Raw genomic sequence first — 144,179 nt, forward strand, 5'->3', positions numbered from 1 at the left:
GGGTAACAGCATCATCTAGTGAAACATTTCAGTAATACACACAGCTCACCTTGCCCTCAGCTCTTCAAGAGTTTTTGCACACATTTCCTAATTTTTTTCTTTATTTTTAATCAAAATGATTTTGGGACTCCAGATTAGATCATGTTGTGAGCACACATCTCCACACAGGGCAGCACTTTTCATAATTTAAACAGAAACTACTGAGAGGCTGCAAGCATCTAGAGATGAAACAAACAAACTTAGACAAATAAAGTTGCTCTTATATTGACATTAAGTTGCCGTTCCCCAGCTCAGGCGGTAACTTAGCTGGGTGTTCTAGTTGGTGCATGTGGTAGAAAGCTAAAAAAGGAATGAGCTGGTGTCCCCTAGGTATTTAAAGATAAAGGAGGGATCAAACATCCCTGAGCGAGAAACAATACAAGCTGTGGGAGTGGGGGACACTGGGACAGTCCCTCTGTTTATAATCCTCTGCTCCACACTGGGAGGGCCCTTGAAGCCAAGCGGGAGTGTAACTTGAGAATGGAGGCCGCTGACTTTAGGCTGCCCTTCAGACAACCACTTCTTAGTGTAGTTTGGTGTGATCACCAGTAAATCTTTATTAATTTTAATTGGAGCCTCTATTTAAAAGAGCAATTAAAGCGGATTAATCGAGCCCATCCCGTATAATGTCTTCTGTTAATTAGTTTGTCAGCACTGTTTTAATATCGCTTAATGACTTCATATTTCAGGGATGACATTAAAGGGATGGTGAAGGAAAAGAAATGGCCTTATCACAATGCACTGCCTTAATGGGAAATGTCCCCCCCAACCAGCAGCAAGGTCAGGGCTGGGGCCGCTAGGGAGACAGAGGCTTCAGAATGCCACAGAGGCAGCCGCCTCCGGGAACGCGATGCCACACACACGCAGTTGCGTTGCTATTGTCGTGTGATTTCGATGTTGCTATAATGCGCTTCACTGCCGCAGGGATGCTGTTGGAGACCTTGAGCAAAAACTTACAGGACGGGCTTTCAAACCATTATTATTTTCTAATAAATAATATGCCTTTAAAATGTGCTTTTACGTGTTTCATATTGAAATTCCAAACTTCCGCTTTAAAAAAACAAAACAACAACATAAACTTGGGATTCAAAGATAGAACTCTAAATCACAAAAAAGCTAAGCTATTAAAACAACAAAAACAAATAAAACTTGAGTCCCAAAAACTCCATGCAGCTGCGGGTGCCTGAAGCATTCAAGGCTTAGAAATTTCTGTTGTTTTTTTTTTTTTAATCAATTCTAACTGATGTCAACACCTGTAAAAGGTGAGGTTTTTATTGTTTGAAAGACAAAATAAAAACTAAAAAAATAACACAAATAATTGGAATGCGGCAAAGCAAATGCGAATCTCCAAGGATGAGTCTGATGATGTTCCCCTCTATGTCAGTGAAGGACCAGATGTTTTTAGACATTCATAGACTTTTACCTTCGCAGATGACCTTCTGCACACTGCTGTCCATCTGAACGTTCTGTGCTCCTGCTGTTGCAGTCATACATTACACTGGTTTCTTCCCTCACAGTGACACCAAGCCATAGGATGACCAGGAAGCTAGAAGTCAACAACAACTCGACACACATTTTTTTCTTCCCCTCTGCCCTGACTGGCTTAAATCTCTTCTAATTTGAGTGTTCCCTCGCACCTCCGCTCTCCTCAGCAGATTCATAAATCTCATTCCCATTATCCAGCTAATTAGCCGGGATTACAGGAGCATGTAATGCCCCCGCTTCCCAATAGATTGATTGGAGGACGGTCTCTTTGTTTTGAAATCACTTCCTGATTGATGTACAGAGCCCTAGTTTGCAATTGTAATGGCCCAGATGTTAACAATCAAATGTGTTTCCGCTCCAGGAAGTAACAGTCTGTCATGGAAGAGGAACCAGCCGACCGTGTAACGACACATCACAGGAGTGCGGGGAAGGAGGGACTGCGGGAGGAGAGGATGGAAGGGTGTAGGTTGGGGGTGGAGTGCTTGGCAGGTGCTGAGGCTTGGTTTGGAGATGGCCTGTGAAGAGGAAACATGACAGAGTTCATGCCCGTCTGTAAAAGGAAAAGCTTGTCTGATTGTCATTTATTGTATTTGTTGCAAGTTCATGTTTTCTTACATCTTTATTGAATGGCAGATGATTTAAAAAGTTTGCAAACAGGTAACTAATTTAACAAAATAAAAGCATAAATGTAATTTTGGGCTCCACAATAAAAAAAGCTTTAAATGTGACCTGAAACACATTTCTGACATCTATGTGAAAATAGAACAGTTCCAAGTTCCTTTCTATGTCGCAGTGATGCACTGTGCTAAAGGTAGAGGGCACTATTGTTTAAGTAAAATGATTTTTTTTTTCCTGCTGTTCCTCGTCCCCCTTTTTTTTATTTTTACCCTTCACCAATAAATCACTCTCCTGGATAGTTAATGGATATAGAAGCAGATCATGAGTGAGCTATCTGTGGGGCGATAATTTAAGTGAAGATCCTCGCACTGATTGCAGTGAAAGGTTATTTATTTCAACAATAATGCAGGACACAACGGGAGAATCTGGGCAAGATTGCCAGCTAGGGCATGCTAGAGTGCTCATTTCCAATAGAGCAGTCTTTAAATTGGGTTCACTTTCCCCAATGAAAATGTAAACTGCAGTTTATTTCAACTTTGTGCACATGGAAACCTGTGCTTCCCTCTTGAGGGTGGCTGGGGACTATGAGATGGCTGTGCCCATGTGGGAGATGGCGAGTTTTAGACTTTGAGATATGCCCTTTTTGTTCCAGAGTCTCTGGAAGCTTGAGCTGCTATATGGATGTATGCCCCCCTCCTGCTATTTAAGCCTATACTCTTTAATTAAAAAGCGTGATGACAAAAAGGGACTTGTCAGTGCATGGTGGCCTGAATAATAGGGCGAAAAGCACAGGCTCCAAAAAGAGAATGAGCTAAACTGCATGTGTGCATCTGCTTTACCGTGTTTGTCCATATGTGCGAGTGTTTGCATGTGTGCTGTGTACACAGTAGATGCTAGACACTATTGATTGACTGCATGGCCACAAAAGCCAACAGATACTCCAGTTCTCCCCTCATGCAGAAAAACACATGAAAAATGTCCAACTGACATGTTTAGAAAGTCCAGGAGAGAGGGCAGGGAAAAGCTCCATATGTTGCCCCCTGGAGTCTGCAACCTGTGCAATAGCCTGTAATCATAGTGCCAGTGGTAGGCACTTTGTTTGGAGGCACTTACTTGCTTCATGCTCCAGCAAAAATATGCACCAGATATGGATCCAATATTGTGAAATATGACAATTCTGCAAAAGATGAGAACCCTAAAGCTGCTTTTGTAACAGAGACCTTCAGTGCTTATCCATGGTTTGGTTAACACTCTGCCTGGTTGCTTCAGATGGGTGAGTTCACCTGTTCACTATCAAAGTGAAGGGAATAGATCAAATGCAATGAATGAGCAGTCAACAGAGGTAGAGCATGAAGGGGTGCTGTTAGGACTCTGAAGGGGATCTCTATCCCCAGATGGGTTGACTGATCATCTGATTCCTTCCTTGGGGTGATGTAAGCAAAGAAGCTCTGTGAACGCAGCTTTCTTTCCAGATGGATGGATCACAGATCACATCCTCCCAGACAACTGAATGGGTACATTTGGGTGGCTGGTCCCAGGGGGGCAGCGTTGGACAAGCGGGGAGACCTGCCTGAGACTGGCAGCTGCGGCAGTCCCTCCTGGCCCAACTCACCCGAGGGTGTACCTGCTGCTCGGCTTGTGCCCCAATGGCATGTGACAAATGGTGACATGCTTCTGCTCCTCGGCTTTGTTGGATCAGTGGCCCTGATTGAAAGCAAAAAGCAGCAGGCATTTATCAGATCCATATGGAAGGCAAGTGGGGGCATTCTCATCTGCAGCCGCCGTGGAAACTCAGACAAATGAAAATAAAGTGATATCATTCCAGCACATAAACGTATGCAATTTTCTGCAATAATGGGGGTAGCGAAGATGAGCATATGCACTGCCATCTTTTTATTTACATATGGATGAGTCCATTTTTGTTTTTATGCACACCACTCTCTTCATTAAAATGTGCAGCTAAGTCATTCAAAGAGCGATCATATTTCACAGAGGAATGAGGAGAGTTCAGAAGGATTTTGAAGAAATAAAACGAAAAAGAAGACAACTGAGTCAAGCCCTCCACTGAAGTTCCAGCAGCTTTTATTAAAAGTGCAGCATGATTGATAACCTGTCAGTCATCAGAATAATAACGACCAATCCCGTCTTTCACAGCCAGCTCTGCTTCCCGCCCTCATCCTTTATGCCCCTATCACCTCCAACACATCCACGTTGAAAACCTGTAATTGAATGAGTTTTTGTCAGCATTGTGATTAATCATATTAATTTGAACTAATTAAGAGATGGTGTGAAGTTATGACAATTAGATTAATGAAATTAGTTTAAACTTTTTTTATTTTTCCCCCCACCAGTTTTAATAAAAAAGGGAAAATCAAACCAGGACTGTTATGAAACAGTTGGCAATCTGGATTTTGGGACTAATTGAATGTCTGATTTTATTAATGATGAAATTTATAAAAGTCCTTGAGGGGGAAATTAACGCAGATTCAGCTGCTAAGAGTGGAAAATTAATTAAAAATGCTAGAGATATTCCTGCCATTAAAGGCGCAGGCCTTGTTAACCCTGGTCCTTGTGTGAATAACTGAGGCTGAGGCTCTTCATGGTGACTGCATGGGGATTTTTGAAGGATTAAAAATGTGCTGATGATGCTTTATATTTTTTTTCTTTTAATTAGTTTTTCCTTGCGATATCAGATCACAGTCCAGATTTTGATATTTTTCAGAGCAAAGTAATGTTGTCTTGCAGTTTGTCCTGTGGCCTTAACTGTCAACACCTTAACATCTCTTCTACGCTATATTTACATACATTGTCCAAGTATTTTCCTGCTTGTTTGTTCTTTGTTTTATTTTACTTTGTACTTGTAACACATAGTGTGTCACATACTTTTACCTCAGCTTTTGTGGTCTCTTACCCACTTGCCAAATAATGCAGATGACTGAGGAATTGACCTGTAAGTGGACCAAAACAGCTCAGTGTGAAAGTGCCTTCAGATTTTTAGAGTCTGTAACTGTGTTGTATTCATCTAAAATGCCATTTAGACACAATCAGCTCAGAAAAACTACATGAGATTTTAAATTAATTCCAACTTATCTTGATTAAGGGTTACTTTTTCAACATCATGTCTGAAAAAAAGTCATTTAAAAATATGATTCAGAATAAATCACAAACATTTCTTTATAAATTAGCTTTTTTTAATTATAATATTTTTTCATTTTTATTTCAGAGACATTTTCACAATAATAAAATGATTTGCATGTTGCATCAATAAAAAAATAAAATAACAGATTGTTGCTTGAATACATTTCTGCTCAGTTGACAATCTGTCGTAGTTTCTAAAGGTATTTTTAAATTTCAGTAGAAACAAACTGAATCTATTTAATACAGTAATTGAAGTACAACATATTTGCTAAGTTAAATTAATGTCCCAGTCCAAATACATTTTGATCTACTATAAACAGCTCCCAAATGGTCTGTTAATCGTACTTATGCTGTTTTTTTTAAGCCAAAATCAAAAAAAGGACATAGTTTCTGCAGAGCGGCATTAGTTCATCAGAAATTCGCCTCTGTGTTGTGAGCAGGACCGTTGGCACTGAGTAAGCCTGCCCAGACTTCTGATAATCCCTTCGTTTACGCACCCTCCCACTATCTTACAGCCCTTCACACCCACAACCCATTACCGGTGAAACGAAAATGGCGAGCAATATGAGAGCTATACGGTCTTGCGCCAGATGCCAGCTCAGATGAGGAAAACAAAGACGTTCATGTATCTATTTGTCTGCAAGTGGATGCATCAGAATGGAGTGGGCAGGGAGCTTGTGGTCCTGCTGTAGCACCTACATCACTGTTACAAGATGATCAAACTGCATTTTTTTCCTCTGCTCCTGATTCACAATGACTTCCAGAAAGAAACCCTTAGAAAGGCAATTTTAAGATTAATTGTCTTTATACATGTCCTCCATCATCAGAAAAATGCCACAAGAATATGTCAAAACACCATAAACACGTTTTCAATTAGGTGGGTCTTTAGATGTAAAATACGTCTTCAAATTTAAAGTCCCAGAGTGAGGTTAACAAGTCAAGTAAATTTATTTTTCATTTTACCATATGGTGAGTAGTGCATAGTCAGAAAAATCCAGTTTTGATTCTTATTTTGCTTCTTTCTTTGACTTTTGAAAGATAATTACATCATGGCTAAAGGGTAAAAAATGGAATTTCTGTTTCTCATTTATGTACTTAGCATAATATTTTAGAACACATGTGAACGATTTATATCCATTCCAATGTATTATCACGTTTTTACTCATTAAAAAAGAACGACCATATCTAAAAATATTATGATTACAGAGAGTGACGCTTTTCCAGAATCCAGAATCCCTTTTGTTTTGAAAATCATCAAAAAAAGGAACCAAAATTATCATCTTATTTCAGGTGTATGTTGGGTGCCTTCACATGCTGACTTTTGTTAACTGACTGTGTAAGTGAAACCCGAATCAAAATGCCACTGTTAAATGTTTGTTTTGGTAGATTTAAATGTCCAACCTCATGTCCATAATCCACAATGAACAGACATTGAGTTCAAGCTTTCAAACCAGTACCAAAAACCAATGAGATGTTTCTCATTAAAAGAACACAAAATTTACTTTCATGTCGCTAAAAAAAATCAAATCCACCATTTATATGTACTTTGAAATTTCATGAAATTATTCTGGCATCACAAAAAATCTGAGATTAAGATGGCAAATGTTCAAAATTACAGAATAAAAAAAAAAAACCTTTGATAACCTCTTTTTGCTACCATCAAATTGAAAGTTCCTTTCTTTGTCAGTCAAACAGGAGTTTTTTGGGTCCATTCCAAGCAGCTCCTGTGCTGTTGTGAGGCCAGTGCTATTGATTGACACCCAGGTCAACCCTGGCCACTGTAGGTGCAGTGAAGGTCTGACACTCGTGTTGCATGAGCTCACCATGCACCCTCAGCTCTGCATATTCACTGGCCTGTCTCCCTCTCTGCAGGCCAATTCATAATTAACAGCTGTTGGCTTGTCAAGAGTGGCCCTGGTTATCGTGCACACACATATATTTATATTCACTGTGAAGACCCCTTGGCATGGATGGATTTCAGAGGCCGTGAACTCATCCTCTATCCCCGAATGATGGACACTCACCTGAAAGCTCAAATACAATTCAGCCGGCTGTCACCATCCAGCCTTTTTTTTTTCCTCTTTCCATCTCTCTTCCCACTCTTACCTCTTTAGAAAAAAAAATTAAATTCCTCCCTCCTTTCTCCCTCCTCCTCTTGCTCAGCACCTTCTGTCTCCCTGTCAGGAACTTTTGCATTAAGTCTGGTCCGTCTGGCTTGTGAGGTGGCAATATGAAAATGAATTGCGGCCATGGCCGGCCCTATACTATGTGTGTTTGTCATAGCTGTTTAGCTGAAGTTGAAATGTAAATATAGACCGCGGGAGATTTTGCCTGCGATAGGCTGCTTGAAATTCTAATAAACAAGTAGCTGTCCACTTGTAATAAATGATGCCTATAAAAAAGGCTGATTCCTTGTGAAGATAAAGATGAAAAGTAATTGTTTGTGCTCACACAAAATTAATCAGATCAAAACAGGGGCAATCATTTTAAAGAGACACCAGACCCATAAAAAAGGCAAAGCTGTGATAAAGTATTGGCTATCAGGCATGCAGTCTGGAGGTTAACATTACAATATTATTGAGGGCCAGTATTCATGTGGTTGGAGATAGTATTGTTGCATATATTCAAAAAGGAGAAAATGTTCATGGTACATATAAGAGGTCTACAAATGCATTCAGGGAACAAGGTCGCAAAGAATGGACAGATACAGGTTAAAGACTAAGGAAAATGGTGTTTTGGGTATTTTTAACATTATCTTATAGCCTTTTTCTCATGATGGAAAACTACTATAAAGAAAATTCAGCTTAAATTTGCCTATCCGAGTATTTCTTTGTTTGAATTCTTTTGAATGAGGAGCAGACAATAAACACCCCTTGTAGCAGACGCATCCCTTTGCAGACAAATAGATCTGTTTACGTCTTTGTTTTCCTCAACTGAGCTGGGGCGGTAAGTTAGCAGGAGAGGGTGTAAACAGATGGATGATGGGAAATGAGGGCAGGCTTACTCCACACCAACAGTTCTGCCTTCAACTCAGAGGCGAATTTCTAACGAACTACTGCTGCTCTGCAGAAACTATGTCCCAGTAAAAGTTTTTTTTAATTTTGGCTAAAAACGGCACAATCAAGATCAAAAGATGATCGGAGTGGGACTTTAAAGCAATCACTGGTCTTGCTTTTCCACACTGAGGTAGAAACCAGAAAAAATAACAAAAATACTCTGTTCTATGAATGTTTTGATTTAGGACTAAGAGAATATTTTAGAGTTGCATTACATTTAAATTGTGCAAAATCGAAAAAAAACTAGTAATATAGTATGATTATGACTTGATTTTGTGATTGAATCGCACTGCACCTGATGGCATTTCTTTGTTCAAAATTTTACATTGCCCTCCCAAAAACAAGTGTGATTGGAAATTCATTTGGGGGAGCTGTTTGTTTAGGGACAGCTGCCATCACTTCTGTTGAAACTAACACTTGCAGTGCCAGGGGTGCTCCACTTACCCAGATGCCACAGTGATCAACACACACAACTTGTGCCATCCGGTCTGAAGGCCCAGATATGACAGACCACCTGGAAAGAGAAGGGGCAATGCAAACATGGTTATTTTCACAGCTTTGATATGCTAAACATACAAAACACACTCCAGCAAAAGGGCCAATTTCCGTAGCTCAGTGTTTAGCAGTACACATAGTGAGGACACAGAGAATCTCTGTTTCGCTCTTATGTACTGGCTGTGGTCCTATGTAATGTGTTTACCAGAGCAGTGGAGAGAGATCCCGATGCATACAAATAACAGAGGAGCTCATATCCACTGAACACCCTGGAGTCCATCCATACTTTTTGAGCATAAGGGCATGCCCACAGTTTAACTCAAAATTCAAGGTGATTACAGATGTGCCAGTATATGTCTGAGTATCACACTTGGATGAGACAGATGGAAAATACTTTACTTACTACTGTTCTGGTAGCTGATTTGCATATTATTCAAGTCTTAATATGTTTCCTTAACTTAAATGTGACTGTCTGTAAATGTTGGTTTCAAAAGTTCAGAGCAGAACACACAACTGTAGAGACAACACATCCAAAGTTAGATTTCAATTTGAAAATTCAGAGCAAGTCTATCAGGATAATGAGCGAAACTGTTCATCTGGGGATACTTTAGAGATAAATCCTCATGGAAACAATTACAGTGCAGCTAAACTGATCAAATCCGTCAGATGTACCTAATATCTTACTGCCTTAGAAATAATTTCTGATATCTTTTGGCTGACATATTTTATCTTTATTTAAATTTTCCACCTATACTTGAATTGAAACACATCGCAAAGAACAGAGTACATGCTCTAACTAGGTTGAGGATAAAAATTGCAGATAAACAATCATAACGGCAATGGTTCAAACTGTCAATAAGCAACCCGTTAAAGACAAAACCCTCCTGTCCATTTTTTTGTTGCTTATTACAGATGATTGCTACAAAGATTTTGCTTTTGCAAAAAAGTTTGGGACAATTTTTAGAATTCCATCTATCAATCCAATTCTGATGCCTTTCGGGAGTCACAGGGCTACTGGAGCCTACTACAGCTATTGCTGGGTTAAGTTGAGGTACACCCTGGACCGGTTGCCAATCCATCATAGAGCCACAAAATCACACTCATATTCACATACAATACAATACCGTACAATACAGTGTGTGCATGGGGAGAACATGCAAACTCCACACAAAAAGGACCCTGCCAGGGTTTGATCCAGGATGTTGTGAGGGGAGTATGCTAACCACCAGACTACCATGCAGCCTAACAGTTTTTGAATCACACAATATTATCAATTCATTATTTATTTTTGATACCATTTATATTTCTTTATTTATATTTTAATCAATGAGCATTGGTTGTTCTGACTGGCCATGGCTCCTGTCCTCTCAAATTGAATGCAACCAGTTGCCCAAAACATATATTAAGCAAAAGCAGAATTTGCTAAAAAAAAAATAAAAAAGTAAAGTTTTACAAAATAAAACAATGTATTTGTACTTTGGCTCATGACACTGATCACATGTTGAAAAAACTGTCAACATTTTTTAAATGTAAAATATAGAAAAGACTTGTAAGACTTGTCCTTTGATTAAGAGGTTGTGGGTCTGAATCTCTAGTACTGTCATGCAGAGATAAAAAAATTGGGCATAATGACTTCCTGCTTGCCACTCAAGACTGAGCGTTGAATCAAGGAGGGGTTAAACCACAGAATGACTCCTGCTACTCACCACTCCTCCAAAGGATGAATCAGATGCAGAAATCAAACTTTGCCCACTCAGATGCGTAACTTTAATTTAGTTTTAAATGCCAAAGACGGTAAGTTAAATCCAATGAGCAGGGTGTCATAAGAAATCCATAGACTTTGCATCAAGCAGCTGTCTTGACTAACATGACTAAGTGCTCAAGTCATCACCCGAAGGCAGCACTTGAGAGAAATTTTAACACAGACCAAATTCCCCACTCACTTTATTCATGTCTAGCAGGTTGTAATGGAGGTAATTGTACAATAAAAGCCATTCTCTAAATCATTTCCTCTCTGTCCATACAAGATTGATCACGGAACCAATCCTTTCTACTGCTGTAATTTTCATATTTAATGAGCGTGACTCCAAAACTATTATACTAATTAGTCAAATCTCACATATCGGTAATGATGCTCGCAGTAATTAATATTGTATTTAATTAAAAAATGACCCATTTCAATGGCTTGCACACAGGCGTTGCTGGTTGGTTTGCCTGCGGGTAAAGGGAAATGTTGGAGTGGGGTGGAGGGATGGGGGTTGGGCAGTTGGACAGCAGAATTTGGAGAGATAGAGAGCTAAAAGACACAGAAATGGGGGGTGGAGGGTGGACAGGTGTAGGTGGTGTAAGTGCTCTCGCTGTGCAATTGCAGATTTCCATTTCCTCGCAGCATATGTCTGTGTGGCTAGCATGTGCCGAAACCCCCTCTTTCTTTGACTGCAGGCAGCCAGTCTGTGTGATTTATGTGGGGCCCTTGTTCCACTGTGCATACACTGGAAAATCTCCAGTTTACACAAGAATTGCCTGAAAAATGAGATCTGTGACTACATTCTTTTCATTAGCGGCTTACGCTAGCGTGGAGCCTGGGAGCCTCTGAGCTCCTAATGATGCGCACACAGGCCCATAGCCTCCCAGCTGCTCATAGGCTCTCATTACCTACAATATTCATGTCACAAACACTTTTATTTAATTTTCCACAACAATTAAAAAGGAAAACAGTAGCTAAACTTGTGCGGCATGGAAGCAGCTGATTTGTTTACCGAGTTGTGCAAACAGCACTACAGACATGTTGATGTTAAGCCCTAAAGACCTTTAAAAAACAACTTTTGCCTATTTGGATGTTGTATTCCATGTAACGCACATCCAGGGAAGTTACTACAACAGATACATCATATGAGGCAATTTTATTGGAGAGTGGAGTGACTTCACAAATGTATACTTGGAAAAGAAAAACCCCACCTGTCCAGCTGTGTTGGGACAAATAGGCAGATATGCTTCTTTGCTTGCGCTGCTGCGAACACAAAAACAACATTCAATCTCGCTTATGGTCTAAGAACATGCAAAGACTAGCCACTGCCCCTCAACTTCCCCCCTCTTTCTCCCAACCTTTCCAGCCATCAGTAACAAACAATGATGTTCTCATCCCGGGCAGCAGTTCAGTTCTCTTATCTAAATAAGATTTAGCCTTCATTTAAACAGGGCCTCCATCAGTTTGGAGAGATGGCAGAGGAATAGTCAGCAGGATAGAAGACCTAGGGCACCTCGTTTTATCTTTATTTATGTCTCTATGCTTTGCTCTTTTCCCAGCAGCGGGGCTGGGTGTGCACATGCCACCGCCGAGACGCACTCAACAATGTAATTGGGGTGATGAAAAATTATCGTGATTGGGGGCATTGCATCTCTCCCTCTTACCCCCCTTTTGCTCCCCAGCTTTTGCCTGCTCCCGCAGACTCCCTGCCCCAGCATGCACCCCCTCCCCATCCCTCACACACACACCCTCAACCAGTAATAACATCTCCGGGCCCATCTGTCACCATCTAATGTGACAAAGTTTTTATCGCATGTATTAAGGCGGCCAGATTAAAAAGTAAATACGGCAATGTCACCAGGCCCCTTCGCTGGCAGGTTATGGCGCATTTCACGGTGGCCTGAGCACCTCATCAGTGTTCTGCCGCCTGTGCCCCTGGCAGGGAAACAAACAGGCCTCCGGGGAGCAACGCCTGAAGGTAGTGGGGGTTGGCGGGGCCATGGTGCGGTTGGGAGTAGGTTGCGGTTGGCTGCTGGGGGGAAAGAAGAGGTAGGAGGGGCTCCAAAAGGGGATTGGGGTTAAGGAGATGTTAACGGATACCATTAATGTTAAATGTCTTCTTCCCCATGAGGTAGAAGGCCTCTTGCATTACCCCTTTGTTCTGTATTTATTTTCTCTTCCTAATCTCCAATGGTTTGGTGAAAAAACTGGATGGAAGCAGTAGTAGTGGACCTAAAATTGTATGTCCATCAACATGTTAACAACAGGTTATTACCTAAAGGTCCTACATGGATTTGTCCGAACATGGTTCACCTGTGGTGCCATGATTCTCCATGTTGTCCTCTTCCTCCACGCATCTCTTTGCTTTCATGGTCAGTAGCTTTCTTTCTAAAGTAAAGTATTTTCCATCTGTCTCATCCAGTTCTGCAGTCAGGAGGAACAAACTGTGGCTCTCAGCAGTGCGACTGGCAGATGGGGAACTGAATGCCGAGTGCCTGTCAGATTAGCTGCTGTAATGGCTCATTTGGGCTCCTATGAGGAGATATTAGCACATGTGTTCCATACGTCTGTCCTGAGTTCCATTTCACTATCGAGAGAATCCTTCGTGAGAACAAAACGCACACCTCAAGAGTCATCTTAACAGGGGAAACAGGGTGGAACAGAGCAGTCAGAGCTTTCTCAAAGTTCTGCAACAGAACATGTTGGCTGAATAGCATCAACTGTTGAAAAATGTGAACGGATAAACGCGCTGTTTGCAAACATCACAGACTTACTGAGCTGTGTTCATAATGAAGTGGCCAATGCCACTTTGAATAAAGCCTTAATGAATCTTGGTAGCAGCAGGCTTGGCAGAGAAGTCGACAGAACATGGTGTGGAGATTGTCAGGCGAGCACCTGGGATATAGCTAGGCTGTACGCTGGGCTGCACGGCTGACAGGCTGGTTGCTGACAGCGCAGTGACAGGTCAGTGTCTGTGCCGGAGCGCTATCTGTAGCCTTTTCCAGAGGGAGGGCCAGTGAACATGTGTAGCTGTCTCTCTGCCTGTCATTAGGGGCTGCTTAGCAAGAGGGCCCCAACGTGCCACTCTAGTTCACAATTAACTTTGCATAGCGCTGAGTGTGACAGACAGTGGACGGTGCACCATGGTGTCAGGCCAACAGTGAGGACAGGGCGGCCGCTGTGCAGCTCCTATCCACAACAGATGCTGGTTCAGATGCCCGGGACCTTCATGTCACTGACCATCGCATGGCTGCTACAGAGTTCAGACCTGAGATGGCACTTGGACAAAGACCAGAAAATTCTGTGGCAGCAAATTCTCCATACACATGTCTCCTGCTGCATAATGTAATAGGTATGCTGTGTAGAACTATAGAAACATTCCAGTTTAAAAGGCAGCCAACACGGTGTAGGTCAGTGAAGTAAAATGTCAACCAGCGCTCACATGCAACTTCCTGTCTTCTATTAGCCTGAACGGCAGGTCTAAAAATATTACACACCTGAGCAATAAATACATACATCAGCTTAGTCGTCAAGTAGGAGTAGTGTCTGGCCTAACTGTTGGTTCAAATCTACTGCTAAAAGCACTCAGAAGTAGTGCCCAAGTCTTCGTTCCTTGATCCTCAACAAGACGGTTGAAAAGCAGGGAACAAATGTTGTACACCCAGTTGCCTAAAGGACCCATTCCAATGAAAATGGTGTTTTTAACATGTTCTTGTGGTATTTTCCTTATGATGGAGGACATATATAAAGAAAATTAAGCTTAAATTGCATTTCTGAATATTTCTTTGTCAAATTGTTGTGAATCAAGAGCGGACAAAGAAATGCCATTGTGAAAAGCTCGTAGCATCAACGTATGACCTATGACGGCACGCTACAAGCTCCCTGCTCCGCTTCATTCCAATGCCTCCACTTGCAGACAAATAGATCCATGTATGCGATTCAGGTGTCAAGGGGTTAACTTTACATTTATTAGCATGGCTTTAGAAAATGAAAAGTCTTTGATATTCTGTAATCCTGCATATCAGCAGCTTGCACAAACACTGATGTGTGTGTACATCTACGTCCGCACGCAGAAGTCTGCCAGCCAGACCACACCGCAGATGGAGGACACCCATGGGGCTGAAAAGGCCAGGTCCAAACACTTAGGAGTAATTCACCAGAAAAGAGCCCACCAAGAAAGGTCAAGTGGACACATTACTGCATTCAGCGAGGAAGACATGGGCTTTACAGACCAGAAGAAATCAATTCATAATCTCCTAACTGAAGGTTTTTCTGTGTGTGTGCCAATACCTGCCATACGTGTCTCCTCTCTTTGTGGATGTGTGTATCACAGAGCTATATTATTGAATGACCTATTGTGTGAGTGGTCTTAACACACACAAACACACATTTCAGTCACAACTCTCACCTCGCATAACTCCTGAGAGTTGCGCTAAGAATCTAAATAGATCGCTGTGGACACTTGGCTCAAAGGCATTGCCTACAATACCACAGGAATATAACAAAGAGATCGCAGACACTTTTAAAGCTTGGACAGAGATATTTTACACACAGTAATACAACACACTCGGCTGCATGGCGCAGAGAGGGAATGTCTTATAAAGTCTTAACAGAACCCATTGTTTTTTCTTTTTTCTCCTGCAATACCTCAGTACTACTGCCAAGTGGCCATCTATCATCGATTCCTGCAGCCATCGTGATCAGATATGTGAATGACCTCTCATTAAGTCAAATGCAGCAGATTAATCAAGGCCAATGGGTCCTGTTCCATCCAGAGCAGGATGGGAGAAGGGGGAGAGACATTATGACTGGGGTATGAAATGAGATTGAGACGAGGAGGTGGAAAAGAACGTAAAGATGGAGAAGAGAAATGGATCATCTTGCTAACGCAGAGGAAGGTGAGAGGAGCAGTGAACGATTGCTTACTGGGCAGCACTTATCAAAAAAACTCTGCTCTAATTTAAGTGATTGTCTTTACAGATGAATCATTTAAGAAAATTTGAATATGAAGCATATTGTAATTTATTTTTTTAAAGAAGAAAACTTCAAACAATGTGAGGACATTTACAAAGAACCACATGACAAAATCAGACAATGGTTTGAACATATAAGTGAAGGCAAAAAATATATATATTTCCTGCCTTACCTTGCGACAGACTGGTGACCTGTCCAGGATGTCCCCTGCCTTCGCCCGCAAGTGGGGGCTCTGGCAGCCCCGTGACCCTGAAAGGGATAAAACGGAATTGAAAATGAATGAATGAATGAATGAATTTCCTGCCTTCTAGATGATTGGAAATTATAGGAACTATTTCCCAGTGTGAACTATTTTGCACAGTTGTGCAAAAAACTTGTCTCCATTCATCCATCTTCTTCCGCTTACTGGGTCATGGGGACAGCAGTCTAAGCAGAGATGCCCAGACTTCCCTCGGCCCAGCCACTTCCTCCAGCTCCTCTGGGGGACCCCGACGTGTTCCCAGGCCAGCCGAAAAAGGGAGCTAATGGGAGCGCCCAGCCACCCTACGGAGGAAGATCATTTCAGCCGCTTGAATTCGGGACCTCGTTCTTTCGGTCATGACCCAGAGCTCATGACCATAGGTGAGTATTGGAACGAATATCATAAATTGAGTGCTTTGCTTTCTGGCTCACCTCTTCTCTTCACCACAACAGACTGATTCAGCGACTGCACAACTACAGACGCTGCACAAATCTGCCAGTCAATCCACACCCTGGTCTTCCCTCACTCGTGAACAAGACCCCAAGATATTTAAACTCATCCACTTGGGGCAGGAACACTCCACCCATGGAGAGATGGCAAACTTGTCTCTTTTGTTTTCAAACAGTGGACATCAAAAAATGCATATATGTATACATGCATATATATTCATTTACATGAGATTGCTTTACAAATTTCTACAAAGGGGCAGTTAGCCACCCCGGGGCTGGTAGCTCCTCCCACACTCGTCTGGGGCGTCAAGCATATTTTTGGACAGGCGTCCAACTGTGAATTTGACTAGTGTCAAAAGATAGGCGTCCAACGCGAATTTTACGCGTGAATACCGTTCGTTGTGAAAGTAGCATTGGGCCTTATTTTCTGTGTACATGGGTGAATGGGACTGTGACTGAAAAGTTTTTGGGACCTTCTAAAAAGGTAGCAAACTGCTATATAAGTACTTGCTTTTCATCGCATTAAGATCTGATCACTCATTGCCTCTGAGCTTTCAGTGTAATGCAGCTTGTTTTCCCAAATTTGAAGGCCTCAGGCAGATTTACCTGACAACACAAGTTAGCTGTGATATGAGCGGATAAAAAGTTTACCATAATGAACAACACTGTCATCCTTTCTGAGTGGTTATATCTCAATAAATAAAGATGAGCTTCAGTTACAAAAGGGGTTCACATTGACACACTTGAAGAAGCTTTGAACAATCCCGGTTGCAAAAGCAAAACATGTAAAACACAAGAGGCATTAAAAAAAAAAAAAAAGATTTGTTTAGCAGATAATCCAGGTGTGCCATGAAAAAAATGACTAGAACATCCTTTTTATTAAGTTTAAAGAAATTTTAGATACATTTTTATATAAAAAAACAATTAAAAGTATTTATTCTTAAATAGGTTTAGGGCAGCAGAGAAGGCCCTGCAGGATCTGCCAGCCCAACACTGTTTAAATTCATTCATGTCAAAGCTAAATAACAAGGCATCCATCAAACGTTATGGCTATGTTGTTGGATATATGAAGGAGGCTGGGGTTTCTTCCATTCCCGATTAAAAGGGGTGTTTAAGCTTGCAGTCTCGGCTTTATACTCCCACTCCTCAGTGTCTTTATTTAGCAAAATGGTATTTCTGATTTAATTAACACACCAATTAGATTTGATTGCGTAAACACTTTGTCAATAACAAAAGAGCGCCTCTTCTAAGCAGTGCAACATTTGAAAGGAGTTGCTTTCATTATAGCAATATGAGCAATCTTGTTCCACAAATGATAATTAGGTGTCATTAGCACATACAAACTGGGTTAATTAGAGAGCTGCAGCACAAACACTGGAGATGGACAAATCAAAGTTACATCGCTATGAGTAAATTCAGCTAAAGGTAGGACTAAAGAATTATCACTCACATCAGTAACAGAGCTGGACCACAAACAAAATATGAATAAGAGAGGAACCATCCATTACAGAATGCATTTTATCATACGCTCAGGTTCCCCCTTATCGTCACAAGTTGAGTTTTTTTTTTTATTTGCCTTTTTATTCATGGAATATTCTTTGGTAATCTGTACCTGCTCAGAGCAACCCCCACTGCTGCAGCACGCTGGTGGACTCACACCTGAACTTTGATACTCTTTTGAATAATTGCATATCAGCATCAGCATCACTGCGGTGCACACCAAACAAGCTCTTGCATGGCAAAACCCCTGCAGTTTGCATAAGCCCATTTATTATGAGTGATAGCGCCGCCTTCACTGACATTTCGTAAACTGGAAAGAACCTAATCTTGTTTGGGCTCGACACTTATTAAAACAGCAGAGTAGTCAGGTAGGACATGTCTAAAGCGGCACTGACCATGTCCTGATAGCTGTTGTGTTTTGGGTTACAAATAAATACATTTGTCTTGTAGCAGGTCGGCGTGTTTTGTTTGTGTCCACGCATAGAAAAGCCCTTTGGCATGTTTTTCAAATACATGATTTATGATCTAAAAGACTGCAAGCAGAAAGATTGAACTGAATGGGAAAAAGTTTGTTGCAGAAACCCTTTCATTAATGTAACCCCTCAACTGAAATCCTGTCCACATGAAGTCAGTCTGATGTGCATCAGTGATGCTGGTGTGGAGGTTAGACGCGCAGAGAAGTGGGCATAGAGTTACTGAAATAATTGAATTCTATAATGGTTGACAGATATCTGAATGTGACTTTGTGCAGCTCCAATCCTTTATCCCTTTGCAGTCCAACTATTGACAGCTAAAAACAATGGCCATTATCTGTTAATTACATTAACATTTTATCAGCACTCGCTTGCTGGAGCGCACGTCCCGCAGCTGGAAGATAGCTGTCAGTCAGAAGCTCAAGACCGGCAGGGAGTGGAGAGGGGGCTGGAGGAGCAGGCCCTGGAGATGCAGCCCTACAGGAGAAAGGCCTTCTTTCTGAGCTGCCCCCTACTGCCCCTCCAGGACTAATAGGGAGGGGTGCTGACAGCAGCTCAGCTCCACCTCCTCAGTTGTTTTGTCCATTGAAGAATAGCCAAGATAACCACTGACACCTGCCAAGCTGTCCAACCCTTTCAACCCCAGGGCCAGTGATTTGAAAATTCAAGAAAGGTGTTTAGGACTTAAGACCAAGGCAGATGTGTTTTACACTGCAGCGCTCAGTAATAACTAAAGGTGGAGCTGTTGGATCTGCAGCCTTCCTCTGTAATTGTGATGGACTCCCTTTCTTTCAGTCTCTGTGAATTAGTGGACGCTGAACTCTGTTGGCTCTGCAGCTGTTTTCTCATTACAGCCCTCATATGTTTAATTTATGCCGTTTGTAGAGTGTCCAGCTCTGCCTGGGCACTGACACGTGTGGCAGATCCAAACGCAGGGCAGGAAGAGCTGCTGCCAGCCAGTGCGGCAGGACTTGGCAGCCAATTCAGTGAGATAGCCCTTGTCAAGGAGCAGGGAAGGTGGCTTAGGCGCTGCCTGCGGGTGTTTGGGGTGACACACAGACCTCAATCACATGTCCCCCTGGCTACCAACGAACTGCTGTGGGGACTTTGGCCCAAGATTCCCCGTTTGGTTTTGTTTATTGAGTGGAAACTGACTTATAACTTAATATTTCATTGGCTTATTTTCACCACTGAAGCTGCCTCCTGTCAGAGGGGTGACGGAAGGATCAATGGGAACCTTGTCGGAGGGGAAAAAGGTCTCAGCAGGGGTCGACACCTGATTGACAGGAGCCCTGCATCCAGCTGGCACCAGGACAGATCACGGTCAATGAGAAAAGCCGTGTCATTCCAGCCACATCCCATCTCCACACAATTACCAATGTTAGCTTGTTTTTACACATGAGTGTACTGCAGCACCTGGTCACTGAGGGGTTAAGGAGCACTGGGCTAAATACACATGCGTCCACCATATACCATATATACAAAAATGCTAAGGACCACTGCTGACAAAGAGAGAGTAAGAAAGAAAGAGATATCAAGTGCAGTAATCAAAATGAAAAATGGGTCTGCAGCTACTTTAAACAAGAGCTAATTTATCACCAGAAAGTACGGATAAGTAGCCGAGTTGTTGCCGTTCAGTAAGTACCCGTTCTGCACCAAATTATTCCACCCCTGCCTGCGTGCAACCATAAATCATACACTTCCACACATCTTTTTCTATTAGTATCCATGCTTGGCACAGGCGCATGCTCGACTACCAAACACAGACTAATAGGCTACAACTTTTAATTTTGAAAACGCAACAATACAGTCCCTTCATTTTGCAGCCCCCCCCCCCCTTCCCCCATCCCACAATTCACATTATAGCATGCAGGAGCATTAAACAGTCACACAAAATCAACAAATCAAAAACCCCACTTCCGATCCTCTCCTCCCCCAGTGTCCAAGTGTGACTGGGGGGCTTCATGTTACAGGCAGGAACACAGCACACTATTATAGATAGAGACCATCCCTTTAACTCAGGACACAGGATGAGAGGGTGGAATGCATTTTATACTCCTTGATGGGTTTCTACAACAAAAGGCCAGCCAGCAAGAGCAAGCAAAACTAATAAAAAGCTGTCATTTGCTTTAAAACACAGAAATTATTTCATGTTGAAAACTAAAGCTTTGCTGAAAGAGTAAGATTTTATTTTATCTTATCTATTGCAAGAACCACTTTTACTATATGAAATTAAACTTTAAAGGAAAACATACAAAATGATTTTACTAAAGCTCCATTCATCTGCTTATTTAAATAATTTTGGGATGAAGTCATCAGCTTTTCAGATGACAATAGCTTCAGCTCTTGTATTCATTTGAGCATTAAGCTGGACAGTGAGAAAAACAGTATGTTTTAACATATGCCAGTAAGTCATTGACATGAACTCAGTCCAGTTCTCATACACAGTCAATGATTACAGATCAGGTAGATTTCATGGTAAATTTAATCTATTTTGGGTTCTTTCTGATCTCTTGATTAACAAGAGGATGAGCAGTCCATTCTTGTACTGTTAAAGACATGCAATTGTAATGTCATGTCCAGGGCTCCATACAACAGTAGGATATTGCCAAGGGAAACCAGGGCAAAAAAGGAATCCAAGTTGCTGGGCCTTTGCAGGGGCCAGAATGCTGAATCAAGAAAAGTTTTTGAGGGACAAGGGGGAGCTCTTTGTCTCAAAAAAAGACTGAATTTCCATAATCTGGCCATCGTGTACAAGATAGTTGTCATGAAAAATGGTAAGTCTAACTCTAAACTGAAGTTCCCAAGCATTGTTGTGCAAATTGCACTGGTCTACTTTTACAGAAAACGTGTTCAAGACAAAGACAACACATGAATAATGGCTTTGATAGTTTTGATAAATGTGATATTTATTCTTAAAACTCTTCATTTGCTTTCTTTCAAATTGCATCAAGTGCAGTTTACCTACTTCCATAAGCTACAGGATTACTAGAAAAACAACAACAACCAAACAATGGGCTGTAAAATAAATTCATCACACATGTTGGGAGCTGGAATGGGAAAACCCACAGAAAGCAGCAGCACCTGCCCCAGTCAAACGCTAAAGGGACGTTATGTGTGATGGATGGAGTCTTTGACTTCCAGTAGAAGTGGCATGATGGCCAGGCATCTCTCTGAAGTGCTCCGCTCTCATTGTGACCAAATCCTGTTATGTCCCTGTTTCATTGTGGTGACAGCATGAGAAATGCTTGGTTTTGTTCTCCCTACTGTTGCTATCCATCATCTGCGGAGAAAGAGAACAAGAGCGCGGTGGCACTTTGCTTTCCCATCCCTCCATCCCCAACACACACACACCTACCCAAGCACACACGCTGCTTCCTGCACACTTTTTCTCTGTGTTGAGACATCCACTGCTCCTTTTTTACTCAAGTTCTCCTTGTTAAATTATCTCTGCTGTTTCTCACACACTCCCTTACATTGAAGTTTCTATATGAGGCTCGGGAGTGAGGGGACGTATGTGCAGCAGCTCTGTTCAGAAGCACTTAGCTTGTAAAGACAGCCCACACCACTGCCCAATCAATCCACTACTTAAAGGAGGATGTAATTGGAGCCCGGTCAATGAGCTTGGTGTTGAAAGCATCCTGCCCGGTTTTCTGAAACCACACAAAAAAAAAAAAGAACAACAACAGCGTCCAAGCATCTAATTAAAGTTCTTAGACTAGGGGTGAAACAGTTTAATTAACTTCCCCCTCACCTTAGCACGGTTAAAGCTAATATTTAATTAGAAAATAAACAGAAACAGAGGCCTTGGTATCCAATTATGATCAACGAAGCAAAGCCGAGGCTTGAAATTGTAATAGGAGGTTAAATTCCCGGCCTTAAAAGCCACATAAAAGATTCATAATTAGCCAAACGTAATTAGCGGAACATTACAAAATTACAAGCCTGCAAAGTAATGCCTTTCATGGAAAAAGAGGGGGACCACATTTCAAGGAACAGATCATTTCATGCATTATTGTTTAGATTAGAGAAAAAAACATTTATTTCACAACACAATCAGATTTAATGATCAAATCATTATCATCTGAGGGGATGGAAAAAGGAAGTATCCCACCTCTGGTGAAATATACAGATATACTGTCATTGTGCTGCATAATAAACATCCAGGTCTGGCAGTGCATACGAGCATGTCTGAGTGTATGATGCAAGCTTGAGTGTTTAGATCTTATCTCATAAAGAGGCTTATTAATGTACAACTACATCACGTCTCGTAAAGGAGCACGCTGATTTATTCCTATTGATCAACTGCCGGGGGCCGAGACAGTCTTGTAACGGAAATCAACACTTCCCCAACAGCCAAAGCAGTCGGGAGGCATGGAAACATAGACACTACCAAGTCATCTGCTAAGCTGGAAGGATAAAAAAAAAGCATGCATGATTATTTTTACAGTTGGAAGCAACTTCATAAAGTGGACCTGTAGCTGCAGAAGGGCTCCATCGCCAAGTTTTTAGAAAACAAGTGAAACAAACTGACATCCAAGTTTACTTTGTGCTTATGTGGCATCACAGCTGACCACAGCAGACAATGACCCCTCAACCTGTCTCTGTATGGTGCCCCCGGAGGTGTCATAAAACCAGACCTGGGAGCTTTGCTGGGGATGACAGAGTGCCAGGCGCTCTCCCACCAGGACCTAATTTCCCCTTGTGAAAATGGATTGCACGTCCATGGCGTGGCTTAGTTTAAAATGCAAAATGTGGACATTATCTGGCATGGAGATTCAGCGGCATCCATCACGCTATGCTAATGCAGCCCAGTGGTTAAGATATTCTAATGTAAGCCACCCTGGAGATGTAGAGGAATTAACACAAACAGAGCAGGGCAGTGGGAACACAGAGGGGTCAGGAGATAGGACAGGGGAGCTACTGGTGAGACAGACACTGCCACGTGCACACATAGACACTTGTGCACTGAAAATTCAAGCGTGCAGCATTGTCGCCTCGCGCACACAGGCAGGCGGATTCATTTAAGCCGCTACACCACATACATATACATACTTGCATTTGCAGACACATGTGAGCACACACTGAACTAAGTCAATTTCTGATCAAAAATGGCCCAAGTGATATATTTTATGGATTTTAACCTAAAAAAACAACCGACCGTTCAGTTCTTGCAGGTGTGTTTTTTCTTCCCCCTTGATGAAGACTTTTTCCTTGTCTTACTTTTTTTCTTTCTCCTGTTTGGGGCTGTTGGGGCTATGCACAGTCCCAGCAGACTATCTTTTCTCCGGCTTAGCGGTCCACACTATAGTCCCCACATACCAGTCTCCCCGCTCTGCCTGCCAGAGCTGCAAGAGAAGACATTATTATCATTATATTAATGTGACATTAATTGCTTTTACTTTTTCACTCCATTAAGTGTGCTCTATCTCTTTGGGAGCCCAGCCAGATGGTTTATCACTTCCCGTGCTGTTGGTAGCACCATTAATGGGCTAAGACACTGGGCTATAAAATAATTGCACTGCAGTGTTGGAAATGTTCATCGTGCTAATTGAAAAGTAATTGCAGAGGTATAGTGCAACTGTCACGCCATAAAAAGCTTGTCACAGAAGAGGAGGAGGGCTTTGTTGTAAAAAGCCTTTTGTTTGCAGTCACACAGTACACCAAGTGGTCAAAGCCATGAAGGAACCGACTTTAATGCTAAATATTGATGCAAGAAATGATCCATTAACAAAACACACCTCTTTTACTGTCCTTCCCACTCACATTTTAATGTGCTGAGTGTATTGCAGGATTCATGGAAACTTTATTGTTTACAAAAACACACTTAGTGGAAAAATTGCATCATTCCTGTCAGTTGTTTCTGCATCCCAGATTTCTCTGTGCATTCTATATTTTGTTTTAGATGTAAGTCAGATGTAAAATGTCAACTATCAGTAACGTGACATGATTGACTTAAAATGAACTTCGTAGATAATTATTTTTATTGTAGCATTTTAAAACATCATTAGACTGGTTATAAATAAGATGGAAAGGAAACATAAAATAGTTTAGTGCTCCAAAATTTACTGGAAAAAAAAGCTTTAATGCATAATAGACTAAAAGGTCTTCTAAACAAAATAGATCAGAAAAGCCACTTCAGTACCTAATCCTTTAAATTCATTTACCAATTTTAGAAAAAGCCTTTACTTTTTCCCTCACGTAGGCTTAAGTATCCTAAAAAAACATATATTAAAATATTCAAGATTTAAAGGGTTTATTGTCATTGGCAACAGGGAAGCCTAGTTGCAAGGAAATTCTTTGTTGTCCACCCTGTACCCATACATGTAAATTAATGCACAAAACTAGAGGCAATAAATGTAGTAAGTAAAACAAAAACAAAAAGTTAGAAAAAATGCAATAAGTTCAAATGAAAAATAGAATAAAAGCATAAATTGATTTAAAATGCAATAATTTGACAGTGATCTGGTATTGCTATGTGTCTGATGTGCATTCTGTGCAATAAGAAAAAATTAATGTGCAAGGCGTAGTTTAACAGAGGTGGAGTGTGGCGTAACAAAGTGATTGCATAAATAGGAGTTTTGTCAGCTGCTCTGTCAGTCTGATAGCTGTGGGAACGACAGTTTTTCACACTGCTGTACCTCTGGCCTGAGCGCAGAAGCGTGAGCAGTCTGTGTTCTGGCTGGGGTCTTTTCTTAAGTAGAAGGGACTTTACATTAAAAAAATAGATTTTTTTCAGAATTTAGATTTTTTTTTTCTTTTGGCCTAAAATACGTAAATTTAGGCAGTGAAATCCACGATCTTGGATTGTACTGTTCATTATCAAAACAAGGCAGAAAAGCAACTGTAAATAAACCATATAGGACACTTATATTTTAACATTGTTATTTTTTTTAAGAAAAATAGCATTTAGAAATAATTTAATTTGCTAAATTACTCAAGGACTGACTAAAGTTGTTGGGTTAGATCTATTTTTTAGGCTTTACATTAAGAAGATGCTGTTTGAAACTTGATATGACTGCGTTTCAAACTACTGTAATAAATTAAACTTCATTATTATTTTTGACCACCTTTTGATAATAAAAGCTATTTTTCTGTTTGGTTTTTCCTTGAGAAGATTAGGAAATAAAACAGACAAATTCAGACAAAAACAGACAAAGAGTGTTATTTTTATCTAATGCTTTTGATGAAAGGTTGTTATTTAAAGTGGGGGCAAGCCCATGTTTTAAGCCATAATTTCTAAAACAAAGCAGCCTCTTGCTGCCGGCATCGACTCCTTCAATGCTCCCTGTCACTACACCAATCCAGCTTATCGACACTCATTGAGTGGGGCTTGAGGAAGAACAGGATGGTGAACTCATACCGCATGGATTGGGGATCAGGACACAGGCTTGGCGATGGCAATGTTTGCGTGTGAGACCCCTACCTTCTGCCTGTAGATCCGATAACAGTTGGTGCTCCAGATCAATGAAAATTAGGCCAGAAGTTGAAGCCATTGATTTCAACTGTTCGTGTGCCACATCTACTGATACATCATCGATTGTTCCTCTCTGTTTGACATTTTTTACCTCAAAGTTTCTAGAAATCCTAAAGAATGCAGAGGATGGATGTGTGTGTGTGAACTGAGATCCACCTCACCTGGTTTCTCTTCTGTCCCCCATTTTCCTCTCCCTGCCAAGGTCAATATCCTCAACAATTAGCATGAGAAGGAGGGAGATTTGAAGTATGGTCCCACCCTCTACAAATGCCCCCTCAAGGGCTTTGAGGGGCAGCAACACTATGTCAGACTAAAGTGAAAAGTGTACCCATTTCCTCTTTATGTCTTCATTTACCTCCCTCATTAGGGCCATTCTTGAGCACTCAGTGGCCTCTTCCTCATCCACACATCACCTGCCCAGGTCGCTCCTCTGTGCATCTTTCCCAATCAAATCATCAAGTATTCGCATTGGGGCGAAAAAAAGCGTCAGAAACCAAGACGTTTGCATCTAAACATCAATATTGATTTGTTCTGGCACTAAGACAGAAGTTCACCCTCAATGCCCACTGGTCAGGTTCACAGTCTCCACAGGACAGCATCCTGTTATTGTCTTTTCTGAAACCCGACTGCTGCAATGTCAGGCCTCAAAGGAGAGGAAAACAAGACTGAGGCAAGCTGTCAGAGAGCAAAACGAGTGTGAAAATGCAGGGAGGTGAGGCTGGAACAAATGTTGAGCTCAGAGAAACCAGCCCCTCGTGATTCAATGTGCTGTGCTGCAGAGAAAAAGACAAGACTGGGTCGTTGCTTTACGATGTCGGTGATGCCTTTTTAAATTACAGGTACCTGGGAGTGTTTCTTCACTTCTTTTGCCTAACCAGCTGCCCCCTACGATCCAGTTGGCCCTACACACACATAGTGTCTGCCAAATAAAAAGTGTTCACTGATGTCTTTGTAGCCAAAAAAGCCAAGACCACATGACTCCATCTTTGATTCAAGTGAGTCATTTGCATAGAAAAGTTCATAAGCACAGGACATAAGGATGTGGCCATAAAGGCAGGCAATAAAAATTGTAACATGACAGAATATTAAAAGTGGCAGTAAATTGAAGACAGAGTGCAGCATGACCCTTGTGGAGTGACTTTCTTGCCTGAGACGGCTAATCTCACCGTGTGAGAGGAGCGTTCACTGTACACAGAGAATAAAACACCTCCTGCCGACCCCTGACAGATATGGTTGTCTCTCACACTTCCATCCTGCTGGATAGTTAAGATTTAAGATAATGACACAACGACTTTCACGTTGATGCAGACATTGAATCTTTTTAAGAGGCCTCCTGCTGCCAGGCTGGGACGGCCTGTCAGCCACTGGCAGTGAAAGAGCTGAATGTCTTGTGCATACTCGTTTCCCGATGTCAGGAAGAAATTGTTCGTAACATCGGCCCCGCGCACTTGTCTCAACTCATTCATTTCTGCCAAGGACTGTGGATATAAATAAAAGGAAATGTTACTGAAGCATTTAAACTCGGCGCCAGCCTTGAAACCAGTAATGTAACCACATATCATGAAAAGTGCTGAATCTTCCTTTGTTTGTCACCACACATGACATGCCGCTGCTCCAAACATATTCATGTTTGTTGCCATTCATACAAATAAATAATCACAGAGAGCCAGGACAGACCCTTAAAGCTGACCTCTACAGTGATGCCGAGTGTCCATCAGATTTATCCTGCGGCAACTCGGAACCAGGACCTTTGGAATTACTGGCCACCCTTGAGGATTTCCTGTGAATCAGATTAGGATTTTTCCAGAAATGCAGTTCAACAGGTGGTCTATAGATGAAGCTCTTCTCATTACAAAATGCATTACATTACATTTCAAAGCTGCTGCTCACTGAGCAGTCCACTCTGCAACAGTTGAGCTTCACTTTTAACCTTCGCACTGTGAGAGCAAACAAGGAGACAGTTTTAAAAGCCAAAGCAAACTTTTTTTTTTGTCTGACTTTGTGTCCATTCTGGTTGTGTTTCTGTGCCTTACTTAACACACCGAACCCCTTGTGAGTGAGTGTCAAACCACAAACCATCGGGTCCCCAGAGCGATATGACTTAATTGAGCCATCCTGGGAAACCTAATTACAATAATGCATGGAGAGGATTGTGTAATAGTCCCCGTGCCCCTGCTCTAACACCTATCACACACACACTCCGATGCACACAGACAAGACGTGCAGAGAAGATGAGAGACAAACCAGATTTGTTAGGGGGCTCTGGATGTGTGCAAACTGGGGCAGCCATAAAATATTTCACGAGAGCTGCTTTAATCGTGCTTCATTGATATAGAGGTTTTTATGCAAAATTGTGTTGTTGTTTCCTTTTTTTTAATTTAGCCATTTCTGAAAGGTTCTAAAGGAAAAGCTGAACAAATGGAAGAGTTGCATGAAAGAAAATGCAGTTTTATTCCAATTTGACATTCCCCTGTACAGCTGGGCAATGATTATAGCAATAACAGTGCAGAACATTATTGAGCAAATTGCTGCAATTCAAATGCAGCTATAAGTTACGGATGTCCAATAGCCAAGCCATGGAGTGTTAATTATGCTGAAAAGTGTCCTAAAATGACTGCTTATACCTCACAGAAATAATTGGAGGAGTCCTCCTGCGACACACCAATCCCTAACTGACTCGGGCAAAAGGCACTTGGTGTGCATAACATTGTGATTGCCCATTCGTAATTATGCATGATTACATTTATCTCACTTATTTTTCCAGCAGAGTTGTTCCCCAAGCTAAGGGCGCAGATGTGATTTGTGCAGTTTCTTAGAATGTCAATAGGCCTGTTTGTGATTGAGTACAAGGTCAAAGGGACAGTGAGGGGGGGGACGCTGGCGAACCAAGCAGCGGCTGCTGCCATGCCCAAGGCCACACTTTCGCAGACGGACACCATATTGAAATTAGCAAATGGACTGCATAGTGTCGCTTGCTGCCCCATTTGCAGTCCCCTCTTCTCTGGGTGATATACAGATGCACTGAGTGAAGGGACTGTTACAATGGGGCAGCAGGGTGGGGCATATTGGGATGAAGATAGAGGGGGGGTGGCAGTAGGCGAAGCCATCCTCCCCATTGTTCCAAAATGAAATGGGTCGAGCCTTATTTATTTACAGCATGTTTTGCACTCATCCCATAACACTGTAAATTACCTGCATGGTCAAGGCTTCCTTTTCTAGGCAAGCGGAGAAAAGGACATAAACCATGTGATCTATACGATATTTAATTCAGGAATCACAAATGATCCTCCAATTTCCATATATCAGGCTTTATGAGTCATATTTTAAACACAAAATCACATTTATGAATATAAATGCGAGAATTACGAGCGCTCATATGTGTTATATGGTGTACAACATGTCTATAGGCCCCACCAATATTTATGACATTTCTATAGTATGTCTCATATGAGGATAAGGGATGGGTGATTTCCATGGAGAAGTCTTAAAAGGTTGATCATGTCTCTGTTTCTCACTGCATCATCATGTTGACTACTTGAGTACCTGCTCATCTCCAAACACTAAAGTGGTAATAAGCAGGACTTTAATATATACATGGAAATGTTGTTACTTTAAATAAATCCTTGGAGAATATAGGGGTTAGCTTGTTTGATACAAGAGGTGTGACACTCACTTGGATTGAAGGATAAGCCAGTAAAGGAGTGAAGACAGTAGGTGTGTGAGTGAGTGCATAGACAGAGACAGAGAATTCCATCAGACTGTAATCTCTCGGGACCGGACTCGGTCTTTGGCTCCAAAAAAGGCAGGGGGCCTCCTCCATTATGGCAAACAAGAGCATTTGCTTTAAGGCCAGTAAAGATTTCTAACCTTTGCTTGACACACAGTAAAGGTCAGGTCCATGTGTGGCTTCCCTATGGGGCAGAGTCTGACCATTTCCTCCTTGGTCCTCGAATTCTAGAAAATCCTCGGGATGATTCCCCATGATACATGGAAGAGAAAGGAAAACAAAATGATATTATCATAAATGTGTAAGTATGTTTGAATGAAAATTCATTTATATTTTTTAGTAAGAAAAAACATTCATGAATAAATACTCTTTTGTATGACAGGGAAGGCAAACAACACACAACAATCTAATTTTGTTAAACGGCTGTCTTTGCACAGGAAGCTGTGTTAGTTGTTCCAACTGATCTTCCTTATCTCCCTTCATTATTTCCAAACCACAGTTTAAATTGGAAATGCCTATAAGAACGTGTGAATACATGGCAGACGCAATAAAACAGTAAGGAGAGACCTCCCACCTCCTTGCACACACAGACACACACTGGTGCGCACACACCCATCTCACAAGAGTGTTTTTCTCGGTCACAGGAAGATACATTCGACAGATAGTTGGGAATATTTCTTCTCCCCTGCAGCTTCGTATCAGTGAGCGGCGCAAAGATACAGTTGGGAAAATAAATCTTGAAGAAAGTAAGAAAACTGCTCACTTTCAGTTATCTGTGCGCATGTGTATTTTGATACAGTTTATTGCCCACCTGCCCTCCCAGAGCACTTGTGCTCCTACAACGTTTAGGTATTAGAAAAACACAAGGGCACTGATTTTTATTTTCTCTGCACCTCTGCTGGTTTGATGTGGCCTCATCGTGTGCGGCGCCTTCTCCCACATCCCACGGGAAATGCTCTTATGGGACCTTGTGCATAATTTCTGCACCACGTGATGTGCTCCTCGTTTTGAGGTTCAAACAAGGAAAAAGATTATACTTTTTAAGGAATCTACGGGTGTGATTGCATACAAGTTCATTAAAAAAGATAACATCAAGACCCACTCCAAACATCTATGATCTGCAACAAGCATTGCCAGTGATCTTTTAATTATGAAAATGCCGTTTTTAGCCAAAATTTTAAAAAATATAGTCGGTTTCCAGGAGACTGTATGCAGAGCGGCAGGAGTTTATTGGACATTTGCCTCTGGGTTATAGGCGGTATTGTTGCTGCAGAGTAAGCCTGCCTTTACTTCCTATCATCCATTTGTTTACAAATGGATTTTTCTTACCTGATAGCTTACAGCCCCTCAGACCCAATCTAATATTAGTGTTGCAACATAAATGGTGAGCCATATTGGAGCAATTTAGCTGTACAGTTTTGAGCCAGATGCCAACAAACAAAGACATACAAGGATCTAGTCGTCTATGAGTGGATGCATCAGAATAGAGCAGAGCAGGCAACTTGTGGCCTGCCCTAATAGCTTTTTTTAATGGCGTTTCTGTGTCAGATTCTGATTCATAAACTATTTGAATAAAGAAATAGTCAGAAACTCAATTTTAAGCTTGATTTTCTTTACATTTGTGCCACAATTAAGAGAAAAATGCCACAAGAACACGTAAAAAAACCACCATAAAGCACAATTTTTCTCAAAGTGAGTCTTTAAGGATTTAAGGGACCATTGTTCATCCATGCATGAGGCAGCACAGGAGTAAAACCTGATAAATGCTCTTAAAACAGTGAGGGAGGAAAATGAGAGAGGTTAGATCTCAGATGGCCTGGCCTGTAAGCCTGATATGCACCTTGACAGCCTATTGATCAGTCATGGGAAGGGGGTGAAGATGCGTGGCTCACATATTGCTATTTGGACAGGTACAGCAGTTTATCAGAATCTATTTAAAATTAAGCCTTTTTTTCCATTTCTTTTTTTAAGAAAACAGAGTCATCTGCAAAGCTGAGAGATTTTTTATCAGTCAAATGTAGTTCAAGACAACAATACAACAAACTGTTTGTTTTTTAAAAATTGATGTGATGCATTGTTTCTGTCTGATAGCTCCATGGTTGTGAAAACGCTTTGGATCCTGTTATTCAATAGTCATAGTCTTGTCGGCTGGTGCCTGCAATATTACAAATGGAGAAATAAATACACCTGAAAGAATGAATGGAACAATGAGAATGCCTGTATAGAATAGTTGTGCCTCAAAAATGACTAGGGGGCAAAGGGAGGAAGGAGAGGAAAGGGTCAAAAAGCTATTTTATGAAGAAAAGACGTGAAACGTTTGAGTGTGTGTTGCAGAGCAGCAGAGAGGGGAAAAGATGGTGGCCCACTCTTCATTTCTGTGCCACAAGCTCTCCTGGGCATTTACGTGCTACGTTTTCAACCTAAGTGTAATTTGAGCCCTGGGTTGATACAAAGTGTATGCAGCAGCTCTGTTCAAACCCAATCACTCACCCTGACGTGTAATCCTTTCCCTTACCGTCATCAACGCTGCTTTGGGAATAATGAAACACACATAAGCAATATACAGCAGTCATGCAGCTGCTGGCAGGGCCGCATCTCCATGAGATGCCTTGTAGGTCTAATGAAAGGTGTTTTGACCTGTCCATTGGAGTAAATGATTGCCTCAGTACTGTATCCGTGGGAAACTTATTGACGACTAGATTTGGACTAACATGATTTGCATGGGGAAACAATGTTGCTCTCAGTGTGTTTTTTATGTGTATCTTTTGCAAGACTCTCTGTTTATCCTTTTTCATGCTATGATTACTAAAATTAATTGCTTGGTAGGACATTATTTAAAAAAAAGGGAAATTGGCTCTTTTAATTATATAGAAAAGAGAATGCTTAACTCCTTGGAATATCAGCTTCCTGAAATAATGGAGCTGCATCCCCCCTAAATTCCCCCATCACAGTGCTAGCATGTCCATGTCTTTCATGTGACGGATCAGTTTTCAACACTCCTGGCCCGACATTCGCGACTGATTATTGAATGGCTGGGTAGCCTGGCTGACGCTTTAACTGGCTTGCCTCACCTGCTGCCACCAATCGCACATCTTTTGGGAGGTGAAGTCTCCTCTTTGTTCCATTTCAGTGCAGATCATCCACCGCAAGTTATGTGAAGGGATATTTCCACCAAACAAAAGGGGCAGGGCTAGGGTGAAGGTTTCCTCCACTTTAGTCCCCAACCTTCCAGTTCGACCCAAACCAGGAATGCTGTAGTTCCTCCAAGGACCACTAGGGACAGGTTACAAAAGGCAGCAACTTTGTATTGACACCTGTGTAAAGAAGTCAAGTTTTACACACAAAAAAGATTTTTTTGTCAAACGTTTTATTTAATGAAAACATTGGGTAGGATTAGGGGGATTTTATTTTTAATAGGATATTTTATTTATGGTGCCTTGCGGCGGCAAACTGTCCAGTTGTCCCTTCAGTAGCTGTGGAAGTACAGCAGGTTTAGAAAACAGATTAATTCAGATTTTATTAGAGTTCAAATGTGGTTATTTTTTTGATTATTTTTTTTAATTGGCGTATTAGTGCCTAGAAAAGCCTTACATTGCCCCATCCAATTGCCATTTCAGGAATATTGTTTAAGTGAGTGGAGGAAACTCGTCATTAGACTCCTCCCACTTCAGGCTTCACTTTTGAACCCAATTAGATTTCCTGTCAAATGTACAACTGTGAGTGGGTTGAACAAAGTTCACAAAAGAAGAGTATCAGAGATCAGAATCAGAGTTCAGTGAGTGTTTAATTTATCGATCCTTTACCTTTTAAAAATCAAAGTTACACAGATATTGTTGAATCAACAATCAGAGATATCAATGTACACCAATGCCAAATGATAAATTTCACACCATAAATACTCAAAGCACAGAGATAGGAAATCAGTTACCCGTCTCTGTTTGCAATTTGTCATAAGAGGGACCAATTCTGACACACTGCTGTTCATACCAACACACCTGCTCAGAAACTAAACTAGGGGACATTGATGGTCAACTCGAAAGTTCAACATGAAGCATGCTTTACAAATAAAACTTTGAGTCAAATAGGAAAAGCTTTACCCACAATTCAACATTTTTTTTCTGGCAGGAGGACAAAAGTACTTTTTTTCCTCTTCTTGATAAAAAAAAATGGATGGCTCAGGTACATCCTGGATATGAGAATAATACAGAGCACAAAATATTTTATCAGGAAAATAACAACATGACAATGAGGTAGTATAGTGAGCAGGGCGCTGCATACTTTTATCTTCGGCAATCCTACTGTTTTGATGTTTATATATTTACAGTACACATGTAGACACAGTTTGCGATGACATGTCTGTTACTTAATACACAGTCATAGGAAAGAACAAAATAAATTATTGTGATTCTATTGATTTCGATAGAATCTCAGGCCAACACCAAATGCTTTTATTATATTTTACTGCACCTAATTATAGTTTAGATTCACAGATTACACAATTTTGATTAGAAGAGTTTAGAATATTTCCCTGTATGGCCAACACATTCTTCCAAATGTAAGCTTAAGCATGCTTTTAACATGGCTTCAGTCAGAATTGGTCCCTGCTGTATTGCACAAAAGTAACAATAGTTGGTTAACCCCTTTTCAGTGTTAGCCTGCAAACTGGACAGCAGCTGGTGGAACTTGGAGGTGGGAGTTTGATCATGGTGGGAAGTTGTCCTGCACTGAGGGACCAATCAAGCTGCTACGTAAAAAGGCATGCTGGCTGAATGTTCACTGCTGCCCTTTGATGTCACAAATACGACAATGCTCTGCACAATTTCAGGGACACCTTTGATCCCGGCATTTGGGACAATTAATCACGCACGATTCTACCTTAAATGGAGTGCCGTTCTGTTGGACTACACTGCTGCTAACGCTCAGCATAAAGGACTTGTGGACAAGCTTGATCAGAAGGGAGAGTCAGATCATTCTCCCACTAGAGATCACACCTTGTACAGACACACTGTCAGGATGCTGTTAACCTCCCACGCTTGCTGACACTTTGTTTCTTGCATAGCTAGTCACACGTGCATGCTCGGGCATCCCGACTTTCCCTCACAGCTGCCTTTCTTCCCCCTCTAGGCTGATGACATGGGCGGAGCTCCACAGTGGCCACCGTGTAAACATGCAGTCAAGTGTTCCACGTGAACTTGTGGCTGCCTGGACAACTGTATCCTGCCAGCTAGAAATAAACCCCCGTGTGAAGAGCCACCGCTTTGACTCTGCACCTGCCATGTACCTCTGTTTGGTTAAAGCTCTATAAATGCAGGCAGAGCTATTAAAAGACAGGAGCTGTCTAAAAAGTTGAGAGCAGATGCTGGACTACTTGCTCCCTGCTAGTGCTATGACTCTGCCACAGGCTTAAAAGTGCCCAAAATAGAGTGGCTGACATGTGGGCCTCTGATTGTTTGAACAAGGAATCCTGTGGACTTCTGCCACTCTGCATCAATCCTTTGAAACTGCCATAACTCACCCGCCCATTATCTTTTACCATAGACTGGACTGGGTCATCTGTTTGAATGTCAATTTTCACAGGCTTAACCAAATCTGGAGTGTACCATGTGAGCAACACAATCGACACAACCGCTGTCAAACGGGAAATGTGATACATAAACGCAGGGTTATCGCCTGCGGTTTAAACTGAGACACTCACAGGCATGGTCTTTGTGCAACAGCAGCATTGAATAGCACATGAAACAGAGGAAAAATGCTCAGCTTCCCAACAGCTCCCTTTATTATTGCTGTGTTACTACAGAATAAGATGCCTGACCTTTTTTTTCACCTGCCTCTGCTAGATTGGATAGATGTGGGACCAGCAAGTCTTCCAGGCTGACAGATCTACAAAGGTCACACTGTTTACAGCTGTGGAGAGGTATATTCAAGGACAGTTAAACTGATAGGAGTTCACATTTAAGTAACAATGTTCTTAGTTTTTGCTCTTTTTTTTTTCTGGATGAGATCATGGGTACAACAGAAAAAAAAGTTCACCCAAACTTTAAACTGTACACTTTGCCCTTTCAAATAATAAATATTTACATGTTCTGGCCAAGTCCAACCGAAACCACAGCTGAGAGTTGGGCGAGTCTGCCTATAAAGTTCTCACTTTCTTGAGAAGACATTTTTTATGATGTTTTCTGGAAAAAAAAAAGCTTTTTGTCTTCTGTTCTGAAGATCCTAAAGGGGTACAAGGGTCTTCGTTCATACAGAGCATGACCACTGACAATTAACAAAGAATTATAACTGTACATACTATTTCTTATATATTTTAAATTAATCTGCATCATTTTCGTATTTATACTTATAACCAAGTTTTGCATCTCTTGCTTTTTTATTTTATTTTACAGTCCCCGTTTATTATGAAGAGCAGAAGTAAAAGAGGTCGATCTCTGTCCTTCTGAGGGGATGTCACTCTTCTGAGATGGCTCGTTCTTGGTTCAAGTCTCTTCCTTCCCTCAATGCAGCTTCCACCAAAGCCGTGGCCAGGGTGCCACCCTTCAATCAGACCTTGGCCTCCAGCATTTCCAGAAAGAGTTTGTGCATGGGCACCTTGCCCTGCACCTTGATGCTGTAAAAGTGCTGCACGGCCTTGGTGGCAGTCTGCCTCAGCAGGGGCAGGGTCATGAGCAGTTTTCCGGCCCGTCGGGGGTCCTCCTGATGCTGACTGCACTCAAAGTCCTGCAGGGCCTCGTGGAGAGCATCCTGAAGCTTCTGGACTGCCTCCATGTCCTCTATGTGCATGGAATCTGCTGGGGCAAGAATAAAGGAAGATTTGACCAATATGTTAATATGAGATCTTCGCTAACAGTAACAGAATAACAGCAGAGAAGAGAAACTGATATTTCACAGACAAAGTCAAATGTCATGCTTGATCTTTACTGCAAAAGTCAGAAAGCACGTGGTGAGAAACACAACCATTGTAAGAAGTTGGGAAAAAGACAAAGTGAAAGGTAGCAAAAAAGATGGGGAAAAACATGAATAATACCTACATAGCTAAGTAAACGTGTCCAGTAAAAGTTTCCAGTTTCCATAGTTTCTACAGAGCAATCGTATTTCATTAGAAATTCACCTCTGAATTGTGGGCGGGACTGTTGGTGCAGAGTAAACCCACCCCTTCCCATCATTCATCTGTTTACACACTCTTTCCCACAGCCCCCCACACCTCCAAGCTAACACTACAAACATTTCTTTAGATATGTCCGCCATTATGAGAAAAATGTCACAAGAACATGTTAAAAAACACCATAAACACAATTTTTATTGGAGTGGGTATTTAACAAACCAATTCCTTTCCAGTTTTTTCTTAGGACTATATCTCTCAAGATATTGATTTTTTCTTTATCTAAAAATATAAAAACTGTCATTTGATTTATTTGTAAGCAACTGTCTTTTTTTTTAAAATCTCCACCTCCTCTTTCACAGTTACAGAACAGTCTGCAGTTTTATTCTGGCTTCGCTTCGCTCTTCCTCGCTCCTCTAAAGTTTCAGTACACACAGTGTACTGACCCTACTGCACATCATATTACCACACTTCCCCCTTATTCTTGCCTCCTTTTTTTTTTATCCCCCCTGGCTCTGTCTTCCAGCATTTCTCAGAGTCAGTCTTGGGTCACAGTTTCTCCCCCTGGTTAACTGGCATCATGCACTCCAGAGGCGGCACGTCATTGGCTGCCTGACTTGCTTCACCTTGGCGCTGCATATTTTACCATATGGGACAATAAAAAGCAAAACAGATTCCAGGCTTCACCCCAAATTCATTGACTGGAACAAGTGTATTCCCAGGACCTTGAGACATTTCTCAGCATGAAGGTTTTCAAATCCGCAGTGGTAAAATGAAGTAGGTCGTTTTGGAAAGTGAAAATGGGAGGAGGGAGACAGAGGGAGGATGGAAGAACAAAAGAGGGGAGAAAATATCTCAAAAGATGAGGCAGTGCGACATAAATATCGCTTGTACTTTTTTACAGTTTGTATTCAAATCCTAACAAGCTATAATTCTGCAGACTATTTGTGTTTCCTGAGGCACGGGTTTCCAGACACACACTTTAAAAAACAACCTGCACTGAACTGTGTCTAAACAAAATGGTTTGCAGTGAGGAAGAAAAAACTGGATGAATGAAGACATCTCAACAGATGGGAGGGAAAAAAAGAGGGGAGGGGGTGCACACAGTGTTTGCAATCTGTAGGAAAGTGGAAAAAAAAAAAAAACAACTTTGAAGAAACAATTTCCTTGCAATCCATCAGTGAGTTCACGTCGATCCAATTGATAAACTGCTAATTACAAAATCAATCGCTATGAATTTTCACAGTTGTCAGACAGGGGGGCCTCCCAGGAGAGCAATCTCCCAGAGACATTGTTCTAACATTCAGGACACCCACCCCCCTTGTCTCCTCGATCCCTGTCTCTGCTCACTCCTTTACCCACCTCCCCTCCAAAAGCTCTGCTGTTTGAAAGCAAAGTCTCACCATCAGCATTTTCATTTTTCAGCTGCCGACAAAACAAGGCAAAGCGCCCCAGTGACCCAGGCGCGCATTGATCAGAGCAGGACAGGTCCTGCTTTCTCTAAAGGCCCCTGTCGATAGCGGCGTAACGTCTTCGCATCGGAACAAACGAGCCCCGTTGCTCCCTGATTCTCATTCCATGCGACTTAACACATTTTATTGACAGCCCCCGTGCTCCTAATGAAATGCTAAATTTATCTCCCGTGGCTGCTGTGCCCCGCAGCCACTGTTATGGAGATGAAGAAATGTGGAGGGCAGGAGAAGTGCTGGAGAAATACCACAACACAGAAGCGGTTCAATTAAAAAAGAGGGGAAAAAAATCCTTCTGCCATCCTTCTTCCCTTCACTCCCCCTTGTCCCATCTCACTTTCCCAACTAAAGGTTACACTGGAAACTCGTGAAATACATGATCCAGAAACTCTAAGGAATTATGAAATAAGCTCCTACTTTTTTATTTTTAGTGTGAAGACTGAAAAACTAGGGTAAATAAAACAAACATACATGCTTTTTAAATGAATATTTCCTACATAATACTTTACTCATTAATTTTTGAAATTATTTTAAATCCCTTTTATAAAAATTAATTAACTTGACAGAAATTGGAAGTATTTATTACTTAGCGTTACAATGAAATACTATCAGATAGCTAAATGAGATATGCTTGAATCATTTTCTTTTTAACTGACAAATATTAATATATTTTTGACAAAATGTTTATTAAAATAAAAATCTGCAGGTGACAGTAGGCTATCCCACCTGAGTTGGCGAGAGCGATGGCTTTGAGGGTTACAAACTCCTCCTTCTCCACTTTGAGCTTCTTGTATTTGCGGACAAGCTGCAGTATGGAGACGTAGAGGTCGAGCAGCCCCGTCAGGCGCGAGTGCTCTTCATCCATGATGTAGTCCTCGGCGTACACCAGCTCGTCTTCGTACGGCAACGAGCGGAACACAATACTGAGGATGAGGATCTCCATCCAGGCGCTCTGCAGCAGGCTCATCTGATCTCCCAAAGACAGAGTGGAGAAACCTGGAAAACAGGGAGTATTTGTGAAAACGATGTTAAAATAAACAAAAAAAAATACAAAGAAACACATAACTCTGAGTAATAAACAGACTCCAAACAAAATTAGGAATCAGAGGTGATTCCTTTCACATGGACAGTCCTCCAAAGGTTTTCTTTGAAGTCCGTGTCACAGCACTTAGGTGGGCTTTACTGTAAGTGAGGACAGTAAATCGGTGCAAAGGTCCTGGATACACAAAGCCATATGGCTACCCTCTCGTATCCTGTCACTCTTCTACTGGTGTTCGGGGGATTAGCACCAAGACACATTCTCATTGGGGCTGGAGGACATGACTGTGTACAAAGAAGTGATGCACACAAATACACAACCATGTCAACCAAGAAAACAAACAGACTCGTTCACCTCGGGGTCGTGACTTCTAAATGCGTGGACCTAAATCTATACACAGAAAAATACACTCGAGTCACATGGTTTAAACCCAGCCTTAAGACCTGCTTTAACCCTGGGCCTCATCTTCCACTGCAGCTGATATTGAAGGATCTATTGGTTTTTCCTGGAACACACCTACATATGCTTGGAATAGAACATTAAATAAAACAAACTGATAGATCCCCCATCAGATGAGCTGTGAGAAATCCAATCAAATTAAAGAGGGTAAAGCCAAAAAGGGAGTAGCGTGAGGAACAGACTATGAGATAGCCATCTCATCCCCCTTTTTCCTTCAAACTCCCCTTTAGCTGTCAATAAACTGCATGAACCTCCCCTCCCAACACCCTCCATCCCCACTTTCCCTTCCTCCGTCTCATTCTGACAGTAAATTAGGCTCCTTAGCTCCACCCTGATTAATATGATTGCTTTTACAAGTTTGCTGTCAGCACACTGCCTTCCTTTGTGCGGTTAGGAGGCAAAAGATTACAGTATTGACCTGAGCGCTCCAACTGTTTCTCTTTAATATAAATGATATTCTTTAGGTGCAGACACCAGCCTGATGTTTATCTTCCCCTGCCAGGACACCAGGCGACGCACCACACATGCCGCCTGAGAAGAGACAAAGTGACGAGGAAACGGGGCAGAGACAGACAGAGAGAGTGGTACCTGAGTGTTCAATTTCCCTTATCGTGGTGATGACCACAGCAGAGGAAGAGCTGGAGGATACATTAATTAACAGATTGTGATCAGAATGTGAGGGCCTTCACATTTTGAAGGGGAATCAATAGTCAGTGGAGAAAAGTGCTAACTGAAAGGTGTTAGTCTCTGGGTAGACTGGTCCGATCTCAAATTAAACCCAACAAAGCAAATTGCCGAAAGCACTCAAAACAATTGACTATTTTCAGTGAAGGCAATAAACCATATTTAATAACGGCCTGTGCTACTAAACTTATCCATCTTAAAACGCTTTGTTGGGTTATTTCCCTGTCTGCATACGTAGCCATTATGTTGGACGAAATGTGGACTGGCCGAAGAGAAATTGTCATGCAAGTGTGGACATAGTGTTGATTGGTGCATCAGTTTGGCATTGCAATAATGGGCAGGGCTTTGTGTAGCCTTTTAATGGCAAAGCGGACTGAAGCGGAACTAAAGCATTGCTTCCAATCTGACAGCTCGTGTGAAGGCCTTGTTCAGCGGTTGTTGAAGGGGCTATGGAGTTGTTCTGATCCAACAGAAGCCTCACAGCCATATGCAGTCATGCAGCCCAGCAGCCTACAATTACCTTTGACGCTAAAAGTCCTTGAATTTAATCCAGTGTTGTGAGATGGAGAGGTGGTGTTTTTCCCCCTGCTCCATCCTCTCTCCTCAAAGCCTAAATTATCACTCCAAATGGGATCTTGTGTCGTTGCCTTGCCTTTTTCCACTCAATTTAATCGAGTAATGAAGTGACTTCCCGACTCCGCAGGTCACGCGCTGCTCTGGCCGCCGCACTCTAAAGGTGGCCCGGTTAAGTGCCGTCAGAGTGGGTGATTTCCTCTAATGAAATATCAATATTTACATCTTCATTTCCAGCCCACTGCTTTGGCCAAACATGACACAATATTGACCAAATCAGAGAGGTCTTTCCGTGAGCTTGAAGGGCCTTTTCCACTTCCCTGCTAGAGCGACATCAGGTGTCTGTAAACCTTGGCAAACAGGATGCTGAGATGTAATAATCTTTAACTTCAGCACCTGGATTAAATGAGGGTCTTACACTTCAAATCCACCCCTTTAATCATAATTACGAAGTGGGAACAATTAATCCCCTTAATTGGCATTACTAAAATTCAAATGAAATCAGAAAACACTATAAAGTAGCCCAAGAAGACTGCAGATGAACAACTGAAGCAAGAACCATTATGCCTCCCTTTAACTTTCCAAAAGCCCTTAGCTGTGAGCAGAAGGGGGCAGCCCAAACCCACAGATGGCTGCTTCAAACTCCTCGCAGAGATTAATCAGAGCGCTGTTTCATCTGCCAGGGCACAGGACGGTCCAAAATGAAATGCTGGAGATTTCCGTTGAGTTGGAGTTCATATTCTATTAATTTATTATTGTTTCCCTCTCCCCGAGGGCCATTAGCACAAGTAATAAAAAGAGATGTAATTATGAGGCAGTGTGGTCCCTCCAGCTGCAGCCCTCTCGTAACTCACCCTCAATCAGACAACGGAAAAGACAGAGTGAGGGAGAAAAAAGGGAAAAAGACGGCAAGAGAGATAGAGAAATGGGGGATAAAAGAGAGGAGAAGATATGGGCCAGAGAGGAGGGAGATAAGGGGGTAAAAGAGTGAAAGAAGACCAAAGCGTGGTGGGGGGAGAGGAAGCAGGAGATGGAAAGGGCAAAGAGAGTAATTTTGGCTGGGCAGTGGCTGATCTATCATGGCCAGCTATCAGAAGGACAAGCAGGCCCTGAAGACTTCTGCCCAGCGGCAATCTCACCTCCGCCAAGTCAAGTGCTCTCCGGGCTCCAGTTGGGGTAAAAGTGCCCCTAACGGGACCCTGGAGGTTGAGCATTTCGTTTTGTTCTTTCCTCTAACTGGGATGAATGATCACACTGCTGTAAGCTTATTTTTATCAAAGCTTTCTGCACTTCAACATGAAGAGGGGACAAGGGGGACTATGCATAAACCTCTGATGTTTCTACATTCATGTGTGACACACAATATGAAAAATCATATCCGGTGTCAATATAGGAATAAAGAGGATTTCTGAGGCCAGTTTGCAATAGTCTGTTTGGGGGTGTGGATCTATATGTGTGGATTTGCAGCTGCAAGCCATGCTTCTTCTTAAATTTACATGACAGGATGAGAAGAATCGGATCAATAACAGCTTGATAATAAACTGCTGAGCTCAAGAAAAATGCACCCAGCCACACGCACGACACAACGGGCTCCGCTTGGTATAAGCATTCCCTGGACGCCGGTTTAAAGGCTGCTTTTAAATAAACTAATCACACATTTTTTTAAATAAACAAATCCAACTCAGTGAACATGACTACAAAGTATAAAGTTTAAAGTGCTCCAACCTTTCTATTTGCTGTTTTTCGACATGGTGACCAACCCATTGTCCTTTTGCAAGTGGCTGCAAAATGAGCGCTTTGATCAGCAGCCTGTAAACGTTTTGGGGGTGAGGAATGTTAAATACAGTAATCCCCTTGTAGTAATCTGCTCCCTATGACCTCCTGACCCTTACAGAGAGGTCTTTAGGCCTCTACGTGGTCCTCCTGGCCAATACTAAATTTACATATCTCAGTTTAGCCTTAAAGACCTGGACGAATCAGACTTTAATCATTGCTATAATTACACATCATTTATCTTTGCTGCCATCAAATAAAATTGCTTAATGAGGGATGGCACTCCGATGATTACTCAGAGGCAAATCATTCAGAGATTGCAGACGTTACACATGAAGTAAACACAAACTCTTGCACCTAAGTGTTATCACCGAGTGACATGAATAACACAGCAATGTGCGGTAAATCTGCTATGCACCCACATGGTTTAACAAGGTCCTCTCCTAACTTGCCATGTCTCTGCACACCCCCTCATTGCCTGTTTACCCCCAATGCACTCCCTCTCAATCTGCCTGCACCTTTTCTGCCTTCATCTCACTCTGATGCCCAGGTTCAGGCCTCAGCATCCTCTGATTGCTCAATCTGTCTTTATCTCCTGCATTGAGGCTTACGTCAGAAGGTAAATTGAATATACTAAGGGCTGTCTGTTGGTGTCTATATTTAATAAAGTTCACTGATGAGGTGCTGATTTATTGCTGGGCAGTATTCACACTCTATTACAAGGAGATTACACAGCTTGAGTGGGATCAGGCTGGCAACACAGTAAGTAGATTTCACAATTTGATGGCAAAGAAAAAAACACAAGAGTCCAGACAGAGGAGCGGAGGAGAGCAGGTGATCACGGAGCTGAGCTGACACGAACACGACAATGTACAAGAGGCACCATCACTTTATAACACTGCTGCCTCCATGCTCACAACAGATGTGTCTGCCAGCTGTGTGCAAAACTGGGCTGATGAACTGGAATTCAGTAAATGAGGAGGTTTTCACAAACAAATGATTAAGAAAAAAGAAAACATTTGAAAAAACAGTTTAACACCTTGACACCTAAATTTCTTTACAGCTTTAGAAAATAAAAATCAAATTTTTGATTTCAAGTATTTGCTAAATTAGGGTAATTTTGGAGCAGAATGGGGTTTGGTACATATTTTCATCAACAGGCATCAAGGGGTTATTAATAAACTCCACAATTTCTATACACATTTTCAAAGCTTTGAAGTTTAACAATAATTTGTCTAGGTAAATGTTCCTTTTTTTTTAAGAGGCAAAACATATTTAAAAGTAAATTTAGCAGTGCTTGAAGTTGACATGACAAATTGAAAAATAATAAATGAATAAACGACTGTTTTTTTAACTGCATGCATGAGATTTCAACAGCTGGAGAGAAGGCATGTGCTCAAAATAAACAAACCGGTTTCAGCACACTGAAGCTGTCATCAGACTTAGCTCCTCCTACAACCCCCTGGACCGATAGAAATCCAGCTTTACATGATGGAAAGGGGTCAGAAAGGCTGGACAGTTGACTGCTACGAGTGTCAAAGGTTGTTCGCACCTTAGGAGAAACAACTCATCTGTCACCATCCGAGTAACTCTGTTGTGTTCGTAATGATCCTGCACGCTTAGGTGACAGACGTGCATCACGGCGCTATTTAAAGCAGCGACACTTGGGTTTTAAAGCTCTGTTGTGATTATTAAATGACTTAAGGTGGAATCAGACTGATAGTATAGCTTGGATTTTGTTAACCTCGATTTTGATTAGCAGGACCAATTGTGCTAAGGAAATTATTTTATTTCAGCAGAAATTTCTGGGGAAAATCTGACACACTTGAAGAGACCTTCATATATGCAGACCAAGTTGAAATGGGACCCCTGTAGGGCTTTTGTGAGTTTGTGATCATTTGTGACCCCCTTTTTTTCTGCACTGACGTGCCAATTTCACTGTGGTGAAGCAGCCTAACCTTTTTTTTGCACCTCCATTATGCCTCTTTATAACTTTGTGAACTAGTAACACGGGTGCTAATACGTGCACTTTACGTAAAAACAAATAAAAGTTCTCATTTACAGTAGTATTTTACTATTTCAGTAGTACACTCATTTATTTTAGTTTGTGGGCCCTCATTTTTCATTCTTTTAACACTTTACAATGCTGTTACTAAGCTGATATTAAACATAGTGTAAAGTTTTGGGGCATCAAAAAAATTGCATTTGGACTTTATTGATAGGTCCATCTATCTGTGTCCTAATCAATGTTCACTGCTTTTTTAATAAACTGTTAATCCTTTTAACTCCATTGGCCACAAAAATCTATGAGAAGACAATCAGTAGCTCCAGTCCTGTAGTGGATAAAGGGGGTGAAATATAGCAGGAGCTGAGCGTGGTAGGCTGCCCTGGGGTCCCGTTGCTGCATGAAGTGTTAGTGCATGGAGTTTCGCTCAACCAGTGAACCGTCTCTGATCAGGTTCAGCCATGTACAACTCAATTATGCAGCCATTTCATGGCCAGAGGACATCTTCTGTCCTAATACGAACACCACCACAGGGACGGGGACACAGCAGGCACTTAGGCAGGGGGTAGAGGAGGCTCTCTTTGGTCAAATTATGATTTTGACTAAAACAAAAAGGACAGTTTTAGCAATAAGGAGAAAAAAAATCTGAAGAGAGCACATATGACACAGACACATTAGTGTGAGTGTGTACGTGTTTACACCGAAGCAGATCTCAATAATCTTCTTAAAGCCTATCATCTCACAGGTAGTAGAGATTATTTAGTGCAGCTTGTAAGTTGCAGAATACTCCTTAAAGCTCGAAACAACACTACGGGCTTATTGCTTCAAGGTTTCACTGAGATCATTAATGACACATTTGTACACAGTTTCAAACTGGCAAATACCTTTAAAACTCTGCATAATTAATCTGTATAGTATGCAATTGTGTAACTATAATCTGCTTAATAGTGCTTACCATGACATATGGAAATCCCAATTAGAGTCCATACATTAGAATGATGTTGGGATGTAAGATCAGAACTGTTGGAGCTGTTTATTACATTTTTTTTTGTCTAAAACACAATTTGTGGTCATGAAATTCCTGAATATATCTGTTGTTAAAACAACACAAAGTGCTTCTTAAAAAGTGCTCCTTAAATACTATTCATTCACTCATAATTTCTGTTTAGAATTCAAAATGGCCATTCCACCCGTGTGCATTTGACACATATAGGACTGTAATGAGTGACTGGTGTAATTTTTGGGTCATAACGATGGGAGTGTGTTATCGGGTCAGCTGTGATCCGCTCCTCAGTAAGCTCCTTGTTTAAACTCTCAGGCTGCTGACCATGCACGGCCTGTGGGGAGTGATCCAAACAGTTTAGATACGTAAGGGACCGGGGCTGTGGCCAGAAGCTGGGAGCATATCCATCTCTAATCTCCTTACTATCAGATCTGTACCTGTTTAATACCCCCCTTCTGAGAAGCACTCTAATACCTTTTCGGTACAACAAAAAAGGTCAGTTTAGTTCAATCAGACTTCATTAAAAATCCTTTTTATCAAGGAATTGTGGGTTTAATAATCTTTTAAGGCTTTTGACAAAATCTAAAAACTTTGAGATATTTTCATGTGTTTGTGCATCAGTAAGTGCGCAACTGTCAGTGTTGCTGCGATGTTGCACATTTTCTGCATCCTGACACAGCTGCACGGCTTTTTCAAGTAATGCGTATGAGAGCAAGAGGAGGAGGTTATAGGGATCGCTTTTGTTTACTTTTTACTCCCCTGTCATTGCCGTACCATAATGCTATAAAATTGTAGGGGTCATGTGAAAGATCAAGCAGAATCTGCCAGGTTTGCAAAAAACAAGCAGAATCTAAACACGTTTTTTTATTTATGTATTTTTAAATCAAATGAATTTTTGTGACGGAAGCCAAATCTCTGCTGACAGAAGTGCTTTGTTTCTCAATGGTCTATTCCTAATTCAACAACCTCTTAAACCTAACACCTCCTCTATCACCATGTCTATGGGCCATGGAAGAAACATGATTATGCCCATCAATAATTCAATCTATCAGTGTGTGTGCCTGCTTTTGTGTTCATTCATGTGTGCCACTGTTTTTCTGTGTGCGATATTCTCAAATCCTTACAGTGATTGCAACACTTTGTTGCTAAATCTGTCTGGATTCAGAGATTTGTGGAAATTTATAATACAGGTGTTTCCTTTGAGAGTATTGTGCGTGCCTTTGATGCTCTCTTTACCCAGAGGCTGTCATTAATTATCTATGTGCATGTTTATTTTCATTGTGAATGTGAAGTCAGAATGAGAAGAAGATGCTCTAAAATTAGACACAAAGAAAAAAGTTTTGCTTCTCTTTTACCTGGAATGTGTTTAGCCCAGCCGATTATCACCACCAGCTCGCGGTCAGCCAGGTCACACAGCGTGGTGAGAGCCTTGATGTCGCTCTCCGGCATGGTGGGGTCAGGCATTGCATAGATCTTCTCTGGCTCTGCCACCAACAGGTGAGACACTATCTTTGTGACTGAGGTTGAAAGGAGGAGTAGTGAGAAATCAAAGAAAAAACAGAGGTCAGAGGTCATATCCAGCAAAATGTGGATCTTAGGTTTGAATTTGAAATAGTTGTAGCATCCTCTCATTAAATAATGGTCATATGCTCAGCTACTTTATTTCTTTATTAAGAACTTTCAAATGTCCAAACATGGTAAAAGAAGGATACAAAAGTTTGCCTTTGTGCTGGTTTGACAGAGGACGGACAATGAAGCAGAAAGACAATGGACTAGTGATGGAACATCACTTACGGGGCTTTTTGGTGGGAGGAGGGAGTGTCAAGCCCAGATATGGATTGTTTTCTGAATCCAGTCTCCGCTTGTATTTCTGTCTGCCCCCTCGCACACGGTCCAGACGAACTCCTGGATTAGAAGAGACAGGGAAACATCAATGGAAAACAGTTCATGTCTTTGTCTTTGCATATCAAATGTAAAACCCAAACTAAAGCCGAAATGGTTCAAATAAAAACCCAAAACAAAGCTATTCAGAATTTTATCATGAGTCAGAAAAGTAATAGATTCTGTATAAGCGACACAAATTTGTGTACGCGTGTTTGTGTGCACGACTGCCCTCCCATATGTGGTTTATGCCTGGCTGGTTTACTGTGACACAGTGGAGCCAGAGCAGGTCTAAACATATGAATATTTAACACAGGGGTCAATGATCTCACAGACCGGCCTTCTAATTATTTAGCTTCTGGGCGAGGCAGACTGCATGGTAATTAGCTGCCAGCTACCTGCCGTTTTCACTGATCTGTGAGAGCCCAGGTGCGCACGCTTCAACATCCTGAAACGAGAAACTAAAACCCGCCAAAGACACAGCCACACATATAATACACAAAGGATTCACTGTCATATTGCAGATAGATAACTGGGTATTGCTTTCCCATAAAAGACCCCTATTTCACCCCTCTTTCTCTGGTGTGCAGGGGAGGTCTTATCACCCCCAGCCACACCTAGGGGGCTAGGTCCTACACTGATACTGTAAATGTCAACCTGGCCTCATCATAACATAAGTTATTTATAATCTCATTATTTGATAAGACTGTTTCCACTTGTATGTCTTTGCTGTTCTATTAATTTTCAACATTGTTAACATATTTTATCTATGTCTTCTTATTTGGTGATATTACAATGCAGGTGTTAAGTTATTTAATGCGACCGAATGCAAATGATTGCATCCTCGTACTCAATGCCACCACATGACTTAAATCTCAATGCTGTCAAGGAGGAAGAATCCCTTAGATCTTTATACATAATGTAACCTTCACACATAGTCAGTGCTGACGACTGGATGAAGAAAAGGCTCAATGAAATGCTTGTGGAGGAGGAGTAGTTAATTTGTCAGCCTCCTGTGTCCTTTGAGTGAACGACACCCGCAGCCAGAGCACTTCCTTGATGATTTCATCACTTTATAAGAGGGAGGACAGCGAAAAACCTGGGCATTGTGCGGCCACTGCAAATGAGCCTAATACAATTTGCCCATCAGCAAGTGCTTTTGGAGCGAATGAGTTTGGATGTGTCCCATGCACTGCGAATGGAGGTCGCTCAGTGCAAAAAGGGAAAAAAAGCAGGGGGGTGAAAATCAGATGAAGTATGATGACAGAAGTGATGGCCGGCCTTCGTTTCATTCAGAGGAATTTATGCAAAGTATTTTCAATATTTTTATAACTTCTCCAGCAAGGTGATGTTACCTCTAAATAAATGAATGGCACAGTTTGGCCTAATCTGTATTAACATATAAGTGCAGAAAAGAGATTTCTTCAACTTATGTAAATGATTTGATTCCCAGGAAACACCAATTTGATTAGGATTGTCTTTCAATTTCCTGACACTGGCAACCTACTAACCTAATTACCCTAAATTCCCAACAGATGCTCATCCTTCCCAGCGAGAACTAGGGGGCTACCTGTGCACACCAGCATGCTTGTGTGTGCAGACACACACATTCAAAGCAACGACAATTATATCTTTACAAACAGCAAGTTATAGAAATGATTTTTTTTTACGGTAAACCTAAAATTTTAACCCACATTGCTGTCACTGTGAGGATATATAGTTCTTTACATATTTAAATTTGATGTTACTAGCAACTGCCTGTAACTAACTTTCGTTTGTCAGTAATCCCTAATGCTACGTTCACACGCAGGTTCAGAAAAGCTTGTTCGAGCAACCACTTCCACTGAAAGGTTTATGTTAACGAGCATATATATGTGCGTTTCGGGTTTTTGCTTTCAAAACTCACGCATAGCTAAGCAAGTTTTCAAGTCTGTTTTCAGGCTCTACGTACAATATGCGCTTGAGCATGTGTCAAAAGTTAAACCAGTTGAACTTTGACCATTCAGAGACTCGGATTTGATGTATGGGTAGCGTCCTTTTCAAAACATGGAAGAGCCAACCATTTGAAAATTGATCATGGAGGAGAAATTAAAAATTGCGATTCGTGCCATGACGGAATTTGATGACACCAAGTCTTTCATTTATCGGAATAGAGCTGTGAGAGAAAAAAGCTTGGAGCAAGCCTCTTCCAACTGTAGGTACATGCACTAGTATCAGTTATTCAGTGTGAACGCCATATGCTAATAGTGCACTCAGGAATGCCCGTTTCTTGAACACGCCACACATACCCGTGGTGAACATAGCCTAACAGTTGACAGAGAAGGAACTACAACTATTAAGAGTTAGTTGGAGCCTGTTTTGGATTCACTATTTGTGTCTCTTTGGTAGCTCCTGTCATGATAAGTAGCTTCACCCTGGACAATCCATGAGGTTCCAAAGTAAACAGTAGGTGTGCTACAAACGTGCAAAGGGAGATGCACACCACGTTGTCCAAAGCCCTTCCCCTGTTTTACGGCCTTCTACACACAGGACAGTGAGGGTAGCAGCAGCAGCTGAGCTCGGGTATCATCCCTTCAAAGAAGGGTGCTTCAGGACGGGGCCTTTGGCAAAGGCGGCTGGCATTTGTGCACGGATTAACACAGGCCACGAGGTGGGGGCTGGGGCCAGCTGACCTGGGGCTCTTCTTTCTCTCCAAAAACAATAATAATCCCCCCTTCAAGCACACACCTACAAAAGGGCCTGTCTTCACTCACTTTGTGTGGCCAGTCATGGTAAGGGTCCTTATTTTGAGTCCTTCACCTGTTCTGGGTGTCTCTCCCTGGGGAAAGTGTCAGGATGTCTGGGATGGTTGGCAATGCCAAGCAGGGCTTAGGCAGACCCTATTTTAGCTGGGAAAATCAGAAGGCCACATGGCAAGGCATGGCGAACCTTTCTTTTCAAGGAAGCCGCCCTGCTAAACTGCCGTCAGCACTATTTCAAAGGGGCCCCCGTTGCCAGCTTTGCATGCTTGCAAGTGTGTCGCAGCATTTTTAATCATGAGTGGTGATGAGCGAGTGTAGCGGAAAAATTGTCACACTTTGCCCCCTCCTCATTCGCTGACCCCGGAGGCTGCCATACTAACACCTTCGTCACATATTCCATTTACAGGTCAGTTACAATATCCCACGGTGAGCTGACATAATTGGTCGTGCCGATAATGAAAAAGACTAAACGGCACTTAAAACCCATTTTTGACACTAAATTAAACTTTTGCAAAAATTTACTGAGGGGATTTTGCCATAGAGTAAGCATTTTGTTATTCATTGATTTCCCAAAGGGGGGTTTAGTTTTGCAATACTGTTCTATAGCATGAAACTCATTGGATTTTAGATTATGCGTAATAATCTCAACAGGCTTTTAAGTACATATCACATTTGCATATACATTTCTTCTTTGTTCATTGAACTTTTAAATCAGATTATTGCTTTATACACCTGAGCTTGACTGAGTCAGTACATTAGACTACATCAGCCCATTTGGAAGAAAAGGAAGACTCTCACTGTCACCGAACCACGTCAATGTAATCTCTCAATCCTATCTTGTCTTCTGTCCTGCTTTAAAATCTGATCTGTTTCCATTGATCAGAGGAAAAACCTGTTGTCCCGACATTTGATTCTTCTATTGATCACTTCCTCCTTTATACAGTCAAAGAAAAGTGCAGAGTCTCGACAGAGGCTTTAGGCTAGTCTCCTCTCCTTTCTTAAATCGGACTGCGGCTCTTCAGCAAGCCACTAATGACTGTTTTTTTAACAAAATTAATAGAGGAAGCTGCTAAATGTGGCTTCTACTAATATTGAAAAAACCTACATTTTGAAAATAAAAACAAACGAAAAAACATTCTCTAATCATTCTTAACAAATTTTAGCTTTTGAAGAGTAAGCATGTAATTTTGCTGTTGTTAGTGGTATAAGGAGACAAGGTGACTTTCTGTTGATACTCTATGTCTGCAGACAGGTCACATTATTTTTCTTTCTATTTATCATTAATTATACTCTATAACTAAGTTAAAAGTCATAAGCTTAAGAAAAAGGAACAAACTTCTAATTTCTCTATCAGCTACAGCCACTTTTTTCAAAACTTTGAACTGTTACTAAAATCTGTCATTTCAGAGGGATCTTTATAGTAGCTATAATAGCTGCAGCACAATAATGATGTAAAAGAGTCCTTCTAAATCTGAGAATGTGCTGAATACACAGAAGAGTGCATTAGAGTCTAAAGCTTAGGCGAAGTCTGCATATTTGAGTTTTACGCTCTTTTTACTTTAACCTGACACTGGTCATTCATTTTTAGCCACAGCCACTTATTTTTGCAGTGTCTTATTCTCCAAGATGATATATTGGCATAAATTTTTCATCAGATAGTAATGCGATTACTCTGTCTTTCTAGAACCGAGGTTTTATCTGGCCGCACGCAGTCCAACAGATTTTGTTACTGTGCGGGGATCCATACAGGCTATGACTCTGGCCTCAGGTGGTGACTGGATATATGTGAATCTATAAATCCCAATTTCCTATGTGGCAGGAGGGGGAGTAATGGAATATAAAAAAAAAAAAACTATTAACAAACAGTCAGACTTATAAGCAAAAAAAAAGTTACGTTAATGAAAATGTTAAACACTTTTGAAAAGAAATTACGATATTTTGTTGCTTGCCAAATAGGAATCCTCCGTCAGCGGATTTATCAACACTTATGGAACGCACAATGAAAAAAGATTACCCAATCCATCAGCAGTAACATTTAATCTGAAAGCAAGATAAGTTGGATCATTCATCTGGTAGGACTCCTCAGAGTAACAAGTGAGACGGAAGCAGTGGCAGAGGGTAGGATGCATCCATTGGTTCAGTGCGGTGAGGAAGAGCAGAAAGATGCCTCCCATTGAAAAAAGAGGGGTCTCAGGGGGTTTCAGGGTTGGGGGAGAGAAATCCCGACTAGACAAATCCATCTGAAGCATGTTTAATTGTCACTGGATTCCCTGCTGGTCTGACTTTAAAAAACCATCCACAGGAAGCGAGCTGAGATGTTCGGAAAACATTTAGTGGATCAATATTCCAGAGAGGGCTGAAACTGTGGCTGGTGTGTGCTCAGGGACCTGGCGTGCGCCTTTCCAAGTGGAATACTGTTACATTTCTATTACTCAGAGAGCACAGTCAACCTCTTCAGCATATTTCTGTCCCCAGCTCAACTGCACATTATTTACTGCGCTGTAGATGGAGTTGGGAGGGGACACCAGGCTGTCTTGGAGGGGTTAAGATGTAAGGACATAAAAAACTCTGGGAATGATTAGCAAAACAATTTAGCTTATAGAGAGTGTGTAATGCTGAGATGCTTTGTGTGCATTTGTGTGTGCAAGAAAAATGAAAATGTTCTTACTCTTCTTACCTTCTTTGAGCATCCCCACTTTGAGGCATTTCATGAAGCGACAAGCCTGACATGATTTGCGTCTCCGTTTCGTGATCTCACATTCGTTTGTGGCGGGACAGCTGTATTCTATGTTACCTGAAGAGAAGAGTGACAGACATAATCAACAGATTATTGAGTCAGATTAGTAATGTGGGACGGGGGTGAAAAAACACAACAAAGAGTAAAATGAATTACTAAAACTACACATAATTAAAAAATAGTCCATTCATCGGCGACATGCAGTGCTAAAACGTGTATTTTTGTGGTGTGCATGTGGCTCAGGTTCCCTACCCTCGGGAACCACAGCACAAGTGGAGGTGGGAGCAAAAGGCTGGGGTACAGGGTGGGGGCCAACACTAAATTGGCCTCATTAATTCTGTGTGTGTCCCTGTCCAGGTCCTAGGCGAGGGCCACGTCCCCTGCGTTCAAAGGGGCCTGTTGCTGCCTCAATGGCAGACTAGAGAGTCAGATACGATGCCCCTGACCACTTTACATAATACTCCTGCAGACCCAAACCTGTTGTTACCACCGCTGCCATTGTTGACTATTTACATAGTGTACAGGCAAGAGGCACGAGGCCTTATGCATTATTCAGCTGCAGCGTCTGATTCCAGGATGGAGCAATGAAAAGGAATTTCATTGCTACACAATGAAAGAGCCGGCCATGCTCTGCTCTAGCATTAGCAATAGAAATGGCAGGATAAGTGAGGCAGTCCCTCGGCGTCTTCTGACTCCCTACATTTTACTGTATTTTAGGGATTTCAATACAGGGTTTCAGTGTAATGGCATCTTCAAGAACAGGAATTTAAAGGGTACATATCTTGACCTGGATTACAATTGTCTTTAAGGTTTTGACATTGGCATTTCTCTAAACTTTTCTTTTAAGCTTTGAAAATGTTAACAAACCAAAACTCGCTGCAATGGTTGAAGACATTTTTCAGGTGCATTAGGGCCAGAATTGGAGCCCGATTGAATCGGAAGGTCAGCTCTGACCCTCACTGCACGTCTCTGATAAAAAGCTGGCTAATATTCCTTTGGCATTCCTCCACTGGCCCTCCAACATCCTTCGACAACTTATGCAATTATGTTAACATTATTAGTCAGATCTAGAGGGGGGTCCCAAGATGTTATAAATAATTAGAAATTCCTCCTTATATCTAGGTTAGAAATCACTATGCTAATTTTCATCATCTCTTCGGGATTGGGGTAAATAAAGGTGTGAGAGAAGCTTCTGATGAGCTCTGATTTTCCTTCCACTGTTTATTTTGTGTGTTGTCATAGCAGAACAGACCATAATAATCCTATTTAATTGCGCCACAATAGGCGGTGTCTGGGAAGGCCACCTTGCAGTCATTTCAGATGGTTTATTTTTGTTTTGTTCTGCACAAAATCATCTGACGTTTTATGTTTAAATCAATAAATGGGTTTAAAATGTTTAGATTGTACATGCGAATATGCACGTACGTGTGCCTTTACGCAGGATTCTTCTCTTTCAGAGCGATGATGAAGCACATGCAGGAGCCACACCTGGTGTCTCTCTTTGAGAGCCCGTCTTTGATGTCACGCTCCCCAGAAACAAAAAACCAAACACACATTTCCACACTGTCATGTCCGCCTGTCCTGTCAAGCTCCATGTTCATCTGATGTTCTGTCAGAGGAGCTTCTCATAGCTCAGTGCAGGAGTGTGTATGTGTGTGCAGTGATGAACTAATTCTTTACCTGTCTTTACCCGGCTTTGCCATTAAATTTAGAGCAGGAACTGCATAAGAGTTTTTTGTTTTGTTTTTTATTATAGTGAAAATGAAAAAAAAGTTTAATTTTAGAAAACACAAATTGATGACAAAGAAGTAGCAAAACACCCGAAACAAAAACTTTTGTCAAAGGTGATTTCCTCACTAATATTTGCACATGCATAGTTTAAACAGATCTACATGATTCTCAATATTTAATTACAACTATTTACATTATTGTTGTTATTTTTATTCTAAAACATATATTGTTATAATTTTATGAAATAAAAGCAATCTTATGTGTAGCTCTTATGTGTCTTTTCTTTTCAAAGATTAGGCATTTTTAGACTTAGCGATATATTTCACTGAAAATGTAACGTTATTTTAATGTCATGTGTGATTGTTTTAGCAGACATCTATGTTAAAGGTAGCCTGGTGGAGTTTATAAGATAGTGTGTATTCAATTAATAATTAAGAAATTATGTTCATAAATATGACAGTTGCAGCTTCATCAATGAAAATACGGACCTTCTTTAACCTGAGGGCCATGTTCTGGTTTATCTGTCTTTAGGGAGGTGGTGGTATGGTTACCAATAACATTACAGAGTAAGGGGACAAGAAAAAGATTTCCCTCTTTTTTTTTTTACTCTTGATAAGTATCTGTCTCAATCTATTTTATGGCTTTTCAGGACCCATGCCAGGGCACAGGGGGGGAGAGTCAGGTCTTGTAAGTAAATTACAGTAAAATGGCAGGTATTTCTCATCAAAATCCAAACTGACTTTTACAGGCTTACTGTCAAGGTCTATTACTTCATATAAAAAGCGGGCCACTGAGTTCAGTTGGTTTTCAAGCAATTTTACACTTTGGTTCAAAATGGGAAGAAAACACAGTTCAAGAAGGCATTTATGTTTTTGATTGGTGGGGCACGTGAGTTCCAAAGATGGAGGATGATAGGGGCAGCAGTGAGAAGGGGGGGTGGGGCGTATTTCTGGGATGGATGGAAATTCAAGTTGACATTCATTTGGATTTGGCCTTGACTAACACAACTATCTCCACGAATGAGTTCAAGGGGCTTTTCCCTGGATGAATAGGTGACAGAAGATGGATTTGCCATTTGCTTTTGTTGAAAAGGTTCGGGTTGGGAGCAAACCATGAGAAAAATGCTGAAAAGATAAAACAGAGGATGTGTATGCATCCTGCAGAAGCTAAAAAACAAAATAATAAGAATAAAATAATTAATAAATTAAATAAAACATTTTTTTTTAATAACAAGAGCAAATGCACCATTATGATTGAGTTTCTGTGCTCCAAGGTTAGCGCAAGGTTGCTAAGAATTTGTCATCTACACACTTCACAATAACTTTGCATGTTTGCCCTAAGTGTTGTACAATGTGATAAAAGCCTAGGAAAGACAGCTCCTTTGTTTTCCTCTCATTAGAGTGGGCCGTCTCACTCCACCCTTGACTGCCTCGTTATTCCTTTAATTAATCGGTTCTCATCATCAGCCCCTTTTCATTCTTTCAAGGGCTCTACATCCCGCAATTTACAGCCTCCATTTTTTTCCTGCTTGTGTTCCTTTTATAATTTTAGGAGGTTTTGCACCTCCCCCGAAAAGTCCCTCCATCGTCTTGCCTCCTCAGCTTGGGACCCCCGTCTGATTATAATGCCATTAAGCTTCTCCTCCTCTCCTCTGAAAGATCAGCAGGGTCCCTCTCCAATCTAAAGAAGTCCTGGTTTTTTTCCCCCTCCTTTCCCAGAAATTACCCGGCGACGCGTGCCTGAGTTTCTAATTGGCATGCCTGTCCCTGGAGACGGCCCCCTCCCTTCTTCCTAATGAAAAGCCTCGGCCTTAATTACACTTTCCAAACGCTGATTGTTATTGACAAAACTCCTGTGGCTCGGACAAACGACAGCAGATTAGCTCCATTACAGGCAGCCCTCCAAGAAGAGAAAGAGAGGGATTTCAAATCGACAATGCAAAGTGAGAGCAGCAAAAAAAAAAAAAAAGAGCTTTCAGTTTTTTTCTCCATGTACCTCGCTCTTAATTGTTTAGGCCGTTGCTCCACTTAAGATGTCTCTTTCTTTCCCAATGCCTCTTTTCTGTTCCATTGTGTTTCCGTCAGTGTACTTTTACAGAGGGGACAAAAGCCAAGCTATGTTACTTGAGAGAAAAATGTTCATCTTTTGTCAATAGACAGGATTGCTGATGGCAGCATGGGTAAACAGGAGGATTTGGCCTAATGCTTTTGTTTGCCTGCAAAAGGTACATAGACTGTCTAAAGTTGATAGGGCTGTAAAGTCCAAAATCAACACCTTGCGTCAAGACAGACACCATCCTCTTCCCAGAATTTCTGCTATCGCTTGCTGATGAAAATACTGACGCTTTCACATCCTCTCATTTTACCAAACTTTGACCCAGTGCTTCACTTCATCCAACTTTATTCTTCTTGTTTTCCTGCATTTATTTCACTGCTTGGTAAGCATCTGTGCCAATTGTGCTTAATTTTATTTCTAGGCTTAACAATATCTTCATTCCCCTGATTATTCTGGAGACGAACACGTGGCTTCATTGCGGGAGAGGGTTTTCATTGCTTCTCTAATGAGAAACTACAATACACTCGGCTGTGCTGATAGCCACCCTGGTATCCAGGCAGAAGCAAACAAAAAAAGAGGATGGAAACATAAAGGATGCAATTGAGAGCATGGCATCATAATGTCAGTGGCTTTTAACGCAGCGTAATAAGTTTTGTTCCATTTTCTCTTCTACTATACTTATTACAATCATTTTTCTGAATGTATAGTTATTTAATCATGTGATATACAGTATGTATGCATCCTAGTTTAATTTATGCTGCAGCAGTTACTTTTTTTGATACAATTATTTTACTTTTTTAAAGGATAAAAAGTAAATATTTCTGTGATTAGGACTGAGGCAAAGAAGCTAAAAGTGCCACAGATCAAGTGTGTTATTTTTGCAAAAAGAAAACTAAAATTGCATACTTGTTGGGAGGAGGGATAAAAAGGGAAAAATACCTTGTATTGTCCTTTTAAAAAAGGCTTTGCAGGCCTCACAAGAGGCCACCCCATAGTGATACCCCGAGGCTATATCTCCACAGACCAGGCACAGCCTCTTGGGGAGGGAGTTCAACATGTATTCGCACTTTATGGATGAGTCCTCCATGATGGTGCTGGAGCAGTCATCATAGCGTTTGCGGCAGGTGCCGGCGCCAAGCCCACTGGGGGTGAACATAGGTGGAGAGTCCAGGCCGTTGGAGTGGCTGTTCATGGTGCTGACATAGCCTCCGCTGGCATCCGAGTTGCCACTGGGGCTGTGGTGGCTGACGGTGTCGATGACCGAAGACGGACTGGATGGCTCTGTCTTTATGTAGGACCCACAGCTGGAGGGCAGATGCCGTTCATCAGCAGCCATTCTGTTCAGCAGCCTGGACGTGGGATCGGTTGAGGAGCAGGGTTCACAGGAAACAAGAGAAGAAGGTAAAGACAGTTAGCAGATAATTTAAATAGTAATGAACCCCAAAAAGTAACAAAATGGCCTTATAACAGTTCATCATTATGGTAATAGACATGAAATTATATGTATTTATGATAACTATACCAGTAATGCTATAAAGCCAAACTTTTTGTTACAGATATTCATTCGAAAAACCAAACTTTAAAAATACAACAACTTTTTTTTTTAGTTTTGTAGCAAAAAAGTAGCTTTTCAAAACAATCAAACGATATTCACTCATATAATCCAGAGAAAACTATGAAAGAAATATAATGTACTTCCACCATATACACATTTTTCATTACTGCAGTTATGAATCCTCTAATCACCATGTCTGCTTTTCTCAAAATCAGTGGGAGTATCTTAAGTGCTTGATTAGCCACATTTCAGGGCAGATGTTTAAGTAATATTACACACTAGTACAACATATCTGCACACCCATGAGTGCTCACATTCCCAACACAATGTAAACAGACAGAAAAGAAAAGAGTAAAGGCCAATTAGAGATGGAAAGGAATAAAGAAAGGGCACTATAACCCAACTCACACAAAGAGCACATCAGAAAGGGGAGCATCTCAATAGTTTAGAGAGCACAGTGGACCTTGGCTTGTCTCCTCGAGTCAGCAGTCAACCAAAAGGAAACATGATGGCAAGGTATTGACTTTTTCACTGTCTGCCTAATAACTGTATTTTGGAGTACATGTAATCTAATGCTTTAGCGTGTGCAGCCTTTTGGCGGTGGCCACAAAGTGCACTCTGAAGCCTTCCAGTTCCATATAACTGTTTTGTGTTATAACCTTTAACTTGAAATTGCAGTGAGTGAACAACAGGAAGAAGCTCTGCTTGGACTCAACACGTTTATGTGTGCCGACTGAGCTTGAGAGATGCATTACTCAATATATCCAGGATGCCACATAGACAAAGCAACCTCTGAGGGTCAAGGCGGGGTCCTACACAACATACACAAACAGCCTTTTGCATTAGGCACAATGAAAAGGGTGAAAGGTCACCTACACATGCCTGCATTAGCAAAATTGAGCTGCGCATGGCTTATGCAAATGTTGGTACAGGGTTCCTAGAAAGTGACAGCCAAACAACCCCAAGGTGTACTTCAGTGCCATTACTATATTGCAACATAATATTGCAGAAACAAGTCAGTTTTATATCTGAAAAATTGGTAAAAGTGGTATTTTTGGACAAAATCAAAGCTCTGTAGGATTACCAAGAACCTGAAGAGCCGCCACTGCGATGTTCCCTATTGGATGTTGGGGCTGCTTCTTACTCTCTCAGGCTGATTTAATTGTGAGGATGGGTGACAGAGGGGTTAAGGACCAAGGGTCAGTGGGTCAACCTTATTTTCTCACCCTGGCTTCCTGGGTCCATGGAGATGGGGGTCAGCATGTCAAATTAAATCTCATTCCTGGGTTTCCCTCCCTGCTGTCATGTATATTCATTGGAGCTCCAGGTGCCTAACACTACTGGAAATTCACAAAAAGGTTAACTGATAAAATAAATAATAAAAATATGCCCCGTGTTAAAACCATTGACCTTGTGGAATAAGCCCTCGTGCCTGAGCCCTCTTGGAATTCATCCTCCAACCTTCAGTGGAGAATGTACAATCTATTCTGTGCAACAAAATCCAATTTATAGCTGTCTTTTTTTAGTTACTCTCCATTTAAGGAATGTATTTAACACAGTACTAAGATTTACTCTTAATGTCCAGGCAGAAACAGAAAAGGGGAATCTTTCTTATCCCTGTCTAAAATAGAATTTGCTGTTCTAGATAATATATGCAGATTGCATCCCTATAAATTAATGTGCGGCTCTCCGTTCATCTGCCTTATGCTCTATGTTTCAAATGGATATGGGCACCTGCGCAATAGGGCACCTGCACTCGGCTTATTAAAGGCTATATATTAAAACGTAGGAGCGCAAGATGGCTCCATTTGGCTTTTATTTCAAAAATTCTGGGTAAGCTTAACCTCGGTTCAAAGGCCATCCTCAGGGTGACACTTAGCATAATTGCATAAGTGTCTTAACTGTTTCCCCTCCGGCTCAATGTGGTCATTTATAATAAATATGCTGGCCAGAATCTCCTTAACTCATTCAGCTATGACACATTAAATCGCCACTATGCCTGTGTTTTCAACAAGCACGCATACACTGATTAATGATACTGAGTGGACACTAACTGCCTAAACCTGGTGTATTAATCAAATAGTCTGAAAAATTCCTATATATATTTGTAATCTCTAGTGGGACAGGTCCAATTTAAATCTATAAATACAATTGCATGGGGAAAATGAATTATGAGCATTAAATAGTTTGACTGCAGCAATAGTCTCAGTAAATAATTTATTATGTGGGGCAGGTACTAATTACCTTATGTGCTACCCAGACAGAGAAGACAGGAAAAGATTTGCTGAAATATCTGAGACTTGATGCTGTAAAATCTATAGTTCTTCCTTCCTTCCTCAAGGTAAGAGCTTTTTCAAATTCTGCTGCCTGGCTGCCCAAAGGAACAGCACTCTTCTAAGACACAGTATCTCACCCTTTCTCTGTTCCTCCTTCTTTTGTTCCCTTTGTACCGATCAAAATTCATGCTGAGTAGTAAGTTATGGGCCTGCAATTGCACACTGCGCAGTTTGGTTTTAATCTGATTCCACCTGGCCCTCCTAACAGCATTTCAGATCCCTAATATCATTCCACTGGTGCTGCTGTGATCAGGATTAGCTGGCCTAACGATCCGGCGGCTCGTCTCGCGCTCACTCTTCTTTGACTTCCGAGAGAGGAGCTGCAAGCTCCCGTGCCTGCAAGTGAAAATCTGAACACCGGGCGACACTGTGGTAAAATTTGCAGAACATTCAAAATTTAATTGAGCCAGGTTAAGTGTCCCTGCTGAGACCTACACTGCCACTGCAGGAGGAGACTGACATTGTTCTCACTGTGACTCAATCAAACCTTAAGACCAAACAGAAAACGGGGTGTAAAATCCTGAGGCGGGAAAAAATAAAAAATAAATAAAAACCTTAGCTCACCTCATCCCAAAGTGTCACATCCCTGCTATTTGATAAGGCTGTGTAAGTGAGGGGAAAGGGTTGATGGTGGGGGTTGACATCTGAAGGCAGGGTGATGGTGATATCAGATGCCCCAGTAGGGGCAGCTCTGTCTCGAGGGCCTCAGGCGATGTGGCCTGATAAGCCACCGGCCCCAGAGTCCGCGCTAGTAGGACGAACTCAATTAGCTCCTGACAGACCTCCTCTCAGCCCGGCTCAGCCTCCCCACTGCAGCCAGACCCACAAGCAGCTGCCACGCTGACCTCTCCTGCAGGGCCCTTTGGCGCTTTTTAACGCTCTAACTCACACTCATTTGGGGAGAACTGCGACCAAAATCTGCACCAAAGTCATAAAAATGCATACAGAAGTTTGTGGTGACTTGTGTGTGTGACCACATGGGAAACATGAAAGGATTGAAAGATGGGTGTAAAGTAAGGAAGAGATGGAAATCTATCAAAACACACTTAAATGTCTGACTGTTTAATGACTATCAAGGGAATGAGCAAAGACTTTAGGGAAAATGTGCAAGACCATGTGTGCGTTTCATGAACATGTTCAGCCTATGTGTATTTGTGCCACAAACAGAGCACAAGTGGTGTTGTTGTGTGGGGGTGGGAGGATTGGTTGACCACTATGGTTTAGTTTCAGGCAAACCTGGCACTCCAGAGGGACCGATTCTATTTTATGAGGGAGGGGGTTCTAATTTAGGATTTTCTCAAATATATTACCAACTATAGCTGAACAAAACTGTTAAGGATCCAAAGTTTTAGGTTTTTAATTAACAAACATAAACACTTAAGAGAAAATGGATTCTTCTAGAGGGAGATCTTCCAAACAAAGGAAAAGATGAGGGAAAAGTCTACAGTAAGCAAGAAGGTAGGTGAGGAAATGAGTGAAAGGGGATGAAGAATAAAAGTGTTTATGGTGCCAATTGGGAGCGAGGACCAAATCAATAGTGGGTAGGCTGAGGGGGACAAGCTGCCCCATGCCTAGGTAATTAGGTTTTTTCAGTGTGTGGCAGAGGATTATATTTAGCTGCTTCACAGCGATGTCACTGTAGTCTTTATAAAACCATGAGCTCACTACGACAACATGAGCCCCATGCTCCAGCAGCATCACCAGATAGAGCTGGCCAAGAAGCAGATCACATCTATTGATCCCCCTGCTCCCGCTCCTTCCTGTTGGAGAGATGCTGCTGGTAGGAAAGAATGGGCCTTTTGTGATACGGGTGCTCGCTGTTGCTCGTCTGACGTAAACTGTCTGGGCCGCAGTGGGCAGATCTGTTTCTTCTAAGGGGGGCTGATTTCAGGATGTTGACGGAAGCAACTGGCACATGATAGAGCTACTGTCAATGGAGGATGTGGGAGAGAATCCCTTGGTGTTCAAATGTAGAGAGCAAAGGGTTAACAATCTTCTATACAGACCCAGCAGGGAGAAAGAAAAAGCTCTCTCCAGAATTAGGCAGCTCATCATAGAACATGTGAAAAAAAAAAAGTTCAGTAATAATTTCAGCCTACATTTGGGATCAAATTTCTAATTCTGCCTTTTCATTAGAAAAGATTAGTTTTCATTACTTCCGTTTTGTGTCACAGTCACGGTTTAATTTAACAACTTGAAAGTACAATGGCTCATGATAACTACAAAAATAATTAGTCGGGTGGCAAAAAAGAAAGACGTGAAACAGATAGTTCTCTCTAAAGCTTGTCACGAGAAATCTGCTGTGATGAATAGCATCAGACACAACCTGATATTGTGTGTTACCGATACGCTGACGTCAATATCACAACACGCTCTACTGAAACGCTGAGAAAACTTTGCTGGTTGATTCATTAAAGACGCTTATAAATCGCTTTACCTTTGACTCGTTGAATATTTGGGAGGCAATAAAAACGAAATTTTAAAAAAAAAATCAAAACCTGAAAATATCGTTTTTCTTTTTAAACTGCAACCTTAACAGATAAAAGCAGAGTTTCCAATTGAGTAAGACAGATCATGTGATGAATTAAAAATTAAAGTACAGAGATACTGCATTGCTTATCCCCAAGTGAGTTGTGGGCAATCACCGAAAGTGTCAGGTGGCATACCTTCCTTGCACTCAGGGCTATGTTTAAGAAAAAAAAGACTATTTTTCCAAAGAAAGGAAGACAAAATATTCCTAAAAAATAAAAAAGGAGTAAAAGCATATTTAAGGTTCTTATTTGTGAGAGAACTATAATAATGGAGGCTTACAGCTATTTAACACAGCTCAATGTAAATCACCGCTTTAGACACAGTCACTGTTCATATGGAGGGACAGAGACATAGAGCCATGCATGAAATTACTTCATTAATCTTTATCTGATAGGCCATCCTTGTTTAGGTGATGTGTGTGTGTGTGTGCGGGGGGGGTTACTTCTTGGCTAAAACTAAGAACCAATCCGGTTTCCATATAAATGATCTTCTTAATCGGTAGAAAAGCCAAACAAAAACAAACTAAAGTACAAGAAATACAATAGTAGCAGGCTCAGATGTGCAGGTTTGTCATGTGGCAGGGATGATTTAGACACAATGGGGAGCGTCAATGTTTGCAGAGGCTCACAGGAGTGGGCCATAATCTCTTGCAGGTACGATTAAAAAGGATGATATAACATTTTCACTGCAGTGGAACTTAAGTCCCTGTCATTTCGAATGTTCTAGGCACAAAAAAAACTAAAACAACTTCCCCACCAAGGGATGTTCCTCAAATACTCCATTGTTATGACTGTCACACGCCACAGCAGCCGACACCGTCATTGCAATAGCCTCTAGCCTTTTACAGGCTCATCTCCACCAGCTGCCACACATTCTCCATAAATAGTGCTGGTAATAAAAAGGCGGGTGGGCCTAACTGATTTATACGCTGGTGTCCACCACCACACCATTCAGGAATAATTAAACTTCTGGGATATTTCCTGAATTAATGTGTTTCCTTGGAGAGAGGAGGAGGAGGAGGAGGCGGCGGCGGCGGGGAGGTGAGGAGAGGGGTGCAATCTAAACGCGCGGTGTCGCATTCACATCATCTCGTGTCGCAGGTTCAACAGCCAGTCACTCAGTGCGACCATTTGATTCCACTTAGTGTTGGGTGGTCTCATAAGAAGGCAGTTTAATGTGAACATGTTTTGTGACCGGCAGGCAACCGCACACATAAACACGCGGCTGCATGGTCTCGAGCCAGGTGAGCACACACTCTTATTCTTAGTAATTTGTCAGTTATCAGATTAAATTATTGTATTACAAGAGAGTCAGAACCTAGACCGATAACCTGATTGAATTGGAATTTAATTTTCAGTTCCATTTTTTTACTGGAGTACCTGAATATCCTGTAGGGATGGGGAGATTTTAACATCTGTAATGAGATAAAAGGTAAACATTGAAAATACAAATAATGGAAAATTAAAATCCACCTTTCAGAATAAACTATTATTTCCCCTTTTATTCAAAAACTTTTCAAAACAAATGATGTCGTGCTTTTTCCAGCTACGAAATGAAAACAACAGCCTAAAACGTTTAAAGTCAGATTTCCAAAGAGCGCCGGCAAAACAAAGTCCACGCTCTAAAAGCTGGGATGGCTGCGAGGCTCAGCCAGGCCGCGCGCAGAAGACTTGGTGAAGCTGTCATTGAGAATCAGAGCCGCTACTGTGACGGATGGTTTCAATATTGATTTCATAAATAAACAAAGCTAACCATCGATCCTAATGTTATTTTGCATTTCAATTACTGCTCTGAAACATAACCTTCAAACAACTGACCGCTCAATACCAATAGCCTTCACTGATAAACACCCATATAGTTACCCACCTTGCATCACATTTTCTAATCAATTGTGAATTATTGGAGCTGGAATTGGTCTCAGAGTCACAGATTGTTGTAAGAGGGAAACACCTCAAACTCGGCAAACTTTACTTTCAGGGGTTTCTTTTTCATTTACGTGACGAGTAACATCTCTGTTAACTGATTTCTTTTCGGTAGTGTTGTTTTTTTTTTTTTTTGTGAGTTGTTCGAATGCATATGAACACCTGAGTACATGCGTGTGTGAGTGAATAAAGAGGAGCCCTTCAGCACTGAAGCAACAGGAAAGAAGTGCTGACGCACCGTGTCAGTGATAGCACTCTGCTGCCACAAGGGCATGAGAGCCCACATCTGCTAGCATTATCCTTCTAGACTAATGGACCTGGTTATTTTTAAACAGATTCTCACACTGCAGCGGAGGTGCCCAAGGTTACTGAGGATGAGAAATCAGAAAGTGCGCATGCAGTGATTGCTGCTGATTTTGATGCAGGTGGATGCCGCGACGGAGCCAAAGAGACGTGGCGAGTAATCATCTAGATTTGAAGAAGCCACACACCAGATCTCAGAAGACAGCATGTTACCACGACAGAGATCTTCCTATTCTGATCAATACTAAATGCAAAACACATCAACAGAGTATCTGTTGTGGAGCACGGTTAATGCAAAATGGAGAGCTACAGATGAGGAAAGAAAAGTCCACATGATCGGGAAAATAAAGCCGAGATGAAGTGGCTCCTTAAAAGCCAGACAAAGTGTCAGGCTACCCTCAATGAACCTGCCGACCTCTACAGCAACAGACTTTTTAAAGACCCACAGACTGACAAAAACACTGCTTCCACATCTCAGCCAGAGCTGAGCGACACATTCACAACAAGAGTAATCAAACTATATACCAGAAATGTGACGGCTCCAGCGTAGCCATTGGAGTCAGGAATCTCTCTAATGAATTGGACAACAAAGCCCTGTTGATACAAGGAAGAAGTATTTAGAATCCTGTAACAGACTTAGGCACAATAGTTTGTTTTCTTTTTGTTTTTAAGACACACATTCCAACACCTTCTAAAAGCTTTAGGAGTTAAAAATGGTGGGAGTGGGCTGGGATGGCTGCACGGTGGAGCTCCACAGGCCACCAGCTCCTGGCTCACAGCAGTGTGGCCATCCTCAGCCAGGATCCTCTTCTGGTAATGTATTCTGAAACCAAATTACCGTAAGCTGATCCCATCTGGATAGTGTCTGTGCGGGGCTGCTTTGGTTACCCATCACTGCCTCTATAGCCTCTGATAGCATCTCCATGAAGACAGCAAAAATGTGATTAACCCAATAACAATGAAACACTTGGTCAAAGAGCAAAGAGCTTTTAACTTAAGATACACTAATGCAATTCCCTCGCCTTGGTTTTTGAAACCTAATAAGAATCAAGTGGACGGACTGCTGGAGATGGCTGTTTGCAGGCTCTAATGCAGCGAGCTGGGAATGAAGTCAAATAAATTGAAATCTAATTCATCACTGTGTGCTAACTTCTTTCTGCCTCTCTAAAAATACATTAAAAAAGCTCTTATTTCATGAAAGGAAACTGGATAGCCTTGTTAGTTTATTGCAGTGGCTCTGCCAGGGCTTAAGGAAAGCAGGAGTGTTGATAGAACATTCAGAAATTAGAGAAGACACGTCTCAATTCACTGTCACTCAAAATCTTGAGGATGTCTCAGTCTTTACTGAAAAATTCCCACTATAAACCATAACTAACCTCTGTGCACTCTGAAAGATGATTATAATGCAGTATTTATAAGGAGCCGCACACGGTTTTCCTCTGGCATGATTACTAAAATTATGTTTAAAATTATAGTTCACAAAAAAACATTCTTACTTGTTGCCAACTTAGATAAAACATGGGGCTGGAATAAAAAATGAAAAGTGACTTTTAGTTTGCAAACAATTTCAACAGCATAAACAAAGATATTTTACTGGTATTCCACTATAGTTTGTAACAGTTGCAAAGAACACACAGACGTTCCACAAGTCCTCAACCTTCAAGTTGTTTTTTTCCAGTCCTCTGGAATGAGTTATGAAAACCAGTTTACATTTAGCAAAACAAAGAAAAACAAGCCTCTGCTGAGGCTAAACTAACAAGAAAAGCTGCAGAGCTCCACAAATAAAATCTTGGTTAATAGATGGCTATCTGGAATAATTGGGAATCATTTTTCCAAGCGGTAACATCGATTTTAATGATTAAAAATTCACCAATATTTTACTCTGAATAACCGGATTTTGAAAAAACCTCCTTTGTGATGCAAAAGTTTTATGATTCTTTCTCATTTAAAGAGTTAGTAAGTTTTTTTTTCCAAACAACACTACATCACACAAAACTAGAAAAAGCTTTAAAATAAAAGCAAACTTTGAAAACATACCAAATAAAAAAGAAAATTAATAATTGTAAATAGTGTTTTTACATGTATTTATTCACTTTATTATGAAAAATATAACTTTAAATTTTACGTGTGTGACGTTACATGTCTAAAAAGGTTGGGGAGTTGAAATTATAATTTCACAATAAAATACCAAAAAAGACACAAGACTTTTCAATAAGTTGCATTGATTTATTTTTCTTGTGCAACAAACATATATTTTATTATAAATATTTGATTACTAGAAATAATATTAATATTATAAAAACCCATAATAGTTTAACAGTGAAGAGTACTATCTGTGGCGATTGGATATAAATGAGCTAATGCAGAAAAAAAGTAAAGAAAATCAACCCAAAACGTTTTTTTGTTTGCATTTGATTGTTTTTTGTTTTTGTTTTTTTGGATTTAGGCTTTTATGAATAATAAAGAAGCTACTAATATTTTTGCATATTGTAAGTTGTATTTTTGTAAAATGTGTATTTTATTTTGTTGTTTTTTTTTAACAACATTTAGCTATTACATATTTCTAATGTGTAAGTAGAGGCAGTGCAGTTTATTCATGAGAGGTTTTCCCCTTGTGAGCATTGTACTAAAAACTACTGACTGACAAAAACTTAACCGCCTGAAAAAAATTAAAACAAATTATTAAAAATAAACACTTTAGACAAACGATTTCAGATTAAAAAAATCATATTTTAACCTCAAACCTGTTCTTTACGTATTTTATCTGAAGACGTTTCTTTTAGAATTTACAGAGGCTTTAGAATATTTTTTAGCCTTTTAATAACCTTAGTGGCATTTAGTTTTCAACAAATCTGATTTGTGTGTTGCAAGAAACCTGATAAAAAAAAATTAAATATTGAAGAAAATTAGCAATAATTTTAAAAGGAAGTTTTAATTTAAGGTTTGATCTTTTTCTGCTGCACCTTTCAAACTAACTCGTATTTAAGTGCAAAAAACACTGCTACATATGTATTAAATGTTTCCAAATACTAAATAAGATTACTGATGGTTTAAAACCAGAGACTTTGCTGTTTTCTCACAGAGGCACTGGAAGTTCAGGATGCGCCAGCGGCCACGAGCTGTGGAGACAGCGGCTCGTCCGAAAACAGACCTCCCGGCTCTCTGAGGTTACAAGGTCTTTTCATCCGTCTTTCCCCCGGATACAAATATATATATAACAGCGTGTAATTTATCCTTCCCAATTCCACGGATTCGAGTTAATCTCATCTTTCTTGCAGTATAATTCTCATTCAGGCAGGGCGGTGGGCTCTGACATCAAGCCATCAGCAAACAAGCTCATAACCCAACTGGACAGGTACCACACATTCCTTAGGGGGGAAAAAATACACACTTTGCAGAAGTGCGAGGTAAATCGATCTGCCATGCTCTGAATAATATTCATAAAGGGGAGCACGCGTGATGCACACATACTAACTCACACACACACACTCACACACACAATTCACACAGCTGCACCTGTCCTGTTTCTCCACTGTCATGTTCACCATGAGCTAAAACCTTCAAACAGTGGACACAAAAGTCAACTTTTGAGTCCATGCAGGGCGGCCGTGGAGACAGAAAAGAAAACGGCTTAGTGACGACAGGAGAAAAGTTTGCAAGACTTGTGAAAAACAAAAAGCAAAGACTTCAAATCAGGAAAAAGGAAAACGGCTAAGACATCATCTGCACTACAACACCAAAAAGAAATGAAAAGAAAAGTAAAAAGAAGGAAAGAGAAACAAGCTGCACCTACTGGTTATGATAGCTGAGAGGGTCTGGAAGACAAAGTTCTGAAATGTCCATCAGTCCAGTTTTAGCATTCCAGGAATGAGAAGAAGAGAAAAGAGAAAACAACTGAGACTCGCTTCTTCCCCAAATGATGGCACAGCACCCTCAGAGACAACGCTGCCGAAAAGTCCCTCCAGCAACACTCCCCCCCCAGCCTGCACAGGTATGTCGGACTGATGGATTGAGTGTGTGTGCATGTGTGTTGAGTGTGTGTGTTAGTGTATATATGAGTGGAAGAGAGACAGAGAAAGAGTGTTTGTCTAAGTGAGAGAGAGAGGGAGAGCCAGGAAAGAGTGAAGGGAGGAGGGACAGATAGACGGAGAGGTAAAAAGGGGTGAGAGACGGAGAAGCGCAGGAAGCGGCGGGATGAGCGCTAAGATGGAGAGAGCATGAGAGTGCGAGCGAGAGGAATGACTCTTTCCATGCTCGGGATAGGGCTCTTTAAGACTCAAGGGCTTGATGAATATGGAACAGCTGCTGTTGGCTGGCTCCGAGGGGCAGGACTTAAAGCAACCAAGGGGCCGGCAGAGCGCCGGGGAGGAGGGATCCAAACGCTCACACACTCCTCTATGCGCAACACACGGCTCTCACACACATAGACAAAACAACCCATCACATGAACAACAGAGGTGCAGCTAGGACAACACAACAAATTTTCCACCTCATTTACAGAGACGCATAACTCCGGTTTCCAAGAAATCAGATTACGTTAATTCAAATAAAAATCAAACTTTCATTGTTTTTATTGACAGCAAAACAGTGATTTGTATTACATTTAAACTAATTTTTTTCTGAAAAACACTTTTTGATCTGAGTAAAATGTTTCGATTGGATGAAACAGACATAATAGGGAATATTGTTTTAAACCAATCTTTAGAAAAATGTTGGTGTTTAAAATGTTTTCTCTCTTTTGTATTATAAAGCTGAATCCCATAAAAGCACTCAGTGGAAAAGAATCAGGGAGCAGTAAAATGCTTCTGCAGCACTTCACTTTCAAAAAGCAACAGCTTTCAACCAACTGAGGACACTAAGTGTATTTATTGAGCTGCCGTTTAGCTCCATTTGTGGGAGTCGCATGGAAGGGACCATTGTGACTCTTTCAGCACCTGTGAGAGATGATCTCAAGCCATAACTCACGGCCTGGAAGCCCATCAGCTTCTAAAGCAGCGGAAAATCCAGCTCTGTCTTCTCTAACCCCAGCTTTAGAAGCGCCTGTGTTTCACTGTTGATCAAGCTCAGTAAGAATGCAGAGAATGCAGATAGCATTTCACAGTCAGAGAGGGTCTCCGTGTTACTGTATCCCCACATTATAGGAGCGGAGCTTACCACGGGATCTTGACACTTGGCTGAGTCAAGCAAGAAGAAGCAGCAATTCTCTGAAACTCACTAGGTGCTTGACGGCAGCCTGCAGCCTCCTCGGCAAATCAGAGGAGGAGATGAGCTCCACCAGAATGTTCGTTTAAAGAAAAAAAAAAAGCTGTGTTGTGTCACTTTGCTGCTTTTCAGTTTTCTCTGCTGAACAGGAGCAGCATAACCCCTAGAGAGGAATCCAGTTCCATTCATCGGCTCACGTTTCTATAATCAATGCAAAAACATCACGCAGTCCCTATTGATCCTTCCAGGCCTACTGATGTGCAGCGATAGTGCCTCCACAGTGGCAGAAATCATACAGCATATGGTCTATTTTTGTGACAAAACCACTGAATAAATAAATGGAAATCCTATCAAGATGGATGTCAAATCAGTTTAATTAAATCAAAAAAGAATACAATCTACATCAATTTTGTCAAGTTTCCGCCAATTTATTTACGGAAAGAGTCAAAAAGGGCACCGCTTTTCAAATCAGCCGTATTAAGCATAAAAGTGCTGTTAATATTTTAAATTTATAACAAACCCAAAACAGCTGCATGTATTACTCCTGTCTATCAAATGTACAAAAAGCAGGATTTACATGAGATCCTTTAAGCTGAAAAATGCCGTCTCTGACGCCTTCTATCTACCTTGTGCTTCCATTCTGTTAGACGATTGTGTTTGACAAATCACATTTCTGCATGTTTTCCAGCAGTGTCCCAAAGACCATGCAATCCTTGACGTGCAACCTGAGCTATGAAAGCCCTGCTGCTATCACCGCTTCTTATCAGCAATCCTATGAAAAAATATAAGATGGTGTGACAGCTGATTTGACGGGACTGGATCTGATACAAGTAAACAATAGACCTCTTGGAGGGACGCTGTTCATCACAGCTGACATGCCAAAAAGCATACCAACATCTAAAAGCTTTTAATGTGCAAAGAGTTTAAATAAGAATGTTTAAATTGAGATTTTCAAAATAAGAAAATTGAATAACTTTGGACACTTTTTGAAGCTTTTTAAGAAAAGAAAAAAGTTTTAAGCACACTTAAAGATGTTTTTCTCTAAAGCAATGCCAAAAAATATTCTTAAATTAGCTCAACAGTTGGTAGATATATTTTTTTATTGCAAGATGTCTTTATTATTATTTATTTATTTTTACAACTAAATAACTTTTACCTAAATATTTAAAACATAAAAAAATTAAAACATACACTTATGACTTTTATTTTGCAAATACAACTCCATTGTAATAAATACTTTGCTTTCTGGTCACTTTTAGCCTCAAACAATTAAATGAAAGTTTTAAATGTGTCTCAGTTCCCTGGGGAAAAGCTTGCATGACTGCATGTGCTGCACGTGCCTGCATTCTACTACAAAAGTCTTGTAATTCCCTCGCGCCTGCCACCTCAGCGTGGATTTGTACTCAATTAAGACAAAATCTAAGACAAGGGGAGATTTGACCGTTGTGCGCCGACTGCGTTGATGAATGTGTACCTTCATGTCACATCCCCCCCGGCTTGCGTGGACGTGGAGTCTCCGAGACGTCGTGGTGCTGCACCGAACCACTCCACCGGCCGGCGGCAGGAAAGCGGAGAGCCGGGTCAGGTGTGACTCGGTGATGGAGAGGCAAGACAGTGGCAGCCGCCTGTGGACTGTGTTTCCACGCGGCTAAATTAGGATTGTTTACCCAGTTTGGAGGGCTCGCCTCTCTTTTCTCTTGTTTTATACCGAAACTTTCACGTCACAGCTCTGCGAACTCCTGCGCCTCCATCACTCTCCGTCCTCCCCTCTGCGCTCCCGAGCAGCTGTTTTAAAGCGTACAGCGTGATTTTCTAGAGGCCCTCATCGGGCTTCTTCTACCTCTTTGCCCCCCCCCCCTCCTCCTCCTCCTCCTCCCGGCCATCAGGTGGGTGGGCGCTCACCTGAGAAAACGCCAGGTGAGGAGAAGAAGCAGCGAAAACGCGCTCTCTGCTAGTTTCCACTGCTGATGAATAAATGAGAAGGCAAAAGGTCCTCTTGCATAGATCACAGTTACTGTCTCACATAACAGGCATTCACACTTTCTCAAATGTTTAAAAGTAAACAAATAAGTATATATGTATTGGACCGGTGCAGCTGCATCATTTTCTTAATGTATTTGCTTCAATCTTCACTACATTTTCCCAAATTAAAATGTAAAATAGACCTTCAATGTTGAAATAATCATAATAAATGTACATTTCTTCTCCTTCTTCTTGCTTTTCTTCTCAGCTTTTGCTGCCTCAGCTGTTATTTGGGAGGTGAACCGGGCTGACAGCAACCTCATCTCCACTAGAGGGAGGGCTATCTCACACTAAGGCCCACCAAGGGGCTGCAGCACAGGAGCCCTTCTTTATTTATTTTCCCAGCGTGATGGAGTAATTCACAGACTGAATGGATGACAGTCAGGACAGTGCCAACATCCAAGCGCACAATGGAGACCGGACAGCGTTTGCCTCTGACTACAAAACCCTATCTGTTACAAACGTGTAATTATTGTCCTTAATAGATTAATTCATACTGAAAGGTAGAAATGGGTTCCAGGCTATTGATGCAATCATTTCGCTGAGGAAATTAAGCGACATTAAAAGAATGATATTGTCACCGCCAAAGTATCATTGATTCTTTTCGAATGCGATTAACTGTATTTGAAAATGGGTCCTGGACACTGAGCTGTGCACGGAGCACCGAGGATCACTTCATTTGGGAGAGATATGAAGACCAAATTATCCCATCAAAGAGAAAATCTATAAATGTAATGGCATGGAGCTTGCACACTAAAGAATGACAACAGCAATCCTGTTCAGTTCCCAGTGAATTAATCAGAAGTGAAGAGCTTCCAGCCAACTCTAAAAAAAAATACACATGGGGTTATATTTGACTGACCAAGATCATGAAAGCAGGAGTCATTTGTAAGACTTTAAAAAATATTTTTAAAGCGTTGCCAGTTCATTCAGAATTTACAGCAAAGTAAGTTTTAATCTGAAACTTTAAGTATAACTCTTTAATGTAAACTGGTTACTGATACACTGTAACTTACACTTACTGTGTCTTTCCTTTTTCTATTTATTTGAATGTTGTTAAAGTGCCACTTCAACTATATATTTATCCATTGTAAAAACATTTCCAGTGGTCTTTTAATTATGGTTATCCATTTTTGGCCGACATAAAAAAAACTGTGTTGTTTTTCTAGGATACGGTTTCTGCAGAGCAGCAGCAGGAGTTCATCCGAAATTCGCCTCTGAAGTTGTGGGCAGGACAGTCGGTGAGGAAGTAACCCTCAACTGATATCCCATCATCTCTTTGTTTACACTGTCTCCCGCTAGCTTACAGCCCCTCACAACCCCAAGCTGTGCTAAAAACAAACAAACCGTGAGCAATATTGGAGCAATATTTAGCCAGATGTCTGCTCAGACGAGAAAAATGAAGAACATTGATGTAATTGTGTGCAAGTGAATGCATCAAACTTTGGCCCGCCCATTTCAGTTACTGCGTCAACTGAGAGCTTTTTCAAACTGCAGTTTTTAATCTGCTACCAATTTATTTGAATAAATACATGCTCAGAAATTCAGTTTTATTCTTACATTATTTTATATGTCTTCCATCGTGAGAGAAATGCTACAATAACGTGAAAAAAAAAACTAAAACACAAATTTCAACAGAGTCGGTCTCAAGACCTTTTTGCTGCAGCTCATGTTTAAGGCCACAAACATCAAAATTCACTGTAGTTGATACCAATATTGATAAATTTTGGCATCAATATTAATGTGGGTTTTTTTACCATAAAAAGGAAAACAAGAAGAATTACATACACTTTTATGTAAATGAATAAATAATAAATATATATATATAGGTGTTCAGTCATACAAACAAATTTGAGTTCCAGTGTGGTACTGTGATGAAAACTGTGGAACCCGTCCAGTTATGAAATTTCGGAAATAATGAATATTTAATGGTCTACAGACCTCTGTTTTATTGTGGGGTTTGAATTAGCTTAACAACAGTCCATAGAGAGCTTTGTTGAATGGATTTCCAGCAGCTGCTAACCATCCATACATCATCAGTTAAAGCGAAGTGTTGGATGCTGCTGTGTAGATCCCCTCTATACTGTACTCTACAACAGTGTAGACAGATTCTCTGGAGGGATGAGTCACGCGTCTCCAACTGGCAACCTGAGTCTGGGTTTGGCGGTTGCCATGAGATAAATTGCTGTCCAACTGCATTGTGTTAAGGTCTCAAGTTTGGTAGAGGGCATATTATAGTGTGGGTTGTTATTCGAGAGCTGGGAGTTACAGTTTAGTTACACTTTAGTTACAGCGCAGGATCCATCCGTGTATTTTCTATGCCCACTTAGTCTTGTTCAGCACCATGGCGATGCTGGAGCCTGTCCAGCTTGTGTCATGAAAGCCAGGTGCTTCTTGGGCAGGTACCCGGTACACTGCCCTTCAGTTTTCCCTATTTTGCCCTGCTAAAAGTTCAACTCCGATCATCTTTTGATCTATTTTTAAGATGTTCCCAGTGGAATTTTAATTATGATTTTGCCATTTTTAGCCAAAATTAATAAAAAGGACATAGTTTCTAGGACATAGTTTCTGCAAAGTGGCAGTAGTTCAGTAGACATTTGCCCCTGAATTGTGGCCGGGACCACCCCCCCCCCCCCTTTTGCTACGATCTCAGAGTAGGGAACCTGTCTGCCCAGCATATTTTGTACGTCACAAATTGGCTCTTTTTCAAAATGCATTTTTTTTGTCTGCTCCTGATTCACAGCGATTTGAATAAAGAAATACTAAGTAAGGCAATTTTAAGCTTAACTTTATTTATGCGTCCTCATCATCTGAATAATGCCACAAGAATATGTTAAAAATCCCGAAAACACAATTTTCATTGGAGTGATTCTTTAATGGTAGTCATCTTAGGCTGGTATGTTAGAGATTGAAACAGCTCAAAACAGCGTTCTCCAAGTGGAAGTAGAAGAGACAGAGAAACATTGCAATGCAACTCTAAAGCACAGACTTCTTTGCCCAAGAGCAATGCTTGACTTTATAAATGTGTTTTCGAAAAATTGGTTAAATATTCCCATGAACCTGTTTAAAACATACGCCAACTCTGTCAAGAAACTGGTATAGATTTTTCTTTCACATCTATTTGCCAAACCAGAAAAAAGGGTAAATTAAAATAATAATAATTACTTTGTAAAAAAACCAACCAAATATTGGCTATTTGAAACACCCTAAAATCAGAAAGAATGGTATATTAACCTTTGGCTGTCTGGTGGTGTGTGAGTGTTTTGTGATTTGTTCTTGGTTTGCGTTGTTTTTCTGGCTTTGCATACCGCGGTTGTGCAGGGCATCGTGATGGATTCCAACAAAAGCATATTTGTGCAGCAGTTGCTGGTCCACAAAGCTCCATAACTCAATTACTTTGTTGGTAATCCACTGAAAAGACACTCAGCGAAGAGGCAGAAAGGCAGGCAGACAGAAAAAAAAATATGTAACGTATCAGACGCAACCACTGATATGATGTCCAAGCATAGGAGGAATCAGGCATCAATCTTTAGCCTTGGTCAAAATGCAGCATAATTCCAACCCAAACATTTTTCTTTGCAATATAAACTGAATCAAGGGATCCAGAGACTCTTTCCCTCCACCTGCTGTCAGCCACCCTCCATCCCAACCTCACCTAAATTTCATTTAGGAGGCATGTTTATCCCTTTCCCCCTCAGTCTGATGCTTTCTCCAATGCAGGTTCTTCCCTCTCTTTGAATTCATTGCACTGTAGCCTTTAGGTTTGCTTGCTTAACAAATATGGACAGGAGACCTAAGTGGTTTTTGAAATCTTTGAATGGACTTTGGAGTGCCTGTGTTGTGCAGGGTGACAACAGTCACTCTGTCTCTTACTGTCTAACCAATTCGTGTGTGTGTGGCTTCTGGGGCATGTCTGGTTGTCAGTCAGATTGTGTTTACCTCTTGTGTGTGAGTGTGTGCATGAATATGGGCTCCCCACGCTCTCACAGGCTCCCAGGCTGGGAGATGTTAACGTTGGATGGGCGGCAGTCTGGAAATGAGATAAGGATGTTTGATTCATAGGATCTGACAGGAAATCTATACTCTGCAATGTTTATAATCCACCCATTACTACACAGCCGAATGAAAGAACAATAATCCAATCATTTACTCCATATTTACCTGAGGCAGGTTCTCAGTTTTAAAGGGAAAGTGCACGGGGGCGTGGCTGTCGAGGGGCAGATTTTAGCTCACAGAGGACGACTTGGTGGAAGCCGAGGATGGACTGTTGCCTTGGGAACGCATGTCTCCAGGAGACGCTATGTCTCACGAATATTAGGTCAAAGGTCATCAATTGCAAACACAATAGTTTATGAGTATCTATTAAAATTAATCATAAAGGTTGTTAGAGGATCTAAAAATAAATGGCAAAAACTAAGTAAGGGTAACCAACAATTGACTGTAGTAAGGAATGTTTTTTTTCTTGCTGTTTACTTTATTATAATTCTTGAATGGACAGTTTGAGCTGCTCTAAATTGTGTATTAGGTGGGTTATCTTATTTGGAAGTGAAGGGGGCCTGCCCTTATCTGTCAATAAACAGTAATTAGATTTTGTGGCCGATAGCGTCGATTGGTTTTTAATCTAGCTGTCGCCCTGGACGTGTGTAATTAAAATCCTGATTGATAAAAGGGCAAACGCACGCCCATGCCACCACTTTACCCAGCGTTTCTCCACACCCCTACAGAACACAAATACTGGGGCGATATGATAGAAGGCCAGCAGAGAAAACAGACTTTTTATTGATCAGTCCTATCTGCTTTCCTATCAGCGCCCTTTTCCTACAATGGTAAAAGAAGAGTAAAGGTCTAGCACTTTAAACTAGAGGGAAAGCCATTTAAGTGTTCAAGATAAAAATAAAAGAAGCTTTTAATGCTTTTTGATCTTTGCCTATATTTCAAAAATATCAAGTTTAAAAGTCACAAGTGTGTGTCAACAGCAGAAACAGGCTTCTCATTTTTTATCTGAATAAATAATTGAGAATAAAGAGATACATTAGTCTGAAGTTTGAAAGGGTATGAAGATATTTCTTCTTATTGATTATCATTACAGCTGTTTTTAGACCATTTTTTTTTTTTTAGCATTTTGGGGACCCTAAGCAAATACATGTTGTGTGGGTCCTTGTTTAGCAACTGCAACTGAGAAATTCCACATTCAGAATCAAATATTATGTTTTGAGAAGAGCTTACTTTAGGATTCAGAGGAATCAACTAACAATTCCACAACCCAAAATATGACAAATAAATCACATAAGTGGGGAAAAATCCATACAATTTAAAAGAAGTCAACATAGACTGTTGCATAGACGACGAATACTAAGGTGTTTTGAATCAAAGCAAGTGTTGCATCAAAGCTTAAAAAGCTGTAGCAACTGAGACTAGATTGATTTAAAAAATGAAAAAAGCAAAAATTTTAATAAAAGTTTTTGTGCTAAAGAAGAAAACTGCAAACATACATGGTAAATTAGCATTAATTTACTTTTCAGATAGTTAAAAATAACCAGCAACAGGCAAATTATTTAAACAAAAATTTGAATATTTTCAAAACAGATGCATAAATCAAATTAGAAATCAATGATATACGCACAAAGGTTCTACCTGCTAAAAAAAACACAGGAGATACATTTCACTGGAATTTAGCAGACTTCAGTACAGAAGAGCCTCTCTCCTTTATAATATGATGAAACGACTCTGTGTCTATCACTTTAATCTGTCAACTAGAGGGTCAGTGAAATAGTTCTACACCACCACATCATTTTTATTTTTAATTTATGTTCATCAAATAAGCACGACATCTGGGTGTCAAAGAATATAAACCCAAACCACCTATACAGTTATTTGAGACTAAATGTTCAACAAGGATTATTGTAGAGTACCGGTAATTCTGTATTTTAGAAGTTAAATTATGTTAAATACTATTTATTTATTCATAATTATTAACATTTAAAATATTTGTAAATCAGTTTCTTAAAAGACCACTAAATCACGCAATGAACACATCCAAGGAGCTGGTTTGCTTTTCTGTGTAAAAAACAAAACAAACTTATTTTTTAGAATTTGTGTGCTGATTTTATTGAAACTAAATTTTATAAATATGACAGAGATCAGGCAGACCATGGATGCATTATCTATCTTGAGATTTATTTTTTTATTTTGATGCCAAAAAAAAAAAGTTTTTGTCAAAACATTCTTTTCAAATGCCTTTTGGCAATTCTTTGGCAATAATTTTCACATAGATAAAACTTTATTATACTGTTATGCATTCAAGGACTTTTAAAAAAAAAAAAAACTTACTTTCTAATAACTTGTGAAATGATTGTGGCCATCTGTTTTTGCAGAAATTATTTAGAACAGATCCTGTCCAGGGCCTGCCCCACCTTGGCCCAACAGTACCAGGACCGGCTCCAGCTGTCACAAGAACAGGCAGGTTCCAAATGCAGCAGGTTAATTACCTCAGTTAAAAGTCCACAAAGCTAAATCAGGGTCAGACGGGCAGAGGTCAAAAACAGGCATGAGATCATCAGAAGAGAGACGGGTTAGTCAGGATCCAGGCGAGAGTCAGGGCAGGCGGCAGGCAAACAGAATCAGAAACTGGGTCAGGAAACAGAAGATCAGGCCCAGATCCAACACTCGGTAAAGAAGGCAGAGTGGCACAAACAATACTTTACACTGAGTGAGTGCTAAGTACAGTGCTTAAGTAGATTAAGATTGATTGAGTGAATGAGAGTCAGGTGTTTGGCATCCAGGAAGTGCACACTGGGGTTGCTGGGAGATGAAGTGCTTTGAGTACTCTAGGGATGGTTCCCGCTGGTGACCAGAGGGGGAGACAGAGTTCTGACTTTCTGACCTCTGACACCGGCAACCCCGTAACCCCATGAGGGATGCGGTGCATCAAGAAAACTGATAGATGGAAGGGATTTTTAACAGACTGCTATTTTTTATCAATATTTTTTACCTGAAACTTAATATTTACCATAAACCACAAGAAATTGCTTGGCCAGGAGTCAATAAGCAATTATACGCAGTTTAAGTTAAAAAAGAGATCATTTTACAATGTCAATGAAAATTTTATATAATAAAGGAGATTTTGGAAAAGTGGTTTTGAATTTTCTTTGTTTACTTTTTTCTCTAAATATTATGTTATGTTCTGTAATAGAGGTTTGATTCACTTTCAAAGTTCAAAAAACAAACTTATAGACAGACATGACACTCTGTAACATAGAAAATGTCCTGCATTTTTATGCATGAAGTTAACACTGATGGTTTTCTGTTTACTTTCTTATTATACATTGATGTGTGATGCATCAACCATTCAATAAACATACTAGGTAAATGCAGCTCTTTGAAACACTTTACAGCTGTCTTACTTTTAATGACATTATAAAGTTCCATTTTCACCTCTGTTCTATAATCTTTATCAGTAAGGGTTTGGAAAAAAATCATCATGTCTGAAATTCTTAAAAGCTTTAAACACATTTTCATCTTCATGTTTTAATCAAGTTTAGAAGTAAGCTGCTGGATGCTGAAAACCTTGTCGCCTTATGCAAATAACATACGAGTGGAGATCTCATTCCCTTTTTGATTTTTCTTAAGATTGTCCTCTCTTGATAATAGGGCTAACTCGCCCTGTGGTGCCACCACATTAGATTGACCTTGTTACCAGGGCGCCATGTGTCACAGTAGGAGGGGCCACAGGGAGATAAGGGGGTGAACAGATCATTTCCCTGCAAGTCTGGTACCTGCGCCCCGCCAGTCCTGTTCCCACTACAGGCCCAAAGCAGGAGAGGCCAATGTGGGGAAAAGAGCAGCTCTAGGCTCTGGAGAACATGACTTCAATTAAATTGTGAAAGGCCAGTTCATGGTCCAATACCTGTCCAAACCAGTCGTCCAAGACATGAAGACACCCGGGACAACACAGGAAGTCACTGAGAGTCAATTCTGGTTCACAGATACTTTAGGATCGATTGATATTGAAATAAAAATGAAAATATGAACCGTAAAATTCACATAAAAATCAAGTTAAAGCTCTTATCCAAAAAAGGAGCAATTACCAAAGTGTGTTTTGTCATTTCAAAGGTCTGGAGACCAAAATAGGTTATAGTTAAGCACACAGCAATAGATGATTGTAATAGAGAGGCCTCCTTTTCCCCAGTGATTAAAAATGTATGTTGCCACACGCAGCCTTTGGTGTGGAACTCTCCTGGTAAAGGAGCTGGTTAATATTCAAGCCCATGTCTGGCTAATGTCTTAAAGTGATAAATAGGAGGGGGTAGCTGCTGTTTGATTGTTCTTCACAGGCAGTCTGGGAGCAGCAGCACAGAGGGATTTAAGGTGGAGGAATCCTCTCAAAGCTCCTCATTCATTCACTCTCAGACGCCTCATCATTAATTGGGCCTGTCGACATGACTCCTATACCCAGGGCCACTGGCTGCTATCATGGTGGATGAGCTTTTTAAGACAGTTCAAAGGAGTCCTTGCCTCATGAAAAGCATTCAAATTACACAAAATTGCATTCGTGTCAAGCCTTCCAGGCATTTTTATACAGTATACTGGCAAATTGTCTTGTTTCATGCATGGCATATTTGTGTGACTCTTAAATTGTTACTTGAGAGCACATAAAAAATGTTGTTTTTCCCAACATTTTGAATTTTTTTAAGACTTACCTCGCAGTGAAAAAGGACAAGCTCCAAAGGTTTTAGACAGTGTTTGCCCGAATTGCTTATAAACAGTAAATAGCTGTCAGGCGGCTGCTATGGCGCCGTGTGTGGCACTCGTTTTGACACAGTTTCCACTCTAACACTCATCCTTAAAACAGCAATGCAGGAGAAGGTGAATCCAGCCTTCAGAACTTTGTGATACCTACTGATGAAGGATGCAAGATTTGGTTCACATTGTCAACCATGTGATCGTTCTGTATTTATAACCATAATGTGTTATATATATTTGTCATAAAGTGCAGTGGGTTCTTTTTTTGGGTGGCTGTTGACCTAATTCATTGCTGTCCTTGTCTGACTCCTGCTTTCAAGACTGATAACCTCCACATCCTGAGGTGAAGTAAAAAACTTCACAGTTTTTAGCTTTTTTTTGCATTGATTTTTAGCGAATGTGTGCACCTTGATCTCACATATTAAAAGCTGAAGAAGTTTGGCAGAAACTGGGATGGCACTTTCTTTTTCTGTCTGTTGCAGAGTTCCTGAAGTTTCTTTTCGGGGCTTCTGCCTTGTCCAGATCCTTTAAGTTCTCCCCTGTCACACTTTACACACTGCAAAATTTTGACAGTCATATGTATTCTCCATCTACCCATTACTTTCCCTTCTCCTCCTCCTCCTTTCCCTGTCATGTAAGTGGTTTCTGTTATGACGGCGGGAAGGCTACCCGCAGCGGGAGAGATCCTAATTAACAGACTATTCATTTGTGTTGAGCGGAGGGCTCATGCTTTCTGAGTTCTTGTTTTATGGTGGCGCTAGGGAGCCCTGTCCAGGGATTTGGAAGGGGATAATTGCCTTTGCCGCAGGCTGCAGTAATCTGGTCGGCTAATTCATTATTTTAATAAGTTAGCTTCTCCTCGGGGGTATGCTAGCTGAGCTGCGCCTCAAACCTAGGTGGTGTTCCTCGTTATTGTGGCGATCTTTTACACTGCCGCCCGCACGGGGTTAATAACTGTTATTAGCCTCTCTCCTCAGCTTGCAATTCCTCGTTTAACTGGGGCGATTCAAACAAAACCTTTGCTAGCATCAAATAATCAACCTTTTTGAGACCCGAGGTAATCCCTATGACGGTGTCCATAAACTGAAAAGAGGTAATGGATGCAATCGCCCAAGTCCCTCTGCCTCCCCTTCTTTCATTATGGGACTTGATGTTGTTTTTGTTTTGAAGCTGTTGTCTTCATTCCCATCAAATCTATTTGAGGGATGTAATATTTGCCTTAAGCAAAGAAAATGAATCAGATTTATTCATACAAATAAGACGATCATTAGCTTTGCGTAACTAATGGCTTCATTTAGGCTATAATCTTCAATCTTTCTAATAAGCGATGCCGTCAGTAGGATGCGCCTGTGGAGAGTCAGCCAGGTTAATGGCTTCAGACTATTCTACCATTGCCTGATTAAAAAAAAAAAATCAACAGGAAGCAAGGAATAATAGAAGGCTTTATGAAAAGAAGAATTCAAAAAATTCCATTTTGGAGATGGTGACGGTGAAATGTTTAAGGAAACCTGTCGTTTAAATCCAATTATGAAAAGAGGAGAAAGTGAGTAAAAGCACATATTAAATATATGATTTCATTCTGTGATGAAAAGAGATAAACTAATTCATTTGAGAGAAAATACATTAAAGGAAGGGCAATCCGATTAAGTGCCCTCAGATATCCCTGCTTTGCATCTGCCAATGAAAGTCTGTCACTGTGGCTGAAGAAGAAACACAACAGAAAGCCCTCTACATAAAGATGTTCAACACGTTTCAGTTAAAGCAGACCCAAAGACGAGTCTTGGTCCTCGTGATCTGTGTGGCTTAGCCTGCAGATTGGCTTGTTTAGCTGTCATCATACTGTGACCTGCCAGCCCCTGTGAAATGAGCTTCTGGATATTAAAAGTCTATCTCTTCATCTGCACTTATCCATAGTGGAGTGACACATCCAGTGGCCTGAGGCATGCAGACGAGAGGTGAAATAACATCAACATGTCGGATGGAAAATGTTGAAACCAGCTCATTATGTGGTCAGTCATTTGACTGAAAGAATAACATTTCCTATTATACGCTTTCTCATCAACCCAACGACAAGCAATTAAACTACCTGAGGGATTGCATTAACGTTTTTCCAAGAGTGTGACAATCTACAAATGGCTCAGCGTGATCATTTAGAGCTTTTATCTGCATCTAAAAGTTAAACCGGTTTTAGCCACAGCCCCTTTTGCACACAGGAGTGGCGGTTTTGCTCCATAAAGTACGCACATGATAGTAAATGGCTTGGTTCACTATTAACTTTTATCCACTTAATGCCCTTCCTGGCTGGCCACATGTGGAGCGAGAGCTGAGCGCCGGCCTCCGGGGTTGCCTGCGGCTCGTTCAGGGCCATGGCTTTTCAAAAGCCCTTGCAGCCATCTGCTAGACCAGCGTTCCTGATATGCTTTTCGAGCTGATGTAGCTACAGCAGAGGCCTGCGAATATCTCACATCCAGGTGTTTCCACTGCTTCATACATATGGAGACAGAGATAGTTTTAGATCACAAATGTGTGAGCTGGTGCACATTTAATAAACACCATCCCACATACATGCAAACGTGCTTTTTGTGCAGTGGGAGGATTTTGCCTATTTTTTTTTTTTCTTTCATGGGTATATCTCATTTGACGCCCTCCTTCGTGAGGCAGTATTGATCAATGATAACAGCTGATGTTTATTGAAAAACTGCTGGAGTGGCATAGCTCGTCACGGCGGTCCTGCCCACCTTAAAAATCATTCAACTTAGCATGACTGGATTCTAATGAGTCGTTCCTGCTCTCATCACCCATTCCTGAGTTCTCTCCCCCGCTTTCATCAATTCTCATTAGGGAAAATCATCATGTGGAATACCAACGTTTGGTCAGTATTCATCAATGTCAGCCCTCATCCATGGCGGCACAATGACAGACCCTGGGTAGCACAGAGCTTGCTTTTTTATTCCATATTCTAATCATTGGTGGCGTTGGAACCCAAGCAACTCCGCAGCCCATATTCCCTAACGGCAATCACTCTATGCAAGAAAAGTAGAGGAGTTTGGTGGAATGGAGGGAAAATGAAAGATCTCAGACAGCCTTCAGACACAACAGCTCTGGAACACTCTAAAAATACATTTTTGCTTTTCTCCTTTACCTGTGTTGTCCATTTGAGCATAATCAAAGGCTAATGTTATTGATACTGTGCAAATCCTTTATAACAAAAGACGTTATACCTTAGTCACAACAACCCAGATGGGTGGAGATGGGCTGTCTGCAGGTGAAAATCAGGCAAACCTTGAAGCACCCAGGTCGCCCACACAAAATATAAAAGTCCTAGACTGCTAGGTGAGCATGTAGGGTGAAAATGTTAATGCAGAATTTTCCTACGGGCATGCTGTAAGCGACAAGTCGTAGCGAACACTTATAGAACAAATTTGTCATTTTTTCAAACCCCCCAAATCCTTTAGACCATGCAAGGAGTCCATTAGTGCTGTTCAAGTGAAAACTGTGCTTCTTGCGTGCTGCTTGTGGTGCAGCCTGATTATTAGAAATAAGGAAATTAAACAATCAGATAATAGTATGTGTGGGAATCCTATAGGCATCCTACAGCCACTTACGTATCTCAGTCACACCCCATGCGTGTGGTATTTTTGCGCGGTCAGTAAGGAAACGGTGCTTGCACATCGCTAACGACTAACGATGAGAACCTTATCATTATAAGTGCATAAAAGTTACATTAGCCTTGCAAATATGTCACAATACAATTACCACACACACCACAACCCTACTTTCCATCTTCATGACCCCCTTGAGATGGCCATACAAGCCCAAAGACAAAACGCACCTACACTCCCTTTAAGATGCAGTGGCTCCGGTCTACGACCCTCCACGGGCCTGGCCAACCAAAAAACCTATAGCATCCGTATGGATCAACCTTCATATGGGTGCATGTGATTAAGGCTTTAAGGACATTTTCCTTTTTACATGAAACCTTATTCTGTAGAATTTCTTTTATGCTTTTGTACCATATCTTCTAACGAAAAAAGAAACATTGTACCTTTAGATCATCCTTCATCCACCAAATACCTACTTGGTCCATCTCTGTTTTACGTCACACAAAAAATTGCTTATGCCAGCAGTGTGTTCCCCCTCCTGTAAAAATAGCTTGTGTGTGTCATTCTCATCGCAGCAGCAGGATCAATAAATTCATTCCTGTTTTAGCCACTCTACCCCTTTGGTCAGCCATGTTTGGGAATAGGACAGCTTGCAAAATCCAGCAGCAATGTCAGCTAATCACAGCTCGACAGCTTCAGTTTTTTGTGCCCTATCATTGGCTCAAACCGACTGCCTGCCCAGCAAAGCTGGAGATTCTACCCAGAGTTCAGTGCTCTGGCCTGCTTGTCTCAGTGCAAACCACCCTCCTGCCAGGTGGATCAGAAGGAGGCTGCCCGTACACCTCTGTGCTGAGAAAATGAGATCACGCCAGCACAATGGGGGGGCTGCCTTTGGAAGACCTTCATACCAGGCTACAAGATAACAGTGGAAAACCATTTGCATCAGCCGTTGACATTATAATAAATCAGATGCTGTAATGAACTTCCTGAAGACTTGCCTTCCACAGATATTGTGAAATAAAATATGGTCAGTGTGCAGCAGGTACAGTTTAGACTAAAAACCTCACCATGTTTTTAACATCTTTAATATTCAGACCCTAAAATGTAGATTAGTTTGATTGAATAGGGCTAGAATCCACACTAAGACAATCAAACGAGGATAGACAGACTGATGGATAGAAAGACTGCAGCTTGTACACACAGATGCAGATTTTACTGAGAACCTTCAAGGGCAGCACATGATGGCTTGAGGCAGTGTCCCCGATGGCTCAAGCCATCACTCATTTCCCTTAGTGCTGCCAGTAACTACATAAATAAGTATCGTTTCCATGTTACCGTGCAAACGTTTTAAATCTGAGGCGTAAACATTGGTTTTCAAAAAGCGCAGGAGAAAGAATTGTCCCAAAACTCTATAAAAATCTAAAATTGATTGTTAAAGTCCCACTCCGATCATCTTTTGGTCTATTTTTAAAAACTGTTCCCAGTGGTCTTTTAATGATGATTTTGCCACTTTTAGGCAAAATAAAAAAGGTTGTGTTATTTTCTAGGGCATAGTTTCTGCAGAGCAGCAGGAGTTCATTGTAAATCTGGCTCTGAGTTGTGAGCGGGAAAGTTGGCGCAGAGTAAACCCGTCCCTACTTTCCAACATCAGTTTGTTTACACTCTCCCCTGCTAGATAGCCCCTCACAACCCTAATCTAACATTACCGATGCAATAAAAATGACGTGCAATATTGGAGCTATCCAGCTGTGCATTTTAGAGCCGGACACCATCTAAGACAAGGAAAACAAAAAAATACATGGATTTTTTTGTCTGCAAGTGAATACATCAGAATGGAGCCGAGCAGGGAGCTTGCCATTGTAGCTCCCACATCACAGCTACAAGCTTTTTCCAACAGCGTTTTTCGTCTGCTCCTGACTCGCGTTTTGAATACATAATCACAGAAGTAATTTTTAACTTTAATTTTCTTAATATGTGTCCATCATCAGAAAAATGCCACAAGAACACGTTAAAACCATCAAAAACGCCATTTTCATCAGAGCCTGGCTTTAAGTTCACAGCACCTATAAGGCTTTCGGCAAAACATTTTGTTTTGTAAACCATGTCTTATTTTTCTGTGCAAGCTAAACTTTGATGTGATAGCAAGTCCCAAACATGACAGCACTTTGCTGTTCTGGAAAAGTTAAAATAAGCATGGACTGTATCCAAAAATGGTTTGATATTCTCAGATTAAACCTGTTCAGTTGTGTACATTTGGACACTGCAGATTAACAAACTGCACTTTTACACAGCAGACATAAGTCGGATCGCTCTTTCAACATAACAGAGCACCTTTACTTTTTCTGGCTTTGATTGATGGACAGCCGAGTGTCCCTGTGGGATCACAGATAAAACAGGAAGTATGGGAAGTGCAATCCTGGTGCTGGCTGATCAACTGCTACAGAGACAAGAAGACACAGAGAGAAGGGAAAGAATGAAAGGAAGCCATGGATTATCAATAGAGTCAATATGGCATTGTGTTACATGTGCCCTCTGACCGAAGCATTGTTACAAGCACGGATATCATTATTTAAAGATTTTATTGTTCTGCTGGCAACAGTTTATCTGCATTAAACAGAAGTATTGGGCACTCTTTTGTTCTTTAAATTATTATCGATGATCCACTTGTTTTACAGAGATCCCTGAAATACTATCACATCACAAAAAAAAAAAAATACTGTCTTTTTTTTGTCACTTTTTTTTAAACCATGTCTTATAAAAAAAATAATTATGCATATTCTTTAAAAAAGGATCTAGCAGTCACTTCATCAAAGCATTTTGTCATCATCCCTTATTAGATTTCCCGTCACGGTGAGTAAAGAAATGTTTCAAAACGTGCCGTGCCACAACTGTCTCCATTCAGTAATGCTGCTGAGCTGAAATCTCTCTTAGACCTGCTACTTTAATTCATCTCCAGCATTCTATGTTTAATTTTTAGCTTTGGGTGCCCACTGGGATCTTAACCCTTTTTGCTGTCTCATTTTAATGGGACGCTTTTTTGTTAAATGTTTAACTTAAATTGAGAGCCTCATAAATATTCCAAATCACTAGTGCTGTGTTTGATGAGGAAATGAGCCTCGCACCACCCGTGATTCCCCAGGCAGGCGGGGAAGGGTGGGGGCCTAGAACTTAACTCTTGGAACTAGAACTGCGCGCTCTGACAGCTACATTAGAAGGCGGAAAATTGTTTTAACAACGTAGGGACTGCCTTTATGTTGGGGTAATGATGATATCTTTTTTTTTTTTCTCTGTGGCGTTACATGCTGCTGGGTGATCATACAGATCTCTGGTGTCATCAGGGCCTAAATGCACCTTTTGTGAAGATGCTTTTGCTGAATACAAATTCCACTGCTGTATCAGTATGTAGCGGGACGTTCTCAGGTCACCATGTCACCTAGTTTCAATTTCTTTTGCATAAGAATCAGATGAAGACATTGTTGGATCACTCTGAAGCCACTTTAGCGTAGAGTCAAGTTAATATTGCCACCCTTCAGCAAACATCAAGCAACTCTGATATTTGAAGGAGACAGGGCCCTGTTTTAAACTCTCCCTCATTCTGTCTGTCTTTCCCGTCTGCAGCTCTGGGGTCATTAATCTTCCACAGAGGTGCTCAGGACTCCTGACCCTTTGCTCCACTTCCTCTATTAGCACTACGACAGCTCCAATATATGGTTCATCTACTATACCATATTCCCGTTTCTTTTCAGCCACAGCACTTCAGTTAGTCAGGGAACTCAAAGTCTTGTTTAGACCCTTATGTCTTTTTTTTTAATTCAAAGGTATTTAATCCAGTTTATTGCAATCTCTCCGTTGTATTTCCAGATCTTGATACAACCAGACATTCTTATTATTTTGTAAAACATTTTTTTAACAAACATGTTATTAAGGCATTTCAAGTGTTTTAAAAATAAAGTTTGATTCGATTTTAACAATACTCGACTATTTAAATTCAAAAACAACTTAGGTGGTGAACAGTTTAAAGGTCTCAATTCTGTCTTACATCCAAAAAAGAGTTAATCATTTTTTGTCATCTGTGAATTCCATTGATGTATAAAGTTTACAAGGTTTTTAACATGTCAGACAATTTAAAAAGAAACCAGAGATGCAAAGGAGGGATTTCACATATATAAATGTATGTTTTTATTAAAGTGCATTTTTTTATGTGTTGTAGCAAAGGCAAAACAGCTCTGACCAGGTAAGCCCAATTTGTATTTGGGTTTTTTGTCTAAATGTTCAGGCTGTCAAATAAATGTTTGCAGTTAAAATGAGAGGAGACTTTTTGACCTGCTCACGTACAACTTTTACTTTTTTACTTTTCTTTGTTGCTTCCTTATATTCCCACCAGAAAAGATATTCTGATATTCCTACAGGCAACTCGTAACCAAAAAAAGGTTAATAGTGAAACAATATTTTAACTGTCTAACTAGTCTTTTTTTGACTTCTGGATGTTTTCTCCTCCATTCAGCTGCTTGTCTGCTGTAGCTACCTCCAGTTTCAGGAGCAAGACATCCATAACACACATAACAGCTGGACTGCCACCCCACCCCAAAAAAACCCCACAAGTGCAGGCATTTACACATTCTCACATCACACACACAAAGAAAGCCCAACATTAACACATGCAGCCAGTCGTTAACATACACAGCAACTCTGTGCATTCTCTCCTGCCATACGCCCAGGCCCAAGGCAAGGAGGAGGATAAATGTCAGTCAGGATGGAGAAAGGTTACTTGGAGCTCAATACTGTTAATTTGCTCCCAGGGGTTCAAAGAGTGGGTCTTCAAACTCCAGAGAAATATCCAAAATATCATCTTCTCCAGCAGCCATTCATCATTGAAAAAACTGTCAAAGACAATCCAAACAGAATGAACTGTTGAACAGTAAAAGGAAGATGCTTTATATGTTTTTTATGAATGATTGTTTTTAATTCAGTGGGAGAAATTAAAAAGTACTCATTGTAAAATAATATGTTTACACATTCTAATATGTAACACTATCATCTATAGTACATTAAAATAGTAAAAAAAACAACTAAAAAAAAAACTAAAGTTAAACATGAAGACTTTTAACAGATAATTTAGAAAACACACAAGCTTAAAGGAATTTCACTTACACAAAAACACAACTTCTAACAAATTCAAACCTGTGAAAAGAGAGAAATAGACTTGTTTTTAAGTGCTTCACTACTTCAAGAGAACTTTGTGAAGCTCGGAAGTCTTCTGTGCTTAATTTTTGAGGATTTCCTTTGCTTGCTCATTAACTGACCTTTCCATCAAATACCAGATAAAGCCATCTTGTCTGAAAATACAGATAAAAAGCTAAACTAAAATATTAATTCAGTGTTCTATAAACTCAGCATTTCCTCATTGCCTGACTTGTGTCCTTTCGTGTGATGTGAGTGTGGCGCTTGTTCGTTCCTGGTGGTCCCATCCAGACGGTGTGTCTGACTTTCAACATGTCTCTCCTCATACTGAGGTCACCTCGTTGGTATCGCAAGCGCAGCAGTCACATTGTGCTTCAATGCAGACAGATTGCTTATAATAACCGTTAGAGACCTTTCATTTTTCCCCGTCAGCAATTTGCAGGATAATTTTGGCACCCGCTAAAGATTCGGCTCCCCTAATAGAAGGATAAAAATAAACAAGCGAGTTGTTGAAGTACTATATTGGGATGGCATAATCCCATTTATAAATCTGAACGCTCTCTGGTAAATAAAATCAGACCTCTGCAACATTGTGATATGTGGCAATTTTCACCGTTTCTAAAAGAAGAAATGACTGGGAGCCAGGCTTTTAGACTCCCGGGATCTCCTAAATGGATGAAACGTCACTTTCCAAATTACATTACTAAAGACCTATAAGCAGAAATGCCTACTCAATTCGTGTACCATAAAGCATATTAACTACATTTATTTTTGGTCTGTTATTGACCATTTAAGCAACAGATTGCATTATCCGTCTATTTTCATTTTCTATATAGATGTAAAACTATTTCCAGGTTCTGCAGAGGTGAAGTTCAGCCAAAAAGACGGCACGAATACTTAACTGCGAGTTTTTCCCAACCGATTTCACACAGCTTGTCACCCGCTTCATAGATCTGCTCTTTGTTATTTTATTTTAATTTTCATTAGTTTGAGAATGGAGAAGTGGTTTTGCCATGAAAAACCTCAAAGACATTAAGCCAAGCTGAGAGATTAGATAAATTAATCAGGTGATGAAAGTTTGAGAAGAGAGTGGTACAAAAAGGTGATATATGGAAACAGAATGCCAAGTACTGCAGGGTGAGACAGAGAAGAGTCGGGTGAATTAATCAAGAGAGGATGAAGGACGGAGGGTTGAGGGAGGAAACTAATGTAGATTCTGTAGCGAATGAGGTGAACAAATAAAAACACAACGACACAGATCGATACTCAATGAGCTGTCAGTGTTGATGCAATCTGAGAATTGCTGTTTTCATAGTTCAAAGCATTTAAAGTTGATTACTGATTAATAAAAACCCTTTAAAAGTTCTTCGGAAAAAGATTATACTCATTTATCGGAAGAAATTATGAGTATTATTAACACAAGACATGACTTACACAGCACATGAATTTGATCTGATATTAACTTTAAAAGGGGCCTCTGTGAAAGCTACATGTGGAAGAGAAAATGTGTGCCATTATTTCACAGTTCTTATTTGTCCCGTTTCTCATTCTCTCTTTATGTATCTAATGATTCTAATTTACCATCGTCCAGGAAAAGTGACACAAGAAGCCATAAATTCCCTTCTAATTCCAAATAATTCCGATTACATGGACGAGTAGTTTTCAATCAGAAAGATAATCTGGATGATAGATGGTGGGATAATTGGCTGTCTCTGCCACGTAAATATTGTGTCGTTCTATTAATCTTGCTGAATGAAGTGTCAAGCTGCCACTCATTCGTCAAACTGAATTAGGGAATATAACGAATAAATAAATGCACACGAGTGGCAGCGGGAATGTGTACATCTTTGTGAGGTTTTGTGCATGTATGAGTATGTGAGTTTGCACAAGCGGAGGATAAGAAATAGATAAAATGAGAAGGAAGGGGCCTGAGTTAAGGAAAAGATGAGTTGTTTTTTGGATGCTCCACAGTATGGAGATAAAACAGAAAAAATAAGTTAATAACATACAAAAACCTATTTAGCAATGCATATTATTTAAAAAATAAATAAATAAAAGTCACAAACGTTAAAATGCACTAATGAGGATGCAATCCAAGTTTTAGTCTGTGTCAAAAGTAGCACAATCTGATCATTTTAAAAAAAAAAAATTATAATGTTTTTGCTTCTATTCTAACGTGTTGCCAACTGCCTAAAAAAGATATGTCCAACAAAGATATAAAACTCTCTCTTATTAATTTAAATTCATATGTATTTAATATGTCGAGGCCATATCTAATTCAAGACAGGAAACATATGTTATCTACTCTTTAACCTGTAGGACATAAAGATAAAAAAAAAAAAAAATCAAACTGACATTCTCCTAATTTAATTTAAAAGGATCATAATTAACAGCCTGCAGGCTGCCAAAAAAAAGAAATGCATTTCAACCCAAAGGCAGAAAAAGGACCACAGCTGCAAGACTAAAAATGACGTTTTCATTGAAATCTGAATTAAACCACAAATACCAGTAATTTCACAGAAAAGGTCATCTCTAATGGAGGTCCGCTCTGCTCTTTAAAGTGTCTCCTGAAGAATTCTACCTGGCATCACGTCGTCTGCTAATTGTGGTCGGTTAATTAATGAAACCATCAGGTGTTTGAAGAGGCAAACAAAGAGCCGAGCTCTTCTAAATCATCAGTGCCCTTCGACATGGTTATTATCTGGCGGCAGGTGAACCCCGGCCTTGACGCATGACAGATTAGATCTTCTCAGAGGATGGGCCATCCATTTATCTGCCTGATAAACTCCAAGCCTCTCTCCATTTTCAATCATCAGAGAGGAAATGAGATTAACAATCTAATAATGCCAACAACTCAGACTCACACACACACACGTACACACCAACCTACAACATCGCTTATGAGCAAATGTCCATTTATCGTGGCTAGGATTATAAGCACAGGAAAAGGCATCTTCCCTGATTTACGGTCACGTTATTATTTATTATAAATCAGAAAACATGGAGTTTTTTTATTAGAAGCAGAAATTTCATTCTCTCCTTTTCTATTCTGCCCGCTCTGGTGTGTCCCTGTTAAATCACAGAGAGCTGCCCGGGTTCACAACAATCTACACAGCCCTGGGCCCCCATCATTTCACAGACCCCCGTTCCTCAGACCTAAATTTACAGTGCAAGGTTTGTGTCCCCCACCTTTGTGGGTAAGCCCCTCCCTCACCGCTTCAGACACGCGCAGCAAGCACCCTCGCCCTCATAAAGCTGACATCTTCACTAAACTATGCTAACAAGGCCGTAGTGATTTGTATACGCACAGCCCGCTGGAATGTGCAACGGCGAGCTGCGGATCAAAGTTCTCAAGTAAAGCATGTGCGCACCACCTAAAGCTCCTATCTGATGCTTCCCATTGTGTGAGGTGACAGAAGAGACACCTCTGAGGTCCAGCGAGCACTGCACCCCCCATCCCCTCTCAAATCGGAATTTATAGGCTTCAGCCAGAGTGGCTGCTGCAGGTGCAGAGCAGAGACAACTGCTCTGTTCTGCCCATGCTATATATTAGCAGGCAACAAACATCAGCCGGGGTGTCAACATAAACAACTGTTATTATTTAAGGTTGTTTCCTCTAAAGGCGCTGGGTTAGGATGGTTGGGGTGGGATTGGATGGTGAGTGTGAACACTGATGTTTTCTATCAAAATTTATCAGGTGAAGAACTGATTTGATTTTTCAATGATGGCGAAAAGAAATAACCAAAAGGTTTTAGAGCGCTGCAGCATTTTATTTAAAACTGCATAAAAGGAACAGTTAGTAGGCGCATAATTTCCTCTGGTCACGTCTCTCGTCTATTAATACCTGTTGTTGTTGGCCGGGGACAGCGGCCTGTCGACTGCTGGTGATTGAACGGTCCCTTTGCTCTTTTATCACCTCGCAGGTGAGGCTTATTTGAGGGCATTGCTGAGAGGAGCAGTCCAGCCATTACCCATCCGCTGCTAATTTGAGCGATGTACAGTTAAAATTATATTACACTTCATTAAAACACAGCGTTTTTATCTGTGCAGGACATTCAGGAGGAGCTTGGTTAATAAGATCATTCTGATGAAAGATCCTCAGCTTTGAAGTGGATGTGAAGGGAGTTTGCAGCAAACCAAGTCCTCTGAAAGTCCTACAGTGTTCTCTATGAATGCATACAAAAGTACATTTGTTGTATTTTTCATACAATTTTTATTACAGTAACATATTGACCTACTTGTACTTTTTAAGGCCTTATACACAATGGAAATGAATCTATAATGTACTCATAGAGGGGGCAGTAAAAGGCTGCATGACCGTGATCAACTTCTGATTTGCAAGGTAAAATAAAAAATACGTGTAGACAAAATTTGTATGCAACTCACCACTAGCTTTGCACCTCTACATTCATATCGACTCAGCAACACGTGTTCAAGCGACGATCTCTAATGAAAAGTCAATGTAAACACGCGTAAATGTGAGTTTCAGGCTTCAGTCTTCAAAACTCTTGCATTCATGCGTTGCTATGCAAGCCTATTTTCAGGCTCTACATACAGAATGCGCCACTGAATGCGCGTCAAAAATGAAACCAGTTCAGCTTTGAACAATCAGCGACTCGGACTTGGTAGTGATTTGTGCCCCGCCAGAATGATATGACACCAAGTATTTCAAATATGGGAAAAGAGCTGTGAAAAGAATTGCAAGATTTTCACCGCTTCAACTTGCAGTAAAATCTGGTGGTAAAAGTCCAGTGTAAACACTGTATGCTAAAAGCACGTTCAAAAAGATGCTCATTTAGTATGTTCTTGAACATGCATGACATGTGCACATGTAGCATATAACTGTTTTCAAACTGTTAGTTTACCTCATTTTAGACCGTACCTAGACAAACTTCTTTACAAAAAATCTAGACAAATAAGGTGGTGTTGTTCTTTTATTGGAATATTTTGACGTCAGGTGAAGAGTACAAGAGGTGGAAAGAACTGAACAAAAAAATAAAGAAAATATGAACACGTTTTTTTTTTGTTTTGTTTTGTAGAGCTATCTGCTCACAGAAAATGATCAACACAAGAGCAGGAAAGTCCATTATCAGGCACAGTGACTAGACTGTTGCTGGTGTTCTTGTTATCCAGAATGAAGCTGATCTTTATGTTTCAACAAAAAGGGTTGGCATCGTTGACTGCATATGAAAATCATTGAAGCATCTGGCCAATTAGATGCTTCAATAAAAGTAGGTGGTTTACTGCTTACTGATGTCCTCTGGCTCCAACATGACGGCCTCCATATTGTGAAAAAATAGTGACTGAATTCACTTCATTTCATTGGAGCTGGACTCAAGCCATTTTCTATGGGTGACGTCACACTTACTCAGACCAGTTGTCCCATACAGTAAATATTTAGCATGTACATTGCAACTGTAATCTGCACTACGTTTATCTAGACTAGTGATGTTTCTTTCTAGAATGAGACTTTGCACATAAAACCAAAGTTAAAGCGTTTGACTTTTAAATGTAGAGATAATGTCGTTACAGCTGTTTAACAAAGAAGAAACCCTCTTAATGCAATATTGAATTTCGTTGAAAGTGCAAATTTTATTGAGACAGCTTGAGATTCCTACCCTTTTGCATCTTTATCTATCCTAAATAATAATCTGCTGTAACGGAGATTGCCCACTTCATACTTTATAAAACAGTTTTTCACTGCCCCTTTGCTCTTCCCTGCAGGTAAGCAGGCAATGGACTAGCAGAAGAGCTCGTGATCTTCTGTGAGCAGAGCTGTCAGCATGGTGCTGAGTGGGCTGTGTGGAACTTCTGTCGGACAGTGTCGAATTTCCATGGTCCACACTGTGGCCCTTGTCCTGCTCGGGGATGCAGCTCAATAGATCCTTTGATGGGCCACTCGGGGCATTTCATCGTGCACCCTGCCACGGGGCTCGAGGTACAGAGAAAGGTTACGTCGTACAACACCTGGCAGCTACGCAAGCCCACGTGCCCGGAAGACAAAAGCCACTTTGTCAAAAGCTTATTGTAAAGTTAATTTCATATCTCCCATCTTTTCACGTTTATAATAATGAGCAAAGCGGAAAAGAACGGTACGATCAGTACCCAGCCTGAATGAGTCACAAGGTAGAGAGCGAAAGAGACGTTATGGAGGTGAACACAGGAAGGTTTATCAGGATTTGAAGCATCTAGGTGGAGATTTAAATCATAATTTAAAGGCAAAATTCATATTTTGCCTCTTGAAGACCCACTCCAATGAAAAATGTGTTTTTTTATGTTTTTGTAGCCTTTTTCACACAATGGAAGACATCCTGTATATAAAGAAAATTAAGCTAAAAATTGCATTTCTGGGTGACAGTTTTTTTTTTTTAATTTTGGCTAAAACCGCATAGTCATGTTAAAAAGACCACAGGGAACAGTTTTAAAATAAATCAAAAGATGGGGCTTCAATATCAACATTTTCGGGCTTCACACACTAAAAATATTTGAATCATTAAACTACTTAAATTTATTTCATTTTAATCCACATATTAAAATTATGGTGGAACCCATACTGCTGCATTGCTCTGAACCTTTATCTCTCTTGGCCCTCTCCAGTTCCCATACACCTGTCTCCTGCCTCCCTCTCTGTGCCCTCGGCTCTTTTGCCCACATCCCAATTAGAACAGGCTCGTCCCTGAGATCATCCTCTTCCTCTCTTATCTGCAGTTCAAAGTCTGTTGACTGAATTATCTCCTGACAGTAACAGAGAGGAAACAACTGTCGGCAGCTCTCAGTCAACAAGAGAAAAACTCTCCCCTGACAGCTGGTTGGTTAACTGGTCTTCGCTGCCTAATCCCGAGGTGGAGGGAGGAAAACAGCGAGGGAAAGGACACACATCAGCCGCCACGCACACAGCTCTCAACAGACAAACGACTTCAGTGTTTCCTCTGGGAGACAGTGCTGTCACCAGATAGTGGATGATAGTTAAAGCGGAAGCAGAGGTCTCAGGTTTGAGTGGTCACAGAGAGCGCTTGACTCAGGTGTTGAGAGGGACGGTGTGGAAGCTGAACCCGCAGGAGGACAGAGGGGAGATTTGACTCCTGCGCTGCTAGAATCAAAGAACCAGCTGAATTCAGAAGAGTGAAGTTAACCAATAAACTCTGTATGTTTTGCATTATGCCAAACATGTAATACTTTCAGAATCACAGCTAGAATAATTGCAGATTTTGCTTCACTAAAGTAACTTCGGGTAGACGTCTTGGATTCAGTAGATATAGAAAAACTCCGGTCCTTCATATGTACTCAGATGGCCCCCCCTGGCCTCCTCGTCTGTCTTGGCTCTCTAGCACACAAGGTCATCCCCTAGCAAGTCACGACACTCCAATTAAGGCGACTGATGGACGCAGCTAATTGGTAGGATTTATAACCTTCTTTTATTATGCTTTATGAGGAAGGCAAGTGGAGGGCATTAGCATTTATAGGCCCAAGGCTCCATGTTGGATGGCTGTCATCCACCACTGTCCAGTCTGGAGGATTGTTACACTGGAGCTGCTGATAGGATTTTAAGGTAACCCTTTGGGCTTTAAGCTGGGGGTTTTGGCTAAATAAATTATGTGCAGATAACTGAAAAAAAAAAAGATTAAAGGAGTACAAATAAAAACATAATTTTAAAGACCAAATAAAACAGAAAAGAACGTTGAATAAAAGAGGAAAAATAGGCGTAGGTCTGTGAGGCAGGTAGGCACGGCTCCTTGCCGAGAGCAAGGCTAATGAGTGTGTGGTTATTGATTGTAATGTCAGGGTGGATGACCAGGGTCCCGTGTGCTGTGGGCCCCAGTCCATCTGTGGACAATGCAGTCAGTTACAGCTCACTGCTCCGTCTAATAAAGAACAGTCAGATTGATGTCACCAGTATGACTGAACTCTACCTATAACACTCACCAGTACCTCACACACACAAAGGCACATTTATATTGCGGCATGGTGAAAATAAAAACAGGAAGTCATTTCTGTTAAGTTTTTTGCAGGGAAACCATGAACTGTTAATGCAAATCGAAATTAAAAGTTTCATCCAGAAAAGACAATTTAAAACATTTTTCTCCATATGTCAGACATTTTTTTAGAAATGTGGACAAATGAAGGGGAAAACTGCTTGCCAGCTTCACAGTAAGAAAACCAAAAAAAAAGAAATATATAACTAATTTAAATTTTAGAGTAGATATTATTGATTATAGGAAATTAAATATACACAGGCAGGAAATGTATTCTGGGAGGCAAAACTGTGAAAAACATTTCTAAGATTTCTAAATTGTCACATTTTTGTGCAAATCAGAAATTGTACAGTCAAGCTTTTTTCGTTTTTCTTTTTCAACATTCCATCACCAATTTCTGCCAAAGATCATCTCAACCAGTGGCAGCATCTGGAGACCTAAGCTTCTGATCCTTATTCAGATAGAAAATCAGGGCTTATTATGAGGGTTTGTTTTCCTGACAGCGAAAGTGGCCTCTTTTTAGGAGGAAGTCAGCACCTCCACCTGCGCTTCTGGCTGTGTGCTTTGGCCCTCGTAGCCTCTGCTACAGCAGCACGAGCGATTATTCCTGCGCAGCCAGCCAAAACACAAAAATCAATAAACAATCTCAACGTTTCTGAGGGCTTTTTCGTCTGACTTAATAAATGTCTCAATCCACTGTTATGACTTCATTTTGCTCTAACGTCTTCTTCATGGGAATCTTTTGCTGATCAATTAGAGAATGGAGTGCCCCCTCTGTCACGACACCTGCCCTCCATCCGCTGCTTCAGAGCACAAGGCACGGGCCAACACACATACACACAGACACACACACACACACACACATGCAAAGCCCAACCACGAGGTAAACAGCTATTTTAGTCCTTGGAATTGGATATGTTTTGAAAGGCTCTCCTTATAACAGCTCATTAAAAGCTCTCCCAGTTATTTGTTTGAAACTAAAGCTACATTTCATTTTCAAGTGTCCAATTTTTTTATATTTTAAAATGTAGATTTACTGCTTAAACCTTTTTAAGGGCAACATTGTTGCAGTTTAAAATTGTTCTCATATTTTCACATTTGAGCCTTATATATTCTCTTAAAAAATGAATTATTTTGTCTGTAAGTGGCTTTTAAATATTTTTAAAGCACTGTTTTTAACCTCTTGATGCATTTTGATGCAAATATGCATTAGATTATTTCTGCTCTAAAATTACCTTAATTTCCCATCTAGGTGAAAGCAAAAATGTAAGTACTTAGCTAGAAAGATATTCAGGCATTGAACGGTTAAACTTACTAATGGTAACTGTCAAAATTTGAATTTGCTACTGTTACGTTTTTTTGTTGTTTTTTAAATATATCCCTTAATTCAATAGGTTACCGACTTTTTTCTTTTTTTGTGCCTGGCTCATTAACAATTTTTGACCCACTATGTTTTCCATTACTGTACTGCCTTGACTGAAGGCTAATCAAACCAAGCTTTCATGTGACATGATGGATGTTTGCTTAGGTGAATAGCATTCAGAACAGCAACACAATCCAGTATTTATACTCTTGAAGCAGAAAGTTGTGCATGACAAGAACATGTCACTACTGTCGCCCAGAGTGGGTAAAACCAATCGCACACATCGGCCTGCAACTGGGAAGTCACTAAATCTGAACACTTGATCTCTGATGTTACACTTGAACTTCACGAAGCTTGTTGACTTTGACAAACCTGATTCATTTATGGGCAGACAGGAGGCTTTAAAGAATGACACTGCCACCACCGTGCTTAACTGTATAATGTGTTTTCGAGCATAAATTATTTTTTCTTTTACCTGTCAAATTCCAAGACCCAAAAATGATCTAATCTGACTGTAAGAAGTTTTATTTGAAAACTATTTAAAAACCCACTCAGATGAAAATACTGTTTTTGGCGTTCTTGTGGTATTTTTCTGACATTGGAGGACATGTACAGTACAGACTAAAAGTTTGGACACACCTTCTCATTCAAATGAATGGGAAGGTGTGTCCAAACTTTTGGTATGTACTGTATAAAGAAAACTAAGCTCAAAATTGCATTTCTGAGTATTTCTTTATAAAAATCGTTGAGAATTAGGAGCAGACAAAAAAATACAGTTTGAAACAGTTTATCTGTGACATAGAAAATATTCTGAGCAGGCCACAAGCTTCCTGTTCTAAGCTTTCAGCAACTGGGAGGGGTAGGGAGGGTTGCACTGCACAAACAGTCCCACCCTCAACTCAGAGGCAAAATTCAAATGAACTACTGCTACTTTGCAAAAACTACATCCTAGAAAACACAGGTTTGTTGATTTGGGCTAAAATTGGGATAAACCACTGGTAATGCTTTCAATATAGATCAAAAGGTGATTGGCGTGGGACTTTAAGCTTTACCGTTCCACCTACCCTTTTTTTTTTCTTTTAGAAGCACAGAGTATCTTTTATAACCTTTGCACCTAAAATATTCAGATTCACAGGGACTATACTGATGATGTATTTTTTATGCTTTCAAAACAGCAGAAATTCACCTGCAGATGTTGTGTTTTTATAACTGGGAGGTCAAATGTTATGCGAGTTATTGCAATGTCTAATTTTGTGCAAAGGTCATCCTAAGACATAGATTTAAGAGAAAATAAGACACTTAAAAAACATGAAAATATTAAATCGAACCACTTCATTATGTAATTTTAAAGTGACTTTCATCTTTTATCAATTTTTCTGAAGAATTGTAACACTGTGACATGTGGACATTGCTCCGCATAATGTTGGGTTTAACTGGAAAGTTTATGTTGCCTAAGTGTTCAGGTGAAGCATCATTTCCAGGCTGTCAGTGGTGATGATGGCCACAACATATTTCTCTGGCTGCTGCTGCTGTCACAGGCCCTAATGCTGGTGCTGCAGGGATGACAGGTGAGCTGTGCCAAAACCCCTGGTCTGTGACTAGAAGCTCCCGGAGAATTTCACACACACCGCTTTCTTGTCTTCCATTGATTCTGCCACTTCCAATTATTGTCAATCAGAACTGCGGCGTCTCAGCGGGAGTAGCCGTGCAGCGAGCGGTTGTCTGGGCAGTGGGGTGCAGAGCGAAGCATGCGGCATGCTTGCCAGCTCGGTGCCACTGGGGGCCTCTCTCACGAGGTTAAACGGGCAGGATGTCACAAGTAACACTGGGACCTTTTGCGTTACACATAGCTTGAAGGATTGAAAAGCAGATGGAAGAATGCAACAGTCCTTTTAGAGAAACGACAGGAATAGTGGAACATTTGTGAAGCATTGTTCTTCGATTTAGGAACCTGTGGTGCATCCATGTCCTCTTGTGGCTCCTGGCTCTCTGCGGGTTGGAGCAGGCATTCTGGTAAAGGTGAGGCAACCACGCAGCAGCTATAAGCCCCCGAGATTGATGGGAGCGGCGCCCTCCCGCCCTGCACTGTAAAAGATTATCCGCTCACCCGCTGGAAACAAAGCTGTGATGGAAATTCGTCTCGCATCATCAGCAGCAAAATATCTACACAGCAAAGAGGGAGTCCCTCATTTTTCATGGGTTATATATTAAATAAAAAAGGGTATTAAAGAAAAAGGAGGGAGGGGATGAGTGATGGCAATAGTTATAGTTTTTTTTTAAATGGGCCACTTGAATCAGAGACATTATAAGGTTTTTATTGGGTGTCAGGTAGCACAACTTGTCGCGTCTTTCACCCGCTGGAGCCCATAACGCTCTGATTAGAATGCCAAGAGAAATGAGAAGAGATGGTCCAAGTGCAAAGACTCTGGAGAAGCAGCAGGACAAGCACATGCCCTGAAATCTGCTCTCTATCAAAACCACAAGAAAGGGGGGCAGCAGAGAGCGAGGAGGGATAATGGACACCAATTTCCACCAGAATCTGAACAGCGAGTTTCAGTCAGATGTGGTTTCAGAGATTGAGATGTGCCTGTTCTGAACAGGATACATGAGTCACGCCAGGCACAGTGTTATCTCTCACTAAGTGAATATTGCATTCAGCTGATATGTGATATTTGAATTTCCCTCTAGAGTGTGTCAAGTGTAGAAAAACTCAGTGTTTCCTTCACAGCTGCATAATGTCATGGTGGCGATAAGGATGAAATGCTGTTACTTACAGGGTGACCTCCGCAGAGGCCTTGGAGGCAGCATGAAGACTAACAGCCTTTTCCTGGAAACTCAACCAACTCCTCCTGATCAATGCAATTTCCTTCGGTAGTGCGGACATGTTTGTAAAAGGCCAGAACAACGCCTCACGATGAAGACGGCAAGCTGAAATCGACTTAAGAAACTCCATGTATGTCAGTTTGTTCGAAGGGGGCTTTCAATTTCCCGAAGCATAGAGAAAGTCAGGCTAACATCAAACTCCCAAACATGACAGAGCTGGCTCTTTCTGATGAGAGGAAACCATTGATTTTTCCTCCATTTCACCATCAATCTGGTGGAGAAGAGGTGGCTGTGGGTGCTCAGACAGATGATGATGTGATTTGTAACCGTGGACCACCAGTGAGCGGCGAGAATAGCTTCGACTCTCCACACGTGGCAAAAGTACTTACCGCAGTCCTCAGCGTTCAGCTGGAAGATTAACAGCAGGGGATCGACTGACAATCTTCAGCGGCTGAGGAAGTATTTTCTGTGTCAGCCACACCGCAGCCGAGCTAACATTTGTATTCGGCACTGTCACTGTTCTTTACAACAGGATGGAGAGCGTTCTATGCACCAACTACCCTTTAAACCGTCATCTGTGTAATCACCATTTAAAAGCTTTGTGCCCTCCACAGAATTGTCGTAGTCTTTGTTTTTTGCAATCAGAAGTGACACAAGAAATGTAAAATGGTAAATAAGAAAAAAAGGGTGACATTTGTTTTGCTCTGAGCTCTAAATATGTTGAAATCATCCATGAGGTTTTTCCATCAATCCATCTTTAGAACCCTGCAAGCAGATGCTACTGTTGGGTAATCGCTGAGTACACCCTGAACAGGTCACCAGTCTGTTGCAGGGCCACACAATCACACACAGTCACACCTATAGGGGCAATTCAGGGACACAAATGAACCTGTGAAGCATATTTGGACTGTGGGAGGGAACCAGAACTCCTGGAGAAAAAACCAAACGTGCACGAGGAGAACAAGCAAACTCCACAAAGAAAGATCCCAGCCGGGCTTAGAACCAGCTGTGAGGCACCATGAAGTTCTTTATTTACTAAACTTTTGTAAATGTTGAAGCTTGCTGTGTTTTCTGATTCCACAACCTTGTTAGTGAAATCTCTACTTGAACCAATAAATTAGTAAATAAAGAATACATTCTTTTTTACCTTGTTTTTCCTTTAAAAAAATGCTGCAACCACAGGAGTCCCCCTCTGCTATTTGCAGAAGATTGGCAACCGTTTTTAGCCCCATTTGCTAAATCTTCAGCCGATTTTCTCTGAGAAGTCCTTAAAGGGGATCTTTAAAGCCAAAATTGCCTCATTCACACATAGGTTTAGGACACGATCACATGATCACAAACTCTTTTATTGTACACGGATGAAGTATATAGATACTGTTTTTTAATACTTCTGACATCATAGACACACAGTCACATAAAGGCATCTTTAAAAATCCATCATTCAACTTTGTAAAAACACATAAATAATTGACTAAAGCAGAACTGCCTCTGTTAGTGGAACCTATTTCAATACAATGCTGTTGATTCCAAAACAGAGAGCTGCTACATAAAAACGCTGGCCCGCAGGTTCAAGCCAATTTGACTAGTGTAACGTCTCCCCAACGTTTGGCGACACCGTGCAGGCTTTCTTAGGGAGGAGTAATCCTCTTGAGATCATTTGCAAAGCAATTAGGCATGCTTCCCCTGCCATTTAGCATAAAGATAACAGCCTTACCAGATAAGATGCTATATGTACAACGTATCAAACGGGATAGCTGCCTTAGAGTCACGATATCACAGAGATTTATTTAAATCCCTGTAAATGAAATTTAAAAATGTGATAGTAAAAAAATTAAAAAGACATATCTCTACTGTACTATCTAACTTGTCAGTTCATACATTAGGTAAATGTCCTCAGATCTAAATCCTAAATTAATAGATCTATAATTACTACATCAGAAACACAACAGATTTTATAATTGCAGTTATTTTACAAATATGAAGTCATGGGTAATTTATATTGACATTTCAATGAACAAGGCTTATTTTATCTTAGCTGCCACTGAAATAAGAAATTGAAAGTGAGTGGAAAGTTTAGGGCAAGTTGGATTTCTTTATAAAATAATGACATTTACATCAGTTTTATCTCTTTTAAATTCCAGAGTGAACAATTATGAATAACCACGGAAAGTATTTGTCAACAGGAACCATTTCCACCCCATTGCAACTGCTTTTAATCCCGGCCGGAACAATCGCCACCATGAAAGGAGCCGAAAAGCGAATTCCCCACTGACCTGTGACCCGGGCCCGCCCTGCATGCACACTGAAGCAGTTCAAGCAGAGTTTATGACTGTGTTATCTCTCCTCATCCCCTTTCCACCCATCAGTGGACACTAGAAGCCACCAGGCTGGAGTAGACAGACCAGGCATCACTCATTCACTCACCTCCTAGGTGCCTTTGTCAGGTGATTGCTGGCAGAAAAAGGAAAATAGATCAATACATCTCCCATGAGCCTGACAGGTAATCTTTACCTGGGATGAAATATGAGTAGTACCGGCCTGCCGAATTCCTGTGTTATGGTCACCGCTTATTACCATAGTAGCAAGTGAGGTTCTTCTCTCCTGCAGCTAAAGAAACTGTATGCCAACAGATTCGTCTTTCCCCCGTGTCAGTGCCCTGGCACCAAAACTCGGACTCTCAGATGAGGCAGCAGCACAAAGCTATCTTTAAAGCACTACCCAGTCAATATTTGTCGACAGGTTCAGGGGCGTATATCTCCTAAAATCTATCAATTTAGTCCTCAACTACTTTTTTCTTCCCGTATAATGAACCCTAGTGTGTGTGATTTTTCCTAATCAATGTACATTTGTGGTCCAGTAACAATGGGGGGGGGGCTCTCAACCTCTGATTTGTGTAGCTGCCTGTCTTGTGCGAGGCATACGTTTAGAGTAGTGTGCGCACACAGCCTTTATAAATGCCATCCTCAAAGCTACGTGATCACATAAAGCTTTCTCAGGTGAATTATAGCAGACATATAGCTCACATTAATTTGTAAATCTCATTTTATTAAATGTGCTTCTTCTCTTTAAAGTGTCTAAAAATACCTGCTATGAGGCACCTTAAAAGGAACGTATAGACCCACTCCAATGAAAATCGTGTTTTTGTCATTTTTAAGATCTTTTTGTAGCTTTTTTCCCATGATGGAGGACATATATAAAGAAAGTTAAGAATAAAACAGCATTTTTTTTTTGTTATTTTACGTAACAACTACAAGTGGCGGGCATCAAGCTCCCTGCTCTGCTCCATTCCGATGCATCCACTTGCAGACAAATAGATCCATGTAAGTCTTTGTTTTTTCCTTCATCTTAGCTGGAATCTGGCTCAAAACTGTACGGCTGAATATCCCCAATATTGCTAGTCGTTTAGTTGCACCTGTAATGTTAGGCTGGGGTTGTGAGGGGCCGTAAGCTAGTGGGAGAGCGTGTAAACAAAGGGTTGATGAGAAATGAAGGCAGGTTTACTCCGCTCCAACAATGCCACAATTCAGAGGCAAATTTCTAATGATTCACTACCGCTCTGCAGAAACTATGTCCTAGAAAATGACAGCTTTTTGTTTCATTTTGATCAAAAGACCACTGGAAACGCTTTTACAATAGATCAAAAGATAATCGGAGTGGGAATGTAATTTCTTTATTGTCTGTTATTTTTTAAGCATGCCATTTATGTCTACATTTTTAATTTACCCCGTCAATAATTATTATCTAAATTATCTATTTTTACACAAATACATTTATTCTGTAAAATGCTGCTTCCTAACCAGATTTGTTCAAACTGTTGTGTGTGATTTCACTGTATGCTGCCATTGATCTTTTATTGCAGGATAGCAAGAGAACCCGGGAACTGTATACCCTAAGGGTAGGGGACAATAGTGCGGCTGACCTTCGTCTCTTGTTTTCTCCAGCTCCTTCTCTGCTGGCTACCATCCACTCTCTCCAGCACTCCAAAAACAAGCCATCCGGCCCTGCTGAAAACAGCCTGTTCAAACACACTTCCAGTTGGCCTTGAACTTAAAATACATTTGGGGAAAATCTGAATACAGAAGGCAACCTGAGGAGAACAGAGGCGACCCTCGGAAGACCACAACTACACTCCCTCTATGTTGTGCTAATGAGCTGCTTTGTACCAACTGTAGCTTTTTTTTTGCTTTTTTTATCTATGCTAATAGAAAGTCTGTATTTTGTATGGCTCACCACCGGTGGTCGGCTCTCTGAGCCCTACAGCAGCATGTGGTATCTAAACATCGTGATGTTCGTGCGACGCAGAGATAGCCGCCGTACAGCCATTGTTGTAAACTAGAGCAGACTCCCCGACGACACTGAACCTCTGCTGACCGCTTACCCGAGGTTCCTGCTGACAAGTGCTGTGCTACTAGAGTGGACATAATTGTTGAATTGTGTAGTGGCAGGTGGCCTGGAGCCTGTAGAAACAGGAGGAGCAGAGAAGTCAAAGCAAGAGCCTCTTGAAGCTGCCTTCTTCCTCGAGACGACAAAGTGCTTAACAAGGCTTGATTGCATTAACATTTGTCATGCTTAATATACTACCTGGGCAGGCTTGATCTAGGAGAAACATGCTGATTTGAAGACTAATGATGTGCTTTGTATTTTTTCTTTTCTTTCAAAGTTTGTGCAGTAATAAGTTTTTTTCTTTTTTACATTCTCTGGCATAGAAGATTTTTTTTCTTCTTTTCTGCAGAATTTACATGTCAGGCCTCATACAGGTGTCCTCCAGGTGTAAAGACGAGCTGTCCATTTGAGGGGAAGTGAAGACCTGAGATGTGTCTAGCCTCCCAGCTTCTAAGGTCGATGTGTTACTTGCTCCTCCTTTTGCCTCTTCTCTTGCACGATCCGTCTGAAATAAGTTGCACGCTGCAGATGAGAAGAAGAAAAACATTTTATTTCCCAGAGAAATCAAAACAAACAACAACAAATTACATTTTGTGTAAAGTATTTAAGTTGAGACTCAAATCCACCTTCTGCTCTTGGTATGCATAAGTAAAACTTTAAAGTAATGTCCGTGTAATAGGTGAAATATTAATGAGACATAAGACACGTGAGACAAATCTAAAAAAAACGCTTGTTGATGAAAACAATCCTGTATTTTTAAATGTTGTGTGTGCTTTACTCCTTTTTTCCCATGAACTTGCTCACCCCTATTTGTCCTTACAAATTTTTTTTAAAGAAAATTAGAACCAAATTGGACAGAAGGCAGAGGCACCACGACATGTTCTCCTGTCTTTTTACTTCACTTTGATAAATAGAAAAAGTTAGCGTTGCTCACACAAGACGTTTAGCAGGCAGTCCCGCAGCAGAGGACACAGGAACTTGAAGTGACATTGTGGCTCTGGGCCTGTCTCAAAGGATTAGGCATTACAACATTCACTAGCATGTGCTTTTGCTCATTCCACTTCTGTCTGCTCGTGCCTCTTTCCAGATGACTTCTTCCCCAAACTGATCCGGCAGGCAGGATAATTGATTAATATTTCTTGAGGAGGTGATGACTAACCGTTGCTTAGATCCAACCCAAACACTCAGGTTAAAATATTCAAAGGACTTGATGAAAATTCTGGGATTTTTATACTTGAGGAGCACAAAAGCAACAACAGGCAGATTTCTTTTCGTATTAACATGCACAGGCTTTGCAGGTACTCACATCCAGGGCATAATCAGAACAAGACTGATGATTAAAATGATTTTTAAAGGAATGATGATTGAAACATTGATTTGAATGAAAAATTTCACTAGAGATTTTTATATACGTGTTTCTATGATCCACTTATGAATAAAGGAAAGCATTTTCTTATGAAAAAAATGCATTTATTTGTAAAATAAATAAATTCGGAACCAATAAAGTTCATCAAGACAAACAAAGAATCAGCAGATTAGTATTTTCCTTAAATATCTGGAATAGGTATCTAAAAAGAAAAAGAATTTGGTTTCCCTTATTTTATTTAAACTACTGCTGGTGAGAACATGAGAACTAGAACGGGTGAGTGTGATGTCACCCATAGCACCAAATAATTCAATTCAGTCATTTTCTTTTGTTGTTGTTTTTTTTTTTTTTTTTTTGGGGGGGGGGGGGGGGGGGGGGCATGAGAACACCAGAGTGGAAGGCCATATTTCAAACTGTTTATTATTCTTACTTTTATCAAAACAACAGTTCATTTAGCTGCATGTGGTATTTCTAATGCTTAAAAAATACTTATTGAGGATTTCCTAATCTTTGTTAATAATGATACCAATATTGACTCAAAAATAGGAGGGGAGGGGACTCTTTGCTATGGGGGCAATTGCCCCCGCTTGTCCCCCTGTAGCTCCGCCCCTAAAGACAGTCAATTTAAATTAAAAATCATAGGGACAGGTAGTAATGACTGATATTTCATCTGTGATATAGACACAAAAATACACCATACCAATAATTTTGTACAATTTTTGACCTTTCTACATATAAAGACAGTAAAAACCGATTGCTTTACAGCAACATCTGCACTCTGGTAGGACTTAATCAAGGTCTGTAAAGGAATCAGGGTGCAATGGTTTTCCGTCGGTGCAGAAATTGCTGCACATGTTTTTATTGTAGGTGATAATGGGACGTTGAATGGACCCAACTTACGGTCTTAATCGGCTCTCATGTGATGCTCTCTGAAAACAATCATTTCAGGCCTTTCTGGAGCACCCCTCCTTCCACCTGTTTATTAATCAGGTAATTACACATTGACAGTAATGGGCCTGCTGATTCTCACACTTAAATGAACAGGGCTGAATTGCTCTTTAATGATTAGCCTTTGTGTTTCTCTCAGTCTGCAGAAATGGATTATTTAAAGCAGACTTTATGGCGATTGGGTTAACTTGAGAGTCCCTTGGCATCTGAATCAAAACATGTCATTAGGGCAGAAATGGAAATAAAGGCAGAGCAACAGTTGGAACCAACTTGTGTGGGTTTCACTCTTAAGCTCAGCCTCCAGCCACAGCAGGACCTCACCCTGAAAGTTTGGTGAAACCGTAGAGGCAGGTGCAGGTGGGGATGGGGGAGCTATGGGAGGGGGAGTTGAAGGACAAGAGCAGGTTGCGGAGTTGAGACGGAGAGGGCGAAATAGTGCGGTGGGCTGCATTTCTGTCAGCAAAAGTGATGGCTGAGTGGTAGCGTTATTTGTCTTGTGCTGCCATACGGACCTCGCGCCAGCCTGGGCATTAATGAGAGGGGGCCGGACCGCCGGGCAGGAACACGGCGGGTCTCTGGCGCAGGTGATCTGTCACGCAGCCGTCTTGCTCAGGCAAGGAGATGCATGGAGACAGAAGGAGGAGGAGAGCGAGGTGGGCTAACCGTAGGGCAGGCCTCCACCCAAGCACCCAAACAACATCAGAAGATAACAGACGGCCTGATGTGGTGAATTAAAGACTACACTGACAACACGATTTACCTTAAGCTTCAAGTTTTTCCGGATTATGTCATTCACTGCCAAACGCCTAAAAATCTCTTTTAAACTACTTGATCTTCGTCAATGCAATAAAAATACTTCTTAATTCATAATTTTCAACATTTACATTTTTTTTTTAAAGCAATTCAGAAAAAGTCATGAAAAAACTGACAAAGATGCCTCCAATCTATAAATGTATTATGTTTAAAAACATAAAACAGCATGAGGCCAGCATGGTTTGTTCTTTTTAGTAGAGAGTTGTTGGACTGAGTTGGAATTCTGGATTGATAGTGTGGAGAAAAGCGTAAAATTGTCAATTTAAGGCTGAGAAGTGGAGTGGTCATCTAATCTAAACAGCTACCTGGCCTGATAAGTTGTGCTGTTTCTTTTTCCTTTTCTTTTCACAACATGCTTCAGCACTGCTGGGAAGGTGCTAAGAGGGTAAAGAAAGAAGACAAAGCAACAGCTGGGTACCGTCTCAGTAATTCCCCATAGAGCCCCAGAGGCCGTGGACCATTTTCACTCCTGATTACAGAGTTTCAAATCAACCACTAACGCATACAACAATCCACTTCCTCCGGCTAACTCAGAGACTCAGCTGTCGTGTTCACTAAAAGCAACATGCTGCTCTTTCTGCTGAATGCAAAGAACAATCTTTCCATGCAAACAAGATGTCTACCAGGAAACCACTCCACTCAGTAAATCACAGAATCTGATTTTGGCCCCGTGCACCTTTCTGTCAGAATGGCAGGCAAGCAGAATCCTTACAGGAGGAGTGTGAGAGCTCGTCAGAGTGAATACGCGTCGCCTGGCGGTAGTGAGATTACCGAGGAGAGACATGGTGCAGCGGGCTGCCAAAGTAAAGATTTATACAGAGCAGTTGCAGCTGCAGAAACCGACATTGGATGACATGGGCTGCATGATAAATCATGGTGGACAGGGGGCACCAGACTCCAGAAGCAAGAAGAAAAAAAAAAGAAAAGAAAACGAGTCCGTGCAAATGAAAAGCTCTCTTTTTAAAACATCCACCAGATTATATGTACCAAATAATCCACAGTACCTTTGAATTAATCTAAACTGTAATGCAAATATCACAAATTTGTGGAGGGAATATACATGTATTCCATTGTGCTGAACACTGCACTGCTCCTGTAGCCGCCAACAAACCGAGGGCTGCCCCTTGTTACTTATGTTGAATATGAGGGCTCCTTAGGGGCCAGGAGGTGAATCCTTTCTTTACTTTTATGGGAAGCGGTTCAGGGCTGGAAAGGTGAAGGACAGAGTTACCGGCTGCTCCATCACTCAGTGCAATAAATGGATGCAATCTGTATCCAAGTAAAGCATTGGCTGTTTTCAAATTCCACCTCTTTTATCCAAATGAATGATGGACCCCGGTACAGAACAGTGTGCAGCAGTATTAATATACATCAGAGGCTCGCAGCCCTCACTAAATCAGGGAACTACCAGCATTTGTTATTTAAATGACAAGCAGCGGATGCAGCAGCCGCGCACAGAGAGGGGACGGAGAAGAAGAAGTGGACAAACCAATTCAGATTTCAATCTGGTGAAGACATAAGGCCCAGAGCCATCTGTCTAATGGAAAAAGGCAGCTACGCTAGTTTAACACACATACTTGCTGTCTTCTGGTGTCTTCTTCTTCACACAGGAAGGTTTCAAGTATAGCAGCACAACTTTAGGGCTAAACTTTACCTTGTAGCATAATATTTCAACGATAACTTTGTCAATAAAAAGCTAATTTTTACAGTCCCAGTTTTAGAGAGCACATCTTCCAAAAGACAGAGAAATTCCACCATCAGCTTTGCAGTTTTCTTTTGTTCGAGGTTGCTGTGACGTAACATTTAGTGAACAAAGCTTAAAAGCACCAAAACACTGAGTCTGGATGTTAAAAATGATGCCAGATAACTTTATCAGGACCTTCAGTGATGATCTGTGTTAAGTCCTTGCTATGATATCTTTCTCAGAATATAAGTTTAATTCACTTTAGGATAAAATATTTTTTCTTCCAAAGGGGAGTTTAAAGGTCATTGCATTCAATGAAAAGTTTGCTAAACTAAATGAATACTTAAACCTGACACGTTTTACAAATTATTCATAATATCCTAACATTATAATTTAGTTAAATAAGTCGGAAACCAAGGTTTAATACAAATTCTTTCAAAATTGTCGAACCGTATAAAGACTCAATCATTAAAAATAAATCCTAATAAACGTTTTAACACAGAAGCTGTAGCTCCAGTGTTGACGTTCTTCAAATTACTGTAACTCTTCAACTGTTTATGCAATGAACGTAATTCCAACAGAATCTAAAGATGAGAAAAGCAGCTTTCCACTGATATGTAACACTTTATGAAAACCAACGGATATTGATGCAATGAAAAGTGAAATGTGCTAAAATGCTTTACGGTAGTGAAGATGCTTTTCTCCGCTTCAGATTCAGTTGGAATTACATTAATTGCATAAACGGTTGAAGACTTATGGTAGTGTGAAGGACGTGTTATTTTCTATTGCCGGCAACAGCTCTGGTTTGAGGGGTCATTTTCCACTCTTCCTTTTTTTTTACATCCAGCCCTGAAACCAACAGTTTGCTTTGACTGCTTTTTTGGAAAACAATCTTAACAAGAAAGAATAAAGATAAAACATCAAAGCTAAGAAAAAAAGTAACAGTATGTCCATTTGTGACTTTTTTTACTGTCAAAAGGTACAACAATAGAAAATGTAAACCCACAGAATTAGGTCCAGCACTGAATTCCATGTCAACTTGTTTAAAAATTTGTGAAAATGGTCAATTCGAGAAACTTTTTGTGAGATCTGCAGAAAATGTCGGACTTGTACAGTTAAATATATAAACATCCCTGAAGCTTTGTGTGGATTTGTGGATTTGTGAATGTGTAAACGCTGTTACCTGATGAGATGCACCCAGCATCTGTCTCCCTCCTCCTCTGGGTGTCTATCGTGTGCAGAAATCCTGGAGCAACACCAGTTGACCTAAATGGACAAAGATGAAGAGTTATAAAAACATTTCCTACGACATAATAATGACAATTTCTAACAGTTAAGGAGGACTAACAAACAAAAGTTTTTACACTTCTCAACAAAAACGACTCGAGTATAAAGAAAAGGTGAGCTTTATCCATTGCAGAGTTTACATAAACAAATGACACCTGCTCTATCCTTCATGTTTGTCACTTGTTCGCAGGCCTGAAATAGAAAGAGCCCCCACCACAGGCTGAATGGCCCAGACTTATGAGATGTAAAGTTTGGGTCAAGGTCTGGCCTGTCACATGGACATGGAAGGGACGGATGTAATCAGCGCTGTCTGTACGCTGTGAATCAGAGGAGGTGCAGGTGCAAGTGGGTGAATAGAAGACTTGATGGTCAAACATTGTGTTACGACTCCTCTTAGATAGCTAAAGGGCTATGTTTCATTTAAACATGGTTGAAATCCATCATTTGTCTTTAAAGTGAATGAATGAGTGTTAAATAGCAAAGGAGTGTCCAGAGAAACCTTCCTTCTCTGATGGTGAGCTGCATAAGCTCCCAGCCCTGACAGACACATGCTACAATGAGCCCCCGCCAGGCCAGCTCTTTAACTGGAAGTGTGTTCCATGACCTCAGTGCCCATAAATTACATGGCAGGTATGCGGGCGCTGGGTGTTGAGAGCTGTTCAGGGCACACTTTGAGCAAAGTCCCTATGTTGTATAATCAATAGATATAAAAATAAATGGCCTGACCGTTATTTTCTCCCTGCTACCCTTCTCTAATAAAATCCCAGTAATGCATATTTCATTTACCTTTATACTTATTGATTACCTGTACTCCAGTTAGTAAATCATGCGTCTATCGATCCCTCAATTGTACCTCTGTCGAACAGCACATAACCAGCCATTTGCTCCCCTGATAAAGAGCTCAGACATTAAACTCCCCACAGTAAATCTCTGCAAACTAACTTTTTAATTCCAAATCGATCCACATTTAAACATGGCATTATTTCAGGACACACACCTGTGGTATTAACAGCTATAACCAAACGCATTTTCTCTTACTGCAGGGAGGTCCATCCCACCATTTTTCCCTATGCTTTAGGAATATGACGTACAGGGGTGTCTGGTCTCTTGAAGGAGAACCTTTCAGTGTTACAGAGCATCCATGAAGCCCACTGAGGCACACAGCACAATGCTAATCAAACACCAGAATACTATCAGCTGGCTCATTAACCAGAGCAGGAAGTGAAGGGCTTCTTATAAGAATGCAGAGTAGACAAAAAAAAAATAAAAATATGCATCGTCGTTCGTTAACATCTGTTACTTCTCCAGCTTTCACAGCTTGACAGATGTTTGCGCCCAAACTCACTGAAAGTTTGTTAAGAAATCAAAGCTTGACTTTGAGGCGATGCACAAAGAAAGAATCGAGCAAGAAGGAGTGAAGATTGTCACCAAGTAAATTTTATCAAAGACACAAGGACACAAAGAGAAAAAAAAAAGCATCCAGGATGGATTTTTCAGGTCAAATGAGACACTTTTAAATGCAACCAAGTCCCTTTGGGTGCAGTGCAAAGCAGCACTGACACTAGGTCAATTGTAATTTTGGTGCCTACGTCCAAAACCAAATACCTCAATTAAACAAAAATAAATCAAAAAAAGAAGAAGAGTGAAAATTTGCACTTACAAAGTGGCCATCTATTTTCATTAGGATACATGGTGCTTCAGGTGTGAGGAGGATCTCAAGATTAATAGAGGTATTCAAATGAATCAAAAAGGATTAGGGTCTCCAGGGGACATAATCAATAGCTCCAAATCAATAATCAATAGGCCACTCACACCAATATACTAACTGCTGACACTGTGATCTTACAATTAAAATGAAAACTGGGTATAGAGTGGCGTTAGACTATGATTTATCTCACAGCGCGAGTGTCATTTAGAAATAAATAAGTCAATAGATAAAAGCTGCCGCTGCCCGGCTCAGGTGGGAGATAGTTATGCATTTTAACGCGCCTCTCGGCCCCCGAGCATTTTTCAGCCAAATACAGCAAGTCTCAGGTACAAGGGAATTAAAAAATATTGATACAAAAAAAAGTCATCATCTCTCGTCCTGGTACAGATGAAAATTTAAAGCAAAAAAATAAATAAAAAGAACTTGGTCTAAACTGCATCCGGATTCACAGATACACACACGGAGAAAGTTAATAATCAGAGGAAGAGACGGTTGACAAAAACAGCAGGTTGAACTGTTCTAATATTTCACAGCTAGCAGCTACTAATAATTCTATTGTCTTATGCGGCAAAATGTTATTTCTCTAGTATTTTTTCTGTTCTTCCCTAGTTGCTGCTTTGTTTTTCCATATTGTTATCAGTATGTTTGGGTCACACACACTGACGGTAAATAAAGATGGATAAAACTGGAGATCATGTGACCCACTAGTGTCCAAACAGCTGATTTACAGCTTTTTATGGCCAATTTTTTAACTTACTCACCAAAACTAACATGGCAGGATAAGATTTCACAAAAACTTTTCTGAAAGTGAATAAATATGTGGAACCACCAAACAAAAACACTTGTTGGAACATGGTTAACATGGCTCATGTAGACCTAACAAGGCCAATCAAGACGGAAATCTCCAACACAAAAGACAATTACCATATTTACTGTGCAGTTTTGAGGGCTGGTAAAAATAATAATAATAAAAAGCAAGGAGGAACATAAAATTTGTTACTTTGTTCTAAATTTTAACCTTAACCTAGTGTCAAAATGCTGTCCTTAAAGTAAAAGGAAACTGTCTTCCTATTTGAGGCATTTTGTACTTGGGACTCAATCTAGTTTATTTGTATTCTTATACTATTGGAGAAAACTGGACAGTCAAGAAACAATCTATACATTGAAAGGGAGATTACATAAGGCCTTAATCTACTTTTTTAATTAGTTTTTTCTTTTAAAAAAATGTTTGAGGAAAATATTAAGCTACCTCGAAATAACAATGAAATTAAAAACAAGTCAAAATGAATATTTTCAATTTTGTAGGTGAAGATTTTCCTTTATAATTTCTTTCAAGGAACAATCGTTTGTTTGTATGCAGCTGAACTTGGATGAACCAGGAGAGTGCATGAGTGCTGTGCTGGGTCGTGAGGACAAAGCAGCCAGCTCACTGGAGATTGGATTTGAACAGCTCGGGGAGATAGATTCAGCTCGTGGCGTCCAACGGAACACATCAGAAGCTCTCTCATCAACCCCCCCTCTCTCTCTCCCTCATTCATTTGGGAGTATGATTTATACTTTTTGAAGTGAAGGGTCTTGAATCCCACTATAAAGGAATTAAGAGATCTCCCCCGAGTCAGTTATTCAAATGAGAGCATGGCAGGGATATGAGGGCTTTTTAATAGAAGAAATTAGTATTCACAATGCCTTAAACTGGAATCTGAAGGAACCTTTCAGGTAGAGAAGAAAGGGCCAGTTTAGAAAAGAAAGCCCTAAGAAGTCGGGGGGCTTTTCGTAGCAGTTGTGTTTTTGCCCATCATCAAGAAATGCTGGAGTGCTGTGAAAATTACCCAAGAGAGAGTTCCTGAGAGGGAGTCTGTGTGAAACTAAATTAAGAATGCACCATAAATAGGCAAAGTAGGAACAACACAATGAGGAATCCCACAGTCTTGAGGCCAAAAGGGCCGCTCTGTTTTTTTAACAAGCCCCATGTAGATCCAGAGGTTCCTGGGATGACTGAGAGCAGTGCGCTGCTTTGACAAATATCTTCTAGATTTTTTTTTTCATGTTCCCGTGCATTCCCACAATTGTGGGGATTTAAATCTGAAACAAATAAAGTTTTTTGAAGGCCCTGTCCTTGAAAACTAACAGAGTTAAAAAAAAATTTGAATAGTGGCTTTAACTTCAGTTCATTAAAGCTCAATGAGCTCAAACATCAACAATATTTCATGAAAATGCAAAGAGTAGGGTATTATTTCAAATTAATTAAATCAAAAAATTAAATCAAATTAAGTTTCTTCCAAACACAAACTATGAACCTGTCGATCTATGTACATTTATTATTCAGCTAGCCAAGATTTTCGCTCAAATACATTTAGGGAATTTACTAATTTGATCCGTCCAAAGCATCGACTTCCTGCACATGTCCTGAAGCGGAGTCATGGCATTGGCATTTATTGTCTTCTTTTTGCCCTTTATCCAAGCAGCCTCATCAGTGTTGATGCATATACAGTGTTTCTTCACTATATTGCAGTTCATTTTTTGCAGTCTTGCGCATATTTTTCAGTTTAATTTTGCATGCTTTTTTTGATTTTTTATCTTATAACAGCACTGTTAAACGGTTTCACGTCTGGAATGGCTGTTGATGATGTTAATCAAACTCCTCCGTGCCACAGCTCCTGTACAGAATGCGTTCAGGTTCCCACTTTTACATGATTCTTCAATAGCAAGTGGATCTTTGGTTCCATTCTATGATTTTGGACTTACTTTTTCTGTTACAGTTTGAGCTTTGAGAGTTAAAACAACAGAGACACGTGTGAAAATGTTTGTGTATTTAGTGTATAGTGAGGGGTTATCATATCCTTAAAGGGCTTATATCATTAAAAATCAACTTTTTGAGCTTTGAAGTGTATCATAATGTTAATTCCTCACAAAAAAACAACCCCAAAGGTAATATTTTGATCCATTCACACATTTCTGAGTAGTCATCTAAAAACCCTCACTCTAAACGCCAACCCCTCCCAACCCACGAAAACGAGCGGGTTATTGCAATTATACACATGAAAGTGAGGAACAGCCCCTTCCAAATGGCGTTAGAGCTGCCGGCACAACCCGTTTATTTTTATATGCACAATATGTAAATCAATGCAAAAGTTCAGATGTTGTTCGCTTTCGTGCATGAAACGCAGAAATGCTGCAGAGGCCGGCTCAAGGATGACGTCATGAAATGGGCGGCACCCACAAGGAGCAAAATGCGGTGCCTCAGGGATAGAGTGTGTTACTTCCTGGTAGGAAATAACCAATATTTCATTAAAAAATTGTTCTTTACTGTGCCAAAGGTAATATATTATCATATAGATGGATATAGTCTAGCCTGAAAGGTTTAAGAAAAGCACGATAAAGGCCCTTTAAAGCATCTATGCATGTCACCTATTGCGGGTTATTTTTAGAACGTGATTCCCACAATAAACAAGGGAACAAAAACTAATTTGATTTGGCGTGAAGTCCTATTGGATTAAAGCAGGTGAAAGTTTGGCCTGATCACTACAAATTACCCAATTTATGTTTAATGTTGTTATGGTTTTGCAGGCTTTCTTAATTTCAGGTTGAACTTATACAAAAGGCTATTTTCAACTTCTTAATAAACAATTAACCAGAACAGTCATTTATTCATGCAATTTTTGAAAAAAAATGAGCTTAATGTTTATTTGCGTTTGACATCACTGGCTTAAAAGAACTTTTCAGAGCAGATCTTTGAAATATTGAGCTCTGGTGGGCCCAGAGAGCTCCTGTCCTTGACCTTCCTCCTGACCTTCTGTCTAACCTGTTTGGACAGACATGGCTGAAGACTGTCTCTAATAAACCGCTAAGAAGCTACTTGGTTTAACTAACATGTCGCTTCATGTACCTGTTTCTGAAGACAGAAGAACATCTGAGATGAGGGCCCTCTGACATCACGTCTACAGGACACACTGGTATGGGGCAGAAAGGCTTCAACTGCAAATGAAAGGTTTAAGCACTATTTAGATTTTATCACTTATTAATGAGAATTAAGAAGGAGTGCTTTAGATGAATACCTGGCTTCGTCCTCGTTTTCCAACGGAAGGCAGCCAAAAGCTAGAAAGAGAAAATCAAGTTTTTAAGGAAACAAATGGATTTTGGAAAGCTTTGTCAAGAAACAGCCTTCGAGTACTTACTCTCGCTGCAAAGGATCTTGGGAGAAGTGTCTCAGTCTTTCTACAAATACTGGCATGTTGTTATCCTGTTTCAAGGACAATACATAAAAACAAAAGGAAAACATTTAATTTTTGGGCAGCACTTGGAGTAACACTAAAGAAAACTTAAGCATTCTCAAACCTTCCTGGGATGCCGCCTCCGGTCCCTCCTGATACAGCAAGCCGATGAACTAGGTTTGACACGAGAATGATACCCTGAAAAGGTACAAAACAACTTACTAAGATGTTTTACCAAACCTATAAAAGTCCAAATCTGGGTATTGAGACTATCTTTCCCCTAAAAGCATATTCATGAATGGCATACACAGACATTTAGGGGCTAAATATTAGTCAGACTTGTGCTGTCATATCAAAGTATACTTTCCCATAAACTTGTGCTGTAATTTGCTGAAGCTCATCCCACACACAAAAATACCCCAAACTGTAAATTCTCAGAAGTCTAAAAATCAGAATCAACATTTTTGGATTGAAAATAAAATCCATCAATTCAGATGGTCTACTCTTTACCCTAAACTGCATTGGACATAATAAAACGGAAAGATTGAGAAAAAAAACAAAATTCCAGAACCATCAATATTGTTTGGTTCAATATTGTAGTCCTGTAGATGGTTTCAATTCATAAAATACTTATTCTATAGTCTGAAAAATGTCTTAGTTGATTTCCCACTAACAACAAATATATATTTGTGTCAGAGCATTTTTTGCCACTCTAAATTAACTTCTGCAATCACATGACCCTAAGTATATTGATTAATATTTTGCATTAAGGAAAGGACAGCCTGTGAAACCTCTGTCAGAGAGCCTTGAAGCCTGCAGGAATTTTGGAGAAGCATGTCTTTCCTCCAGGGAGAGCTGGTTGTCAGAGTCCCAGTTGGGCAACAAGCCAGCAACCCCCGTCCCAACTCCACAGTCCCCTTCGAAGAACCAGTCGCTCTGCTCATCATCACCTGCAAATATGAATGCAGTATTAGGGTGTTATGGGTAGCATGCTCCTTGCTATAGCTCCAGTACTCCTGGTGTAACACTCAAGCTAAATTGCTTATCTTTAAAATTAAATTCACTAAGTGCTATTTAGATGTATTCAATCAACACAAATCGTGACTTTTAAATAAATAGCAAGCTCATTCATTAACGGTGTGTGAAATTTTAACAGTTGGGATTTTATTGTGCAGAAGATGTTTTCCTCCAGACACAGTTTCCTCCCCAGACTGTGAAAAGCCTTTTCGACCTGTCAGTCAGCGGAGCACACACAGGAACCATGCCTCTCACAGTCAAGGTGTAGTGACAACTGTTAAATCAGAGTGCGCCTGGGCCCACCATGGCTAATGAGATTACCAAAGGCTTCAGCGCTCATTACCACGACATGACAACGTCTTATTAGAGTCGCCTGGGTGCCCGGCAACCAGCCCACTGAAGCCAAGCATCCCTCCTTCGACTCAGCATTCCCCTGGCTGATCAGAGCACTGTCCAACTTGACAATGTGTCATCTTCCACTACATGGAAGGAAAGGTTTTTCCTGTGAGCTGCGAATGGTCCAAATCTAATCGACTGTAGAGCATTTTACCTTGTCTTCCTTCATCATTGGTGAACAGGCCTGGGTCACTGCTGCAGGTACTGCTGGTTTCCCTGCAAACCAAAAAAAACCCAGACCCTTTCTAAGTGACCCGCTTCTTAATTATCAATGACATTCGACGATGAAGAACTCTGCTTTGATTTGTCATCTCAAAGCTGATGGGCTCTTGAGGTCAGACAATGTTAGAACATCTGAAAAGTGAACAATGTAAATCAAACATTTACATGCCCCTGTAATGTCAATATTTAACATGTAGCATTCAATAATAAAATAATGAAGAAGATGGGAGCTGGAGGTCAGCGTAAATGGAAATGACACAAAAAGACAGAGTGTGCTGCGTTTTTTTTTTTTTCCCTTGTTGCGACGGCAAACACAAAGGCATCAGGAGAGACTCTGATCGAAGCCACTGAGTGACATGAACAATCTAATTGAATATCCTCCGCTGTCAGCTCCAATCTAATCTGGCTTGCGTTGTGAAGGATGACAGCAGCAGAGAAACACATTCCCCTGCCTGCCCCTCCCTCTGGGTGTGCCCCTCACACACACCGACCCACAGACATGCCACCGCTTCCACACAACAACCGGACGACATCTGCTGTCCGGACTGCCTCTAATGCTCGGCGGCTGCCCCCCCTCGCACACACACGCCCTCAGGCGAAGCCCTAATCCATTCCCTCCGTGCTCTCTGTGCCCCTGCCGCTCATCTGGCTGCAGGTTTCACTGTCTTTCTCACACCTCAGCCGCTGGAGAGCGGGACCTTTGAAGAATTTAAGGGTGGCATATAAACAAGAGCTGTCAGACTCATAATCTTTACATATTATTCTGACGTTTTGAAATCATTTAAAACCACTGTTTGGTCCAAAAATAATTCACAAAAGGTTAGAGGATTTGTTGATGTGAAAGTCAGCATATTTCCTTTCAAACGAGACCAATCACCATACAGACGAAAGAAAGCTCATTTGTCTTAAATGCATTTTAATCCGCTTCCTGTTTATCATCCCTGACCTTGCTTAAAGGGAAAAGGCTGGAGGGTCAGATAGACGCTGATCCAGTGCTTTGCCATATTGCACAAGCCTCCAAGTAATGGCAGGATCAGGCAAACGTCCATGTGCAACCCCTGGCCAGATGGTCCTCCATCATCTCCCTGAACAACCACAAGAAGCAGATGTGAGAGGGAAGCAGGCCACTCTGGGGAATCTGGAAGACGTCTGGCTTAACCTCGCAGACCCGAACTGTCCTGCCACCCCCATCCAACCCCCTAAATTCTGTCTCCTAAGACTGATTCTCTAGATCACTCTGAAATAACCCATCTCTGGACATATGAGATCTAATGTGGGACGCACGCTCTCCACTACCAGCAGAGGACACAAGCTAGATCACAAACTAACAAGCTGTTCATTTCAGATGAGCAGTATAAAAAATGCTTTTGCAGCTAATTAGATAGAATGTGTGCAGAGAAATCAGACAAATTAACAATAATTTGTTATTTAATCCACATTAAAAAAGTGAAGTGAAATCCCTTAAACCAGGGTTTGACAGGTATGAGACTGTTTATACTAAACACCACCTAATAATTGATAAATACAATTGATATTCTTATTTTTCGTGGGATCAAAGATAATTTCTTTCTTAAACTGCAACCTATTCATGTAAAAACTAGCATCTTGGACTGTCCTGGCCTATCAGTCACTCTTAGCAGAAAGTACATTTTGCACAGATCTTAATGCTGTAAATGCCTTACTGTAATTGCGATAGAATAGAATAAAAGCGTGCAGATTTTGCTGAATACAGCATTGCAGCTTTTGCAGTCCACTTAGAACACCCAGTAACTGAAAAAAGACGACCTCAATAGCTTAAAGACAAAAAGATATTATTTTAATCTTTTTTGCTGCAGAAATGGTCTGTAATGAATTTATTGATAAACTTTCAACTTTTTTTGTTGCATGTTTGGAGACCTTGACCTATATGCATTTTAAAAAAAACTCTTATATCTGCTTTGCATGAGAGAACATCCTCTTAAAGACTTTTTGCACATGGAAGCATATCTAATCACCTCTACCAAATAGAATTTTCAAGGCGGATGTGAAGTTGCGTTATTTTTCTGTTTTAATTTAGAACTAAGATAAGCTACAGGGGACATTTTTATCACCCACAGCATTCATTTGAAAGTTGAGTCATGGCAGCAGCTGTTCTGGTATACTTTATCTCCATGTGATGCTGTGGTGTCATCGCAAAAGGTTTTGACTGTAGTCAAGGTTTGAATACCTGGCTTACTCAAGGTACCGCGGCTTCAAAAGAAATGCATGCTAGGTTGACTTGACGCTAATTTGATAACAAAAGTCAGCAAGTATGGTTGGTTTTGTCTCTTGTTGATGCAACCAGTCAGGATGACTCGTGTATGAAAAATGCATGATTGGTTTTTGGAGGGAAACAAAGGCAAGGGCAAAAATGACAGTGTTTAGGGATGAACCAAACTCCATGCATGGTCTTTATGTCTCCATAGGAGCTAAAAGGGTGAAGCAAAACACAGTATCCAAATGAGCACTAATCATTAGGATATAATCCTCAGCTCCTGGGAGAGGCAGATCAGTTTGCAGAGAGATTACAGGCAAGCCGCCATTTATTGAGCCTTGGCTCATTCTGCAGAGGAATAAAGAAGAGGAGAGTTGGAGGGGGGCAAAGTGCTGATAACAATGGATCTGTGGGCTCTTCAAACAAGCCGCCCCAACCCAAATCCATGCCCTCTTCCATGGGTGCCTGATTATAAGGTTATCCCACCCTCCCTGAGCTGCAGTAATTGGATTTGTCTCAGAGATTTATGAAAATTAACTTCAACAAAAGCTCCAGTGCCTTCCAAAAAACTTCTCCAAATCCAGACTACAGCAAGATACAGCTGAAGGAGCTTGGAGTGGATTTTTTGTTTCCCCCTAAGAAGTCAACAGAAACAGCAAACAGCTGGAGACAGAGGCCGGGCACGGGGCGACCACTACCCACAGGTGAGGCCTGCTCGACGGGCCAGCCTGGGTGCCAGGTGGCCTCGGCGCCAGCAGGCTGAGCCAGGTCTAATCAAGGATGTGAAACCCAACTGGAGCTCCAGCATCTGCTCTCCTTGCACTTGGGTGGCTGAAGGCAACGCTCCGCGCAGAGCGAACATAAGGGGAGTGACCTTGAGGAGGGGGCACAGTTTTCAAACTCCAAATGAAAAAGGTTCACGGAATGAGCAAAGACCAAAAAAGTGATTCCGAAACGCGGCGTCTGTGTCTGACATCTAATGGACCATTCACTCTTTGAGTAAAAATACTGCTGTTGTACCACTGTGGACCCCTCATCACCGCTGACATTTGTTCACATCCCTTCCCTCCACAAGGCTTAACCCCCAGATTGTTCTGCCCTCAGTACAGAGTGGCAGTCTACTAAGCAGCAATCAAGAGTGTTGGCGTTGGGTAAGTAAGAAATGATTGACAGCGTGCCATGGCGCTCCCATTTATTTCTTCTCCGGAGCTGTTTTCTGTCAGAACGGCTATTGATTTTTCCATAAAGTAAGAAAACAAGTGCCGTTTAGAGGCTGGAGAGGTCAGCACAAATTAAACCAGAAGATGTAAAGGTTTCTCTGTCCCATTATGGCTTTCTTTAAGTGTTTTTTCCCCTGTGTTTTATGTGATTACCAGATAATGGGCTAAGCAGTGGAAATCCTTTAAACTAGGTGGTCAAAGCTAAAAAAACCAAAATGTTAAGATGTGACTGACCGACTGTATATAGAGTATTTGTCTTTTTCTATACTTCATATACAGTGTAACTGCATATTTGAAAAAAAAAAAACTGGTCATTACTGGCTTATAATTTGTTTAAATAAAACCTTTCATGCTTTACGATGATGTGATGTTTTCTTTTAAAAGTTTGAGATTCAATTTTGGCTTTCTGGGTTAAATCTATGCGAGACTACGCACTTCGACACCACCAGGGATCACAGCTTTAATTACCCCAACAAAGATTGGAATTTACTCCAAACAAATCAATACCACTCCAAGTCACGTATTTATTTGTGACCATATTTTTCAAAAGGAAATAATGAGCGATGAGATGCCCGGAGGCCAAACTATCAAAGGTGGCTCCCTGGTGATCCTTTCAGACGCAAGGATAGAGGACACAAAGATGATTATTAACTTTTGAATATGAGCTCAAGACTACAGAAGGGACTTCATCGGGATATTCCCCTTTTGAACTAGTTTGAAGGCCTTCTGAATACTAATAATAAGGATTTTCAATACAAATAATACCAAGGGTTCTATTGTTTCTTTGCTACTGTCTAAAATAGAAAAAGATATCATTTTAATTTTAGAAAGAAACTGTTCAAAGGATTATATTGAATTTAAACATGCTCATTTCTGCTAAAAGTGTTTCACAAATGTGAATTCATTTGAAGTGATAAATATGGAAATGTTTCATAAAGGACCAGAAGGATTTTAGATTACCCTTCAGACATGTTCTCATCAGCAGCGTCTCTGTGCTCCTTCGTCATCTTCCTTTTCCAGCACTTCTTCCCCAGCAGTCTGCCTCCTTCACTCTGTCTCTCGTTCTTCATCCAGCCACCAGATCTTCGCTTGGATCCCGAGAGACGGTGTACCTTAGGCGGTCTGTGCCTCTGTTTGCGATCCACCTCTGACACTGTTAGCTTCTGCTGCAGCCTGTAGGTCACCCCGGAAGTCATACGCTTCACCTTCCTCCGCCTCCTGAGTGGCCGTCCTGGATTATTCTCGGTGAAGGAGTCAGACTCTGGCCAAGAGGGCTGCCTCGTCCTAACTGAGCCCCCCACAAGTGATGACCAGTGGTTGGTAGCAGACATGTCGTCAGAGTCACTGCAGTTGGCCACCGATGCAGGAAAAGTGAAGGACGAGTTCTCCCTGAAGTCTTTAGCTTCATCTAAACTGGATTCCGAGGCGTCAATCCAGCATCTTCTGGCAAACAATGGATAAAGGGAGGATTCGTGAAATTTCTTGCGTCCCCTGCGGCGTCGGATCTGTCGCCGATGCTGCAGTGGACTCAGGACCATTTCCTCCCACAGCTCCCCCAGCTTATTCGGCTCTGAGGCCTGTTCCAGAGCTGACACCAGGTCCTGCACCAGCTCATCCATCATAGTGCTGGAAATGACTGACACAGCAAAAGACGGTTAAAATCTGCAGTGACCGCCAAATTAGCATAAACTGTAACATTGTTGTCTGGATTAGATATGGTGTCTATGTTGTCTTTTATGAAAAAACATAATATTTTCAAAAAGGAAGCAAATGCTGAAGAGCCTAGAGCAAAATCATTTTGTATGAAAAGACAAACTAACACTCTATAAAAGACAAGGTCCTCAAAAGTAAAGTAGCTTGTACTTATACAAAAATGACATTTATTATTCCCATGCTTTTTACACATCCGTTCATTTTGACAGCAAATGGGATTTCTAAACACATTTGTGTTGACACTTTTCAATTAAAACAGTCAGCACAAAGAACCGATAATATAGGGTTAGCTAATTGTATATATCGTTAATAATTATATTCTTGGTAACATGAGAGACAAATGAATTTAAGAAAAACATGTAAATTATGTTATTGTGGGAAAAGCTAGAAGTTTTAATCAAATATTATTTACAACAGGAGATAAAAAAGACATTTCTTGGACTACATATATTTACATCATCAGTTATCCCAGTTTATGGGATAAATGGTTACCTTTAGTGTTTATATACATGTGAATACAATCTCATAGCAGGTGAATCAAACAGAGCTTTTTAAATATTTCACCAATGAAAAGCAGCCCTTTAATGTTAGATTCCTGCCTCATGTGAAGACGAGAGGTCATTTGAAGTTCAATTTAAGATATGTTGACTTTCATTTAAATAAAACCATTACAGTGAAATGGAAACAATGTATTAGTTGTCTTTATTGTAAATTAGAACATGTTCTTAATGGCTTACCTGGTTAAATAAAGGTTAAATTAAAAAAAAATGTTTTTTGTTTTGCTAACTGCTCATGCATCACGTGTATCTTTGCACATTGATGCCTTCTGTATCCCTATATTTCCCAGAGCTGATCAAAATTCCATTGCAATTTGCTATTATAATGTCAATAAATGATTCTGATATCGTCATCATTCATAATGATCACAAATATCGCACATAGTGAGTTTTTCTCGTATGCAGCCCGAGAGCTAAGCCAACATAGCAGCTCCTGTCTGTATTATGTTTCTCCATTCTTTTGATGGTATGATGATCTCATCTGCTGTCATTTAAAGCAGCTTTCTTAGCAGAAAATGAATATAAACGACAAGTATTTGTCCTAATCTAAAATGCTAAGCTAAGCAAACCAACATGGCTATAAATTATAGATTATCTTATTTTCTCTAGTATGTTTACTTGTGTTAAAATTTAAAAGAAGAATGTAAACGTGAAAAGACATAAGACATATTTGTAATGACAGGTTTACTACTAGCACGGATGAGCAATGATCACTGCTGTTGTCCTTGAGAACGTTTGTTTATCATCAGGAAAAGCGAAACCATCGCGTTGTCTTTCTAATTAGCTAAGAAAAACTGCTGGGAATCTGTGCGGCATGACTGCAGCAAAAACAACAGCACAGCAGCAGGTTGTAGTATCTATCTGCATGGTGATGGTCCCTCACTGCTGCTGTCTGTTACATAACAGCTCACACACATGACATCAGCAACAAGGACACCTCACTGCTCTACGCCCTCAATGTCAGCAAAGCTAGCCGTTTGTTCGCCCGCCGACCGGTCTCACGCATACAGCTCACGCAGCCGCTCCGACAACGAACCGCGAGCAATAAAAGGAGTTCACGGTATTGTGATACTCACCTGTCTCTGCTCGTGTTGTTTTGTTGTCAGCCCTCTGGTGGGGCGTACACGCACTTCCGCCCTGCACTACAGCCAATCAGCAGATTCTACGTCACCGTGACGTACAGCTGCGACAGCAGACAGCGCGTGCAGACAGGAAGCCTCAAGCTGACAAGAAAATGATTTGTTGCTGTTATTTTACAAAAAAATTGTTAAATCTTTCTGAAACTAATGTCTTCACGTTTTTTTAAAATAAATTTACCAAGTAGTTTTCTTTCTTCTTGTTTTTTTTGTCAGAACACAATATGTTTTTCTTTTATTTTATACGTTTATTGGTGTGAATTAAAGCTTCCAGGTTTTTATATGGGAAATCCTTTTTGTTGTTTTTTTTCACCATGTTTTGCCCTCTTACTATTTTCATATCTTACTTTTAGCTTCTTTTATTTAAGGAGAGTAAGATCATTAAAACGATTGTAACATTATATAGGCTGCTACAGATATTCAGAAACACTAAATGCAGCTTGAGATTGTAGGTTTCAAGGGACAATGAAACTTAAACAATGATGGACAAAATGACAATAAAAATAATGCTAAAAGCTTTACTACCTCAGAATGAGGCAGATTTCCAATCTTTTTGTCTTATGCACCTCATGAGCGATATTTGTCACAATTCACTCATGTGTTGACAATTCTTTTGGATCAAACCAAGTTATCTGAAAAATATACAAATATCCCTTGTGCTATCCTAGGCACTTTGCCATTGGGAGTTGGGTCATGTAGACCCACTAGACAGTGCGCTGAACCTTTTTTCTTCAATGATTTGTGATCTTCACTGTTGTCCATGGATTACATGAAATCTTTCCACCTTTATCCACCTTTGTCATGGTAGGAATTACACGTCAAAGTAAGGGTGGGGTCATCTAAGATAGCACAAGGGTTAAACGAACTATTTGAATTGCAAAATAAATGTAAAGTACCTGTTCAGTGTTCTGTGTTGGTCTTTTTCTTCTGGCTAAAGCTTCAAAAATACATTTCTTGGAGAATATGGGAGCCAAAGGTGATCTGGTAGTATACTGATTCTTTTAATTTTGTCTCCTCTGAACATCCAGTTTTTTCCAATTTGCCCTCCATCTTTAAGCCCGTTTATTTGCTGAATATCCAGTCTCGAATGATTAGGCTGCTTACATTGTTTGTTCATTTTCAGTGTTAAGCCTAACATTGAAAACTTATAAAGTAATAATAAAAAAAAGACAACAGAAATATGACAAAAATCCTAATATGGACAGGATTATTTATACCATCTGCAATGTGCCTACAACCCCCTAAAATGTATATATTTATAAACTGTTTGGAATCACTGATCCAAGGAGAAAACAAAAGAAAAAAACAATTTTAGACCTGCAGGCATCTCAAGACTTAGTTAAGTTTTATGATTCAAGTTTTGCAATGTTTCCAAAAATAAATTTAGATGCTTAACTCTAAACAAAATAAAAGCTTATTATCTGCTGAAAACTTTATCAAACAGATCAGAAAGACAAACGCTGAACTTTTGCAGAAAGTGTGTTAATAAATACATGATCTGAATGGCTTGTTATGGAAACCATGCGTTCTGCAAGAAAATACAAAACAGTATTGCAGCAAAACATTATGTTAAATATTGAACCAATATTATGATTACAATTGGCATTAAAATAAACAAAATGAGCATAACCTAGTGAAAGTCAAGGCTAAAATCTATTGCAGACTTCTTAATCAGACCTCTAAAATGCATCAATGTGACTACATTTAGTAATCTTGGAAAAAAAAGTTATGAGAACCCCTTCACAGCTTTGTACACTCAGCTCCTGCACGTTCAGTGTAGACCTGGACAGCTTTTTTCTTCTCATGAAAGAAATGATTAGCTAAGACAAATTGCAGCACTTTCTTGTGTAATACTTATATATTATAAATGTACAGCGCTGTAGGTGGTGCTTGTGAAAACATTGTCCTCATGAATGCAGAGTACAAAGGTTTCCAGGCAGAACTTAGCCCAAAGGCAAACTACTGCCTCTGCCAGCTTTCCATCACCTCATCATCAGTTTACCAGGAAATCAATAGATGTGTATTTGTCAGTTTTCTTAATGTGAAAGAAAACATGACTCAACTGATATGACCTCCGATGCCCCACCACTACCTTCTGACTGACTGGTTTGTCACTGCGATGCTTCGAATGTGGTGGTCTGTGATGCTGTCTGTTTTCACTGCTGTCTCTCTCAGGCAGCTTGAGCTTTAGAGGCAGCTATGATCAATATCAGAAGTTCCCACAAGTGAGCTTTAACTTTAGAGATGTAACTTAGGGGTTCAAGGCTTTATAAAAACTGTGTCCATTACTGACAAGAGAGTACAAGACAGTAATATTTTCCACAGGTAAAAGCTAAAAAGCCAAAATAATTTAGTATGCAGAATCCATGTTAGGTGGCAATTACAGATTTGTGTGATTCATCTGGCTTCACACATTTTAAAACAATAGGGGGATAATGTGTTTAAGAGTTATGACAGTTGTCTGTAATGAAGAATTGGTTCTCAGAGCTTGAACTGAATAAAGCAGAAAAGTAATTTACTACTTCTTTCATCTATCAGATGAAGACAGACCAAAAAGAAAAAAAAAACTGAGAAAATGAGTACAAAAGCGATTTAATCGCTCTCATCTTTTCTTAATAACTGCAAATTTCCCCTTTGGCTCAAGGGAGAGGGCCTCTCTGTGTCGCAGCCCCCTTATCTGTCGCCTCCATATTTCAGGAAGCTGAGTGGCTCCCTCAGTGCTCAGCCCCCGGCCTGTTCTCCATGGGCCTGTGGGGAAGTCGGGCTCCTGGGTCTGCCATTGTTCTGGTCGGGGGAGAAAAGTCCAGAGAGAGCTCGGAAAATTGGAGAGTGGGAATATATATGTATAAAACAGAGAAGAGACACTGTTTCATTAAGTGTAAGCTTTTCAAAAGCAAACATATCAGAAACAGCCCCCTTTCAGAAGCAGTAATTAGCAATTTGGAACCCTTCCCCCTCAGGATATAGTCTTTCAATTTAGTCAGCAGCTTTAAATTCTTTGGCACTTAATATTCATTGTTTCTGCCATCTTTCCAATTTCTCAGTGTACATTGTCTGTTCTTTCACAGTCGATAAAGTGGTTTATCTGTCGTGTAATTCTTCCTTTCAAAAAGCCTTATGTAAGAGACGTTAATTTTTATAAATAATTTTAAAAGGGGCTCAAAGAGGATGTGAGGGCTTTGATAGGAAAAGTCTGTCACAAAGTTTCGGGCTGAACGGGATATAGATTTGAGGTTTTCCTAAAACAATTTACGTATGGAAAAAGTTCCTGCAAGTTATGAATAAAAGAAAAACAGACTAAACCGTAGCATTATTTAGATTAAATTATATGATAAAAGTACACCCCAAATGCAGCCATTATGTAAAAAAATAAGTGTGCGCAAGAAGTTCAATGCTGTTTGTCTGTGATAACACTATTTTTACTTCTACAATTACTCAATTAATAAAACTGTTATCATTAGTTCTTTGCTGGTGTTTGTATCAGCATCCATGTGGATTTAATGGTAAATGTTTGGAGACTGTTTGTTAAGCCAAACCACATATCGTACCTCTGGGGAAGCAGACAGACACTTATCTTTGTCTCCGTGGAGCTTTTGTTTCAAAATTTCGCCACTTCCATTCATTTCCAATCAGCATTGTCTAATAGAAATAATTGATTTTTGCCTCTTCTTCACAAATGGAAAGCGTTTGCGATTAAACATTTTGTCTGCAGATCTAAATACCAAGATTCCCATCAACACTTGAGAAAAATAGGCAACTCATTAAAGGGATGGGGGGGGGGGGGTAGCTATGATGTGAAAAGAGGTGGCGGCGAATGAAATAATGAATGGAGTCCGAGTGGGCTATCTTTCCCAAGCAGAGCGCCACTAGGGATGCAAACTCTCAGCCACCAGAAATGAGCTACCTATCTGTGAAAAGAGTGACTGCTCCATCCTATTTGATTTGGCTCTCCTATCATCTCTTAAGAAGATGTCAGCCTTGCTTCTTCTATTGCTCGGAGCCTTTATCAACCCGGAGACGATTTCCCAAGAAAAAAAAGAAAAAAATGGAGAGAGCAAGAAGAGGGAGAGGCACATTTCAGTGCCTTTCATGGAGCAACACTAAAGAATGAGTGTTATGCGATAAAAAGAGGGTTGTTAAATAGATCTGTCTATTTGTATGGTAATAATGATCACTTAAAGACTAGGGTCTCTGTGACTTGTAGAACAAGGAAACAAATCTGTATGCAGGTGTTGTGTTAACACCACTCTCCAAACGACCTTGCAAAACTTTTATACAGTAAAAAATGAGTTTCTTTTTTTCTTTGTTTGTGTCATTCTTCTCCTCTCCCCCTTCAGAAAGCAGAAGCGGCTTCTTTCAAAGCTTCCATCTATAATTCTGGCGTTTTTTTTAAATGACGCGTCACTGCTCTGATGGCCAAGGTGGAGAACAGATTCAAAAGTTGTTGTTTGTTTAAATCAGAGTTGCTGTTCTGTTTGTCATCTGCTGGAAGTTGTTGGTAATGTTAGTTTGCAAATCATCATTCTTAACTTGTATAACACAACCAGCTAATCCCATTGTGAGTACAATTTCTGTTATGGTCATTTAGGAAATCTTTTCAATAATGCTTTGTTTTTAAATGAGTTGGTTCAATTTTTTGCAAAGTTTATTTGCCAGTGTCTGGTTTGTTTGTTTTATTTAATCATGTTTCTTCATTTTTGTTTTTTTAACATGTCAGATAATTGACCAAAATGATAGTTAAAAGTTGTATCTACTGTAAGTGGTTTAGTTTTAGAATAAGATAGAGGCAAAGATCTTAAAGTACATAACTGCATTTTACATGTATAGTTTAAAAAAAAAAAACGTTTAAATTTTTATATTAGATAGTAAAGGAGAAAAAGGATGATGGTTCACCAAGAACATAATAATTTTGTAAAAGTTCCATGTTGGACTTTCTTGCTTTTTAAATCTGTTGCAGCAAGATGATCTTTTTAACACAAGCAGCTGTATTTTATTTTGAAAAGAACTTGTATGCATTGCTGTCAAAAATAAAATAAGTACAAATTGTTGTATATAGAACAGTATAACACTTTTATATTTAAATTATTAAACACTTTATTTATTTTGTATTTATTTAGATATTGTTTATCTTTGTTTATTCATATTTTATAAATGATTGAATGGATTCATGGCCATAAAAAAACAAATAAAGTGTATTTTTCTAAATAGTCAGGAGGGTCTTTGCAGCTCTCACTGGGATTTGGTCAGGAAAAAATGGGACCAATTTTAGGATTGAAGGTTGCAGACCAAATTTAAGTGTAAGACCATTCAGTACATTTGAATTGAGACTATGGCAACAATAAATAGTGTTTTGCACAATTTCCTTTCTCCTTGGAAACCCTAAAACACATAAAGGAACTCAGTTAAGTGTAGACACACTCATGTTCATTCACGTGAATCCATTCAACAGGTACTGAGATCAAAACAAAAAAATAACACCCCGACCGTTTTCATTTCTAACCCTTCTTAGAAAAGAGTTAATGTTTTACCTTAACATAAAATTCATGGTTTGTAATGCTGCATAACTTTACATTCTTAGTACTGAGAAAAAGTACAAACAACGCCATTAATGATTGTTGTTTTCTGCTTGAGGATCTCACAGAGTCGCATAAAAAGTTTAGTGGAAGCTTCCAAGAAAGTCGGTATGGTAAATATATAAATGATGTTTTTTATAACAAAATAGCACGAAGTGAACAGATTTTTTCTTTCACAGCAAAAGTCAGAATGTCAGTTTCACAGAACAATTAGCATTTTCAGGGTTTGTATGAAGTCAAAACACCAGGAATTACTAAAAATGGACCAAGCTCTTGACATGGCAATGATGAATTTAAAAAAATTGGGAAGTGTGTCTCCAAAACAAAATGATTCACAATTACACAAAAAAGAAAAAAAATAACCCGTCTGAATTGAATAATTTTATATCCCACATCATTACACAACCTCCACCAAATGATGTCAAGAGCAGTCCTGGTAGAATCCTTTGACGGCTGAAACCAGATTGTCTGTGCAGACAGCCGTCTGCCATTTCTACCAACAAACTTTGATTGCAAAGCTATAAAATACAACTAGTGGCACCTAACTGGCAACTTGAGTCAACAGTAACAGTGATTTCTTCAGAAAATATTTAACATTTTTAGGAGCACAACCCACATACTCATCCCACAAATACATGTTCCTCACACATGTGGCACCACTTAAAGCCTAAATAAAAAAGCTTCCCAACAGAGTACAATTCCTTTCACAGAAGCATTGTAATAACAAAAATATAATTCACCAAATTATCCTTAACTTTTTGCTTGCCTGATTACTTGCTTTCTGTGAAAATCTTTTCTAATTTACAGATTCATGCTTTGTGGTGAAAATTCTTTTGCGTCTCACAACATACTGGTGTTATTTCCTCTCAGAATAAACAATTTGCCGAAATTGTTTTATTGTAGCAATTATAAGGATCTTCTAATGATCAAGCTTCAAAAAAGTCAAACGTGTGACATGAACCGGCCTACAAGTGAGTACAGTGGTTAGCACTCTTTATTCACAGTGAGAAGGTCCTGGTTCAAGTCCCGGCTGGGTTTGTCAGTGTGGAATTTGCCTGGGCACTCTGTCTTACTCCCACGGTCCAAAAAAAGGGCTTCTTAGGCTGATTGGTGAATTGTCCCTTAGGTGTGAAAGTGAGTATGAGTGGTTGTCTGTTTCTGCGTCGCTATGAGATGGACTGGCAAACTGTCCGGGGTTTACCCTGCCCTCACCCATCAGTAGCTGAGTGTACTCCAGCTACCCCAGAACCTTGAATGCGAATCAGCGGGTATAGAAGATGTATGGAAGGATGTGAGTCACATACGTTTGTGTCAATTCAATTGATAAGGCAGGCAGACCCCAGAGGGTTTTAGTGACTGTAACTGCAAATACAGTGAAAGGTACCGCATGTTAGGAGTCAAGCAAAAGTACTTTATACACCCAAGTAAGAGCACATCAAAGGCAAGTGATGCAGAAGGAACAGAAGGAAAAAGTGAAACACAGCTAGGATAAAACTATCAAGAAAAAAGGAACTGTGTCTGGAAGTGTTTGGTTGGTATTCCTTCTGTTTCCTTTGCATCATAAAAATGTTAATACCAACAATAAGATAGTTGTTGTTTTTTTAATTCAAGTTAACTGCAAGTGAACACTCTTGCATTTTGTCATTTGAAGGTTCATGTACACATAAAAGCAACAGCCCCATCAGAAAACAAACATTTAAAAATGACTAGTTCGCCTCTACAACAGTCTTTCACACAAAAATATTTTAAAAAGCTGATTTATTTAAACAATAACCAACTATTTGATTTTCAATTGACATTAATCGATCCCTGAAACAAAAGGGTTGGTCTTGATTTTTAAATTATTTGATCCTTTTTATTCTTTTCCAAATAGCCCAGTTCAAAATATCAACCAAACAACGTTGGTCTCTTTAATCTACATTTAAATAAAAATTCATCTATCCCACCATCTCTAAACAACAAATGTTTTATCAAAGTGTTTGAAGTACATTGAAACATTTTTCTATTGTTGTTTTGTGCTTAGAGTCCATCACTGAAAAGGAAACAGGTCTTCGCCACTATTCAGGAGGAGGAAGAGGAGCACGCAGTCTTCATGGAGCTCTTCAGTCCCAGCCTGAAAAGCACTAGACGTTCACTGATTAGTCTGCTCAGATTGGCTGATTAATCTCCACCCGTTTTGTGGAGATGAGCAGCGTTTATGGCTGATTATCTTCAATGAAGGTAGATGCACTTCTCTGAATAACTTTTCTGCAGTCACGAAAGATTAAATGGAGCCTGTTTCATTTCTGTTGAGCCTGCTCACACACACTACACATCCTGAAGAAAACGGATCCAACATGATGCAGAGAAGATGCTTTACTTTCACTTCAAACCTTCAAACCTACAATAAATACTAAGTGTTAGAAGAAGCCAGGTGTGAATTCACCTGACATAGAACATCATGAAATCTGGGGAATCAAAATGTCATAAACGTTTGGTATGATTGACCACAGTTATGGATGTGAAGTAAAGTGGCAGGTTTATATGAACTGCAGAGCTGTTACAGTTACACAGGCGCTGATGGTAAACTGCCTCTCCCGTCTCATCGCTTTTAACTTCATATTACAAGACTCAAAGGAAAGGTGTACAAGACAGTGGTGAGACCAGCTCTGCTCTATGGGTTAGAGACGGTAGCAGTGAGACAGAGACAAGAGGCTGAGATGGAGGTAGCGGAGATGAAGATGTTGAGGTTCTCCTTAGGAGTGACCAGGTTAGACAGGATAAGGAACGAATACATCAGAGGGACGGCTCATGTTGCCTGTGTTAGCGACAAAGTCAGAGAAGCCAGACTGAGATGGTTTGGACATGTTCAGAGGAGGGATAGTGGATATATTGGTAGAAGGATGTTGGAGATGGAGCTGCCTGGCCGGAGGGCAAGAGGACGGCCAAAGAGGAGATATATGGATGTCTTAACAGAGGACATGAAGTTGGCTAACGTTAGGGTAGAAGATGTTTATGATAGAGTGAGGTGGAAAAGGATGATTCGCTGTGGCGACCCCTGATGGGAAAAGCCGAAAGAGAGAAAGAAAGAAAGAAAGAATTACAAGCCCTCCACACAAACATGAATATTAGCTTTTTTGTGTCCATTTTGAGGATGCTATTTTTCATTTCTTTCTTTGTGCTTCATATTTGGGAAAGTTTTAAAGGCTTTCGTGCTATAAAATGGGCTTTTTACAGCTAAAAAAACTGCAGAACCTTGACTGAAAATTTACATCATGATTGCAACTTAGTCATTCATTGTGGGCTCTTCTCTCTTCTACTAAATTTAGTTAGGTGTAAAAAATCTCTGACACAATAGTATTTATATACATTGATACATTTTGCAGAATTGCAAGTGGTTCAATTATTTCTTTAAACATCCTGTAAAGCTCTGGAAAACAAACAGAATAATTATACCAGACAAAAAGTTTCATGATAAATGTCTGCAATCATTTACACTCAAGTAAACCAAAATATTGTAAAATTATCATATTTTTTAACTGCTAAATGTTATCGGCTTTCTGTTGCAGATCTGAGGATATTCAAATGTTGTACGTTTATTTTTGTTGGGACATTACGACATTCTGTGGGTCTCAGCATCTTTTCTCCAAACACAGCTTTATCACCTCCACTCCCACACCCCCACACCATGCTATTGTCCAGCTTTGCAGTGCTCATCTCCGACAGTGTGGCCTTCCCCAGTCTGGTCACCCGTTTCCATTTATCTGCAGGGATAACTATAAAAAACTGTCAGGAGGTGAGGGTGGGCTTTTTCGCGCAGCTCCGCCATGCTGGCAGATTGAGAGCCCCCTGTAATGCACAAGTCTGTTTTTATTATTCTTGCTAAGGGAACACTATTTCATCAAGTGCATGATTCCATAGAAGAGAGAAGATAGTCCCAGCACGGCTATATTTCTTCCAATCAAACATTCCAAGGGGAAAAAATGAGTGGATGCCATCAAATCCCAGAATAATGCTGCCAGATTTTATGTAAAAAGAAGGACTGATGGACAAATACAGGAAGGCAAGACAAGTTTAATGACGTGTGTTCAGAAGCTGAGATTGGAAAACTGACAAAGAAAAGCAGCCTCTTTGCCGGAATATAAATTGTTGTGCGCTGTAAAAAGGCTTTTATCTGGAGTGAATATGGGACGTAATACACAGGTCAGGGTTAAGTCATTTTCTCCGGCAAGTTAAGCGAATAATGAAGGCGAGCCTGCGCCGAGAGGAGCAGTGCTACTGCCAGTTTGTCTTCATTTATTATGCCAAATCTCATGATTTTGGCGTTGGCGCGGTGAGTGCTCTGGCGCGCACCGGTGGACGACATATCGCTTAATTTACACAAGGTAATGAAAGCAGGGAATGGGAGGACAAAACAATTTACCTGCTGACACGGGAAGAAGTGATTTGCGAACATGAAGGGGGGGTGAGCAGAAGAGCAGCACGAGGGCCAGGGCCATGGGGCGGACGAGACGCTGAGACAGGAAGGATGTGAAGACGGAAGGGGGGTCGGTTAGCATGGACGTAGGAAAAAACACAAAGGGATGATTAGTAAAACGAGCTCTGGTGTCTCATCATCAGATGATGAGGATGAGGATGATGATGTCAATATGGATACTGTCAACTCCCTTGACAAAAGCAAACAGGAAACACATACAGAAAGCACTAAATAAATGCAATCAGGGGGAAAAATTGACCTCAAATCTGAAGGGTCTGTGCTGACAAGGTCCTTGTTTTCCCCCCGCCTCTTCCCCCACCCCCTAACTGTAATCACTTATCAGAGAGGCACCTATAAGGGCAGCAGAGGTTTCTTGCTGGTTTAAGAGCTGCAACAGGTAATCCCAAACAAAATCTCTACATATAATTTACCTCATGTCTGACCAGTTTTAAGAGCGCATCTTGTTACCAAAATTTCACTATTGAACAAAATTTAATTTGATATGAGATTTGGAGGGCCACAAAAACATGGTAATCTGTTAAAGATGCACTAAGTTCATCATAATATTGTGGGACACTTAGACACTTGTTCACTCTGAAGGTACCTTCTCACCGCCCTCGGTTTTGTGCAGTCAAGCGGCCATTTTCAATGAAAAGTCTATGTAAATGCGTGTTTCGGTCTTCCGTGTTAAAAACTCTGGCGTTCACGTGAAACCATGTAAGTTTCTTAGACCGTTTTCAGGCTTTCCATACAGGTCCTGCAGCCATTGTGTTGAAAATTGAACCAGGTCGAACAGTGTCTGGGCGGCAGTTTAGATCGTCCAACAAGCAGGTCGTCCAACAACCGAAGGGTTGGCGGATCGATCCCCCCTCTCTCCAGCCAGCTGTCGCCCCACGAGTGCGGCTAGTCTGCAGCTCACCGCTCCCCCGAGGGGATGGGTCAAAATGCAGAGAAGAATTTCCCCATTGTGGGATAAATAAATAAAGTATCAATTGACCAATCAGGAACTCGGATTTGGTAGAGACGCATGGATGGCGTCCCCTTCAATTCTCGGAAGTGAAATGGGTCGTGGAGAAGAAATGTATAATTTTGGTAGTTGCCTGTCTGAAATTCTATCACATCCAGGCTTTTATATATTTTGGAATAGAGCTGCGAAAAAATAAAGTTTGGAGAAAGATTCACGACATTCACACCACTTCAACATTTTTCTCCAAGCCTCTACCAACTGTAGATGGAGAACATGTGCCAACAAAACCAGTAGAAAAAGAAGAAGCCCCTCCCTGCCTGTCCAGTGTGAAAACCATGGGCTAAATGCATTTTCAAGAACCCGAGTTTAGGTCGATCAGGAATGCCCAGTTGTGTCCGTAGAATAAGAACATACAGATACATTTATCAATAATCTAACTTTGACATCTAAATCAGCAGGTCAACTAACGCTAAATTATTGACAATATTTCAGTCAGACAACTCTTGCAGAAGAACATTTATTTCACAACATCTTTAGGATGACATTCACAATTTGATTCACAACTTCGTTTTGGCATAAGGCTCCGTTCAATTCCTTGAGACAATTATTTTTCCATACACTTTCGGGTAACAACCCCCGTAACGGAGCCCACAGGTGGAAGCCGGGGAGGAGGGAGGGGCAAAGAATGAGCGCTGAAGGTAAGAGAGAATGAACAATTGTACACCTGACTTAAATAGGACGCTAAGCAGGTGGGTTAATTAACAGACCCGCCCTAGGGGAGTAACCTGCAATTCTGCCGAGTGTCTGCCCGAAATGCGACGAGTCGCTTATAAAATCTCTGTGCATGCAAACGAGGCCTAAAGTTCAATAGTAATCAGAAGGACAGGAATAAATACTTCAACGAGTCATACATAGACTTTAAAAATCAATGCCAGACATACAACAGAAAAAATATCTGGCCCAAGCTCTGACAATATTTGTGGAGCAGCACTGTAATTTTCCAATCACTGGCTCTTCAGGCCAGGCCACTCCTCAGGGCAGTAAGATCAGATGGGCTTGGCCATTTTCTTTTGTAAGAGGCCAGGCTCTATTTGTCGGCTCACAAGAACAAAAACAATCAGGGAGCCAACACAAGACAGGCTTTTTGGTCTCTCTGGAAACAGGCCAAAGACATAGCAAGAGAAGGAAGTGGAGGGGGACAGAGGCGGAAGGGGGAGGGGACAGTGGGGGTCACAGCTACAGCCAAGTCCCCCTCTTTTTCCCTCCCAGCCCGCTGTGGGTGGCTGGTCAGTCGCAGTGATGATGATCAGCATCGAGCCCCTTCTTTCCGGCTTTTTCTGCACGACCAGACATGGAGAGGAAGTGTCACTCCCAGCAGGCCTGCTGGGGGCAACCTGGACCCCGGTGCCCAAATATTCACAGCAAATCAAACAGCTTCACATCCACCTGCCGACGAATGAGGCCACACGTGGATCGAGCTTCCGCCCCTGTCTGGAAGAATGTGTGCAGCTTACAGGGCCCAAGCAGCCTGAGCTTCTGTCAGATGCTGCCTCCAGACTCTCAGTTTAAATCTCCTTGAAAAAGAAACCAGACTTTACTGAGGGGGCTCTCCTCTGTGAGCCCCGCAACCCCCCACCCCCTGGCTGCTGCTCTCTTTACAGGCTTATTTGCCCTCACAATGAGAGGTGACAGTGAACAGTGGAACTCGTCAGTGTGAATAACACACAGTCACGGTTGGTGACACTTTCTGGTGGAGCACGACACACACGCGCACATCACGCAGCACACACCAAGGCTCAAGGGCCTTGCGGCAGGCACGCTGTCAGCTTCACTGCACTTCCTTCCATTACAGCTTAACTGGGGACAAATTGAGCAATCTGATGGGTTAAATTTGACATGTCTGTCTGTCCGTCTCTCCCAAGTTCATTGAGGTGGACAAACACCTTTGAAGAAATATGTAAACCACATCGGACTTAAACTAGTGACAAAGCCAGTTAGTCTGGGTTAAAAACACAGGTTAAAAAGTTTCTTTTGCAGCATCAAGTTTGTGGTTCTCCATGTTCCAGTGGGCTGTCCACTTGCAGTGTCCTTGAGTGGCACTTTAGAGGAGCAGCCCATATAACAGAGGCAGTGGTCAGGCTTAATTTACCCACTTTCTCTGTCCACTGCCCCATCAGCATATAGTATCACATAACTGCTAATGGGCTACTGAAGGAAGGAGGGAGCGGGTGAGAGGAAGACAGCGATAGTTATGGAAATCGAGCTCAGGTTCATCCAAACATTTAATAACTTATCCAATTTGGAGAGTTCACCTCATAGGTGGGCTAATTGCATCATTTAACTGGCCTGGACGCGGGGGCCAGCGCGCACGTTTCGTCTTACAGTGTCATCACATAATTATGACTTATGCCAGTGAGGCCTAGCAAGCTGGATGAAGCCAGCTAGTCATAAATTTTAATGATCACTTAGACAATATGAACATTTGCAAGGCTGCTATGGAATTAGAAGGGAAATGTATGCCGAAGCCGGCAAACTATAAGAGAGAGGACGGAGAGCTGTGTGGTGAGTGCGCCCCGTCCGGGAACAGTGAGTTTAAACTGGGCAGACACAGCTGCCTGATTGTTTGAGATCAGGTTCTGCGGTCACCGGACTGCTGGGAGGCCAATGTCAGACCTGTCAGAGGGCTAAACACCCGAGTATAGCCTGATTCAATGGAAAACCAGCAGCTGACACTCAACGCTTGCAGGCCAGCTGCTGACCTCAGTCTATGAATAAGATGTGGACGGAGAGGAGAGACCGCCACTCTGAAAGTGAAAAGTTAATCGCATGGTGTAGCAAAAGAAAAGTTTCAGAAGTTAAAAAAAAAAAAACTGGGAAGAAGCAATAATGTTGGGAATATGATGAAAAGGGCTGAGTGTCCCTTTTAATAGCTGTTAAATGGCTAATTAGCCCTCCATGATTGATCTTCGTAAAAGAAGACACTGGGAGGTGTTAGACTCCTGGGCTTTAATAGTTTTCTGCTGAAATAATTTTGCATTTCAGAAATAATTAAAAAGATATATTGTGTGACCTCCGTGCTAGGTGGATAGGTTTTTACAAGTCAGCATTGGCTCATTTAATGTCACTAAAATTGAGCTTAAGACAATACAAGAAGTATTGATTTGAAAGAAGCATTTGGTTCATAAGCATATGAAAAGAAGAGAGAAGTTGATCTGCACTGCACTCAATATTAATGACTGTTTTGAGGTGCTCCTGTTTCCAGAGACCCGCCTCTTGCAGCGGAGTGATTGAATGACACAGATTACCTGTTTGGAAAGCCCCATGATAATTAATTCATGACAAAAAAAAAAGTTTACCTGAAGAGATGAGTCCGAATCATGTTTCAGTTTTTGTTTTTTCGTAGCCACGTATCATCAGGTGGAGTGTGGTTGGAGTCACTGCTTAGGAGGTGTCAGCTGTGGAGTCTAAGACTCCTCCACACGGGTCACTCACATCATTTCCCTCCCATGGAGTCGGCTTTTTCCTGGAGTGGATGTTACATGTAAACATAATCTCACACCACAGTTTCATTCCTTCAACAGCATTAGATTAGATTGAAACTTCCCTGCACACTTTCCTGGGGCTGTCAAATGAGCTGTCCGTCAATGTGTCAGAGAAAGGCCCCCCGCTCATCTGCTCCAATACATCACACAGCATTTTATATGAATCAGTAGGAGTGGGACTCTCTGCAGACACCAGCAGCTCCTGTGCTGAGACACCGTGGGTGATTGATAACATCTCCTCAGCTCTTCGCACTCGTGCCCATTTGTATAGTTGGTTGAAGAAGGGCCCCTGGTGTCCACTGACATGTCTCTCACAAGAAAACACGATACCTGTCTACAAAACACAGCCACTTGCAGTGATAGAAATAGTGATGAAGTACATTTTGACACAAAGCCATTTGCAGAGTTTTTGTATTTACAGAACTATTAAAGCAAAGCTAAATAATAAGCTGTTAAGCCCTCCTCGTATCACAGCTGATAAATGTTCATTGCTTGTTAGTGTGGCAGAGCAGTTTATTGCTTCAGATGTCCTCCGCTGTTGAGACCGGTCCGGATTCACTGAGGGGGAATCCTCCGCCTGTTTTGGTATTGGCAAACCAGTCTACCTAATGGGCTTTTGGCACATGGACAGATCTCCATCCCAATCTCAGCTCTACTAATCCAATGGAGGAAACCTGCTTGGCACGACACAGACTCATCTGTCTTTGCTGTTCACCAACAAGATAGATAGATAGATAGAGAGATCTTTATTTGGCTCCTCCACGAGCGCATTCACATTCCTTGGGACGGGCCCCAAACCAAATGCAATGAGAGTAAAGTTTTATAAAACATGCTAAAATAACAAACAATAGAAATCCCACTTTTTGATGAACATATGTCACAAAGCCACGATAGATTTTCTACATTTAGCAGCTTGTCTCGTTCTGTACTGACAGGTTTTTTTCCTGCATCGGGGTTTTATGCACAGCAGCAGGGTGCTGATAATGTTCCTAATCTTGTTACATTGCACACAGAATTGTCTCCCATGTTAATGATGGATCAGCCCCCTCCCTGCTGCACTGAGATGCTTACTTTCAATTTGTGTACTGTCATCTCCCCGCCACCAAGCTGAAATTGATGCTCGTTCTTCCTTTTAATTAAATCAAATAAGAGTCCAGGCAGGTGAAGTGATGAAACCTGCTCCACTGTCCAGCTAAAAATACAAAAACACGACTGATGTGTGTCTATGTAGAAATGAGAACATTTTGGCAAAGGTATAAGATAAAATTTTTACTTTTAACTTAACACTGTTGCCAAAAAAAGTTTTATTTCAGTTTCTCTGAATATCGTACAACAGTATTGATTCCAGTCAAAGAAGCTTTTTCCCTTGAAAATAAATAAATAACAGTCCCAGGAATCCCTGTCAGGTAAGTTTGCCCTCAGGCACAACCAAAGCCAAAGTCTAAGAAAGGGGAGCGTAAAATTCCCACACATTAGAAGACAGATAATTGGATTTCCTGTGTCCTGTACGCTGGGCTGTGTGGTTCCTGCAGCTGTGACATTATCAAGGTAACATAACCTGAAGGCTGTGGTGTAGCAGCACAGGCCCCGCAAGGCCTGTCCTGCAGTTCCACATCACTGCCTGCTTGGCTATTCATCCAGTAGACCCAGCAAATGAAATTATGGGAGGAAGAGCAAAGGACATTCTTTGGAAATTAATCCCATTTCTGCCTAAACCCACTTCAGGTTTTTACAGTAAGGCCCCCTTTAGACGTTATGTGCATTTACAATTAGAAAAGGCCTTGGGTGGATTGAAAAACACTGTTTGTTTGGTGGATAATTTATAGATATAACAGTAAAGCTTAGTTAAAAGAAATCTTAGCAAACCAAACGACTTATTCAACCTTTATTTTTTTATTAAAATATTGTTCCTGTTATTTGATTTCATTGCTTGAATCATTGTTTAGCATTAATGCTTGGATTAAAAAAACACAAATTAATTATATAATAATTTATTTAATTAAAGATAATTGACAAACCTAAAATATGTTTTAAAATAGTTCGTTTGATATAAATGTTCATAGGATTTTGAATTAAGTCATGAAAATGTTTATTTTATAATTAAAAAAAATAAAATAAAAGGGGTGATTTTTTTTGTTTGTTTTGTTTTAAAATTATATTTTTCAAGAATTAACTTTCTCAACAAAACAAAACTGCTTTTTTCCCATTTACATATAAGTTACATGATAACAACTTTACAGGAAAATGTTGAATTCTTCAAAAGAACAAAAAAAAGCTACTGAGGGGATGTGAATCAACACAGATGCCAAAGGGATTTTTGTTATAACTGCAGCATGTTTTTTGGGTTTTATAATTTTGACCGTTTATTTCTTATTTTTTCCCACTTCTTGTTTTCTCTTTCCTGTTCTGTCTTTATTAAGGTGTCGTATTACTTTCTTACATAGCAGAAAGATGCAGGCAGGTGAAGTCGGTCTTATTTTGCATCTGTTTGCGTGGAGGACAGACAGGGGAAGCACCTGTCAT

At 40.7% G+C, this 144,179-nt stretch overlaps 3 protein-coding genes across 15 annotated transcripts; all 3 read right to left on the reverse strand.

The window, feature by feature from the left end:
- Nucleotides 1-4,124: 4,124 nt before the first annotated feature.
- LOC110017564 (uncharacterized) lies at nucleotides 4,125-27,613 on the reverse strand. Of its 2 annotated transcripts, XM_078941376.1 has the most exons (6): nucleotides 27,563-27,613; nucleotides 27,383-27,472; nucleotides 15,959-16,095; nucleotides 15,725-15,801; nucleotides 8,781-8,850; nucleotides 4,125-4,361 (listed from the first exon to the last, which is right to left on the reverse strand). In XM_078941376.1, exons 2-6 carry the CDS (start codon nucleotides 27,405-27,407, stop codon nucleotides 4,323-4,325), a joined length of 348 nt encoding a protein of 115 aa, XP_078797502.1. In that variant the 5' UTR covers nucleotides 27,408-27,472; nucleotides 27,563-27,613; the 3' UTR covers nucleotides 4,125-4,322. The 2 variants fall into 2 exon arrangements, with proteins under 2 accessions (XP_078797502.1, XP_078797501.1); XM_078941375.1 differs by having other exon boundaries at nucleotides 27,383-27,603.
- A 5,571-nt stretch (nucleotides 27,614-33,184) lies between these two features.
- Nucleotides 33,185-72,324, reverse strand: esrrb (estrogen-related receptor beta). Of its 10 annotated transcripts, none has more exons than XM_078940250.1 (8): nucleotides 71,993-72,129; nucleotides 65,842-65,910; nucleotides 57,608-58,017; nucleotides 52,814-52,939; nucleotides 47,318-47,428; nucleotides 46,879-47,040; nucleotides 38,714-38,983; nucleotides 33,185-36,204 (listed from the first exon to the last, which is right to left on the reverse strand). In XM_078940250.1, exons 2-8 carry the CDS (start codon nucleotides 65,868-65,870, stop codon nucleotides 35,960-35,962), a joined length of 1,353 nt encoding a protein of 450 aa, XP_078796376.1. In that variant the 5' UTR covers nucleotides 65,871-65,910; nucleotides 71,993-72,129; the 3' UTR covers nucleotides 33,185-35,959. The 10 variants fall into 10 exon arrangements, with proteins under 10 accessions (XP_078796376.1, XP_011488407.1, XP_020569014.1 ...); XM_011490105.4 differs by lacking the exon at nucleotides 71,993-72,129 and adding an exon at nucleotides 69,110-69,569 and having other exon boundaries at nucleotides 52,823-52,939; XM_020713355.3 differs by lacking the exon at nucleotides 71,993-72,129 and adding an exon at nucleotides 69,110-69,538.
- A 31,228-nt stretch (nucleotides 72,325-103,552) lies between these two features.
- On the reverse strand, nucleotides 103,553-127,389 carry LOC101167332 (G patch domain-containing protein 2-like). 3 transcript variants are annotated; one of them, XM_020713400.2, is made up of 11 exons: nucleotides 127,059-127,389; nucleotides 124,673-125,348; nucleotides 120,192-120,253; nucleotides 119,416-119,574; nucleotides 118,749-118,822; nucleotides 118,589-118,653; nucleotides 118,469-118,508; nucleotides 118,300-118,388; nucleotides 112,602-112,684; nucleotides 109,434-109,525; nucleotides 103,553-107,129 (listed from the first exon to the last, which is right to left on the reverse strand). In XM_020713400.2, exons 2-10 carry the CDS (start codon nucleotides 125,332-125,334, stop codon nucleotides 109,452-109,454), a joined length of 1,308 nt encoding a protein of 435 aa, XP_020569059.1. In that variant the 5' UTR covers nucleotides 125,335-125,348; nucleotides 127,059-127,389; the 3' UTR covers nucleotides 103,553-107,129; nucleotides 109,434-109,451. The 3 variants fall into 3 exon arrangements, with proteins under 3 accessions (XP_020569059.1, XP_004082629.2, XP_078797100.1); XM_004082581.4 differs by lacking the exon at nucleotides 109,434-109,525 and having other exon boundaries at nucleotides 127,059-127,272; XM_078940974.1 differs by lacking the exons at nucleotides 109,434-109,525; nucleotides 127,059-127,389 and adding an exon at nucleotides 126,920-127,049.
- Between the last annotated feature and the right edge of the window lie 16,790 nt (nucleotides 127,390-144,179).

This window comes from Oryzias latipes, chromosome 22 (genome assembly GCF_053564925.1).
Source record: "Oryzias latipes strain Hd-rR chromosome 22, Olatipes_Hd-rR_3.1".
Taxonomy (NCBI): Eukaryota; Metazoa; Chordata; class Actinopteri; order Beloniformes; family Adrianichthyidae; genus Oryzias; species Oryzias latipes.

Bases quoted from the DNA above. Each gene is read 5' to 3' on its own strand.
- LOC110017564 (XM_078941376.1), bottom strand. From the start codon at position 27,407: ATGGACACTCGGCATCACTGTAGAG. The intron at 16,096-27,382 runs GTCAGCTTTAAG...CTTCCTCCGTAG, and splicing joins CACTCGGCATCACTGTAGAG to GGTGGCTGGGCGCTCCCATT. The intron at 4,362-8,780 runs GTAAGTGGAGCA...ATTCAATTACAG, and splicing joins TTGATCACTGTGGCATCTGG to GTTTTCAACGTGGATGTGTT.
- esrrb (XM_020713355.3), bottom strand. From the start codon at position 69,159: ATGGACATTTCAGAACTTTGTCTTCCAGACCCTCTCAGCTATCATAAC. The intron at 58,018-65,841 runs GTATATAGTTTG...TCCCACGTCCAG, and splicing joins CTGGAGCCGTCACATTTCTG to GCTGCTGAACAGAATGGCTG. The intron at 52,940-57,607 runs GTATTTTTCCCT...TCTTCTCTTCAG, and splicing joins TTTTAAAAGGACAATACAAG to GTAACATAGAATACAGCTGT.
- LOC101167332 (XM_004082581.4), bottom strand. From the start codon at position 125,334: ATGATGGATGAGCTGGTGCAGGACCTGGTGTCAGCTCTGGAACAGGCC. The intron at 118,823-119,415 runs GTTTCACAGGCT...GTACCTTTTCAG, and splicing joins TTCAAGGCTCTCTGACAGAG to GGTATCATTCTCGTGTCAAA. The intron at 107,130-112,601 runs GTAACAGCGTTT...TCTCATCTGCAG, and splicing joins TGCTGGGTGCATCTCATCAG to CGTGCAACTTATTTCAGACG.